Consider the following 144179-nt stretch of genomic DNA (forward strand, 5'->3'; position numbering starts at 1 on the left):
CATGGTTAAAGAAATGTAATGGTTATAGTTCAAAAGTATAAGTATGGAAACAGATAAGCTTAAAAATAAGGAAAATAAGCTTAAAATATTCCTTATCCTGTGGCTCCCTCTATTGGACAACATTTTCAGGCGAACCTCTTTCAGATGAAATGCTGATCGTTAAGAAATTGCTGTTAGCTTCCCGAGCATCAATAACTGTATTTGGCTTCGATGAGTCTGCGACTCCCGGCCTGAGATTGTGTCCCAGACGGCAATAAATAGTTCGTGAATTTGTAAATATTCATGGCTTAAACAGCTGGAAAATTGACTGTACTGCAGTTGTGGATGTTTTTCCCAGGCAGGGTTATAAACTAACAAAAACTAAAACTATTAAAACATTTATGCTAATCGAAATAAACCTGAATATAAGAAAAAAAAAATATATATATATATTAGTAAAACAAACTTAAACTAAACGAAAACTAGAAATGTTGCCTTGTGGATGTCATTTCGTTTTTCCCCTCTGACTTTCAACCGACGAGATCATTATCTTTTCATTAACCGACAAAGTAAAATAAAATTAGAATTCAACGAAATTACAATGGATACGTGTCTGTGACCTATTAATAAAATCCCAGGGGTTTAATTCGTTTTAGCCTACATGAAGGAATAGCAGAATAAACAACAGAATGTGAGGATTCATCATCATCATCATCATCATCATCTTCAGGCACCTGCAGCGCTTCTGAATGGAGAAAAACAGGATTAAATCCTAAAGGAATAAATAACCTATGCGCAAATTTATTTTACCTAATAAACATATTAACAAAATAAAGGAACAAACTGCGAAAGTAAGTATTTGAGTTTCGGTTCATTTTTGAGAAGTCCACAGAAAGGAAATCTTTTTGTTTTATTTTACAGGCAATTTTTTATTTTTATTGTGAGTGTACAAAAATAATAGGCCTATTTAACCCTTCACAGATTCGAAATGTGTTACATAAAGGTGACCATAAATGTCTGAGTATTTTATTTTTTTCCCGCTTTTATAAGAAAATATAAGTGATCGCGCCGGCGCCTCACACGCACACACATTATTTTTTTTTTATGACTGAGCACTGTTCTTAATTCACTTGCCCAGCAACATCACCTAAAATATAACTAAAGCTTAAATAGGCTATAGTAATTCAATTTATTAGACAAATCGAATACAAGCACATGAGAACAAATAAATAAGTCTTCTAATAATAATTAATGCAACACATCTCAAACGAGCGTATATAACCATGCAATATATTTGTTTATTTCGTTGTTCTAACCTTAAGGTTGTTTATGCCATTGCAGCACTTTTCCATTATTTTCTAAGTAAACATGCGCTTAAAAAAAATAAAAAAATAAACACGTTTGACCGTCGAGCTCGACTCTGTTGTGTTTTATTTGTTTAGCTGCTTCAAGCCAAGCGCGCACTTGCAGTGTTACCATGGCCACTTATATGCATTTTTGGGCTTGTTATTATTATTTTATTATTAGCCATATTAAGAGGTGAAGGCCTTAGTTCAGCTGGAATGGCCGGTGTGTCCTTTGAACGGAGAAAAGTCAGCTGTTAATTCGGTGCTTGCTCAACAGAGGTGGCCGGAGGAATGGCCAAGCTTCAATCAGGGAGACAGATTTGTAATGCTTCCTCCAACTTATGAACATTTACACCTTAAAGCTTCCTTTGGGCAAAATAGGAATAAAGCTAAAATATCATTAGTGTTATCCACACATACAAATCCAGACGTTAGTCCACACGTACGTTATCCAGACGTTTATCCACACGTACGTTATCCAGGCGTTTATCCACACGTACTGTATACACGTTAGTTCTCCTCTCAGTTTGCTTAGCAATCATCAAATTTTGTTGAATTCACCCCTCATAATAGACACACGCTATATTTTTTTACTTTGCGTCTGGATAACGTACGTGTGGATAAACGTCTGGATAACGTACGTGTGGATAAACGCCTGGATAACGTACGTGTGGATAAAAGACTTATTTATTTGTTCTCATGTGCTTGCATTCGATTTTTCTAATAAATTGAATTATTATATTTAAGCTTTAGTTATATTTTAGGTGATGTTGCTGGGCAAGTGAATTAAGATCAGTGCTCAGTCATAAAAAAAAAAAATGTGTGTGAGTGTGAGGCGCCGGCGCGATCACTTATATTTTCTTATAAAAGCGGGGAAAAAATTAAAATACTCAGACATTTATGGTCACATTTATGTAACACATTTCGAATCTGTGAAGGGTTAAATAGGCCTATTATTTTTGTACACTCACAATAAAAAGAAAAATTTGCCTGTAAAATAAAGAAAACAAAAAGAATTTCCATTCTCTGGACTTCTCAAAAATGAACCGAAACTCAGCATATAGCTTAGTCTATTACTTGTCGCATTTTGTTCATTTCATTTTGTTAATATGTTTATTAGGTCAAATAAATTTGCGCATAGGTTATTTATTCCTTTAGGATTTAATCCTGTTTTTCTCCATTCAGAAGCGCTGCTGCCCGATGATGATGGTGATGATGATGAATCCTCATGTTCTGTTGTTTATTCTGCTATTTCTTCATGTAGGCTAAAACGAATTAAACCCCTGGGATTTTATTAATGGGTCACAGACAGGTATCCATTGTAATTTCGTTGAATTCTAATTTTATTTTACTTTGTCGGTTAATGAAAAGATAATGATCTCGTCGGTTGAAAGTCAGGGGGGGGGGGACGAAATGACATCGACAAGGCGACATTTCTAGTTTTCGTTTAGTTTAAGTTTTTTAACAATTTTTTTTTTCTTCTTATATTCAGGTTTATTTCGATTAGCATAAATGTTTTAATAGTTTTAGTTTTTGTTAGTTAAGTAGGCTATAATAACCCTGCCTGGGAAAAACATCCACAGAACTGCAGTCAATTTTCCAGCTGTTTAAGCCATGAATATTTACAAATATTCACGAACTATTTATTGCCGTCTGGGACACAATCTCAGGCCGGGAGTCGCAGACTCATCGAAGCCAAATACAGTTATTGATGCTCGGGAAGCTAACAGCAATTTCTTAACGATCAGCATTTTATCTGAAAGAGGTTCGCCTGAAAATGTTGTCCAATAGAGGGAGCCACAGGATAAGGAATATTTTAAGCTTATATTCCTTATTTTTAAGCTTATTTGTTTCCATACTTTTGAATGTAACCATTAAATTTCTTTAACCATGTTCTGACAATATAGTTTTACTGTACATTGACATATGTGAAATGCTTATCCCATGAATAATTATTTTAATTTATTCTAATATGCTGCCTTAACTAATAGGCTATGAAAGTTTGTTCTGCATGTATATTTATTTTTCCAGTATTATAGGCTATAGCTTAAATTAAAATTTCTATTAAAATATTACAGATTAAAGTGTTTGATAATAGGCCATAGCTTGCTCTCTGGATTAATCTTTTAATTTCGAATTTGGTCTTTTAATTTAACTGTCTTTAATGCATCATGCATTTTTTTATATATATATAGGCTAAAGGATTTCTATGGGGGACAAAACTCTGAAACAACATGTTTTACTTGGATAATGCAGTAATATCATTGTAGTGTTTATGACAGGAGAAATGTGTTGATTAGTTGTCTATGGTTGTCATTGTAGGACATTAAACCCAAGCATTTTCAAGTTAAGCAATAGCACATCTTTTGAATGTCAGTTGATTGGCTAATAGGCCATGTTTTCGTCAACATATTTAAACAAAATTAGGAATGGAGAAATATTCAGCGATTTTGAGGTGCTAAAATGTTAAATGTGTTTTTTTCTTTTTGCTCAAAACAAAGCAAAAACACTAATTTACAGAACTTCAGACAATATACAAAATAACAACTGGCAAAAGTTACTTTAGACGTCACGGCGCAGACGTCACGTAGCTTCTCACACGGCTTCTCAGGCGAGTAGGGGGGCGACGAAAGTGTCACGCTTCTTATCACGCATCATTGGTCACGGCTTCTGCTCACGGAAGGTACGCGACGATCGACACGACTGATTGCTTAGTTATCAAGGTAAATAGCAAAACGACACCTTATATACTTTAAGCGAAGAGGAGAGATTCGCGATTGCACTGGACACGTTTTAAGTGCAGGCATATTTTCTGAGCGAGCCCAGAGAAAATTCTTACAAGAGCAGCGTCTATCTGAGAGCGCGCGCCAGTTCCCGCGCGCGAGCAGAGAGATTCGCGCTCGGCACATTATATTCCGCGCGCGAGCAGAGAGATTCGCGCTCGCGCATTATATTAATGTACTTTCGCGCTACAATAATGCGCTCTCGACATTTGATAGGAAAATAACGCCCTACCCCTGGACTAAATCAAATATACTGTAAAGCAGTTCTGAACAATGACCATACCAAATGAGAAAAAACTTTGGTCTGAACATTAATAAACACAAACTAAATAATGTCAGTTTTTACTAAATGCCCATTGACGGGTCTTTGCATGCGCAAATTTGCTGATCAGGTCTTTAAAGTCCAGTTTTTTGGCCAACTGACTTTCTACAGAGAGTATGGCAAGGCTGTTCAGTCTATCCTGGGACATTGTTGATCTTAAATAGTTCTTTACAAGTTTAAGTTTACTGAAAGCATGTTCCCCTCCAGCAACAGTCACTGGGAGTGTAAAGATCCTCAAGCCAATGCAAACTTCTCCAAAAATGCTTTCTAGCTGCATTTTGTATATGGCATTCAGCAGCTCCAGTGGTAACCAAACGACTGATGGACCCCATTGACTTCCATTGTAGGAAAAAAAAATACTATGGAAGTCAATGGGGACCAGCAACTGTTTAATTACCAACCTTCTTTACAATATCTTCTTTTGCGTTTAGCAGAAGAAAGGAAATCATACAGGTTTGGAACAACTTGAGGGAGAGTAAATGATGACAGAATTTTCATTTTTGGGTGAACTATCCCTTTAAAGTTTAAATGTGTACAATAACAATGTACCCATTTTGCCCATTTCCTCTTAACACTTAATTACTAATTACTAAGTGTTAAAACAGGCAATTCCACTAAAAGCTCACCTTGTCTCACGGTCACATCCACCTCACTGTCACTGCTTTCACCTGGTCATGATGAGGGGCCTGCTGCTGCAGGGTCTGAAACTGAAATATATGGCTTCAAATGGTTGCTAAAATATCCTTTATTGTCACAATACCTTTTTAAAGTATAGGCTAAGTACAAGTTAATTGCTGATTATTTGTTTAAAATAAATGCAGACTATAGAATCACAGGGTACACTAACCGCCAAACTAGACATTCAGTCTTTGAATTACGTTTTAAAATAAGTCATTTTCAATCATTAAGATGTGCATTAAACTGAGAACAATTCTGTACTTAATGTAAGAGCGTGCGCGAGCTAATTTGCATAACGATGCGGTAAAATAGGCGCTAACAATCTGTGTTTTCGCGGGTGTTAGATTTTGACAATGGAGGGAAATATACAGTGTTTTCATGTTAACTTCTGACTCTGGGGAGAACTGCAGCAGAAGAGGAGACAAGCTGCGCAGCTGCCTGGAGTGGCAGTGTGTTGAGCTCCCAGCTCCGCCTGCGTCTGCTTCTCACTCCCTGTTACCCAGAAATATTGTTTGCTCGCTATGTAGGGTGTGATACTATAAAGTATTGGTATATTATTCAAATAGAGTACGAACATAAATGTATGCTATTCTACCTGGAGTAGATATTTATGTTAAAACAATGTCAATGCTCGATGATGCATTTGGAGCTCACATTTCTTTTCAAAAAACTGAGTGAGAAACTGCTTGCCCTCATTTGCCTTTCTCTCTTTAATCTTCTTTTCTTTTCGTTTTTGAGCCCCTGATTTTCCTTTCTTAAGGAAAAACATGACTCTTCCCCTGTCTTCCTAGTTCATATCACGGCTAACTCCAGGGCTGCGTTCCACTCCAGTTTTAGACACGCACTCGCGAACTTCCCTACACACTTCCCCTCGGTGGAATCCCTGCCGCCATTTTGAAGTGCGTTCCACTTCGTGAAGTGGACGAGGGAAGTTTACATGGACAGACCCTCGCTCCCTCGATTTTAACCGAGGGAGCGAGTCTACTTCACATGTACACTTCAGGCAGCTCTATAACCCACAATGCAACACAATTATGACGTCACCGCATATCGCGTTTAATTCACCCTACCACAAACAATTCTATGATATATTAATTATTTTTTTTAAACATTTAAAACACACATATATGCATATAGAATGCTGAATTAAACAAATTTGTAAGGGGAAAAAATAAATAATAAATCAGCTCCATTGCAGATTCCAAGTGATCAAGGGCTTAGGACGTTCCAGTTCAGCCCATTGCAAAGGTTCCGCAAGAAGTGGGCACCCGTGCAACGTAAGCAATGACGTACATCCGAGTCAACGAGACCGAGGGAAGTTAGCGAGGGAAGGGCATTTAAAAACCGAACTGGAACGCAGCCCAGCTCCTGTCTCATTAACTGATTCACCGCAGGTCAGCAGCAGAAGCACCTGACCTGCGGGTCGTACCATTTACATTGATTCGAGAGGGGTGGTGGGGCCCTGCACAGCATGAAAATGACTTTTTTATACCAAACCAGTGCCTAACTACAAGTTTAGTTTTTCACAGGAACTTTTTTTATTTGTACATAAATGCTATACAAATGTTAGTGCATGTATATGTAGGCTATGTATAGAAAACTGACTTCTAATATAATTTTTTAAAATTATATTAGATAGGCTAATATTTTAAGCTGTCATATAGGTTATGCTACAAAGTACACCTCATGTTGTGTGAAATTAATGTGGAAAAAGTAATTACTACTTAGGTTATGTTTACGGTTGTGCTACGCCCCTACTTTTTGGGCACGGTAAGCGAATTGGTACGCAGCGAATTGCGGACATCTCAGTTATTTATTATCATTATTATTATTATTATTATTATTATTATTATTATTATTAATTGTATTAATTTTTCATGTTTTGTCTTCATTCATTTACATTTATGGAGAATTTACCCATAACATCTATTTTCGATAGTTCATTTTTTCTCAGCCATTTGACTATCAACTAGGCTATTCAATGTTTTATGAGTAGTTCTCTCATAATAGGCTATAGTGCACACGCTTCTGGTTGAAAGGTGAAATCCTGCCTAGTTTATGCGTTGGATTTCAGATCATCCCGTTGTTCCAACTTGGATGGCCAGACTTTTCGCTCCGCAATATTTGCATAAAGAGAATGTAGACTTCCCCTAATTTGCATAGAAGTGAACATTTCCTGAATGAACCGAAAGCAGGTGTGACGCTGTTCAGGAAGAGACGCGTACAGGCTCTAAACAGGTAAGAAACCGACGAACCTGTAATCATTAAACGAGTCAATTGATGCATAATGTTTGAACATAAAACTTTTGATCTATTTTAAAATAAAATGTTGCCTTGAACTTTAGAGTAGGCTACTACTGTATGTGCTTTGATGATTGGGATTGTTTCATAAAGAGAGGTCAGTTTTCAACTCTGGCCTCACACGAGGCTTCATGAATAGGCTAATTTATATTTTTTATTTATAGCACCATGTTTTGATTCATCTAATTATCTGAACGGTGTTGTGTGATTTTGTGTTATTTACCCAATAGATATCACAGTCTGAATTCAAGAATACGGGAGAAAAGCAATGGAATCTTCTCAAGGTAAATCTGTTTTGGAAAGCTTTATTTTCTAGTATTCATTCCAGCAGCATATTGTATCACATTACAAAGTATGAATATCACCAAGCCTTCCAGAATATTTCACCCCAAAATAACAATAAAATATTTTACATAAAGAAATCCTATTTTACAGGAATATGTGAATTAAATTCTATGAATCAAAAATATTGAGAATTACAAACAAATGTTAAACTTTCAAAATAAAACATTAAAACACATTATGTTTTTAATTGTTATTAATTTTCTTTATGAAAAACATTCATTTCAGTTAATCAGACCTGTATACATACATGTATACATGTTTCTCAGCTGATTTTGGTTATATTTAGTTGGCTATATTTTACAGTGGAATTTATGCCGACCCATAACAGTACCAAATAGGAGTGTCACTAATCTTATGTAACATTTAGTAACTTTAGAACCATGAGTCCATACTAAGATTCCTTCATTCAGTGATTGAAAAAATGACCACTCTGCCTGCCAAATAACAATTACCGCAACACTAAAACCAGCTGAGAAGTGTACAAGCAAAGGTCAGGATCAAACACATAAAAAAAATCAATAAAAAATAAACAAATCAAACACATTTGATCAAAGCTTATTCACTTATTCATAATCACTTATTGTTCATAGTGCAAGAAATTAACTCTAACAACAAAATCAAAGTCATTTATTAATACACTGTAAATCATGCTTATCAGGTATGGGCAGTATTTATGATACATGTATTTCAAATACAAAATAGTATTTTGTAATTTGTATTTGATAGGGTTGATTAAAATGGCTTTGTATTTTGTATCAAAATACTTTAGTGTTTTGTATTTTTGTAGTTTTAAAATACTGTAAAATACTTTGTAAGAAGTCTACATGATGACATCATAAAAATGCGGCCTCTGATTGGTGCTTACTCAATAGTTTGCCCAGACTTGTTGAGTTCAGAACAGATGTTAAGTTTTGGTGTGCGTTTTAATAGCCTAGGCTAAATAGTTTACCAATTTACATAATGTTCTTGAAAATTATTATACTGAGCAGCAGCCCCCTATGATTAACAATCAAATGATTAATTAGTAGGGCTGTGTATTGCCAAGAATTTGGCGATACGATACGTATCACGATACAGGGGTTACGATATGATATATTGTGATATATTGCAATACTGTAAGAAAGGCAATATATTGCGATATTTCTTGTTTTTTTAGAAAAAGGATGTCATTTTAGAAAAAACAGTCATAAAGAACACACCACTATATGCATAAAACCTTACAAACAACTTTATTCGTATTAATCAATACAGTATCATTTGCATTGATATCACTAATCACTATTAGTGATATATTGTGCAATCTAAGGGAAAATAGTAAAGTGACTGCAGGATTCTTTAAGTGTATATGTTTTAAAGGTTCACAGTATAGCAGTTTTTAATTTCTAAACTATTTAACAACTAGTGCATAGTCCATTTCATGACTGAATGTCTGTTTGTTTTATATTTAATACTGTAAAGCAGTCTAATGTATAGTGCTATTTAAATAAACGTGCCTTCACTGAAGTGCTGAACAGAGCAAACATATCCACATCACTATGTTCAGATTTCTTTATGTTGTCATCGCTGTCATTTTTGTTGTGTTTTTATTTTGTTACTGAGAGGAAAACGCGCAGTACATAACATTACTACATATTCTATCTAAATGCCTCTCAGCAGCGTGGATCGCGTTGGGATGTTAAGTGAGCTCTCAGATTCAATGCGTTTCCCGAGTTTTGGATTTTAACATGGCCTATTTTGCAAACAACTGACTCTTGTCGATCTCCTTAGTGGGTTCTTTATAGTTGAAGCCAAAATCAGTCCACACTTCAGCTCTGTATACCGCTGGAGCGCAATAATTCTATCGTCTTGTGAGCTGGGTTTGCAAATGCTAACGCTAGTGATGCACCTCACGCTTCTCCGGCTACGCGTCAGTTTACGTTCTGAGATAACACTGCCATCTAGCGGTTGGGTTTTATACAGTCTGTGGTTTAAACCAAACACAAAGCCACGAACCTTGAATGTAAATAAATAAATAAATATTGATACAGTGTTTTTGAGAATCGATACAGTATCGCCAAACATAATACCGCGATATTCACGTGTATCGATATTTTCTTACACCCCTATTAATTAGTGCTATGAATAGAGGTGCCATCAGTTGTCTTCTTATCAATGACTTGTTTGTCATTGAGTCAGTGTTGCTGATGCAAAGTAGGCCCTTTGTTACCAAACACCAAATAACTAAATTAGGATACAATTATGAGTCATTTGCAAACAGTTAAACATTAAACTGTGGGTTACTATAAAACTAACCTTCATCTGGGAGATCACAGGGATATGTGAATATTTGATCTGTTAAAGCCACAATATGTACATTTTCGCCGCTAGAGGTCACTTATTCGGTGGCTTATCCTTGTTTTTGTGGAATCATGGGATGTGTTGTCTTTACGTCTACAGACAGTGGAAAAGAATCGGGATGGGACTCAGAAATCATGTTTATGGATGAGAGTATTAACGTTACTGTAGTACGAAGCAGAGCAGGGCCGAGTGATGTTGGAGCTGAACGAGACCGCTGGAGCAATTGCTAAAGAGAGACGAACGCGACAAGAGAGACAAACGCGTCTCGAGAGCAGTGGAACTTTTATTATGCCACAGTCGCCGGTCTAGCGTATATGGGGTAACGCAGCGCTGTTTATCATATTAGATACATTTGTGTTGAAAGTTGTTAAAATGCTACTCTGCGTTTGCTCAGTGGCTGCTATGAGACACTTGTTGCACACTGCAGTAAGCTAGATCGATATTAGTCATGGTAAAACATGGTACTCGCGGGAAATCAAGAAAACGAGATTTAAACAAGAAGCTGTATAACATGATTAGTTTTCTGTCGATTAATGAATCCAAACAGTTCCTCATCTGTCTAATAAAACATATAATATATTACATATAATATGTTTTATTAGGCAGATGAGGAATATAAAGCGTCTTTGGTGTTTCCATGGTTTCTAAAAAAAAAAAAAAAAAAAACGGAAATCGAGGGTAACACTGGTATGATGTCATTGATAGGTGACGCACGGACACAGCCCGTGTCCTGGTTAAAATTGCGTATTTCTCTGGATTTAAACATTCTTGGAAACATTTGGGATAATGTAAGTACACAAGTCCATAAAATATATAGCATTGTTCTAGTGGTTTTTTGATATTTTAATCCAAAAATCCTACTGTACATATTGTGCTTTTAACTGGTGGCATATGTCAGATTTATTGCATGAGAAAAGCTGTCAAACATTGTTTATTTAATCAACTGAGTCAGTGTAATGGTGAAGGGATAGATCAAATAGGCTAATTGAATTTCATGCTCCCTTGTAAAAGTATTTTTTAGTATTTTTAAAATACAAAAATACAGTAGTTTATTTTGATACATGGTGTGGTGGCTGTGTTTTGTAGTTTATTTTGATACTCTTAAAATGAAGGTATTTGGTATTTTATTTTAAAATACATTTTGATGTATTTTTGCCCAATCCTGATGCTTATAGGCAGTAAGCCTTATGTAGGTCATACAGTACACAACATAAATGAATACACCCCATCTAAACAAAGAAGCACTGTTAAAAAAAATGCTGCTTGTTAAATTTACTTAATTACAATAAGTTGAAGTAACACTATTTGCTAAACATTTTGTTCCTACTTAATTGTCCAATCTACTTAAATAAGTAGAACTGAAGTTTACTTTTTTTTTTTTGTACCTAAATCATTTTTGTAATATTAAAGGCACAATATGGAATTTTTCGCCGCTAGAGTTCACCTATTCAAAACAAAGGCGTAGCTTGATGACGCTGAGATTGAGCGCAGAATCATGGTAGATGCCGTCTTCAACTCACAGCCGGGGGAAAAGAATCCGATTTGACTCAGGCAGAAATCATGTTCATGGATGAAATTATTAACGTTACTGTACTATAAAACAGAGCAGGGCCGAGTGCTGTGGGAGCTGAATGAGTCGCCGCTTCCGTATGTGGGGTAACTCAGTGCTCTTTATCATATTAGATACATTTGAGTGTGTTGAAAATGATGTTATAACGTTACTCTGCATTTGCTCGGCTGCTATGAGACACTTGTTGCACACTGCAGTAAGTTAGATCGATATAAGAATATCATATTAATATAATAAAAAAAAAGAGATTCAAATAGTAAGACTAAACGTGTTGAGCTATATAACATTGATTAGTTTTCTATCTATAAATGTATCCAAACAGTTGTTCCCTTGTTTAATAAAACATAATATATTAAAGGGTCTTTTGTGTTTCCATGGTTTCTACAAAATAAAACCAGAAATCGAGGGTAACGCAGGTATGATGTCATTGATATGCGACGCACAGACACAGTCCGTGTCCTGGTTAAAATTGCTTATTCCTCTGGATTTAAACATTCTTGGAAACATCTGGGATAATGTAAGTACACAAGTCAACAAAATATATAACACTGTTCTAGTGTTTTTTGGATATTTTAATCCCAAAATTTACATATTGTGCCTTTAACTGAAACTAGCAGTGTTCTCTTAGTATGCTTTGCATAGGGCCGGATCAGGAGAGTACATGTTGTAATTAAGTATTATTGAGTAAAGACTTGGAATAGGCTACACAAAAAAACTTTTTGTGGTTGTTTAACGGGGGCAATGTTTTTTTTCCTTCAATTTTTTTCAAATAAAAAATCAGTCACTATGCAGACTGCACACTGATATGCAGTGTGATTTGAACACATTTACAGTGCAGAACAAACAGTGCAGTTGCACACTTGTAGAATATTTTGTTATAAATACATTGTTTTTCTTGGATATTTTTCTAGCACAATCACAAGTCCGTAACTACAGTACAACTGCTTTAATCTGCTACTACGAGTCTCAAATGCTGTTTTTCGCGAACAAATGACAAGTTCCACCAAAGAATGTTTCAAGCGCTCTTATTTTTACAACCCATATTTATAGCTGCGTCTCAATTCAAAGACCGATTGCATCACCCTGCTGCAATAAAGGCTGTCCCAATTCGAAGGCTCCTTCAAATGCTTCCTTTGTTTGAAGGATACAACAGATGATGGATCCTTCGTGGCCTTGCCTACCCCAGAATTCTTTGCGCACCGGTGACGTCAGGATTTTTTTGAGAGAAATTGAGAGAAAAACTATTAAACGTAAGTACTGGGTTTCAGTTTACTCAAATATCTAATGATACAAATGTAAAAAACAAAACAAAAAAACTTTAAATCAGTTCAAATGTTGACATATCTTACTAAGATGTGATTATATATAGTTTATACACTTTATTATATGCAGCTTTTTTTAATTCACAAAATTAACGGAATGCGTAGCTGATATAAAAAATTGGACGAATTTCGTACTACTTAATTCTGAAAAAACATTGATTCTAATTATTGGTCCAAAAACCTCTGCACGTAATAACGTAGAATACGTCTCAGGTTACGTATGTAACCATAGTTCCCTGAGAAAGGGAATAAGACGCTGCGTCCGATAGGGCGTGATATTGTCTGATGCACGACTGTCAACTAGTCCAATGGCGAGAGCGAACGTCACAGGCGGATGACGTCACGACCAGGAAAGGATAAATACACATCTGGCGAGACCGGCTTCAGCTCAAACTGCAGAAGCAAATCGATCACAGGGATGCAGGAAGTATGGCAATGCGACGCAGTGTCTCGTTCTCTTTCTCAGGGAACTATGGTTACATACGTAACCTGAGACGTTCCCTTTTGAGGAAACTTGCGCTGCGTCCGATAGGATCACTTTGGGAACGATATACCAAAACGCCATAATCACAAATACCTGTGTGAAACTCTGGCACACTTAAGACAGCAGAACCGATGATCCTGGAGCTGCGTCCAGGTCAAGGTCATAATACCTCACAAAAGTGAGTGGCGAGGACCAACCAGCCGCATCGCAGATCTCTTTGAGGGAAACCCCCGAAATTAAGGCCTTGGAGGCCGCCATACTCCTAGTCGAATGTGCTCTGACAGCTAATGGGCACTGCTGGCCAGAGACCTCGTAGGCGAGTGAAATACCCTCGACTATCCACTTGCTTACAGTGTGTTTAGATGCTGGACGACCTCTGTTATGTGGTCCAAAGCACACAAATAACTGGTCTGCTTTCCTCCACAGGGCAGCTCTGTGGACATATGTGTCCAGTGCTCACACTGGACACAGCAGATTCAGTTTCTCCTGGTCTGGGGTAACAAATAGAGGAGGACAAAAGGCTTGCAACACAATAGGCCTTGGAACATTAGTCAAAACCTTCGGAATATACCCAGGTTTGGGGTAAAGGAAGGCTTTGACCATCTCCGGAGCAAACTCAAGACAGGTCGGGGACACTGAAAGAGCCTGAAGGTCTCCTACTCTCTTCAGGGATGATATGGCGAGAAGGAAGACAGTCTTAAGTGTCAGGAACTTATCTGAGCCTGACTCAAGAGGCTCAAAAGGAGCTGTAGATAGGCCTTCTAACACAATAGCCAAATCCCAAGCAGGGACCCTCGTGCGCATCGCAGGCCTCAGCCTCTGGGTGCCACGGAGGAAACGAATAACTAATGGGTTCTTCCTAACAGTAGTACCATCCACATGGGCATGGTAAGCAGATATAGTCGACACATACTTTTAGTGTAGATGGGGTTAACCCAGAAGAGAAGTGGCACTGTAGGAACTCTCGGGCGGTAGACTGGATCCAGCTGTCGTTCTTGACACCAGGAAGTGAACAGTTTCCACTTCAAGGCATATAGTTTCCTTGTGGAAGGAGCTCTGGATTGAAGAATGGTCTCTACAACCTCAGTTGAGAGACCAGCTTCTATGAGTTTGGCCCCCTCAGAGGCCAAACCCACAGATTCCACATTTCTGGACGGGGATGCAGAATCGTGCCCCCCGCCTGAGACAGGAGGTCCCTCCTGATCGGAATCCAAGGTGAGCCATCGAGAAGAGCTATCAGGTCCGAAAACCATATGCAACTCGGCCAGTGAGGTGCTACTAGCAGTAGACTTACCCCTTCCTGGCGAATTTTCTCCAGAACTCCCGGGAGCAGAACAACTGGGGGAAATGCATACAGATGCAGCCTTGGCCACGTCTGTATCATGGCATCCAGTCCCAGAGGAGCTGGATGTGTGAGGGACAACCAAAGTGGACAGTGCGTCGTATCCTGAGACGCGAACAGATCCACTTCCGCTTGGCCATAAATCTCCCATCTGAGCTTCACCACCTCTGGGTGAAGTCTCCATTCCCCTGGCCTCAGCCCCTGCCTCGACAGAATGTCTGCTCTAATATTCTGAGTCCCTGGAATATAGATAGCTCTCAAGGAGAGCATCTTCCCCAGAGACCACAGGAGGATCTGTTGCACAAGTTTGTTTAATGTGCGCGACCGCAGACCCCCCCTGCTGATTTATATACGAGACCACCGATGTATTGTCTGTTCTGACTAGCACATGATGGCCCCTCAGGTCTGGAAGGAAGAACTTCAACGCATTGAAGACTGCCATCATCTCCAGGCAGTTTATGTGCCATGAGAGCTGATGACTCTTCATCGATATAATTCAGGATGCGTATGCCCTGCAGCCTGAGCAGGGCCAGCGCTGCATCTACGCATTTCGTGAATGTGCGGGTTGAGAGAGCTAGGCCGAACGGAAGAACCCGAAATTGGTATGCTTCGCCCCCGAAAGCGAACCTCAGGAACTTCCTGTGCTGTGGAAGGATGGAGATATGGAAGTTGCGTCCTTGAGATCTATTGTGACAAACCAATCCTCGAATTTGATTTGAGTCGCGATTTGACTTATCGTCAGCATCTTGAATTTTAGCTTTTGTACGCTCGATTCAGATGATGTAGATCTAAAATAGGGCGCAACCCCACATCCTTTTTTGGAACCAAGAAATACCGGCTGTAAAACCCCGACTCCCTGTCGGCAACTGGAACCCTCTCTATAGCCTTCTTTTGCTAATAAGGTTTTTATTTCATGTTCCAACACCAAAGCCTGCTGTGGAAGCACTGACGTTTGCAGCACTCCTTTGAATAGAGGAGGACAGCACCAAAACTGGATTTTGTAACCTTTCTCTATAATTTGCAGGACCCAACGTGAGATTTTTTGAAGAGATTTCCACTCTACCAGAAAATCTACTAAGGGAACCAGCCTCTCGAGGCTGGCCTCTGGTGTTTTCTTCACAGCACATTTTTGATGTAAATTTATCCTCCTCAGAGGATGTGGCGCAGTATCGTGTTGATGTGACGCAGTGCCGTGTTGTTCTGAACACTGTGTCACTAATTCGGTGGGAACCGCTGCGCCCTGAAGCACCAGAGGTGGCAGGTGTAGGGTCTGCACAGTATCAAAGATGAGCAGGTCCCGCCATAAACCATGTTTAAGTCTCAATTCACGAAACTTTGGTTTGTAAATCGTACATTGATTCCGGCTTGGCAGACACTAATGGATCATGAGACTCTTTTTATGACTGGTTCGATAAACCCCTGAACATCTCCTTCGCGATTTCAAAGGGGATGCGGACACCACGGATCAGGTTGCCCGCATTCCAAACAGCCATAAAAGGGAAAATACACGCACGCACCCCCAGACACACACACAAAGACCTACATAAAGACTATATGCACACATATGATTGTACCTGCAAATATGAATGTATCTGCCATTGTAGTGCTTGTTGCATGTATGTGTTACTAGTGTAGAAGCGTAGAATTGACTGTAGTAGGTTAGTTTTCATGTTAAACGATAATAGTAGAGTATAAAAATGTATCTTCTTTAGATGATGGGCGACACCTGTCGAGTTTGAACTCTCCGTAAAGCTGTGAGTCCGAGCTATTCACTCATGTATGTTGCATTTCTGTCAAACGCATCGTTCAATTTTTAATAGTACTATGAAGAAAATACACCCAAATATGACATACTATAAATTATGCAAATTAATCCGTGAGACTGGACAAAGGAAGGTGGAAAACTGAAAAAATTGCAACGCTATCATTGGCGGACGTTATCAAGAAGGCGTTCTGGTCTGTTGTCTTTAAAACACCATGACACGCGTCTCTTGGTTGCACAAGTTTTCCTCTCGTCAAGTTTCCTGCCGTCGAGACGGACTCTCTTCTTTATTTTCCGGTCATATTACTTTCCAGTTAAACCTTCGTTTGAAAAACCCGCCGGAGAAACAATCTCCTGAAGAAGGACCATCACCAAACTGAGTGCTCTGAAACTCTAAACCACAACACCAAACCAAATGCAAGTATTAACTTCTTTAAGATCTAATAGATACTGAGTTTCCTTGTTGGCTCTCAAAAAGGTTTACTGCTGGTTGTAATTTGCCATTCTTTGATCATCTCTCTCTTTCCTGCCTTTTTACTTTCACTTTGTATATATTTGTGTCTACTTGTGTACATTTAGCCGTATAACCTCTGTATTACCCGTTTCGTATATTGAACACATTGTATCCATGCTTGTTTGTTCTTTACTCATTCAACAAAATCAGGTCACTTTAACGTTTTTCGATCGCTTTATGCTTTGATGCTATAATAGGAAGTTATTCTTGTGGCCAAAGAATAACTCCGTTATAATATTCTATGAGAAGTTAACTGTTTGCTGGACAAACATAGTTAATAATTATCTCTAGATAATTATTAAACTAGAACTAATCGTATATGTAATTGATTATAATTCGTTGTAATTAATTCACAATATATGTTTAATTCCCCCTTGGGTCGGTATATGCATCATCATAAATCATAAAGCTTTATGATTTATCATATTCATATATCTAACCCATAAATTGATTAATAACTGTACAACCGCTACACGGGGTTGGCAGAACGGCCCCCTGAGGGCCACGAGGTGGATGCTGCTCACGCCCAGCAGCCCCAGAAGGTGGATGGTGGCCTGGTAAATACTTTTTGAACGCCTCCGCCTGCTTTTTAGCTTCCTGGAACCTGACGACGACAGATGTGACTGCGTCGCCGAACAGGCCAGATGGTGCAAGCAGGGCGTCTAGGAGAAAGGCCCTGTCTTTCTCCTTTAAATCAGACAGATTAAGCCACAGCTGCCTCTCTGTCGCCACCAAGGCCGCCATAGACCACCCAACAGCTCTGGCTGCCTCCTTGGTGGCTCTTAGAGACAGATCTGTGGCTCTACACAGTTCTCGAACTGCGTCTGGGCCAATTCCCTCCCCGCCATCCAAATCATTTCAACAGGTCTACTTGGTATGCTTGCAAAACATCCATAGTATGCAAGCACGCACCAGCCTGAACTGCTGCCGTGTACGCTTTAGTGGTTTTGTGGGAAGCGTGGGGGCCTTCAGGGACGATGCTGAACCCGGGGACAGATAACTCGCAAGCGTCTGTTCAACCCAGGGCATCGCCCCATAACCATGCTCTTTCAGCCCTCTTATATTGGAGTAATGTTTCACATGAGGGCTGAAAAGACGTGATGAATATGGCTTTTTCCATGTTCTAGATAACTCATCATGCAAGTCAGGGAAAAAGGGAAGGCCCCGTGGTGGAGGTGCTTTATTTGATGACAAAAAGCGCCCGTCCAGTTTGGGGGGGGGCCTTCCGACACCAGAGAGGGGGCGCGGGATCTGCCAGGTGAAGGCTGAGAAAGAGCCAGGTGAAGGCTGAGAAAGAGCACTCGTGCCCGTCTCAAACCCTGCTGACAGATCCATCTGTGAGCCCCACGACATCTTTCATGGTCCAGAGCATTGGGGAACGCTTGCCTGCGCACTTTCCTCGAAAAGTGCAAGGCGGGAGCGGAGCGTCTTCAGGGGAAGTTTTTCACAATGCTCGCATTCAGCCCCCTCAAAGGCTGAAAGAGCATGCTCCGCTCCCAAACACATCATGCACAAATCGTGTGTATCCCCACTCGAGGGCAGGGAGGAACACACGGTTTAAATGCTTGAGTGTTCGCCATTATAACTGTGATATTGAGCTGTATGATAACGTGACAGACAACAATAAATAGACAAAGACAGTTTCACATAGAGCGCTTTTGCTGAGGCAGAAAAGCTGAAGCCGGTCTCGCCGGATGTGTATTTATCCTTTCCTGGTCATGACGTCACCCGCCTGTGACGTTCACTCTCGCCATTGGACTAGTTGACAGTCGTGCATCAGACGCTATCACGCTGGGGGCATTCCCAAAGCGATCCTATCAGACGCAGCGCAAGTTCCCTCGAAAGGGAACTACTAACACTTGATGGATGTTCTGTCAAGTCTTCGTCGTCAGTTAGGAACCTGGGCAGGGCCGCATTAAGACTACAAGGGGGCCCCAGGGCTTTAACTCTTGAGGGGGCCCTTCATCCACCAGAACTATTACCTACATTCACTCAATCTTCTTAATCACAAAGTGCAAGTTATCAGCCTTTTATTTTGCATGAATAAATGCCATTACCAAAACATCTGAACCTATAGGTCTGTTATAAAATATAAATATCACTGCATGAACTACATATTGGCACATAGACTACTTACAGTAGCCTACTTAGAACTACTGCCTATATCAACTCAATCTTCCTATCAAATAAATGAAAATGTAATCAGATCATGGGGGCTAACTTACAAAGGTTTGCTTAAGCTTTTTTAGGACACAAAATCCCTTATGATGTAGGAAAAGTTCTATTCCCTCACTACGACACTTTCGATTGACATGCGTGTCAGAATAATTCTTTCTTCTGCCATTGCTGTTTTTTTGTTGTTGTTTTTTTTTTCAGCTTTGAAAAAGAACGTTCTACATATGTATTTTTGACTGGTAAAGTTTAAAAAGCTCATATATTTCATATTCTCGAGATGTTATTATGACATATGATGGTCTACCGCTTACAGCGCATGTAGGAAACCAAACAAATTACCATATCTGAATATCCTGAGGCTTCCTTAGCACTTGATACATGATAGTGATTAGAACAGTAACAATGGCATCAGTTTTACCGTATCAATAGAGTACCTCAGGGATGACGTCTTTTTGTAGGCAAAACCCAGAAACAAGTTAGCATTTTAGGACTTCCGATTCCATCGCCCTAAAGTCTTTGGGTTTTTTTAATGGGTTTTTGCTAAATCACCTGAAATAAGGTCTGTGGTTAACAAAGCCTCTAAATATTTTCACGTTTTGATCTATGACATAAAACAAACCAGTTATAACCCGCTTGTGATTTTTTTTTTAAAACCTTTATTGTGTCTTAAAAACAGCAGTTGCTAACAAATTGCTAAAAGGGACTACTTCCTTTGATGGAGACTTTAGACGTCATCATGAAAAACAGGACATTTGGACAGCATTTCTCATGAAAAAGTGGATAAGTATTCATACACAGCGCAGATCATAATCAGCGAGCATGTTTTTAAATAAAGCTGTTTTTTAAATAAAGTTTGAGGAAGCTTGGTGGTGGTGACGTTGATCTGCGACCATGGTGTGCTGTAGTCCATTTATAGCCTACTGTTAGCTTTTTATATACGACTTTTTTTAACCTTCAAAATTTAGAAATGTTGTGTTAACTTGTAAAGATTATCTTGATAGACAAAACGTGTGTCATAACCCTTTGTTAAACACAGATCTTATTTTTTGCGATTTTTCCAAAAGTCTATGGGAAAAATCTTTCGATCAAGGGAACCTGTGCGCCGCTAAATTCCGGGTTGGCCTACAAAAACACGTCATCCCTGAGGTACTCTATTCCAGCATGAGTCCTCGTCTTTTGGAAGTGCATGCAAAGTGGATTTGCTTTCACACTGTAAAGATGTCATGTCAACATGTCAACAACACAAACCAAACTCTTCCAGTCTCAGCTACAACAGTGTTTGAAGGTGGGTCAAAATAGATGTTGTTCGTAAGCAACTGGCTGCCATTATGCAAATTTTTACATTGTTATGTAGGTTTGTAACAGGAAATGAGACTGGAATTGCTGACGACTCATTTCGGCAGTTCAGAATTAATTCATTCTTTAAGGAGAAAATTACTTTTTTTATCCTGCACTTTGATCTTTAAAACAATGTGACAAAAACACACACAAATTTGACCCAAATGTTTAATGTCATGATTGTTACCATCTATTTACATTAGTTTATATCCAGCTGGTCGCTTTTATCGATTCTTTATGCAGCAAAGTTACATATTTAAATCTAGTGCCATGAGAAAGTATATAAACAAATCAGAAATGCATTCGATTTCAGTTCTCTTTTTTATCATCACTGTAATACAATACAAATCTTATTTAAATAATAATCAGTGTTCTAAAATGGAAGCAAATAAAGTATCCATACATATAATATGTGTCTAATGTCAATGCTATGGCCTTTGTGTAAATATTCAAAGATGGTCATCTTTAAGCATGACTGTTTGAATTTATATGAAATGGTAACACTGTACAATAAGAGTCCATCTGTAACATCTGGTAAGGTTTATAAAAGTATTGTTCATTGTTAATTTCAACATTTCAACATTTTAAGTACAGTACCTCATTGACCATTTTCAGAAATGCAAACTGTATGCAAAACAATGATTTGTATTTTTGTACTTGAGACAGAACATTACTGATGACTGCAGGGTTCAGTGAGTGAAGGTTCGCACATCGGTCGAGAAGCGCAGTACCACGTTCTTTAAAATTCAAACACATTGTTTTCTTTGGGGCTGTTCACACAGAACGCGTTTTTCCATTCCAATGCACTACTTTTTCATTGTTTTTCTATGTAAACATGCACTAGAAGGACGTACAGAACTGTCTTTTCCAGCATCACCGGGCCCTCCCTCGGCCCTCATCTTAAAAATATATGCAAATTACAATGTATGCTCTCAATGACAAATGCAGAACAGTTAGTTCATATGTTCATGACCTCAAGGCTAGATTATTGTAATGCTCGTCTTGGTGGTTGCCCTGCACACTTAATAAACAAACTCCAGCTGGTCCAAAATGCAGCAGCTAGAGTTCTTACTAGAACCAGGAAGTATGACCATATTAGTATGACCAGAAAGTATATCTGTCAACACTGCATTGGCTCCCGATTAAACATCGTATAAATTTTAAAATCTTGCTAATTACTTACAAAGCACTAAATGGTTTAGCTCCCCCGCACTTGAGCGAGCTCTTAACACATTATATAGTCCTTCACGTCTGTTGTGATCTCAAAATTCTGGCCAGTTGATAATATCTAAAATATCAAAATTGACTGCTGGTGGTAGATCCTTTTCCTTTTTAGCACCTAAACTTTGGAACAGTCTTCCTAGCATTATTCGGGAAGCAGACACACTCTGTCGGTTTAAATCTAGACTAAAAACACATCTCTTTAACTTGGCATACACACAACATTATCTACTTCTATAATTCAAATCATGTAAATTGTTAGGCTGCATAAATTAGGAACACTTCCCATAACATCTAATGTACTCGCTAGGCATGTAACAGTATAAAATTTTCATGTTGCGATAATTGCTGAAGCTTTTATCACGGTATACGGTATTATCACGATAAGCTGCAATAATCCTGGTCCTGATCTGTTCTGGATCTGCTCCAGAACCATGCTGGATCTGGGCCTGCTCATTTTGTACACACACACACAAAGTAGTATACATATCTAAAATTTAAAGTATCTGCTCATACATATTAAATATATTGTTGTCTTTATGCCATTATTTTTTCTGTTAAGTTTTAACATGGAGTGATTAGAAAACAAAAAGGTGAAAATACTGATTTAGGTGTATATACACTTACTTTACCGAACATTTTTTTCACTAAAATACCACCCGATAATCTAGTGTTTGCGCTAACTCAGCAGCCACTCCTTCACTGTCTGTAAACATACATTCAAAATAAAATTGGACACAAGAGTACATTTGACATATTCAAGGGCTTTATCTGTTAATCCATCTTCCATTTTTAGCATATTAAAACAAATGAATACATAAAACAATGCAAAAACAGTGCCACTGTGGATTTTCTTTCATTTTGATAATTTTTGCACAAGAATTCAAATCATAATTTATATACAACACATAACTCTACTTGCAATGCTTACATAATATTCACTTAAAACAGTGCTACACAAATAGTTAAACAATCTCATAATGTTTCTCATTGTATATTTGAAAGAACATACTTGAATTGGTATCTATATACTGTGTAGTGACAGAAGTCTCATGAATTGATTCATTCTAAAAATGTGGTCTTGAGCAGAAAAGAGGCAGTGGAAAGCTGCAAAGAAATGCAAACAAAAATATAAAAAATGAAAAAAATAAATAATTTCAGCTGTAGACACATCAAGTACCATGCAGGACGGGTAGGAAATCCAAACCACTTTACATGTTCTGTGCTGTTTAATTTCCAAGAGGGATCTTTTCATTTCGTCATTTAGCAGATGCTTTTCTGCAAAGCGACTTACAAATGAGAATAGTAGAAGCAATCCAATCAGCATGAGTACAACAGTATGTAAGTGCCGTGTCAACTCAGTTTCATCAGTAAAGTGCAATTTTTTTTTTAATTATATATATATATATATATATATATATATATATATATAGATGGAGAAAGAGTATAGAAATCAAAAAAAGTAAAAATATAAATAAAAAGTTCTAATATTACTGCACTGTAAGACCTTGCCGGGCTTTTTTACAGTATAATACTGGCAACACTGTTGCCAGTGATTTACTATTGATTGTACAGTTATTTACTGTAATCTACAGTATGTTACTGTAAAGATACCATGCACTATATTAAACTCGTGTTATCTCATTTCATTTGCAGTAACCAAATGCCTCAAATTGTCAGACTGCCATTTAAATTTACAAGATAATTTTTATTACATGCTAATAACATGAGCATATTATTACTATGAACTTATTTCTTTAGAGTTCACGTAAACCATTTTAAATAAAAAGATTTTTTTTCACTGCATCAGCAACCATCTGTTAAACAAAACAACATACAGCATATCACCAACGCCTCTTGATCTTCTCCTAAACTTAAGTGCAGGCTCTACTCTTCAGCACAATGGTGACCCACAAAACTCAATTTTACAGTAAACTACTGGCAACAGTGTTGCCAGTATAAAACTGGCAATAGTGTTGCCAGTATATAACTGTTTTTTAACTTACAGTTAAAATACTGTAAGTATGTAACTGTTAAAATACATTTTGTGGGTGTGTCTTTTTATCTTAGACCTTTAACCCTTTCAACCCCACAGGAACATCCTCTAGTGTCCACACTACAGAGTAACACCGAGTTCAGACTGCACGATTTTCAAAGTAGTCAGGTCACTGTTCTTTTCACACTGCATGACTATATTGGCCAGCATTCAGTCGCTGCTGTGTTCAAACTGCACGATGGATCAGCGACAGAAGGTTTCACACTGCATGACTTTACAATAGAAAAATCGCCGACAACTCTGTCTGGCACGCAAACTACGTTTCACAACCAAACACACGCGAGACATGACAAGGAAACAAAGCGATATCACGCAAGCAAGACCAGAGTTCTCACGTGAGACTGGCCCTGCGTCTCAATCTCAATCAGCTCCCTAGCTCCCTAGGTCGTGAATCAGTATATAATGAAAGTGAATGTGGCTGATACCCTAATCAGTGCCCTGACTACAGAACTAGGGAGCTGATTGAGAAACACAGTGGGATTATTTTTAAAAATAGTAGCCCGCAAGAAGCTTGAAATACGAATTGCCTGTGTGCTGATTTGCAGCGAAAACAACATAAGGAAAAGAAGAATATGGAGGAGGAAATGTTTGGGGAGACGCGAGGAACAAGGATTGTGTGTTCTGCAACGAAAGTTGGAGCTAAATACATAACTTTTCAATGTCCTGCTGTTGCGGATGGTCAAGCAAATGTTTGTGCTTTGGTTCTGTTTGATAGAATTGTAATGTTTATGTGTACGAAGCCATGTTTGCTGATATTGTGGTCTATAACTCCTCCCCAACCTCCCCGCTGCTCTGTATCTTGCTCTCTCATTGGCTGTCGGTCATCGCCGATGTAGTTTTCAATCAGAACACTTTTCACACAGCAGGATTTTGAATCGCTGACAGGTCCAGATATTTAGCATGCCAAATATCTCACAGGTGTCGGCGACTCGTCGGCGATTCTCTCAGATCGCGTCTTTGCTCATTCACACTGCGTGATTGTCACTCGCGTGAACGAGCACCGATTTGCCTGTGATTTCGGGCATTTGTCGTCGATTTCTCAAAACCTGTCGGCGAGCCAAAATCGGGGCTAAAATCGTGCAGTCTGAACTCGGCTTAAAAGTAACATTGACGCTGTGTTGCAGTGAGATAATTAAGTTAATATTTAAGTGATGATTGAGCATTAAAGATGAACACCTGCTGTTAACAAGCAGAACCACTGAAAAGAGGAACAAGAATGGAAAAAAAAAAGAATATTGAAGATATTATAATAATAATAATAATAATAATAAATAATAATAATAAATGGAGAAAATAGAAGAAACTACAACTACGAGCAGAACTACAACTATCTTCCAGCCATTACACATTATTACAGTTATTACTGATCAGATTAACTTTATTTTTACAAAAGAGATCTTATTGAGAATTAACAGAAGTTTGGATGTTTGGTTTGATGCCACCATTGAGGAGATCAGCGTTTGCTTTAGTTGAGCTCTTGACCCATGACCATTTTAACACATCAGTTTTTTCTCTGGCTGCTTAAACTACTTTTGCAAGTCACATTTGTTATGGTGGAAACAAATGTGGGGGAAAAAATAAATAAATAATAATATCATTGAGTGCCGATAACTGTGTATTGTTGAAGACATAACCATCACAAAGTCTCTTGATTCACAGAATACATACTGTGTTTTATCCATTGTTAAATTATTAACAGACTAATATTTTACATTATCACCACTGTGAAACTAAAGCAAGAGTTCCAACAGCAATCAACTAAAAAGAGTTTATTTTTAAACACCATGAACAAAAAACAGCTGCAACATTTTTTACACACACACAGATATCAAAAATCAGTACATCAATCTCAACAATGGTGGCAATAAAAAAAGGACCATTCAGCTGCATAATTTATTCATGCTGCAGTGCATGCTGGGAGTTTTGTACTATGCTGGCATCCAGCATGCATTGCAACATTAAACTTTTGGATGTCACCATTGTTGAGATTCATATTCTGATTGTTGATGTCTCTGCTGTGCAAGTTATGCAGGAACTCAAAATATGTTATGCATTATGAGACTTATATATTCTCCTAAATAACTGATTACTGAAATGTTGCTGGTTCTTACACTGTTGAATCACAGATATAGTTTATCTGTAGTATATAAAATACCCATTAAATCAAAAACTAAACACAGAAGTCCAAGATGATTACAGAATCATCACAACAGCCAACAAACCTGATCAACTTCATGTTGGCTTTTCCTACTAGATCAAATGTTGTTTTATAAACACTCAGTTACAGCAGCCAGAGAAAGCTAATGTAAAAGCGTCAAGAGCCCAACTAAAGCAGACACTTGTCACCACGATTATGACTGCAAACTTCAATAATTTTTTGTTTTCAATAAAACATCAACATCCATATCTGTTAATTCTCAACAAGAACTTCTGTACATGTATGAAAGAAATAATGTCAAACTGAAGTCAGTTTGTAGTTCTTGTGTTTCTGCTCGTGTCATTTTTCTGGTCTTGTTTCTCTGTCCTTCAGTGATTCTGCTTATCAGGTGTTCATAAAGTTTCTGAATTCACTTCTTTTAATTAACTCTGTCAAGTGGACTATATTAGTGAACTAATGTAGGGAATAGTGAATGAGACTATAGGGTGTGATTTAGAACACATCCTCTGAGTGTCGACTTTGAGTGATGTTAACTCACAGTATATTCCTGTAGGCTATTTTCTCAAAGATGACAGAATATTACCCAGAATGCATTGTTTTCTACAGTATATTACTGTTTTAATGGAAAATGGTTTGTTATTGTCAGAATTTGGCTGTTTTTCTACAGCAAGGTCTAACAGTGTAGCATGTTGCTAATGTACTGTTAAATGTGGTTAAAGTTACCATCGTTTCTTACTGTATTCACAGAGACAAGAGAGCCGTCGCTATTTTCATTTTTAAACACTTGCAGTCTGTATAATGCATAAACACATCTTCATTCTTTATAAATCTCTCCAACAGTGTGTAATGTTAGCTTTAGCCACGGAGCACTATCAAACTTGTTCAGAATCAAATGTAAACATCCAAATAAATACTATACTCACATGATCCGACGCATACATGCAATATGCATGACAAACATCTTGTAAAGATCCATTTGAGGGTTATATTAGCTGTGTGAACTTTGTAAATGCACTGTATTATATAGTCGCGAAGCTTGGGGCAGGGAGCGCGTGATTTAAAGGGGCTGCAGCCTGAATTGGTGCATAGTTAATGATGCCCAAAAATAGACAGTTAAAAAAATTAATTTAAAAAAGTCTTTGGGGTATTTTGAGCTGAAACTTTACAGACACATTCAGGGGACACATTAGACTTATATTACATCTTGTAAAAACTGGTTCTAGGGCACCTTTAAGCAGCACAACTGTTTTCATCATTGATAATAACTATCAAATATCAGCAGTATCAAATCAGCATATTAGAATGATTTCTGAAGGATCATGTGACACTGAAGACTGGAGTAATGATACTGAAAATTCAGGTTTGATCACAGGAAAAACATATATTTTAAAGTATATTAAAATAGAAAAACATAATTTTAAAATTTAAAATTTCACAATATTCTATTTTTTTCTGTATTTATTATGAAATAAATGCAGCCTTAATGAGCATAACAGACTTTGTTCAAAAACAGTAAAAAATAGTAATGTTTTCAAACTTTTGACCGATAGATAGATAGATAGATAGATAGATAGATAGATAGATAGATAGATAGATAGATAGATAGATAGATAGATAGATGCCTTAGAACTGTAGATTTCTGCAATATGGACATTACTTTGTTACAGTCTCCTGAAAATATATTACTCTTTCTTGTAATGTAGAAACATGCATTTTTTTGTCAAGCTTCTTTGAAGCTATATTTATTGAGAAAAATGCTATACACAAATAAAAGTTAAATTAAATTAAATAAAAACAATACTTCAGATGTCATTTTCAGTCATTTTTCATTACTCAGTAATGTTTGACAATGACATACACATTCATACATACATATATGTGTTTTGTAATTTTTTTTATGTACAGATGTTCAACCACTTGTTTTGGTAGGTTTCTATATCAAATAAAATAGAAATGTTCAGGTTAGAAGCCTGGGCGAATATATGTCAAATATGTTATGTAATTTGTAGACGGTCCCTTAAAGATAGTTGATATCACCACCATCCATAGAAATCAATGCTTTTTTACGCTTTTATAAAACAACGATTACAAGAGAAAACAGATTTGTAGCTGATACTCATGCTTCGCAATAATAATAATTTACTCATACGAACCTCTTTGCATACACCGTTTAAACATTTTTGAAAGCAGAACTCTGAATATGTTCCAATAAAACCAAATTTAGCAGTACTTCTTACTTAAAATAATTAAATAAGGCAGTGCCTTTAAAAGTTGTCTGAATCAATTAAAATGTATAGTCAAGATTATTGCTTACGTCTATCATGCACCAAACACAAACCTCTCTCTTTGTCCAATTGTTTTGTTTTCTCAGACCCCTGTCCACATCTTAGTATGCCTGTAGAGACTGATGAGTCTATGACTTTGTCTTCTCTCAACCTGGTCTGGCCTGCATGCCAGCAGTGCCAGTCACACAACACTAAAGAGGCAGGCACAAGTGCTAGATTCAGCCCTGAGATGTGTGTCCATGATGTAAGCAGGCTGGATTATCTAGATGGTTGCTGTGGGCTTACTCCTAAAGTTTTAAGGGTTAGTCCCTTCAACAAACTCTCCATAAGTGATTCACAACACACAGCGAGTCCTGCGGGCCTGCCCAGTCTCTACTTGCCTCAAAGTTCAGGAAGACACATTCAGAGAGACTGTAGAGCCCACATAGAAGATCTGAGTGAGGACTTCTCAGGCATCAACATTCAGAACCGCTGCAATTCCGCTGTCCTATATTCAAGCGCCCGAAACCCTGTGAGTGAGGATGAGGAGAGTCTAGAAGAGCCTAGTCCTCTTCGTTCTGACCTGGGTGAGAATTTCTGCAGGTATTCTCCACCAAAACATCCAGGATTTTATGGTATGTCTGTTACTGGTATGATTTAAAGGGTTATGATATGAGGAATTTTCTTTAATCTGGTTTTGACATACAAGATTTTTTTTACAGAAATTCTGTGTTGTAAAAACATAAAACTTTATCAATTATGTTAAAATCTTTTAATCTTTAAAAATGTAATAAAATGACATTTGAACAATTCCTTTTATGGCATAATAAAGTGCTGGATAACAGGTTTACTGTTAAAATTAAAACATGGAAGAAAAAATGTCATCATTATTATTATTATCTCTTTGAGAAGTACATTCTACTATGCAACAGTAATATATTTCTCACAAATTATTCAAGTTAAACTGAAATTTTACTTTGAAGACTTTTATGTTATTACCCCAGAGGTTTTATATTAGAAATAAGGTCAAATAAATCTTTTAAACTTTTAAAATCATTATTTACAGAATTATGCATTATAATTTGCATTATTATTTACTTTGTTTATATTAATGTTACAGCTGGTTGCAGGAAGGTAACACAGACGAGGAGAATATATCTAAATATCAGTTTAATACAATAATCCACAGGAGAACAGGCAGAGAAGTGCAACGCAACATAGTCAAATGGTGAACAGACAAAGACTGAATGAACAGGAGGAACTAAATAGCAAACATAACAGGGTTAATTAATGGGACACAGGTGATGCAAATGAACTAATGATGATGGCAGGAAACAGAACATGTGATCAATGAAAACAAACTGAGAGTCCATAAACTGAAACAGAAACTAGACAGACTGTAACAATTAATACAGTCACTGTGATTTTGCCAAGCAAGTCTGTTCCTGAATCAACATCCTTACCATATCTCTACCCCTAAACCTAACTCTACCCATAAGTTATACCTAAAATCAGAGGGAAAATAATAAAACTGATATGGAAGCACATAGATGTTGATCCAGGAACATGATGCACTTGGTGAAATCACCTTCACTGTATTGACAGATTGTGGTAAGAGAAAATTATCAATGAAAATATTCAGTGCTAAAGATCTCTCACTTTTATGGGATTTTTTATTTTTTATTTATTTATTTATTTTTTTTGAATGAAAAGTGCTTTTATTTAATTAATTTACTTATATTTTTGACCAAATTTCACATTCATAATGGCAAGTTTACTGATAAAAAACTAAACTTTATTTCACATGTTTATTACCCTTATTCTGATTTTTATATTTTAGATTTAGCTTGGCTGACAACAAACACTGAAAAAAATAACTTAAAAGATTCAATTAATAAAATCCTTGTAACAATTTGCACTATCACGTTTTAAGTAAATTTTACTGCTACTGCTCTGTACAACTTATCTGTTATTATCAAGTAAAATCGACTTACTATTGAACTTAACATTCATAAGGAAATTAGGTAAATAAAACTTAATTATATTTATTTTTCACATATATAATTAAGTAAAATCTACTTAACTAAGTTAAATAAATTTAACAAAATTAACTTTTTACTCAAATAATATAACATTGAATTAAACCATGCTTTTAAAGTGTATGCTTTACTTAGAAACATTTAAGTAAATGATACAATAGATATCATGCAGACACCATATCCGTGTATACATATGGTAACATTCGATATATCGTTTTTGAGTATAAATATTTCATTTTGAGTAGAAAATGAACTGTCAGATGTAACAAAAGCAATGATAAAACAATGTAAATACAACTCGAAAACAGCAAAAAAATCAACCTCATTAATTATTCATGCCCCAGTGCATGATGGGAACACCAGTATCAGAAAAGTTGAGTAGGTTGTACTTAATTTTATATCATTGATATGAGTACAAATATAGAATGTACTTTGTTTTTTCATTCTTGCCTGAACTATTTCATGTAGAAATTACATGTTTTTTTCTGTAGTATTTACTTCACCACAGAACAATTTTTATCAGTGTATGCGGATTCAAACGCGCTACACTTTTAGATTAAAATGTACTTAATATTTCTAGGTGTAATGAATCGTCACAGAGGCTTGGGTCCATTTGCATGCTTTATTAAACACTCTTGTGGTCGTACAGGCAGGGTAGTTCAGGAGCAAACAGGAATAGCAAGGGACAGGCAGAATCGTAATCAAAGGACAGGCAAAGGTCAGGGCTGGCAGATAACACTCACAGATCAGTATACAAAGCACAGGTCAGGGGTAAGCAGAAGAGGTTCGTAAACGATGATCAGCGGGTTCAGCAACAGGTAAGCAGTCAGACAATAGAAGAACGCTCAGAAATGTACACCTAGGCAATACAAGACTTTGTGTTTAACTGATGTGCACGAGAGTCTTTTATAGTCCAGTAAATGAGCTTCAGCTGGCAGGTGATTAGTCCAAGGTGGTGGTTTATGGGAAATGTAGTGTGTGTGTGTTAGTACTCGGGTGAGGGCTCCCTCCGATGGCCAGAGGAGGGAATCACGGAGTTCGTCTCTGTGACAGAGCCCCCCCGTGAGCACCTACTGGCGCGAGGAGGCAAGCAACGCCGAAGTCTACCGCGCGGTCGCGGAGCTAGTCTCTCAGGGTGGTCCCGGTGGAATTCTTCCACTAGGTTTGGGTCGAGGATATCATCCGTGCTGACCCATGAACGTTCCTCGGGACCATAGCCTTTCCAGTTGACTAAGTATTGAAGGATCCTCCCTCAGCGTCTTGAGTCCAACAGTTCTCGGACTCCGATTTGGAATGGACCAACGTACCTTGGGCTAAGTTTTTTACAAGGTGTCTGGAGGTGTAGATCCCAGGTAGATAGCCATACCCACTGGCCTGGACGGTATGTGGGACCTGGACGGCGGTGGCGATCAGCTTGTTCTCTTATTCGTCGTACAGCATGTTGCAGGTGAGTGTGTGCTCTGTTCCAGGTAGCCTCGCTACGGTTCATCCAGTCATTCACGGCTGGCACGTTGGTAGGTTCCCCGGACCAAGGAAACAACAGCGGTTGAAACCCCAGGATACACTGATATGGCGTTAAGCCAGTAGCGGGTTTACGGATCGAGTTTTGGGTGTATTCTGCCCACAGGAGGTACCGGGACCAGTCGTTCTGATGGAGGTTGCAGTAAGAGTGAAGGAAGCGGGTGAGTTCTTGGTTAAGGCGTTCGATTTGTCCGTTGGATTGTGGGTGGTAACCGGAAGTAAGGCTAACGTTGATGTTGAGAGCTTGGCAGAATGCAGACCAGAGACGGGACGTGAATTGGAGACCGCGGTCGGAGACAATGGCCGCATTTACACTGCAAGTCGTAATGCTCAGATCCGATCTTTTGACCATATCCGATTTTTTTTGGACGATGTGCTTACATTTCTTTTAAAAGTGACCTATATCGGATGTCTCCTTTTTACACTGCACTTGGCGAAACGTACCAAAAATAGCCTATATGACGTCACAGATCAATTTCAATGGTACATTGAGCTTAATTTATTGACATGAATTCATATAGAAACCCTTTTAATGCAATAGTTACATCCCTACATAAAAATAATACAAATTCTTCACGACAGTATACATACGCAGCTCCGCTGGAAGCGTGTGAGTTGAATAATACTCAGGTACGGGTAGATATTCACAGCTTCATGGGCTCGAATCCGCCATCCTATACAATTGTTTTTTGTTTTGTTTTTTGTCATTAAAACAAATGCATTCATCAGTGATTGTATATCAAGGGCAGTTGCAAGTTTGTGTGCTTTTTATTTTGTGGTTTCAATGGAACGAATAGGGACTGAAGCGCTCGTCTGTGCACGAGCCGTCGTCACTGACAACAGCGGCAACGAGCACTCAGTGTGATTTCAAGAGCAACACATTTCAACGTCGGATCGCCTTTTATTTAACACAAACAAATTAAATTAATAATCTGCCAGTCAACTAGAGATGTTCCGTTTGTTATAGCTATGTCTGTACCGCAAAATGTTAAAAAAACCCTCACTTTTCAATGACGCAGGAGTCGCATTTACAGGGGAACATCCGATCTGTCCGCTTACACTGCAGGCGCAAACTCACGTATCCGATCTGATTTATAACCACATATGAATGAGGCCTGAAACCGATCTGTGAAAATCGGAATCCATGCGCTTTTTTCCTGCTTACACGGTCGTGACTCATATCCGATCTGTGCCACATGGGAGGAAAAAATCGGAATTGGGTCACTTAAACCGTGCAGTGTAAATGGGGCCAATGTCTTCAGGTAAACCATAGATTCAGAACACCCAATTGCAAAGGTGTTCCACAGTCTGCATAGCAGTGGGGAGTTTGGGCAGAGGAATGAGACGACAAGCTTTGGAGAATCGATCAATTACTGTGAGTATTGTGGTATAGTTGTCAGATAGTGGGAGGTCAGTGATAAAGTCAATGGCAATGTGGGACCATGGGCGTTGAGGCAGTGGCAGTGGTTGAAGCAGGCCGGCAGGTAACTGGTGTGATGGCTTGTTGATGTTACAGGTTGTACAGCGGTGAACGAACTGGGCAGTATCCTTGGTTAGTGTTGGCCACCAGAAGCGGTTTCATAGAGAAGGTGAGCTGTCGCCGTTATTCCGGGATTACCAGAAGCAGGTAGGCTGTGGACCATTTCAAGCACACGAGTTCTGTAGTTCTCTGGAACGAAGACTTTATTAGGTGGGCAGTCCGGTGGGATCTCAGTTTGGGTGTTGGCCTCCTCTAGCTCGGTCATGATATCCCACTGGATGGGAGCAACGACAAGAGATTTGGGTATCACAGTCTCTGGACTTTGATGCAAAAGCTCACCTTCGTGTTGCCGTGAGAGGGCATCGGCCTTGACATTTTCGACCCCGGTCGGTATGTGACCATGAAGTGGAAGCGTGAGAAGAAGAGGGACCAGCGGGTTTGTCGAGGGTTCAGTCTTTTTGCAGTTCTGAGGTACTCGAGGTTCTTATGGTCAGTCAGCACTGTGAACGGATGAGTCGCTCCCTCCAACCAGTGCTGCCATTCCTCAAACGCGGCTTTCATGGCAAGTAACTCTCTGTCCCCAACGTCATAATTTCGTTCAGCAGCATTGAGTTTTCTGGAAAAGAAAGCACATGGATACTGTTTAGGCGGATTACCTTGCCTTTGAGAGAGTACGGCCCCAAGACCAGTGCTGGATGCGTCGACCTCCACAGTGAAGGGTCTGGATGGGTCTGGATGATGCAGAATGGGTGCTGTGGTGAAGCATTTCTTGAGCTTCCTGAAAGGCCTGTGTAGCATCGAGAGACCACTTGAGGTGAGTGTTACCTTTCGTTACCATGCTTGTGAGTGGGCAGGTGATGGTACTGAAGTTGCGTATGAACTGGCGACAGAAGTTTGAGAACCCCAGAAAACGTTGCATCTCCTTGAGCATCTTGGGTTGCAGCCAGTTCAAGATTGTTGACACTTTTTTATCATCCATGGCTACCCCGTCGGGACTGATTATGTAACCCAGGAAGGAAACTGAAGTCTGGTGGAATTCACACTTTTCTGCCTTTGCATAAAGTTAATATTGAATCAGACGTTTTAGTACCTCTCTGACCTGTTGAACATGTTCCTCCATGGAATCGGAATAGATCAAGATGTCGTCTATATAAACTATCACAAACCTGTTGAGCATGTCCCGGAAAACATCGTTGATGAAGGCTTGAAAGACGGACGGACTATTGACCAGGCCGAAGGGCATAACAAGGTATTCATAGTGGCCGTTTGCTGTGGAGAATGCTGTCTTCCATTCGTCTCCTTCCTGGATTCGGATTAAGTTATAAGCACTGCGAAGGTCCAACTTGGTGAAATACTTGGCGGAACATAGCTGTTCCAAAGCAGCAGGGACCAATGGAAGAGGGTAACGGAATTTGACTGTAATCTTGTTCAGACCTCTATCATCAATGCAGGGTCTTAAGCCACCATCCTTTTTTCCAACGAAGCTGAAGCAGGTGAGGTAGACAGGCGTATGAAACCCTTTGCGAGTTCCTCCTCAATGTACTTTTTCATTGATTCGGATTCTGGCTGAGATAGGGGAAAGATTCGACCCTTAGGCGGAGTGGTTCCTGGAAGGAGATCAATCGCACAGTCATATGAGCGGTGAGGAGGTAATTGTAATGCACGCACCTTACTGAAGGCCACAGTCAGATCCTGATATTCTTTGGGGATGTCGATGAATAGAGCGGTTTCAGTTTTCAGTGTTTTGGGAGCATTGGTTTGGATGGTTCTGACAAGTAGAATGGGAGTATGAGACAAACAGTTAGACTGGCATTGTTCGTTCCAATGAGTTATCTGACCTTCTTTCCGGCAGATCTGAGGGTTGTGAATGTGTAGCCAAGGAAGCCCCAAAATCACGGTTGACGTAGATGTGGGTAAGATGTGGAATTGTATGGTCTCAGTATGAAACAGACCAATCTGCATAGTGAGTGGTTTCGTGATGGTCTTCACATTTCCAGTTCCAAGTGGTCGGCCGTCTATCGCTTCCACTGTGAGAGAAGAAGAGCATTTAATTACTGGAATGTGGTTCTGTTGGACGAAACTCTGTGACATAAAGTTCCCCGCGGCTCCAGAATCCAGCAATGCGTGAGTGTTGAACAGTTGATGATTGGTTTGCAGAGAAATGGGAACAGAAACACACATGTCAGACTGGTAAAATGGATCATCATCACTCACTGACCGAGGATCTTTCAGGATGGGACCGGACTGGGAAATTGTTCTTTACATGTCCTGGATTTCTGCAGTACAGACACAGACAGTGGGTCAGCCTGTGACTTCTCTCCATTTCAGATGGTACGTATTTATCTGCATAGCTTCTGGACATTCAGACTCTGTGGAAGTGACTGAGCGCAACCCTTTGTTGAGTGTTAGATTTGCGGGATCGGATGAGGTTGTCAATCAGGATGGTGAGTTCAATAAACTGATCCAAACTCTTGCCCTCATCTCGGCATGCGAGTTCAGTTTGCAATTCATGTGTTAATCCTCTCCGAAAACATGTCTTTAATGTGTCACTCACCCAGTTCGTCTGTGCTGCCAGAGTGCAAAATGCCAAGGCGTATTCAGCGGCAGTCATTCGTCCCTGTCTCAGCTCCATCAACCGATCTCCAGCCCCCTTGCCATCGCTGGGGTGATCTAAAACCTCCTTGAACCTCTGCATAAAATACTCATAGGAGGGAAATGCGGTGCCATCATCTCGCCAAACAGCAGTAATCCATTCAAGCGCTTTGCCAGTAAATAGTGAACAAACGAAAGCGATCTTACCAGCTTCATTGGCATACAAGGCGGGTTGTTGATTGATGTACAAAGAGCATTGTAACATGAAGCCCTTGCATTTCGAGGGATCGCCGTCAAACTTCTCTGGCAGGAATAAGCGCGGATGGCTCACGGGTAATGGCGGCAGCGCCTAGTGGTGGTGGATTCGGAGGCACAGGTGTTTGCAGCCCTTGTAGTGCCTTCACCAGTTCCTCAGTGAGCGAGGTGAGACGATTGAATTGTTCCTGATGGGCGGTGAGCTTGCTGGCTTGAGCTGACGTGGTCGCACACAGGTGAGAGAAAGCAGCTGGATCTTGTGTTGGCGAAGTCTTCTGTAATGAATCGTCACAGAGGCTGGGATCCATTTTAAACACTCTCGTGGTCGTACAGGCAGGGTAGTTCAGGAGGAAACAGGAATAGCAAGGGACAGGCAGAATCGTAATCAAAGGACAGGCAAAGGTCAGGGCTGGCAGATAACACTCACAGATCAGTATACAAAGCACAGGTCAGGGGTAGGCAGAAGAGGTTCGTAAACAATGATCAGCAGGTTCAGCAACAGGTAAGCAGTAAGACAATAGAAGAACGCTCAGAAATGTACACCTAGGCCATACAAGACTTCGCGTTTAACTGATGTGCATGAGAGTCTTTTATAGTCCAGTAAATGAGCTTCAGCTGGCAGGTGATTAGTCCAAGGTGGTGGTTTATGGGAAATGTAGTGTGTGTGTGTTAGTACTCAGGTGAGGGCTCCCTCCGATGGCCAGAGGAGAGAATCACGGAGTTCGTCTCTGTGACACTAGGTTTGTGCAATGACTATAAAACGTAAATATTACAAGCAAGTACATAATAAGAGTTACTTTTTCCACCTAGTTAATTTATTACTTGAATTAAATGTGTATATATTTCAGATTTTACTTGGGAAATTCTAGTTCCTATTCAGTCAGTCACGTTCGACATTACGTCGATACTGACGTAATGGAGTCTCGCTTGGGGGCCCCAATCACCTCCAAATGGTACAAAACCAGCCAATGGAGATTGACCAGAGAGATTTACATGCCACTCCACACCCACCCGGCTCACCCGGGTATAAATAGGACTGGCATACTCACTTCCATTCATACTTTTGCTTCAGAGCTGAACTGTTGATTCATCGCTCTCCAGTCACCTGCAAAGAGTGCAAATTTCTGAATTATCAGACCAAACAGCAATTTTAATTGCTAGGAAGGTTATCTCCTTCAACAGCAATTTTCATTGCTCGTCTGCAGCAGCTCGAGGATTTCTCGGCTGGTGGGAAGGCGCATTCAGCGGTGTGTGTGTGTGACAGCGTGCTGACACAGGCAGTGCAGCACTTATCCCTGAGAGCTTCAGCTAAAAGAGCAGTCCCTAAAAGAGCAAGCACAGGTGTTCAGCATCTTTTTCAAGATGTCTTTTCGCCTGTGTGTTTCTGGATGCAGTCGTTTCCTGACCTTATCTGACGGCCACCATCGCTGTCTCACATGCCTGGGCAAACAGCATGCTGAGGCTGCGATCGTGGATGATGCATGCCCTCACTGCGAGGGCATGTCCATGTTGGCGTTGCGATCGAGACTCTCCTTCTTTAACATGGAGGGACGAGTCTGTCTGCTGCTACCCAGCCATTCTGATTAGCACTTTGGGAAATCTGACGGTTATAGTGGGAGCTTCTTTGTCGGGTCCGCCCCCACGAACCTCCCACTCCTCCAGCACGCTATGTGCCGTTGAGTTGCCGGATGCTCATGCGGCTGCCTCAACTGAGGTACCCCATTGTCACATTTGGCGCTCCAGATGAGGATCTGATGTCAATCGCTGCATCAGAGAGCAGGCTTTTGTCCTCTGGACAGGATTAGGATGCCGAACTTAGCACCCTCCAGGATGGTCGTTCAGGCTGAATTGGATTCAGAGTTGATGGCCATGCTTGCCCGGGCCGCTGCGGGCATTGGGCTCGAGTGGAACCCTCCTCTGTGTCCAGAGAGCTCGCGGCTGGATGATTGGTTCCTGGGTGCGGGGCGTGGTTCTCAGCCACATGCCGCCCCAGTGCCATTCTTCCCGGAGGTGCATGAGGAAGTTCAGAAGACATGGAAGGCACCTTTTACTGCCAGGAACCGTTCTTCTGCCTCCACTCTCACTACCCTCGATGTTGGGGCCGCCAAGGGACATTACGTAGACATTCCACAAGTGGAGCGTGCAATTGCGGTGCACTCCTGCCCACAATCTGCTGCCACCTGCCGGAATCATCCGCGTCTCCCGTCCAAGGCGAATAAGACGACGACAGCTCTGGCATGGCCATCATTCATCCTCAGGGATGCACTGCCTCCTCACGTCTCCTTGCCCCATCCCTCAGGGCACCCTCGGAGCCACGTGAGTCCACCACACTCACTGCCTCTACCTCGGGACGCTCTGTTTCCCGGGTTTGGACACAGTTCTCCACACTGCCCCCCGCGAGTACGTCTGTTGCCTGGATGAAAAGCATGACCTGATCATCAGGTTCCTGAGAGGCACTAAGAGGTTAAATCCTCCTAGACCTTGCCGTGTTCCCCCTTGGGACCTCTCTGTCGTCCTTGCGGGCCTACAGAGTGCTCTCTTCGAGCCCCTTGAGTCAGTCAAGCTTAAAGATCTGTCTCTGAATACAGTGCTCCTGACCGCACTTGCTTCCTTCAAGAGGGTCGGGGACCAGCATGCATTTTCGGTCAGTGAATCATGCCTGGAATTTGGGCTGGCCTTGTCTCACGTCATCCTGAGACCCAGGCTTGGATACCGGAGACCCAGGCACCAATTCCCTCCACGGAGGGGATGCGAGCGCTTTTTCTGCTCCTCAGTTCAGTTCCCCAGATGGTGAACCCTGTGGAGTTCCTCCAGCATTTTGCAACAGCAGCAGCATCTAGGTTACGTCATTTGTGAGCAGCACTTGCACTAGGTGCACCATGGCCTGCCAGCATCTGCATCTCCAACACTCGTAACACGATTCAATGATATGGCGTTTTCCATTGGGACCCTATTACGTTACTATCGACATAACGTCAAATGTGACTGACTGAATGGGAATGCCTAGGTTACTATTGTAACCCGCGTTCCCTGAAGGAGGGAACATAGATGTTACATCCCCCTGCCATGGCCCTGATCCACCGCTGAATGGCCGGGATACCTATCTCGGCTCCTCTGTCCTATTTATACCTGGATGTGCCTGGTGGATGTGGCACGGCATGTAAATCTCACCTGCCAATTCCCATTGGCTCTTTTTGTACCATTTGGAGGTGATTGGGGCTCCCAAGCAAGGCATAATGTCTCAGTTCCCTCCTTCAGGGAACGGGGGATACAAAAGTAACCTAGACCTTCTCATTGAATTTTAATTTTACTAAGTAAAAACTATGATGGTTCATTTAATATAAATTACTATACCAAAAAGTTTGTTTTTTTTCAGTGAATGCTAAAACCATAATAAGCTAAAAAAAAAAAAAAAAAAAAAAAACTGAGGGAAATAAAGATAATTGTCCAAGTGTTTGTTTGTTTTGTGTGATTCATCAAGAATTTTCATTTTGGTGGATTACCACAGAGACTATTTTGAAAGCCTGTATTCTTCTTTTCAGTTAGCCAAAATATTTAATAAAGACTAAAGGGTAAGAGGAGATGTAGAACTTTTAGAATGATGGGTGTTTCAATTCTGTGAAAAACTGCAAAGCTTTGTGCATTCAGATGGGCCTGAATGAGTAGTCTCTGCAGATAATGCAACCATAACTGAACTGTGTAGAAATTTAATTCTGTGTTTACCATTACTCTTATATATACCATATATGTTCATATGTATCATTTTTATAGATGAGTACCCACCAGAGGTTTTATATCACTGGCGCAAACAGCCTGCAAATTATCCACAGCCCAACTATCCGCTGTATCAGCCCGTACCTGAGCATGCAAGGCATTATGTTCAGAACAGGTAACTTCATAAACATTTTTTACAATACATAATGTGCCATCTACCTAACTTAAATTCCAGTTTTAAACCACAAAAATTAAAGTAGTTAGTTGACAAAAGTAATTTCTCCTGGTTTTTAACATACTGTAAAAGAGCTTGATATACTATGAACAAACTAAGCTGCAACAACTGTTTGTGAAATTGTGATGTCAGATGTCGGACAGATGGATACATCAATGACTTCTTTGCAACATTGACAGTTATTGAACTGAATTGAATCAACATTGAACAAAATTGAGCTGAATAATGAGTCTTCTTTACAGCAGAAAGTGAAGCTGTTTCATAATTGATGCATTTTGCAACATTAAAAAAACTGTTATTTTCCTGTTTATACTATGAAGCTGCTTTAAAACAATCTGTATCATTTAAAATGCAATATGTGACTTGACTGTTGAGGATATACTCTGTTAACACTAGTGCCTGTTTTACACTGAATGAGCAAGCAGAGCGGAGCACGCACCCATTGTCTCCTTTCACACTTGTTCTGTTTTGATACTTTTCCAATAACACAAATGAGAGTCATGACGACGGTGGGCAGTCCTTTTGGTTTAATGCGCAATATGAATTAACAAACTCTGTGAACACAGGCTTTTGGACAATGAACTGGCCAACCAAATACTAACCCAGCATTAATCTCTAGAGTGGCCAAACAGTGCTCATTCCTGAATTTACATACAACTTACAGTTGTTTTTTTTTCAACTGCTTATACACAAAATCTTTACTTGTCACACAATTTCTGAAACCTGACACTCAAACACCAGAACCACACATTAAATCTGCAAAAACATACACTAATTCTCAGCCTTCGACTCAGTTTTCAATTTCATAAACCTAAACAGGCCCAGTGCGGGCTTGCCCAGGTGAGGCCCACAGCTTTGGGCTCACTCCGGGCTCTCTGTGAGCAGTCCACACTAGCGAACTGCCCACATTAAGCCCATGATGGCCCAGTGTGGGCCAGCCCGTTCGGGCCCAAAGAAACTTTTGTACCTTTGGGCCCAGGCAGGTTTTGTGTAGGCAGCCCACTTTCGTTTCCCATGCTCTGTTTGGCTGTATTTTTACACAGTATTTTCTGTTTTCTAAAATTACATACAAATGTATGTAAAATTACAAAAATAATCTGTAATTACAGTTTTTCTCGATTGCTTAAACCCATTTCTTGAAACTATGCCTCGTATTCTCAAAACAGTAAACACGAATCCATAACATCTCACCCAATTCCCCAAACATCCTATTTTCAGGTCAAAATGAATCTCTAAACTGAAAACCATTCACTCTTGCTGAAAAATCAAATTTTGCCCTCAAAAACACACACACTACAACATAGTCTTACACACTGGTGCAATAAATTCAAAACAACATTTCCAAAACTGGTAAACCTCTTCACATAATGAACACAAAAGAGACAACCAATATATACATTGCACATTTTTATTCATTCATAACACAGTAAAAAAAAAAAATTATAATAAAAATAAAAATTATTCTGCCTCACACCTACCTGTTTTCCTCCCTGAAAGTTCTGATGATGGAGGTGACGGTGAAGCGACTCAAATTTGGCTGTACTCGTTGCCCAGCCTCCCTCATAGTCATACCATGGACAAGGACAAGGTCAACTAAAGTGGCTCGAATTTCATCCGAGACTGCTTGTCTCCTTGCCCTTGCCCTTGCCCTTCCCCTTCCCCGTCCCCTTCCTTGTTCTTCGTCCTCCTTCTCCACCTCCTCCTCCTCCTCCTCCTCCTCCACCACCTCCTCCTCCTCCACCACCTCCTCCTCCTCCACCTCCTCCTCCTCCTCCACCTCCTCCTCCTCCTCCTCCTCCTCCTCCTCCTCCACCTCCTCCTCCTCCTCCTCCTCCTCCTCAACCTATTCCTTCATTTCTCTGTGGATCCAATGTTCCAAAACTCAATGATTGGGGCCCTTTTATCTATCTATTGAAGGATCTGATTGATGTGTGTGCAATTTTGACTCTTATGCCGAGTTCAAACTGCACGATTTTAGCCCCCATTTTGGCTCGCCAACAGGTTTTGAGAAATCGCTGACAAATGCCCGAAATCACAGGCAAATCGGTGCTCGTTCACGCGAGTGACAATCACGCAGTGTGAATGAGCAAAGATGCGATCTGAGAGAATCGCCGACGAGTCGCCGACGCCTGTAAGATATTTGGCATGCTAAATATCTGGACCTGTCGGCGATTCAAAATCCTGCTGTGTGAAAAGTGTTCTGACTGAAAACTACATCGGCGATGACTGACAGCCAATGAGAGAGCAAGATACAGAGCAGCGGGGAGTTCGGGGAGGAGTTATAGACCACAACATCAGCAAGCATGGCTTCATTCACATAAACAATGATATTGCGTTGTTTCCTTGTCACATTTCGTGTATGTTTGGTTGTGAAACGTAGTTTGCGTGCCAGACAGAGTTGTCGGCGATTCTTCCTATTGTAAAGTCATGCAGTGTGAAACCTTCTGTTGCCGATCCATCATGCAGTTTTAACACAGCAGCGACTGAATGCTGGCCAAGATAGTCATGCAGTGTGAAAAGAACAGTGACCCGACTGCTTTGAAAATCGTGCAGTCTGAACTCGGCATTAGTGTTTTCATCTGGGGAATTGAGTGCTAATTGAGCTCAAGCTGTGCTGACTTGAGTGAACAGTATTGAATGCTAGTACTTTCAAAATGACCATATGGTGTGCGCAATAAGAAATTAAGGGAATTGTGTATAGAGTTCTGTAACGACAGCTCAACAAATCTGACTCATGTCAAAACAGGGGAGTAGTGTTTAGAGTTTAGGGAATTGGGTGTGCTTTGTGATAAATGGTGTTACGGTTTTGAAATTTTAGTTCAAAAGCCTGGTTATAGTGTTTTAGCAATTGAGAAAAACTGTAATACAATAACAAAACAGTTAGATGATAAAACGGTCAAATGACTGGCAGTAAAGTAAAATAATTTAAATAAGCTGAACACACTGACCAGCACACAGGACCAGCAGCAACAGAACATTAAACGTTAACAGATCTGTCTAGATCTCAGCATCTTTACTTATTACAATCCAGTTTGACTGTTTCTTTCATACAAAACTTTTAGATATTGATATTTTATTGAAAATAGTACATTTTGAAGTCACTGTTATGGAGGTGAGCGTTTGCTTTAGTTGGACTCTTGACCCTTGACTTTTCAGCATCAGTTGTTCTCTGGCTGCTATAACTGTGTGTTTCTGAAGCACATTTGTTTTAGCAAAAATTGCAAGAGAAATTCTGGTATGATGAAGTTGATTACTTATTGATGATTCAATCATCATGTAGGGCTTGTTTGCTGGGAATGTAACACACAAAAATCTAACAGGAAATATCTTGATTTCCTTTTTCAAACACAGCCATTGTTTCTTTCCAACTACACGTGGTTGATGTATTTCTTTTCTTTCATACTGTGTAATACTGTATTCACAACCACAAATGCTTACAGTAAAAAAAATTGTTTGGTTTCAATCTTGCTTTCATGTTTACCATGAATTTTTCAACATCTCTCTGCCAATTACTGTACAATCTTGTACAGAAATGTATATAGGAGCTCATGAAAGAAGAGCTTAATGTTTTGAATAACTGTGTGTATATGATATATCCAAAAATAGACTATTATGGCAAAGGTGTTTGCAACGTAAGACAAATGTTTGCCTTTGAGATGTGTTTGTGATGTTTTGAATGCAGTGCTTCAATTTTCCAAGGCATTTTGCATTTTGTGTGTGCAATTCTTGGATTTGTGTGTGAAGAAAAAAGAGGCAAAGTTTCGAAAATGTGTGTAAGCAGTTGAAAAAAACCAATACACACTGGCAGAATTTGTCACACGCAGCTGAACCCGTGACTTGGTATTGCAAATACAGATGAGTATTGTTCATTTTGTCACATTTTTCTGGTGTTCTCTCTCCTCCTTTGATCTGTCACATGCTTTGATTTATGATGGGCAGCATACTCTGCTGCAATGCGACTGTGTTCCCTTCCTACTGTCCCACACATATGCAACATGCTGTATGTGGCTGTGATATATATATATATATATATATATATATTAGGGCTGTGAAACAATTAATCGCATACAAAATAAAGGTTTGAGTTTGCATAATATATGTGTGAGTACAATACTGTATAAGTGTGAGTACTGTGTAATTACAGTTTTTCTCAATTGCTAAAACACAATTTCTAAAACCTTGCTCCATTTTCTGAAATCATTAAACACAAAACCTCATCTTCAAGCACTATTTACAAAACCTCTGACTCCTCTTGCAAAATGAAACTTTCGCCTCAACAGTTTTACCTGTGTTCAAAATCAAGCACTGCTCTCAAATAATAAACAAAGTGATCAAAATGAAATACACTATAAAGCAGTCAGTAAACAATACACCAAAAAACCCCCCACATTGTTCAAAACATATAGTTCGTAGGGAGAAGTAAATTTTTAATCTCAAAACAAATGTAATATTTCTCCATCACTTGTCTTTTGATGAACGAAAACATGTTCATAGTAGCTCAAAATTGATCAGAAATTACTACTCTGCTTTGCTCTTTGCAACTTTTTGTTTTGCTTCTTCCTCTTCCTCTTTCTTTCCCTCCTCCTCCACTTTCTTGCCCTCCTCCTCCTCTTTCTTTCCCCCCTCCTCCTCATTGCCCACCTCACATATGCACTCATCCTCGTCCTCTCACATTGTTTCTTCTATCCATTCTCAGACTTTCTCCTTCCCACCTTCAACAACCTGTTTGCTCTCTGAACTGGGATATATTGGTTGTGTCACATCATTTGAAAAAGGTTACATAAGTTTTGAGTGGTTGTGTTCAATCAATGACATGTATTCTCTATTCATATTTGATTGTTGCCACTTGTGTTTACCAGTATGGATGACATGTGCGTTAGAGTGCAGAATGTGTTTTGAGAATGAGAATGCATTTTAGAGTTTTGCTGAAAAGTCTAAGTGAGATCTGCAAATTGTGTTTTACCATGTGAAATGGTTTAAGGTATTGACAACAGACTGCACAATTAGCTAAATGAGGTCAGGCAACTGAGAACTTTGTTCAGCCAATGGGTTTTAGTGTTTTAGCAATTGAGAAAAACTGTATTGTTGCCTTTTGCCCCAACAGCAGGGGCCTTTTTACCCCAAATACCATACTTTTACATATTCTTCTGTTATTGAAAACCTGTTGCTTGAATTACCTTGAACAAAACTGAAAATCATTAAGAAGACCTTTGTCTGAAAATACGAACATTAATTTAATCAATTCTCATTTGCTACTTAAATCAACAACATTTTAAAAAACATCAAATATTAGGTCAAACTCAGAATCAACTTTGCACTGCTGCCCGCGATCACGTCAAGGATCAGACAAATTACACATGCATCTTGAAAATATTTATGGATATTTAGGAAAGTGCTGCAGGCAAGTTTTTGTGCCATCTAGTGGTTTAGAGGAAAATAAAATCAAAGGCGCCTTTTGCCCCGTTCTACCCTACTATCGATACTTAGCAAAAACTAATACTAATTAATGTAAAGTCAGCAATACAATAAGAACAAAGAAAGTAATTACAAACAAATCTGACAAAAAAAAAAAAACACAACAGAACAAAAATACAAATTAGAGTTATTGAAACTATGGCTCCATTTCTCAAAGCTCTACACACAAAACCACACAACGTGCAACACATATCTTTCAAAAGCAAAAAGTTCATTCAAAACTATATTTAAAACAGTCAATCAAATGCAAAAATAACCGGCAGATGAGTGAAGACACAAGCGGGAATCCAATATCAGGTGAGAAGAACACACACACAGTCAGTCACTGATGATGATGAATAACTTTCCTTTGTTGTAGATAGACGAGGGGATCCAGAGAAGGAGACTGGAGATGAGGATCACACAGGTAGATAACAGGTAGGTATCCGGATGAGGAACACAGAGGAAGTCCAAGATAAGACTAGATGACTATGTTTGGTGAGTACTTAAATACTGTGCAGGTGAGATCAGTGACAGTCCATACATCCACTCACGAACAGATAGCCGATTAGTAGGTCTCTCGATGGAGGAACACACTGCAACCTTTATTGGTTCTTTCTGTAGATGAAGAGGAAGTGAAGGAAAACAGGAAGAATGACATTATCACTCCATTTCTTAATCTCACCAGTTTCTCAAGAGAGCTCTGGATGATGTTGAATTAACCACGGTCGCCCTAGGACAATATCCACAGTAGAATTCTCCAGAACCAGTAAAGAATTTTTTTTTGGTGTGGTACACCCATGCCCAGAAGGAGAGGTCAAGCCCTGAACCAGATCTTGGAACGATTAAGGGGCTTTCTGGTTATTGTTTGGGCTTTGAAGTGTCTGTCATTGGGTGTCTGTGAGTTCGAGTTGGCAGCAGAGGGCGGTAGAGATGAAGTTCCCGGCTGACCCAGAATCGATGAGTGCGGTAACTGTATGAGATACACCAGACACAGTAATAAATACTTTGGTGGTTAGAGGTGATTAGCAAACATTACTGGCATGAACAAAACTCACCAAAGGGCACGGAGGTCTGATGGGGCACTCGGGAAGAACATGCCTAGAAATCCTGCAGTATAAACAATTCCTGGGTCAGCCATCTTCTGCGCTCAGCCTGGAATAAATGGGTGGATTCGATCTGCATGAGTTCTGGTTCTGGAGAATATTGTGAGTCTGGTTGGCGGGAGTAGGCAGAGCATCACTGATCCTGGTTGGGAATTTCGCATTCTTGCATACGATTGGCTGTAAGTATGGAAAGCTGGATGAATTTCTCAAGACCCATGGTGTCGTCATGAGCAGCGAGCTGCAACCGGAATGAAGGAATGAGCCATTGACAATAAGTGGTGTGCAGCGATCTTTCATTCCATCCAGAACTTGGGAGCATATTCAGAAATAGACAATTTTCTTTGTTGCAAATGATATAACCAAATGGAGTTATCACCAGCGGGCTTACCAAACACTTCCCGGAAGTAATTCAAAAATTCCTCCACAGTTTGTGTAGTGGGGCCAGATTGTTGCCAGTCTCAGCCCATTTCAGCACTTTTCCTGTTAACAAGGAGATAATAAATGCTATCTTCACTCTCTCCATAGGAAATCATTGTGGCTGCATCTCAAGGACTAGCGATCATTGTAGTAGAAATCCATTGCACTCCTCTGCCGAACCAGATTAGGGCGCCGGGTTGGCCATGGGACTAGTGACTACAGTAAGCGGCGAAGAAGTGACCGATGCAGTGACTGTTGTGGTGGTGACAGGATGGTTGAGTGTGTGATGAAGATGATCCACATGAGCTTGAGACGGGTCCGGTGGTAGTACTCATTCTGCTATTCTGTCTAGGTCTAGTCTTCTGTCAGGAAACACAGATTAGATGATGGCAAGTAAGACAGTAAGTTTATTTATTTAAAATAGTCAATGGATTGCAGAAACAAACGGCAGATAACACAAGCGGGGATCCAATATCAGGTGAGAAGAACAACACACACACAAACAGTCACTGATAATGATGATGAATAACTTTTCTTTTCATTGTTGTAGATAGATGAGGGGATCCAGAGAAGGAGATTGGAGATGGAGATGGAGAACTGGAGACAAGATCACACAGGTAGGTAACCACAGGTAGGTATCAGGATGAGGAACACAGAGGAAGTCCAAGACGAGACTAGACAATGACTGTGTTTGGTGAGTGCTTAAATACGTTACAGGTGAGATGAGTGACAGGTGGACAGTGATTAGTAATCGGGTGATTGGGAACATTGATGCTGGGTGAGGGTGGAGCCTGGTGATTCTGACACACACACACACACATATATATATATATATATTCCCCATTGAGATCTAATGAGTTTCTGATAAGTGTTGCTTTATTTTTTTTGAGCAGTATATATTATATATACTGTGGGTACGGAAAGTATTCAGACCCCCTTACATTTTTCACTCTTTGTTATATTGCAGCCATTTGCTAAAAACATTTAAGTTCATTTTTTTTCCTCATTAATGTACACACAGCACCCCATATTGACAGAAAAACACAGAATTGTTGACATTTTTGCAGATTTATTAAAAAAGAAAACCTGAAATATCACATGGTCCTAAGTAAGACCCTTTGCTCAGTATTTAGTAGAAGCGCCCTTTTGATCTAATACAGCCATGATTCTTTTTGGGAAAGATACAACAAGTTTTTCACACCTGGATTTGGGGATCCTCTGCCATTCCTCCTTGCAGATCCTCTCCAGTTCTGTCAGGTTGGATGGTAAATGTTGGTGGACAGCCATTTTTAGGTCTCTCCAGAGATGCTCAATTGGGTTTAAGTCAGGGCTCTGGCTGGGCCATTCAAGAACAGTCACGGAGTTGTTGTGAAGCGTTATTTTAGCTGTGTGCTTAGGGTCATTGTCTTGTTGGAAGGTAAACCTTCGGCCCAGTCTGAGTTCCTGAGCACTCTGGAGAAGGTTTTCGTTCAGGATATCCCTGTACTTGGCCACATTCATCTTTCCCTCGATTACAACCAGTCGTCCTGTCCCTGCAGCTGAAAAACACCCCCACAGCATGATGCTGCCACCACCATGCTTCACTGTTGGGACTGTATTGGACAGGTGATGAGCAGTGCCTGGTTTTCTCCACACATACCGCTTAGAATTAAGGCCAAACATTTCTATCTTGGTGTCATCAGACCAGAGAATCTTATTTCTCACCATCTTGGAGTCCTCCATGCGGGCTTTCATGTGTCTTGCACTGAGGAGAGGCTTCCGTTGGGCCACTCTACCATAAAGCCCCGACTGGTGGAGGGCTGCAGTGATGGTTGACTTTCTACAACTTTCTCGCATCTCCCGACTGCATCTCTGGAGCTCAGCCACAGTGATCTTTGGGTTCTTCTTTACCTCTCTCACCAAGGCTCTTCTCCCCCCATAGCTCAGTTTGGCCGGACGGCCAGCTCTAGGAAGGGTTCTGGTCGTCCCAAACATCTTCCATTTAAGGATTATGGAGGCCACTGTGCTCGTAGGAACCTTAAGTGCAGCAGAAATTTTTTTGGAACCTTGGCCAGATCTGTGCCTTGCCACAATTCTGTCTCTGAGCTCTTCAGGCAGTTCCTTTGACCTCATGATTCTCATTTGCTCTGACATGCACTGTGAGCTGTAAGGTCTTATATAGACAGGTGTGTGGCTTTCGTAATCAAGTCCAATCAGTATAATCAAACACAGCTGGACTCAAATGAAGGTGTAGAACCATCTCAAGGATGATCAGAAGAAATGGACAGCACCTGAGTTAAATATATAAGTGTCACAGCAAAGGGTCTGAATACTTAGGACCATGTGATATTTCAGTTTTTCTTTTTTTAATAAATCTGCAAAAATGTCAACAATTGTGTGTTTTTCTGTCAATATGGGGTGCTGTGTGTACATTAATGAGGAAAAAAATGATTTTAGCAAATGGCTGCAATATAACAAAGAGTGAAAAATTTAAGAGGGTCTGAATACTTTCCGTACCCACTGTATATATAATATATACTGCTCAAAAAATAAAATAAAAGAACACTTATCAGAAACTCATTAGATCTCAATGGGGGAAAAATATCATGCTGGATATCTACTGATATGGACTGGGTAATGTGTTAGGAACAAAGGATGCCACATCATTTGATGGAAATGAAAATTATCAACCTACAGAGGACTGAATTCAAAGACACTCCAAAAATCAAAGTGACAAAATTATGCAGCAGGCTAGTCCATTTTGCTGAAATTTCATTGCAGCAACTCAAAATGGTACTCAGTAGTTTGTATGGCCCCCATGTGCTAATGAGACAATGGATGGTGTCCTGGGTATTTCCTCCCAGATCTGGACCAGGGCATCACTGAGCTCCTGGACAGTCTGAAGTGCAACCTGGTGGTGTCGGATGGACCGAAACATAATGTCCCAGAGGTGTTCTATTGGATTTAGATCAGGCGAGCATGGGGGCCATTCAATGGTATCGATTCCTCCATCCTCCAGAAACTGCCTGCATACTCTCACCACATGAGGCCGAGCATTGTCGTGCACCAGGAGGAACCCAGGACACACTGCACCAGCGTAGGGTTTGACAATGGGTCCAAGGATTTCATCTCGATAGCTAATGGCAGTCAGGGTGCCATTGTCATTTTGTAGGGCTCTGGCAGTGCTCATCCTGTTCCTCCTTGCACAAAGGAGCAGTTACTAGTCCTGCTGATGGGTTAAGGACCTTCTACGGCCCTGTCCAGCTCCCCTAGAGTAACTGCCTGTCTCCTGGAATCTCTTCCATGCTCTTGAGACTGTGCTGGGAGACACAGCAAGCCTTCTGGCAATGGCACATATTGATGTACCATCCTGGAGGAGTTGGACTGCCTATGCAACCTCTGTAGGGTCCAGGTATCGCCTCATGCTACCAATAGTGACACTGACCCTAGCCAAATGCAAAACTAGTGAAAAACAGTCAGAAAAGATGAGTAGGAAAAAAACCGTCAGTGGCCTCCACCTGTAAAACCATTCCTGTTTTGGGGGTCGTCTCATTGTTGCTCATCTAGTGCACCTGTTGTTAATTTCATTAACACCAGCTGAAACTGATTACAGAGTGTGTATGTGAAGTTTTAGCTCAAAATACCCCACAGATAATTTTTATAGCATGTTAAAATTGCCACTTTTTGGGGTTGACCAAAAACTCGCTGTTTCAGGGTGTACCCTTTAAATGCAAATGAGCTGCTGTGCTTGGCCTAAGAGGGCGGAGCTTCAAGAGCTCATTCTCCAGTGTCAGGATTTAGTCAGGATGCACTATAATGTCAGAAACTGCAAATATATGTGCGTGGAGATAGAACAGGTATAGTTTAGTTCAATTACAGTTATAACTTATATTGTCTTCTTGTTTTTATCCACTATATCAGTACAAGTCAGTTTACCGATGAGATTTATAGCGTTTATTGTACTTCACAATATGAAGCGTCTGTCTTCACTCTAGAAAATCACTGTAAGAGCTTAATAAAACACAGTGCAAGTGTGCATTAAAATATTATCCATAAACTCTCTCTCTCTTCCTTGCATTATCATCAAGATACACAGCGAAGTACACAGAAACACTCGTTACAACTAACAGTTCACGAGTTTGTTTCCTTATAAAATCTTTAAGCTAATAAGGTTAAGCGTATTTGGCTTGCTGTCCGCTGTGGAGGGGCTCGAGAAAGCAGCTTCAACTCGAGCTTGGATATACCCCCCAGGAACTACTAGTGCCTGGAAGAGGAGTATGATAGATGAGATGCCTAATTTATGTGGTGGAGTTGGGAAGGTGGAGGGATATCGAAACAATTGATGCCAGAGCAGGGTGAGTAGCTACTTATATGCTCTGGATGTAATTGAAAGATTAAGGTTCCCTCCTCTTGAGATTATGTTTGAGTTTCACTAATTGAAAGATTAGATGGGTTCACTCCTCCCGAAATTATGTTGTGAACTTCACTAAACAAATATATAAAGACATTATGCCGTTTTGGGTGGTGCTTAATAAACTGGTAAACTGGTAAACTAAAATCAACTCAGATGAACTGTAATAAAGTGCCCTCACCGTTATTACTGCCATATCCACACTGTAAGAAATTGTCCTGTGAATTTACAGGTAATTACTGGCAAAAAAGTTGCCAATACTTTACTGTTAATTTTACAGTCCTTTACCGTAATCTACATTGCAGTATGTTTCTGTAAAAATACCATGCACTCAATTAAAACACGAGTTAACTAATTTCATTTGCAAAAATCAACTGCCTTAAATTGTCTGACTGCCAAGTAAATTCATAAACTAATATTTATAACTAATATTTATATTTATATGAGTGTTATTCACTTGAACTTGTTTCATTTGAGTCCACTAAAAAAATAAATAACTAAATTAAACAAAATCATTAAAACTAGAAACATCAAGTCATCTTAAATCTCTTGCCGATAACTGCTAGCTAATAACAGCACATGTATTGCACATTAGAATTTACAATTAGCTAAGAGATTGTCATTGCATCAGCAACTACACAGTTACTGCCTTTAAATAAAGCAACATGCAGCATAACATCAGTGCCTCTGAATCATCAGTGAAGCACAGGCACTACTCTTCTGCACAATGGTGACACACAAGACAACAGAAACCCTTTAAATCCCAACAAAACATTAAACACCAACATCTAGTGCAAAAACACATAAAAAAAAAACAATTCAACACTTACTCTGATCAATTATTGAGTTGTATTAACTTTCACTAATAGGCTACTTTAGTGAAATTAACTTTTCATTTAATAAATTTGACTGTTACGTTTTACAGTACATTGCTGTTTTTTCATGATTTTACAGAAAACTACTGGCAACAGAGTTGCCAGTAAATTACTTTTTTCTACAGTTTGTTGCTGTAAAATTAATTTACAGTTTATTATTGTAGAAAAGTGTTTCACTATGCATGCTTATTCATCTTACACCTTTAACCCTTTAAACCCCACAACAAAATCCCCAGTGTTTAATGAACACGTATGTGTCCACACTACAGAATAGGCTTGTTTGAGATGAGCAAATTCTGCGCAGAACCGATCACCGGTGATCACCGCGAGATGCATGCCGGTTAGAAATGTGTCCGAGAGTGGGCCGCCTTGCTCTGATGTCATGCCGACGTGTGTCAAAAACCTCTCGCGAGTGCGAGGCGGACGTGTCGGATTCTAAAGTCGAGCGCAGTTGCTCTCCACCGACTGCGCTGACCAAAAGCACGATGGGAAACGACTTGCTGACGACACAGCTTAAAGCTTATTGGTTTAAACAACCGTGATGTATTGATCTGATTTAAAATGTTTGATTTTAAAACTCTAATATCATGTTTTTATGTGTAAAAATAATGTGTGGATATTCCCAAACTCTCTGACACAGTGATCTCTCTATGGGTTATGCGAACGTTGTCATTTATAAAAAATATATATAAAAACATGTCTATAATTAAAGTAAAAATGATTGATACACACATCTTTCGAATGGAAATAAATAACAAGTACTTTGGGTGTATTGTTCATTATGTTTATTTTCATATAAAAGCAACAGAACTTAAATTACATCCAGTTTATCAGCAACACAGCGCACGAGTGTGAATCCCGCGATATCCGCCTTTGATCTCGTAGGTTCTGATCCACTACGAGAACAGAGAACTGTTCGTCTTGCCTGCACTTTTTTCACTCCTCCCCTAACTGCAGCCGCCTACTCTCGGCTGAACTTCAGGCGAGGCTAGGCGCATCTCAAACAAGCCTAATGTTAGAGTAACACTAAAGCGCTGTTGAAGTTAATGAGATAATTAAATGATTAATTAAGTGATGATTGAGAATAGTGACAAACATCTGCTGTTAAAAAGCAGAATCACTGAAGGCACGGAGGTCAGTGCTCGCTTTAGTTGTGCTCTTGACACTTGACTTGTAGCGTTAGTTTCTCTTTGGCTACTGTAAATGTGTTTTTTTAAGACACAATTGTTATAGCATGAAGAAGCTAAGAGAAAATATAATAGTATGTTATGTTATGTTTTGATTATGACATGATCATTATGTAACACTTAATTCACTGAATTTATCCAGTGTCTAATCCGTTATCAGAAATGTTGTTGTTTTTTTTGTAGTAAATTTGCTTTTATATTACTCTGTGATACTACAGCAATGGATGTCTCTTCCACTTAGACTACTGCAGTCACACCTTTTCCATTAAGGGACAATATTTTCCCCTTTAAACTGATTGTGCATTAAAGTGTTTTTTTTTTTACCTCTATAAATACCTTTATAAAATAAATAAATGTTTTAAATTAAAAATGTCCAAAAGAGAAATAAGCAATGATGTTAAAACGTGTGCTACTTTTAAATATTGAACTAAAACCGCCAGTAGGTGCCGGTAAGTCCCTGTCTTAATGAGTGAGTCATCGAGTCATTCATTCATTCATTCAGTAGCGAAGCAAGTGGATGTATTTTTGAAAGGGTAATTGAATCATTGACTCTCATGGTTTTACACAGCAATGGATTCGTTCACAAAACATCGAATATGAGTCTCAGTACTGCTGTGGCTTTCGTTTGAACTAGAAAAAAAGTAAAACTCAGTAATAAAATAAGAAAAAATTCCAAACAGCAAATAAATGCAATAGAATAGAGAGCTATGAAACTAAGTTTTTCAGGTTAAGTAGGTTTTTATTTAGATAAGAAATACTACAGAAATTAAAGTAATCAAATGTAAAATAACACATCCACGTTGGTTACCTTAATTTCTGTATTTTTTATTATAAATATTAAATACAGATTTATTCTTACCATTAAAGTTAAAAATGTATTCAGTCAAGAGCAGAAAGTGATTTTCTTTGTCTTTTGTTCTTTAAATAACATGACAGACAGCAGCAGGAATATTGGACTGCTGTCCCTTTAAAGGGTCATGAAACCCCCCTGTTTTACCCTGGTCGTTCACAACTCTGAGTTTCAAAAAGTCTGTGAAAATGGGCGTGTAAAGCTCTGGAAAAGTGGGAGTGTAGAGGGGGGGAAGAGGGGAGAGAACAACCAATGAAGCACAGACATAGAACACACTCATTATACAGAATAATGAATATTAATATATGAGCATGGAGAGAATGACAACAAACTCCCAAGCACAAGGGAGAAATGTGAAAGAATATTTAATAGGGCTAATAATAGGCTACTTTGATTACATTTACGAGCACTGCAGCCTCAAAATCAGTCTTTTAGAAAAATCGTGTCGTCACGTTCAGATAGGGTACACCACTGTATCAGTGTCCAGTTTGCACATATAATTCATTTGAAGAAGACTTGATGAAATATATGTGCATAACTACACCGTGCTGGTTAATTTTTGGTGCAGGAGAATGTGTGTAAATAAAACCTTGAAACACGGATACTTTATTCTGTATGAGTTATGTGCCACGTGGCTAGTGTTATTAAACTCATCGCGGAGCTCCGCGCTGAAACCGAGCATATGCGCGCTCCGCCTGTATATCATAAAAACAATCGTATTTTTCATGTGTTCGTATTCAAACTCCAGTTCTGACCGCATCGCGAGCAAAATACAAACAACACACGTGCTGTGCTGAGGGAAACAGCCTACGGCTTGCGTATTTGAATGCAGCTAGAGCAGGCAGAGGAGAATGAGCCGCACTTTTGGGACATTTGAATTCTCCGCTGTAATGCGATCTCACGCGAACATATTTTCCATTTGTGCTGGAAGATTACAGCAAAACAATCCACATGCACACAAACCTCTGCTCTGGTCGCATCACAGGAAAACACATTGTGTTGTAGCACTGAGGAAACGAACACCAACGATATGTCTCTGAATGACAACAGACCGAGGCAAGAGAAGTGATACTTCCTCATGCATAATACTGCAATTATAATCATATGCATACTACAGTGCAGTGACTGGATTGAATGAGCTTTATGTCATGAATATATATGTCGAAAATCTACGTCAGCATGTTCGAAAGTACACGATGACGTCAGATTTTGTGACGTTGCTCCGACTCAGCTTTTCAAACAGGAAGACAGAAATCGCTCTGAAAAATGCAAAAATAACTATTTTTCACTTATGAATAACATTAATGAGTACCTTTAGTGTTTTCAATGATGTGCAGCCTATACATATCTGTTTACATCTCAAAAAAAGTTGCGTTCTCTTTCTTAGCTAATTAACGATCCAAAACTGACTGTGTTTATCTGAATAATTGCCAAGACGAGCATTTTGACATAATTTTGTATGTATTTGATCTTTTAAGCACAGTAAGCCACTCATTTTGGTAATTGTGACTCTGTTTGACTTCTGTCTCTGTTTGAAACTGAGCGTGTCTTATTCGCTCCAGAGCCATATCGATGATGAAAACTGCACAAAATATAACAATTTAGCCATTAAAAACATGAAAAATCAACGAAAATAAACGTCAGACAGGCAAATTTAGTGGTCTCGCGAATCCAGCCGCATCGCTTCTAAAATGCTTCTGGTGTGAGTTGACAGCACTCAGAGGATGGAACAGAACCTTGCCGGAGCCATAACGCACCGCAGACGTGTGCAGTGTAAACAAGGCTTGAGACGAGAGAGAGAGAGGAGGCGCCGGCGCAAGTGTGTGTCACTTCACCGTGAGAGAAGAGAGCAAGAACGCGCAGCTGACATTATTGCCTGTGCCGCTGGTAATAAAAAAAGATTGGCTCGGAATCGGTAAGAAGTGAGACTGACCTGCTGGACTCGGTCGAGACCAACTAGAACTTTTGGCGAGACCAATGACCAAGTCCGAGTGCAAATACCAACGAGTCCGAGACGAGTCCGAGACAACAGAAAAACATGTCAAGTCCGGACTCGAGTACTACAGCACTAGCTGGTACCCAGCATGCATTGCAGCATGAAGCTTTTCATTGTCGGTTTCACAGACAAGGCTTAAGCTAGACCCAGACAAAAAATGTTTGAGCTTTTTTAAATGAAAGCAATTTGCACTGATCTTAAAATATGTCAGTACCATTGTTTTGTCTAAAGATGCACACCAGTAGTGTTTCTTCTAGTGTACATTTATTAAAGCTACTTAAATATCCTAATTGAACTAAGGCCTAATCCTGGTTTAGGCTAAGCCCTGTCTGTGAAACCGTGCCTTAGTGTGTAAGCAATTTGAAAAAACTGTAAATAAATAGTGCTTTAGGTATTTCAGGAAGATGTACTAACAGTGGTATTCAGGTAAATAATAGCCTACAAAAGAAAGTGAATAAATTAATCAAATGTAAAATAACACTGCTGTATACATTAAATATAGACTAATCCTTATTAAAACTACAAAAGTTATTCATTCAAGAGCAGTGTGTGATTTTTATCTTGTAACTTTTATCATGTAAACTACATATATACAGCATGTTATTCATACGTGTGGGACAGTAGGAGAGGAACACGGTTGCGTTGCAGCAGAGTATGATGTCCATCGTAAATCAAAGCATGTGACAGACAGTGATCAGGGGAGAACACCTGAAAAAGGTGGCACAATGGACAATACTCATCTGTATTTGCAGTACACAAGCCGTGGTTCAGCTGCATATGCACAGCTTCTGTGCTGCCTCCGCTCTGCTTATAGCCTATGTGTAGTGTGAAACAGGCATAATAAGTTAGAAAAAAGGAGGTAATCAGTTACATCTTTTTTAAAATAAACTCTTAAGATCATATTTTGATTTTGTACTACACAAGCATGTTAATTGCGCAACTTTGTGAACAACTATCATGTCGTGGTTTGAAGTGCAATTAAGTCTGCTACAAAGTTAGTTCCCTTTCAAAAGAGAACTCGCACTGCATCAAAACGTTGTTGGGGTACACCTCTGTGTGAACCGGTGTCTGAAACGCTTATCAAATCACGGCAATCGTATTGACCGGCGACAGCCCATGACATCATAATGGTGCAAAGCAGAAGAATATAAGGGGCACCTAGAGAACATGTCATCATCCTCTTTTTGTCTTCAGGGACTGTTTGTGTGAAGCGCAATCGCTGGCATTAGTGTGTTTCACATCTGATGACACACACGAACTGTGTGTCCACTGTCTGGGTGAAGAGCATGCACAGGCAATTCTCGAGGGAGCTGCCTGTGCCAATTGTGAGCGTTTTCCTCTGAGAATGCTCCGCTCTCATCTGGCTCTCTTCTCGAGGGAAGAGAGACCAGCATCTGGGCCTGGTGATTCGGGTCCCGGTCATGCTGAGGCAGAGCGGAGGCTCAGATCATAGGGCTCCCAGATGGAGCTTGCTGAAGAGTTTGAGAAGGGTGTAATCCTCACGTTATTCGGCAGCTGATGAGAGTAAGCTGCTGGGAAAGGATGTGTTGTCTTCTTCATTCTAGGGTCCAGCAGTGAGTGCTCTTCCAGCAGAGCAGGAGATGGCTAATGAAGATAGAGAGGATGAGTTTCCTGAATCCTTTCAGCCACCCTGCCACACATAAGCAGAGCTGTTGGAGGTTATGGAACACGCTGCTGGCAGGTTGCAGTTGCCATGGGAGAGCGTTAAGAGAGAAGGCTGCATGCGGTCGGCTCGATGATTGGTTTCTCTCAGGCCATAATCCTCCAGCTCCTGTGAGCCTTCCATTCCTTCCTGATCTTCACACTGAGATCGAGAAGGCATGGAAGAACCCATATTCAGCACGCATTCATGGACATCAGCGGGCTAATTTAGCTGATGTCAAGGGATTGGGTGAATATGGGTATGTGTTGATGCCACCGATTGACCAAATGTTCACAAACGTGTCGGGTCGGGGCAGGCATCAACACTGAAAGCTCAGACCCTGCCATCTAAGCCCCTTAAAGTGCGCCCCACCACAGATCTCACTCTCCAGGCCACCAAACAGACTGCTGCCGCGATCGGTCGATCAATGGCAGTGATGGTGGCCATGGAGAGGCATCTGTGGCTTAATCTGGCTGACATCGGGGAGAAAGAGAAGGGCTTTTTATAACTAGTAAAAATTAAAACGTTCCCATTGTAGGTTGGCTAGAACTATATTTGTAAGTACCGTTTCAGTCTTCTTAAGTGAGTGTGTTGGCTTTGCTTATTGTGAATTCTCTGGTGAGGCCACCACTCATTTCAGCTGCCCATCAGAGAATTTAGCTACTGTGTTGAGTGAAATGGCTTCCTCCCAGAACGGGAGTGTTTTTGAGGCCACTGCTCTGTCTACGTGTTAAGGGCTGGCCCCCGTCAGGCTGCCTTGATAGCCACCTCATGGTAGAGTAGCTTGTCTCCTCTCATATAAGGCTTGAAGATTAGATGTGCAAGAGACTAGTGCTTGCACTTCAGATGGATCAAACGTCTATCGTCGGCTAACGGGGCCTCCTGCCATTGTTTACCTGGGTAAGCATCCTCTGAGCTCTGTATGTAGTTAGCAGCAGTGCATTCCCAGCCAACATGTCCATGTGGGCCCCATGTGGGATTTTGATGGGGCCCATAGAATTTTGTCCATCGGCTCCACAAAGGCCCCATGTGTGTTAGCCCATAAGGCACATAATGGGTCCATAGTGGGCTCTAAGTGGGGCTCATTTGTGTTCATTATAGGTGCCCACATGGGTCACACATGGGTTCTAATAAATGGGGCCAATGTGGGCCACATACAGAACCCTTATGGGTCCCAGAAGCGTGATAACACTGGACCCACAAATGGCCCCTCTGTGGGGTTTATGTGGGACCACAGTGGGTGAGAACTGGGCCCCATTTATATTTCTTTTTTATTCCTGTAGGTGAAATTAATGTGCTTTAATGTGCTCATTTGCAAAAGAAACGTATGTTTTAGTAAACCTGTACCTGACTTAATATAATTTAATTTACATGAGAAAATATTTGTACTGTTAAGAAAAAGACTTAACTCAGAATTTGTAAACCACCTTTTAATTGATCTTAAGAAGAAAAATAAAAGTACAGTAAAACAGGATAAGAGCATTGAAAATTCAGTCCATCACTCCTGGGTTGGGGCAGACCCATCAGCTTCATATCTAAATAACAATAATGAGAGAAAAAAAACAAAAAACAAAAAACAGAAAAGGCAATTATTTTAAAATACTATCAAATCATTAACAGGAACATTCTCTTAAAAAGCATGCATAATTATGATCTAGCCATGCCAGTACTTTATATTTGTCCATATGATTAAAGTAACACTTAAAGGGAGATTTCTACTACTAAAAGGAATATGAACAAGTTAAAGTTCAAAGCGATGTGCCTGATATAACAGAAGTATGACTTTACAAAAGCACATTACATTACAGAAATAACAACATAAATATAAGATGATAAATAAAGTGGCATTTAACAACTTTTTAACATTAGTGAATTTAATTTAACTTTCAAAAGCTGTTTTTATTATACATTACAACTGTTAACTTTTAACTATTTTTGAATACAAAGTAATGTGCACGTGTATTATTATAATATTTTTATGTATTCATATCTTGTACCACGTGTGTGGGGAAATTGCTGCGTTATGACTGTGGAACTTTTGTGGACGTTTAAAATTGTGCAAAACCATCTCGCACCCTGCTGAGGCCCTGTTATAAAACATACAAACAGTATTACTTTAATTTAACATGAATAGTTAGCATGTTACTACCTTGAAACCGATAACAATGTTTATTTTGATATGTGATGATGGCGCTCTGATCTGGTCCAGATCCAGGTGTTCTTCATGAACTAGCGGCGCTCGCGCGCAACCAAGTGTAGCTGCACATCCCCCTCTCTTGGTGAACATGATCACTACACAATTGCTCCGATAAACCAGCAGTCTGCTGTATGCTGGTCGGGCTTTTTTGCAATGCGGGTTGTTTTGAACGAGCTATAAAACAGGGACATTTTCGGGGGCAGCTCCAGTCGGGGACAGAACGCCAAAAACCGGGTCTGGTCACCCTATTATTTTTTTTATCCATATTGAACAGCCCTAGCATGTAACTTGGTGCTTTTATGCTACAAAAAAGAGACAGAAAAATCCATTTCTGTTCCAAGAAATAAAGTTGTGTGAATTTGACATCTAAGCACGACGACAAAATAGATAGTTATTCGCTGTCTCTGAACTAATTTAACATGGCGCTCTCCCACCATCACTCCCTTGGCTGTTTTGAGGGAGTAATAACGTAGAAAATTACGATGAGACAGTTAACATAGTGACAAGTCATATAATTAATTGCAGTCTATGCCAAAATGAACACATTTTACTTTTTATACTTGAGCTGTAGTTATTTGCGGCTGGCTTCGCTAAGTTTGTAAAAATTCGACTCTTACGTTACTAAATTTATAAAAAAAATTATATAATTTTACTATAAAAAATTATACAATTATATAAAAACAACATTACTGGATAATATGAAATGAAATATGCATATCTTACCTTGAGATTTTCGAGAGAGTTGGACGTTTTGAAGTGGATGCTGGCTTGCTAGTGGCGTTTGTTTTTTGTTTTTTTTAAATGAGAAGGCGGGAAGGCACGACGTCAATCATCGCTTGACGCAATGACGCATGACTGCAAGTGCTTCAGAGCGCCATTATCATCACATATCAAAATAAACATCGTTATCAGTTTCAAAGTAGTAACATGCTAATTATTCATGTTAAATTAAAGTAATACTGTTTGTATGTTTTATAACAGGGCATCAGCAGGGTGCGAGTGTCACGGATCCCTTGTCCCCGGAACTCCATTTCCCATGATCCTCGTGTTTCTTCACCTGCACTCACTTCCCTCGTCAGCTCCTCATTATCACTCATCACCTGCACCTGGACTCTATCTTCATCACTCCCTATATATTGGACTCACTCCCTTCACTCCTTGTCCGTTCTAAATGTTATATCGTATGTGTTGGTTGTGTTATGCTCCTTCTATCATTAAATGCCTGTTGATTGTGGATGTCCGTATCCGTCTCGTCTCTACAACCCAGCACTTGTAACAGAAGAACAGACCAAAACCGTTGGACCTCCACATCACAAAATGGGTATCTTCCTGGTCCCTGTACCCACAACGGCTCATATCGGGGCTACCACTCCTTCACCACCTCTCTCTGCGGCGGAACGGCTCATTGGACTTTTCCAGGTTGGTCGTTCACTGGAGAGGTATGTGGAGGAGTTCGTAGAGCTCGCTTATTTGACAGATTGGTCAGATGCTCATTTGATCGCCCTGTTTTTGGATGGACTGGACGAGGACACCATCCGCTTTTATGAACCTGACGATTATGTTTCCTTAGCTGATGCTATAAATTTAGTTTTGTATTTAAATTGCTCCAAATTCTTTGTCCAAGAGGTTCAGGATGTTAAGTGTTCCTCTCGTCCAGTCCTTCCAAAAACACGGGCAGCCTGGTCAGTCTGCCAAGCTCTGTCTTCCTCCTCATACCCCTCCAGTGAACTTCCTTCCTGTGTCACACTGGACCCTCACTCCTCCACTGAGTCCAGAAAGCGGAGGAAGAGGAAGAAACCTGCTCCAGCCGACCGCCGCCGAGCCCTCAGCTCCAGCCGCCGCCGCCGAGCAATCCGCTCCAGCCGCCGCCGAGCAATCCGCTCCAGCCTTTCACGGGCCGCCAGAGGATGCTGGCTGGTTAATAGACTTTGTCACAGAGCCCATCGCTCCAGCCCTCAGCGAGCCCTCAGCTCCAATAGCGGCCAACGAGCCCGCATCTCCGGTCTCCGCCGCCGAGCCCGCATCTCCGGTCTCCGCCGCCGAGCCGCATCTCCGGTCTCTGCCGCCGAGCCCGCATCTCCGGTCTCCGCCGCCGAGCCAGCCGCTTCAGCCTCAGCCGCCGAGCCAGCCGCTTCAGCCTCAGCCGCCGAGCCAGCCTCTTCAGCCTCAGCCGCCGAGCCAGCCGCTCCAGCCTCTCACGAGCCAGCTCCTATTACAAACTTTGTTATGGAATTCTCCAGCCCAAAGACTGTTTTCCCTCCCTGCCTCCCTCTCCCACCTCCTCCCATTTGTGTCTGCACTGCACCTCCGCCTCAAGCCTCCTCACCCAGATCTCCACCTCGGCCCTCTGGTCGATTACCGTCACCCTGGCTCCTACCTCCCTCATCTCCACCATGGCCCATCAGTCCACCAGTCTCCACCCTGCCTCCGGTCACACATTGGTCCCTCGTCAGCCTGCCCTCACCTCGGGACTGCACTCCTCCGTCTTCGCTCCGTCCCTCCGTCCCTCAGTCTCTGTTGGCCTCCTCACTCCCTCTTGTGTTCCCTTTGTTGTGTGTCGTCTGGTGTCTACTGCGGCCTTCTGGAGCCCTGCCTTCGCTTCGGTCGGCGGAGCCGCTGGTTCCGCTGGTTCCGCCATCTCCCGCCGGTCCTTCAGCGCCGCCTGGGCTCGACGGCTTTAGGGCTTCGCTAAAGGCACCTGACCCTCCATGGCAGCCCACTGCACCTGACCCGCCATGGCTGCCCGCTACACCTGCACCTGACCCGCCATGGCAGCCCGCTGCACCTGACCCGCCATGGCAGCCCACTGCACCTGACCCGCCATGGCTGCCCGCTGTACCTGACCCGCCATGGCTCATGGACCCGCCCTGGAGACCTCCACTCCTACCCATGCCTCTCCCTGCACCGGCATGAGGTCTCCAGGGCGCCCCCCCCCTCCCCGGTGTTCCATCTACGGCACGAGGTCACGCCTACCGGGAGGGGGAGGTACTGTCACGGATCCCTTGTCCCCGGAACTCCATTTCCCATGATCCTCGTGTTTCTTCACCTGCACTCACTTCTCTCGTCAGCTCCTCATCATCACTCATCACCTGCACCTGGACTCTATCTTCATCACTCCCTATATATTGGACTCACTCCCTTCACTCCTTGTCCGTTCTAAATGTTATATCGTATGTGTTGGTTGTGTTATGCTCCTTCTATCATTAAATGCCTGTTGATTGTGGATGTCCGTATCCGTCTCGTCTCTACAACCCAGCACTTGTAACAGAGAGATGGTTTTGCACAATTTTAAACGTCCACAAAAGTTCCAGTCATAACGCAGCAATTTCCACACACACGTGGTACATGATATGAATACATAAATAATAATAATAATACAAGTGCACATTACTTTCTATTCAAAAATAGTTAAAATTTAACAGTTGTAATGTATAATAAAAACAGCTTTTGAAAGTTCAATTAAATTCACTAATGTTAAAAATGTTTAAAAGTTGTTAAATGCCACTTTATTTATCATCTTATATTTATGTTGTTATTTTTGTAATGTACTTTTGTAAAGTCATACTTCTGTTATATCAGGCACATCGTTTTGAACTTTAACTTGTTCATATTCCTTTTAGTAGTAGAAATCTCCCTTTAAGTGTTACTTTAACCATTTGGACAGAAATATACTGGCAGTACTGGCATGGCTAGATCATAATCATGCATGCTTTTTAAGAGAGTGCTCCTGTTAATGATTTGATAGTATTTTAAAATAATTGCCTTTTCTGTTTTTTCTCTCATTATTGTTCTTTAGATATGAAGCTGATGGGTCTGCCCCAACCCAGGAGTAATGGACTGAAGAATTTTCAATGCTCTTATCCTGTTTTACTGTACTTTTATTTTTCTTCTTAAGATCAATTAAAAGGTGGTTTACAAATTCTGAGTTGAAAGTCTTTTTCTTCACAGTACAAATATTTTCTCATGTAATTTAAATTATATTAAATCAGGCACTGGTTTACTAAAACATAAGTTTCTTTTGCAAATGAGCACATTAAAGCACATTAATTTCACCTACAGGAATAAAAAAGAAATATAAATGGGGCCCAGTTCTCACCCACTGTGGTCCCACAAAAACCCCATAGAGGGGTCATTTGTGGGTCCAGTGTTATCACCCTTCTGGGACCCATAAGGGTTCTGTATGTGGCCCACATTGGCCCCATTTATTAGAACCCATATGTGACCCATGTGGGCCCCTATAATGAGCCCCACAAATGAGCCCCACTTAGAGCCCACTATGGACCCATCATGCGCCCCTATGGGCTAACACACATGGGGCCTGTGTGGAGCTGATGGACAAAATTCTATGGGCCCCACTTGGGTTGCCCATGCAGGGCCCAAGTGACAGCCCATCAAAAACCCACATGGGGCCCACATGCATGTTGGCTGGGTAGGTTTAAATTGAATAAATGTAACCAGATGTTAGGGTTATGTTACCCATAATTGTACAAAAACAACTGTAAAAAACAAAATTTTACAATTCTAAATAAAGCCCAAATGTGGCCCATATGGAACCCTCAAATTAACAATGTGGGCAACCTAACTGGGCCCCAAAATGTATTCAAAATGAATCCTCTTGGTAGCAAGGGTTGAAAAGTGCTACGCTGAGTCCTGCTCTCCAGGATCTCTACAATCTGGTCTGAGTTGGTTTACTGCCATTTTGCAGTCCCTCTTTCTGGATGACTCTTCTGGAGGCAAGTGTTTCAGAGACTCTGTTCAGAAAACAGACAGGTTGTTGGCCAGACTAGGTTTCTAGAAAAGTAAGACCAGGTCGGCCTCCCTGGTGACACTCAGGGTCGACTATGTTCCCCTGAGAAGTGACTGGCTGGAATTCCCTCTTGCTCCCTAACCACATTCCCTTAAAGGGATCTCTTCTATATGAAGTTGTTGGTTCCAAGTCTTTGAGTGGCCTTGGCAGGCCTTCATGCTTTGGATGCCTTCTTTGAGGCTATAGCTTGGGCTATGAATGTAGGGAGTGCTGTCACTCACAGCCCAGTTGTGACCCGTAGGGAGAGTGGTTCTGGCATTTCAGTTGAAACAGCTTGTTCTGACAGTTGTCACTGACATCCTTGGCATGCACTCCCCTCAGCATGGCGGTGACGGTATATCGTTCCCCAATTGTGTTTCGACTCAGTGTGAGTTCCCTTTCGAAAGGGAGCGTCTCAGGTTACGCATGTAACCAAGGTTCCCTGAGAATAGGAAACGAGACACTGCGTCTCCCTGCCATGCCTCGGGCCGCCTGCTGAACAGTCCCTTCAGACAATAAGTGTGACGTTCTCTAGGTGCCCCTTATTAACGGGTCACACCATTATGATGTCATGGGCTGTCGCCAGTCAATATGGTTGCAGTGATTTGATTAAGCATTTCAGACACGCGGGATGGTTCACGTGGAGGTGTTCCCCAATAGCATTTCGACACAGTGTCTCGTTCCCTGTTCTCAGGGAATCATGGTTCCCATTCAGTCAGTCACGTTCGACGTTACGTCGATACTGATGTAATGGGGTCTCGCCTGGGAGCCCAATCACCTCCAAGGATACAAAACAAGCCATGGGATTTGGCCAGTGAGATTTACATGCGGGACCACACCCCCAGCATCCGGGTATAAATAGGGCCGGCATACTCACCTTCATTCATACTTTTGCTTCGGAGCCGATCGGCTGATCTTTTATTTCACCTCTAATAGAGTGAATTTCTGATACAAGAGAGCAAACAGCAATTTTAATTGCTAAAGGACTGGGTCCTGAAAACAGCAATTTTAATTGCTCTACGGCTGTTCTCTGGTGGCTGCTCGAGTTTCTCCAGCTGGTTGGGAAGGCATGCTCAGCGGTGAGTGTGACGGCACGCTGTGCACAGGACGCAGTCATCCCTGTGTGCTTTGGCTGGTGAGGTATACTGAAAGAGAAAGCATGGGCGATCAGCGTCTTTTTCAAGATGTCTTTTCGTCCATGTGTTTCTGGATGCGGTCGTTTCCTGACCTCCTCTGATGGCCATGACCACTGTCTCACGTGTATGGGTAGACCGCACGCTGAGTCAGCGCTTGTGGATGGTACATGCCCTTACTGCGAGGGCATGTCTATGTTGGTGTTGAGATCGCGACTCTCCTTCTTTAACACAGAAGTGAGGGTCCCCTCTGTCACTACCCCAGTGCCGGCGGCTGTAGCGGTCGCCGGTCCGGTTAGTGCTCTGGGAGATCTGAGGATCACAGTGGGAGCCACTTCGTCGGGTCCGCCCCAACGAACCTCCCACTCCTCCACAACACCATGTGCCGTCGAGCTGCCGCCTGCTGTCACTTTCGGCGCTCCAGAGGAGGATCAGATGTCAATCGCTGCATCGGGGAGTGGGCTGAATGGTTCAGAGAGTGACAACGACTCCGAGCTTCCGCCCTCTGGGATGGTTGCTCAGTCGGAGGCGGACTCTGAGCTGACGGCCATGCTTGCCTGGGCCGCCGCGGGCATCAGCCTCGTGTGGAACCCTCCACCGTGTCCCGAGTGCTCGCAGTTGGATGACTGGTTTCTGGGTTCGGGGCGTGGCTCCCAGCCACGGTTTTCTTTCTGTTCCACCGCTGGCCGTGGTACCCACATTATCAATAAAAGAGCAATTTCCGAAACCTCTGGGTCATATAAGAAGGTCTGTGTTGAGGGTGAGCTCCGCTCCGCTCCCTCACTCTCAGCCACTCCTTCCTTTGCACTGCCTCCCCAAGCCACCCTGCCCACTTGGAGCCACGTGAGTGGACCCCACTCACGGCCTCGACTTCGGGACGCACTGCCTCCCGAGTTGGGCCACAGTGCTCCATGCTGCCCCCCGTGGGTACTTCTGCTGCCCGGATGGTTCCACTCATACGGTGCTTGGGGGCGTGGCTACGCCTTCCCAACCCGTCCCGTTGGCTCATTCGGACAGTCAGACTCGGCTACGCGATTCAGTTCGCCAGGCGTCCCACCAGGTTCAGCGGTGTTCTGTTCACTTCGGTGACAGGTCCCAACGCCCCTGCCCTGCGGGCGGAGATTGCGGTTCTTTTGGCGATGGACGCAATAGAGCCTGTCCCTCCAGCCGAGATGAAATCTGGGTTTTACAGCCCGTACTTCATAGTACCCAAGAAAGGCGGGGGGTTACGGCCAATCTTGGATTTGCGCATCTTGAATCGGGCCCTTCACAAGCTCCCGTTCAAGATGCTCATGCTGAAACGCATCCTCACGTGCGTTTGCGCCCAGGATTGGTTTACAGCAATCGACCTGAAGGACGTGTACTTTCATGTCTCAATCTTTCCTCGACACAGACCGTTCCTACGATTTGCATTCGAGGGGCGGGCATATCAGTACAAGGTCCTACCCTTCGGGCTGTCCCTGTCTCCTCGCGTCTTTACCAAAGTCGCAGAGTGGGCCCTTGCCCCGCTCAGGGAAGTGGGCATTCGCATCCTCAACTACCTCGACGACTGGCTCTTTCTGGCCCAGTCCCGAGAGCAGTTGTGCGAACACAGGGACCTGGTGCTCAGTCACCTCAGCCAGTTGGGGCTTCGGGTCAACTGGGAAAAGAGCAAGCTCTGCCCCATGCAGAGCATCTCTTTTCTTGGTGTGGAGCTGGACTCAAGTCAAGTCAAGTCAAATTTATTTATATAGCGCTTTTTACAATTGGTAATTGTTTCAAAGCAGCTTTACATATTAGAAGCACAGAAAAAAGAGAAGTGGTTAAAAATAAGCTGTACAAGCAAGCGTGGTAATATGTAACATATACAAGATGGTGCTACATTAAGCCAATGTCGGCAGACTCCCAGGGGTGGAAAAAACCCCCTAGGAGAAAAACCCAGCGTGCTAACACTGGGAAAAAAGTCCTAGGAGGGAAAAAACCCCTTGGAAGATATATATAATATATGTAAATGGATATGGAGATCAAAATCTGAATTATACATTTTATTATAGAGATTAAAAATAGATTATATATAAATATATGTAAGCGGATACGGAGATTTAAAAATCTGAATTATAGATGCAGCCAGAACTGGATCTGTAGGCCCATTGTCTCCTGGGCTACGTTGTAGTCAGGTCCAGACACAGGTTCTCCATCTGATCTGGATACGGCCTGGATCCAGCACCCGGCAAACCTCAGGATAAGCAGAGAGACTGATATTAGCGTAGATGCCATTCTTATTCTGATGTACAGGTATATCTAGTGTTATAGGAAATGTTCTCGGTTCCGGCTGACCTAATTATTGCAGCGTAACAATCCTTTAACGGATTTGAAAAAAATGTTAATGTATTGATAATGTGTTATGTGTATGCAAGAGCAAAGAGATGTGTTTTTAGTCTAGATTTAAACTGACAGAGTGTGTCTGCTTCCCGAACAATGCTAGGAAGATTGTTCCAGAGTTTAGGTGCTAAATAGGAAAAGGATCTGCCGCCTTCAGTTGATTTTGATATTCTGGGTATTATCAACTGGCCTGAATTCTGAGATCGCAATAGACGTGAAGGACTATAATGCACCAAGAGCTCGCTTAGATATTGGGGAGCTAAACCATTTAGAGCTTTATAAGTAAGTAACAAGATTTTAAAATCTATACGATGTTTAATAGGGAGCCAATGTAATGTTGACAGAACTGGGCTAATATGGTCATACTTTCTGGTTCTAGTAAGAACTCTAGCTGCCGCATTTTGGACCAACTGTAGTCTGTTTAAAAGCCGAGCAGAACAACCACCCAGTAGAGCGTTACAGTAATCTAGTCTTGAGGTCATGAATGCATGAACCAACTGTTCCGCATTTGTCATTGAGAGCATATGTCGTAATTTAGATATATTTTTTAGATGGAAGAAGGCAGTTTTACAGATACTAGAAACATGACTTTCAAATGAAAGATTGGTATCAAAGAGCACACCCAGGTTCCTAACTGAGGACGAAGATTTAATGGAGCACCCGTCAAGTGTTAGAGAGTATTCAAGGTTTTTTTCGTGAGGAAGTTTTTGGTCCAAAGATTAGGATATCAGTTTTTTCTGAATTTAATAATAAGAAATTTCTTGTCATCCAGTTTTTAATGTCAGCTATGCATTCTGTTAGTTTTGTGAATTTGTAGGTTTCGTCAGGGCGCGAGGAAATATAGAGCTGAGTATCGTCAGCGTAGCAGTGAAAACTAACACCATGCTTCCTAATTATCTCTCCTAAGGGCAGCATGTACAGAGTGAAAAGCAACGGTCCTAGTACTGAGCCTTGTGGTACTCCATATTGAACTTGTGATCGATACGACATCTCTTCATTAACTACTACAGACTGATAACGGTCAGATAAGTATGATTTGAACCATGCCAAAGCAATTCCACTAATGCCAATATAGTTTTCAAGTCTTTTTAAAAGAATGTTGTGATCGATAGTGTCAAAAGCAGCACTGAGATCTGATAACACTAATAGAGAAATACAGCCACGATCGGATGATAAGAGTAGATCGTTTGTAACTCTAACGAGAGCAGTCTCAGTACTATGGTATGGTCTAAATCCTGACTGGAAATCCTCACAGATTCCATTTCTTTCTAAAAAGGAGCACAGTTGTGTTGAAACTGCCTTTTCTAGTATCTTTGACAGAAAAGGTAGATTCGAGATTGGCCTGTAATTTACTAAATCTCTCGGATCTAGTTCAGGTTTTTTAATAAGAAGTTTAATAATAGCCTGCTTAAAAGTTTTTGGCACGTATCCTAGTGTTAAAGATGAATTAATTATATCAAGAAGTGGACCTACGACCTCTGGAAGCATTTCTTTCAGTAGTTTAGTCGGCATTGGGTCTAACATACATGTTGTTGATTTTGATGATTTGATAAGTTTAGATAATTCTTCCTCTCCTATAGCGGCGAATGATTCTAGTTTTACCTCAGGGACACTACAGTGCACTGTTTGAAGCGAAACTGTAGACGGTTGCATGTTTATAATTTTCTCTCTAATATTGTCAATCTTGCAAGTAAAGAAGTTCATAAAGTCATTACTGCTGTGCTCTTTGGAAACGTCAGCAGTTGAATCTCTGTTTCTAGTTAATTTAGCCACTGTGTCAAATAAATACCTAGGATTATGTTTGTTTTCTATTAAGAGATTTGAAAAATAAGTAGATCTAGCATTTCTTATAGCCGTTCTGTACTCAATCATTTTTTCTTTCCACGAAAGGCGAAAAACTTCTAGTTTTGTTTTCTTCCAACTACGTTCAGCTTTTCTCACAGCTCGTTTTAGAGCCCGAGTGTGCTCATCATACCACGGCGTTGGATTAGTTTCCTTAATCTTCTTTAGACGTAAAGGAGCGACTGCATCTAATGTGCTGGAAAAGAGAGAGGCAATAGTTTCTGTTGCAGCATCGAGTTCTTCTAAGTTGTCAGGTATACTAAGGTGATGAAACTGCTCGGGGAGATTATTTATAAAGCAATCTTTAGTGGTAGAAGTGATGGTTCTACCATATTTATGGCTGGGTGGTGGTTTTGTAGCCTTGGCTAACTGTATTATACACAAGACTAAATAATGATCTGATATATCATCGCTCTGCTGTAGAATTTCAACAGCATCAATATCAATTCCATGCGACAGTATTAGATCTAAGGTATGATTACGACAATGAGTGGGTCCTGACACGTGTTGTCTAACTCCAATAGAGTTTAAAATGTCTGCAAATGCCAATCCAAATGCGTCTTTATTATTATCTACATGGATATTAAAATCACCAACAACAAGGACTTTATCCGCAGCCAGTACTAACTCTGATAGAAAATCAGCAAATTCTTTGATAAAGTCAGTATGGTGCCCTGGTGGCCTGTATACAGTAGCCAGCACAAATGTCAACTTACATAATGTTACATAAAGCACCATCACTTCAAAGGAATTATATTTGAAATTCTTTTGAATGATTCTGAATATATTACTATAAATTACAGCAACACCTCCCCCTTTGCCTTTCTGTCGAGGATTGTGTCGATAGTCATAACCTTGAGGACTAGACTCATTTAAAATAATGTAATCGTCTGGTTTTAGCAAGGTTTCTGTCAAACACAGCAAGTCTAGTTTATTGTCTGTGATAATTTCAATGGACTCGGTCAACATTGACAGCTCAGTCAACATGACAGCATGTCTCACCAACGAGCGTGCAGTCGGTGCTGTACTGCCTGAATTTTTTCTTGCGGAAAACAGCGGTCCCACTGAAACTATTTCAGAGGCTCCTGGAGCATATGGCATCCGCAGCCGCGGTCACGCTGTCCCCCTGAGGAAGGACCTCCTTTCTCAGGGGCAGGGCACCATATGGCACCCACATCCCGATCTGTGGAACCTCCACGTGTGGTTCCTGGACAGGACGCGGCAGACTTAAGTGGCCTACCGTCCGCGGTAGTTGACACCATCACTTTGGCCAGAGCCCCCTCTACGAGGCACGCTTATGCCATGAAGTGGAGTCTGTTCATTGGGTGGTGTTCTTCCCACCGGGAAGACCCCCGGAAATGCCCAGTCAGTGCTGTGCTTTCCTTCCTTCAAGAGGGTTTGGAACAGAGGCTGTCCCCTTCCACCCTGAAGGTCTATGTGGCCGCCATCGCAGCGCATCATGATGTGCTCGATGGCAAGTCACTAGGAAAGCACGACCCGATCATCAGGTTCCTCAGAGGCGCCAGGAGGTTAAATCCTCCTAGGCCTCGCCTCATTCCCTCCTGGGACCTCTCTGTCATCCTCTCGGGCCTACGGAGAGCTCCCTTCGAGCCCCTTGAGTCAGCTGAGCTGAAACATCTGTCTCTCAAGACAGTGCTCCTGACTGCGCTCGCCTCCTTCAAGAGGGTTGGGGACCTGCAAGCATTTTCATTCAGCGATTCGTGCCTGGAATTCGGGCCGGACTACTCTCACGTTATCCTGAGTCCCCGGCCTGGATATGTGCCCAAAGTTCCCACAACATTCCCTTCCAGGACCAGGTGGTGAACTTGCAAGCACTGCCCCCGGAGGGGGCAGACCCAGCCCTCGCGTTGCTGTGTCCTGTTCGTGCCCTGCGCGTTTACATGGACCGCACGCAGAGCTTCAGAAGCTCTGAGCAGCTCTTTGTCTGTTTTGGAGGTCAGCAGAAGGGAAAGGCTGTCTCCAAACAGAGGTTGGCCCACTGGATGCCATCGCCTTGACGTACCAGTCGCAAGGCGAGCCGTGCCCCCTCTGGTTGCGAGCTCACTCCACTCGGGGTGTTGCTTCTTCCTGGGCGTTGGCGCATGCCGCCTCTGTTGCAAACATTACAATCTCCGAGTGGAATCGGTGTCCACCCGTGTGCTGTCTACTCGTAGATAGCCATGGGTGTTCACTTGCTGTGCCATTTCCCTCAGGGGAGGGAATGCGAGCACTTTTCCCGCTCCTCAGTTCAGTTCCCCGTAACGGTGAACCCTGTGGAGTTCCTCCTGCATCCTGTGGCGGCCAGACGTGGCGGAGGCGTCCGGCGCTAGGTCCAGTACTCGTGTGTATGCCCTATTGGTCTGCCCTTGTACTGGGCTAGATGCCCATATGCTGTGATTCCCCGCGGGTAATCCCATATGTGTTTGTCCACGGTACGGTTTCCCTGATGGTAAACCCGTGTCTTTCCCTGGGCAACTTCGTCTCTGATTGCTAGTGCGCTCCTCCCGGAAGGTAGGACCTACATCAGAGATCTTCCATATGCGTTACTGTCCTCAGGCCAGTCCATATGTGTTTTCCACACATTACCTCCCCTCGGGCAGGGTGTGGTCTCCGTAGCTTTCCCCTCCTCGGGGAACGCTTTCCTGGCGTTTTGGTCATGGCTGAAAAACATGGGAATTGAGTTCCAAAGCACTCTTCCCCGTGGGTAAGGAACAGCAGCTTCGACCTCTCCATTGTAACGCCCTGTCCTCTCCATCCCACTGGTATGGAAGACATTCCTGGGCTTACTCTGGGCGCTGGAGGGTTGTGAGTATGGGCCGCACTTGCATTGGGCACGCTACGGCCTGCCAGCATCTGCCTCCCTAACACTCGTAACGTGGTTCAGTTGCTATGGCGCTTTTCACGGGACCCCATTACGTCAGTATTGACGTAACGTCAAACGTGACTGAATGGGAATGTCTAGGTTACTGTTGTAACCCCCGTTCCCAGAAGGAGGGAACGGAAACGTTACGTTCCCCTGCCATAGCTCTGAGTCATTGGCTTGTTTTGTATCCTTGGAGGTGATTGGGCTCCCAGGCAAGACCCCATTACATCAGTATCGACGTAACGTCTCCGTTCCATCCTTCTGGGAATGGGGGTTACAACAGTAACCTAGACGTTACATGCGTAACCTGAGACGTTTTCACAGTTACAAACACTCTCTAAATTTACATGCTATAACTCACATAGACAACTAGCATTGCAGTAACATAAACAATAATGCAGTAAATAAAAAATCATCGTCCACTTAATTGAGCCGTGGAGGAAGCTGAAGCCCTGCCCCAACACCATTTTCGCCGACACCCGTGAGATATTTGGCATGCTAAATATCTGGACCTGTCGGCGATTCAAAATCCTGCAGTGTGAAAAGTGTTCTGACTGAAAACTACATCGGCGATGACCGACAGCCAATGAGAGAGCAAGATACAGAGCAGCGGAGAGTTCGGGGAGGAGTTATAGACCAAAATATCAGCAAGCATGGCTTCGTTTCAGATAAACATTACAATTTTATCATACAGAAGCAAAGCACAAACATTTGCTTGACCATCAACAGCAGCACATTGAAAAGTTATGTATTTTGCTCCAACTGTCGTTGCAGAACACACAATCCTTGTTCTTCGCGTCTCCCCAAACATTTCCTTCTCCATATTCTTCTTTTCTTTATGTTGTTTTCGCTGCAAATCAGCGCACAGGCAATTCGTTTTTCAAGCTTCTTGCGGGCTACTATTTTTAATAATAATCCCACCCTGTGTCTCAATCAGCTCCCTAGTTCAGTAGTCAGGGCACTGATCAGGGTATCAGCCACATTCACTTTCATTATATACTGATTCACGACCTAGGAAGCTAGGGAGCTGATTGAGACACAGGGCCAGTCTCACATGAGAACTCTGGTCTTGCACGCGTTATTTCCTTGTCATGTCTCGCGTGTGTTTGGTTGTGAAACGTAGTTTGCGTGCCAGACAGAGGCTGTCGGCGATTCTTCCTATTGTAAAGTCATGCAGTGTGAAACCTTCTGTCGCCGATCCATCGTGCAGTATGAACATAGCAGCGACTGAATGCTGGCCAAGATAGTCATGCAGTGTGAAAAGAACAGTGACCCGACTACTTTGAAAATCGTGCAGTCTGAACTCGGCATTAGCCTACTTCAATATTTTAAGTTTGACTTACCCTGTGAATATCTAAATGTTTTTGCTTTCTTTTGGAGGCCCATCTCTAGACAAGTGGCTGCTGTGAGGCCCCCTCAAGTCACATCCCATCAGAGCACAGCCCCTGTAAGAGGAGCTCATGTCAGAAGTGTGTGTCCAGCCGTCCCAACCAGCTGCCGTCGGCCACCTTCAAACAATGAAGCGCAACATCAGTCTTCCTGATGACTGCAGTGAGTGATGTTTCAAAGACAGATTTTCAGATCACCTTGAACTCTGACAACCTATATAACTTTTATGATTTTCAGGAGATGTTTTCATAACATACTCTGTGGACACTGCAGCAGAGTTGATGCCCTTTGTGAGTTTTTTGAATAATCAAGGATTCAGACCAGCTGTAAGATTGATTGCCTCTTTTTTTCTTATTTACAGTGTCATTTCATCAAACCTTTATTGTTTGTCACATGTGTATACTAGATATATAAAACAAAGAATTTTATTTTATTTTTTTTAGATAGATATATTTGAAGACAGAGTTAGAGAAATGGACATCAACAAATGGATGGACAGTTTTATTAAAAAATGTAAGAATTTATTATTATTATTGCAACAGAAAAAGAGCTGTGTTTTAAAGTGTTTTAAAATTGAAGTGTGTAATATAAAAAGAAAAACAGCTTAATATGTAAATACATGTAAATACTGTAAGCATTCATAGATTGTTTCTTTCAAAAAGTGTAAATACTGTGACTTTTGATACTATCAAAACATTGCTTTTTTTGTTTAAACATCAGTCATAACTCTACCACTGGTACTTCACCTTTAATTGACTTTTTGTTTCATAGTTGAGTTCTTACCTCTGGGTGCTTTTGTTAGACTTTAAAACAAAAAAACAAAAAACAAAAATTAAGGTGAATCAGGGTATCTTCCGTTTATTCATTTTTTGATTTAATATTGAAATCAGAAAAACGAGAAAACGTCCCAGGGTTACTGGTGTAACCCTTGTTCCCTGAGTAAGGGAACGAGATGCTACATCGAAAGACGTGATGGGAACCCTCTGTATGATTGCGTCGTGAAGCACCTCTGTATCCAACCAATGATGAGACGAGACGTCAGAGGCGGGTGATGTCACGGACCAGGAAACTACAAAGCATACCCAGAACAAAGAACGCTAGGTTCTGGATTATGGCTGATGCAAGACACTCACAGGTATGCTGGGGGTATGGCAATGTGACGTAGCGTCTCGTTCCCTTACTCAGGGAACAAGGGTTACATCAGTAACCCGAGACGTTCCCTTTCGTGGGAACTATCGATGCTACGTCGAATGACGTGATGGAAACGCTGTCCCAACTACGCCGTATCACCAAGTACCTGTCTGTGATCTTGTGGACAGGACTGAGGAACCCGGAGTAGAACTTACGTCTAGGTTGTACCTGAAGAATGTGTGCTGGGATGACCATCCAGCTGCATCACATATATCATTCAATGATACTCCTGACATTGATGCCTTAGAAGCCGCCATACCCCTAGTGGAATGAGCACGGACAGCTAGAGGACATGGCTGTCCAGATGCTTCATAGGCAAGTGAGATGGCCTCGACCACCCACTTGCTCATTCTCTGCTTAGATGCTGGGCCCCCCTTCTTAGGGGACCCATAACATACAAACAACTGGTCTGTTTTCCACCACAGGGCAGCTCTGTGGACGTATGTATCTAAAGCCCTAATGGGGCAAAGCAGATTGCGTTTCTCCTGATCCGGATCTACAAAAGGAGGAGGACAGAAAGCCTGGAGTACAATAGGACCCGGGATGTTGGTGGGGACCTTTGGCACGTAGCCAGGTCTAGTGTGCAGGAAAGCCTTAACCATACCAGGCGCAAATTCCAGACACGAAGGAGCAACCGAGAGTGCTTGTAAATCTCCTATTTTTTTAAGAGACGAGATTGCCAGAAGAAATATCCTTTTTAGAGTGAGGAATTTTTCTGATACCTCTTCTAGTTGTTCGAAGGGAGCCTCAGCTAGCCCCTCTAACACTATAGCCAAGTCCCAGGCTGGAGTTCTTGTATGCACTGCAGGCCTCAGCCTCAGTGTGCCATGAAGGAAGCATATGACAAGGGGGTCTCGACCCACCGAGGAACCCCCTACAGGAACATAAGCCGAAATGGCTGCTATATAAACCTTCAATGTTGAAGGAGATAACCCTTCCGAGAACTTCTCTTGGAGGAACTGAAGCACAAAGCTGATAGATGACTGGACAGGGTCCACATTCCGTTGACTACACCATGTAGAAAACAACTTCCATTTATATGAATATAGCTTCCTTGTGGAGGGAGCTCTGGACTGAAGGATGGTCTCCACAACCTCGGTTGGGAGACCGGAGTCTATGAGCCTTGCCCCCTCAGAGGCCAGGCCCACAGTTTCCATAGCTCTGGGCGGGGAGTATCGTGCCGCCCGCTTGAGATAGGAGATCCTACCTGAGAGGAAGCTCCATTAGGGAGCCGTCTATTAGAGACACTAAGTCCGCAAACCATATCCTGGTCGGCCAGTACGGGGCCACCAGTATCAGGCTGACCCCTTCCTGGCGTACCTTGTCCAGGGAAATGCATACAGACGTAGCCTCGGCCACGTCTGCAGCATAGCATCCAGACCCAGAGGTGCTGGGTACGTTAGGGAGTACCACAGTGGACACTGGGTTGACTCTCCCGAAGCAAATAGGTCGACTTCCGCTTGACTAAAGATTTTTCCAGATGAGCTTCACCACCTCGGTGTGGAGTCTCCACTCCCCGGGCCTTGGCCCCTGCCTCGACAGGGCGTCTGCTCCCACATTTAGATGCCCCTGAATATAAGCTGCTTTCAATGAGAGGAGCTTTCCCTGGGCCCACAGGAGGATCCGACGGGCCAAGTTGCAAAGTCGGCAAGACCGCAGACCCCCCTGGTGGTTGATATATGAGACCACCATCGTGTTGTCCGTACGGACCAACACGTGATGATCCCTCAGGTCCGTGAGGGAGTGTTTCAATGCAAGAAATACCGCCATCATCTCCAGCCGATTTATGTGCCAGGAGAGCTGATGGTCCTCCCATAGACCCTGAGCCGAGCGACCACTCATGATCGCCCCCCAGCCCGTGAGGGAAGCATCTGTAGTAAGCATTACGCGATGACGAGAAGTCCCCAACACAGGTCCCTGGGACAGGAACCAAGGCTTTTTCCACATGACCAGAGCACAAAGGCATCGCCGCGTGACTTTGATCATGCAAAAAGGATTTCCCCTCTGAGAAAACCCCTTGGTCCTGAGCCACCACTGTAAGGGTCTCATGTGCAGAAGGCCAAAAGTTATCACGTTGGACTCAGCTGCCAAAAGACCCGTCAGTCTCTGAAACTGTTTTACAGTGAGTGACTGGTCTAACTTCACCGCATTCACGGCTCCGAGAATGGAACTCACATGAGCAGGGGATAAATATGCCTGCATCGTGGTGGAGTCCCACACTACCCCTAAGTAGTTGGTAATTTGACTTAGGAACCAGCACACTTTTCTTTGCATTGAGCCTCAGCCCAAGCTTCTTCATGTGCGACAGAACAACATCTCTATGTTGAGCTGCCAACTGTTCTGTTTGAGCTAGTATCAAACAGTCGTTGATATAGTTCAGTACGCGGATGCCCTGGAGTCTCAACGGAGCCAGAGCTGCATCCACGCACTTCGTGAACGTGCAGGGTGATAGAGATAGGCCAAAGGGAAGAACCTTGTATTGATAAGCTTCGCCCCAGAAAGCAAACCTGAGGAACTTCCTGTGATGAGGATGGATGGATACATGAAAGTATGCGTCTTTCAGGTCTATCGCCACAAACCAGTCTTCGGACCTGATCTGTGGGATAATCTGTTTGAGTGTAAGCATTTTGAACTTTAACTTTCGTACAGATCGATTTAGCACACGTAAATCTATGATCGGAACGTAACCCTCCATCCTTCTTTGGAACAATGAAGTAGCGGCTGTAAAAGCCTGACAGCTTGCTGGGAGGAGGAACCCTTTCTATAGCTCCTTTTTGCAAAAGTGTCATAACTTCTTGTTCCATAACCAGAGACTGCTCTGGGGTTACCACTGTGGGAAGAACCCCATTGAACCTGGGTGGCCGAGAGCCGAACTGTATTCTTGTAACCCTGTTCTATTGTGAGCAGCACCCATTTCGAAATGTTCGGGAGAAGTTTCCATTCTTCCATAAATTCTACTAAGGGAACCAGTCTCTCGAGACTGGTCTCTGGTGTTTTTTGAGCACTTCCCACTGAGCAAATTACGTCCAGAAGACGTCTTTTTGAGGTCTTGTCTCAGGTTGAAAAGACGTCCACTGAGGGGCCAGAATGAAAGTTTTTATGACGTCTTGTTTTGACGTCTTCTGGACATCCGATATAGACGAACACGCAGAATCACCAAAGGAGAAAAATCACAATTTTTAAGCCACCATCGTGGAGATGAGTGTTTGCTTTAGTTGGGCTCTTGACCCTTGCCTTATTAATATTAGAGTTTATTTGGGCTGTTAACTGAGTCATAACAGCCAAACAAGTAAAGAGAAATGATCAGGTGTTGGTTATGTTTTCACATAATCATTATTTGACCTGAATCACTGAACTCATGAAGAGCCCAATCTGTGAGTTAGATTTACAATATTGATTACAGCAGCACTGTGATTCTACAGCAGAAGATCAGCTTTATCAATATGATTCAAATGATTCCAGAAAAGGTGTGTTGAACAAAAAAAAATTATTCATTTTAGGCACACACAGACATCAAGAATCAGCCTGTGAATCTCAACAGTGGTGACCATCAAAAAGCATGTTGCAGTGCATTCTGGGAGCCACCAATCAAAATTCATCCATGGCTCCCATCATGCATTGCTGCATGAATAAATTATGAGCTTAATTGTCTTAGTAATTTCCTTTATTCTCATATTTTATTTTGTTCTGTTTTTATGTGACTTTTTAGTAGCTTGTTTTCTAATGTTCAGAGTTGATCTGTTGATCAGAATATGTTGCTTGTCACCGTCGTTGAGATTCACAGGCTGATTCTTGATGTCTGTGTGTGCCTAAGAGAAAGATTTTTTTGCATGTGAAATCCTTCAGATTATATTGATAAAGCTGATTTTGTGCTGTAGAATCACAGTGCTGCTGTAATCAATAATGTGAATCTAACTCAGAGATTGGGCTCTAAATGAGTTCAGTGATTCAGGTCAAATAATGATTATGTGAAAACATAACCAACACCTGATCATTTCTCTTTGCTTGTCTGGCTGTCATAACTCAGTTAAAACTGCCCAAACAAACTCTAATATTAATAAGGCAAGGGTCAAGAGCCCAACTAAAGCAAACACTCATCTCCACGATGGTGGCTTAAGCGAATCAAGTGACAACCGACCCTCCTCGGAGGATCGGTGGAGACCCTGACGCACACTGGGTGGCAGGACGGATACCAGATTTTTTAATATACGAACCCCTCCGGGGGGAGCTGCCCTCATAAGTCCTAGACGGCTGGCGTCAGGACTTTTTCTTTGAAACTGCCTTACCCCCGGAAGGCTTCGCCTGTGCTGACCGTCCTGGTCCTCAAGCTCTCTGCGGGGGAGCACAGGTGGCCACACTGGCTTTTTGTTGCGCTCTGTGCGCTGAGGAGCTTGCATTCGGCCGAGGCTGCTCCCGCCCAGCAGCCTCGGGGGGATGGACGCGGTGGGGAAGGAACCTCTGGAAGGCCGCTGATTGTTTGCGTGTCTCCTGGAACCTATCAATGACAGTAGATACTGCGTCGCCGAATAGGCCCACAGGAGACAGCAGCGCATCCATAAGGATATTTTTGTCCTTGTCTTGACTTGGCCGTCTCCTTGATGGCCCAGAGAGCTAGATCTGTCGCTTTACGCAGCTCTTGAATGCACTCAAATGTCGCTTCCCCACTCTCGTCAATTTCCCCCAGCAGATCAGCCTGATATGCTTGTAAAATTGACATGGTATGTAGACAGGCTGCAGCCTGATCCGCTGCCGAATAAGCTTTGCCCACTAGCCCTGATGTAGTTTTTAAAGGCTTGGTGGGCAATGTCGGGGTCTTAAGGGACGATGCAGACTCGGGCGAGAGATAGCTCGCAAGCATCTCCTCAACCCGAGGCATCGCCCCATAGCCGTTGTGTTTCAGCCCCATAATATTGTTGTAAAGAGATGTTTGGGGGCAGACCCCGACGCTGGGGTAGTGACTGTGCGGGGAGGAAGCGCTCATCGAGTTTGCTTTTTGGTTTATACTCTATCCTCTCCGCGGGCCAGTCTATTTTCAGCTTATCGACTGCCCTAGTCACTACCTCCAGCAGCTCCTCATAAGCTGGAGATGAGGATGGCGGTTCCTCATCACCAGCCTCGACGTTCTCCACATCAACCTCCTCGGCGGAAGATACGTTGAGTGTCTGTGTCTCTCTCTGGGGGGAAGAAACCGCAACGCGTGCTCCCACCACCAGAGGAGAGACACTGGGTCTGGCAGGTAAGGGAAGAGATAAGGCAGAGCCCGTCTCAACCCCCTGTACCAGATCCATTTGTGATCCCCACGAATGCAGCCTTCACTGTGCCTCGGCAGCAGCGGGACCAGATCCGCGGGGAACACCGGCCGCAGCACTCTCCTCGAAGAGTGCCCGCCGCGATCTCAGGACTCTGAGAGTGAGCCGCTCGTAGTGAACACAGACAGCTCCCTCAAGAGCTGCCTGTGCGTGCTCAACTCCCAGGCAGATTACACACATCTCGTGTGTGTCCCCACCCGAGATGAATCGAGTGCAGGGAGGCACATACTTTGTAAACTGCTGTTTGTCCTTCTTAGTGTCTTTTTCCGCCATTATAATAGTCTATCTGAATTATATATATATATATATATATATATATATATACAAACCCTATTCCAAAAACGTTGGGACACTGTACAAATTGTGAATAAAAACAGAATGCAATGATGTGGAAGTTTGAAATTTCAATATTTTATTCAGAATACAACATAGATGACATATCAAATGTATAAACTGAGAAAATGTATCATTTTAAGGAAAAATTTGTTGATTTTAAATTTTATGGCATCAACACATCTCAAAAAAGTTGGGACAAGGCCATGTTTACCACTGTGTGGCATCCCCTCTTCTTTTTATAACAGTCTGCAAACATCTGGGGACTGAGGAGACAAGTTTCTCAGGTTTAGGAATAGGAATGTTGTCCCATTCTTGTCTAATACAGGCTTCTAGTTGCTCAGCTGTCTTAGGTGGTCTTTGTCGCATCTTCCTCTTTATGATGCGCCAAATATTTTCTATGGGTGAAAGATCTGGACTGCAGGCTGGCCATTTCACTACCCGGATCCTCCTTCTACGCAGCCATGATGTTGTAATTGATGCAGTATGTGGTCTGGCTTTGTCATGTTGGAAAATGCAAGGTCTTTCCTGAAAGAGACGACGTCTGGATGGGAGCATATGTTGTTCTAGAACTTAGATATACCTTTCAGCATTGATGGTGCCTTTCCAGATGTGTAAGCTGCCCATGCCACACGCACTCATGCAACCTCATACCATCAGAGATGCAGGCTTCTGAACTGAGCGCTGATAACAACTTGAGTTGTCCTTGTCCTCTTTAGTCCAGATGACATGGCGTCCCAGTTTTCCAAAAAGAACTTCAAATTTTGATTCGTCTGACCACAGAACAGTTTTCCACTTTGCCACAGTCCATTTTAAATGAGCCTTGGCCCAGAGAAAACGCCTGCGCTTCTGGATCATGTTTAGATATGGATTCTTTTTTGACCTATAGAGTTTTAGCCAGCAACGGCGAATGGCACAGTGGATTGTGTTCACTGACAATGTTTTCTGGAAGTATTCCTGAGCCCATATTGTGATTTCCATTACAGTAGCATTCCTGTATGTGATGCAGTGCCGTCTAAGGGCCCGAAGATCATGGGCATCCAGTGTGGTTTTCCGGCCTTGACCCTTACGCACAGAGATTGTTCCAGATTCTCTGAATCTTTGGATGATATTATGCACTGTAGATGATGATAACTTCAAACTCTTTGCAATTTTTCTCTGAGAAACTCCTTTCTGATATTGCTCCACTATTTTTCGCCGCAACATTGGGGGAATTGGTGATCCTCTGCCCATCTTGACACTGCCACTCTGAGAGGCTCTTTTTATACCCATTTTATATCATGTTGCCAATTGACCTAATAAGTTGCAAATTTGTCCTCCAGCTGTTCCTTATATGTATATTTAACTTTTCTGGCCTCTTATTGCTACCTGTCCCAACTTTTTTGGAATGTGTAGCTCTCATGACCAAGGCATGACCTTTCAAAATGTCTCACTTTCAACATTTGATATGTTATCTATATTCTATTGTGAATAAAATATAAGTTTATGAGATTTGTAAATTATTGCATTCCTTTTTTATTCACAATTTGTACAGTGTCCCAACTTTTTTGGAATCGGGTTTGCATATATATATATATATATATATATATATATATATATATATATATATATATATATATATATATATATTTATACAACAGTTCTGTCTGGTTCTCGAATCTGATTGGCTGATAGCCATGCGATATTTCAGTGATAACAGCACTCCTACTGCCTTTTCACCGTTTGTATCACTCCGCTTGAAGTGACCGTCATGGCGGCCGATCAAATCAACCATAATTTTTACAAATACTACTTCTTGTACCACGAACTGTAGTTTTAATAGTTTTTTAGGCGAGAATGTAGTTGTTTAGACCTGAAATATGTGACTCATGTTTAATAACAGCGCCTATTTTACAATTTGTTTTGACGTTTTCGGAGATGCGAGCTCGAGTGCGTCAGCGGCCGTTCAGTGTTTCTGTAACCGCCGAGAACAGCTTCATCTCGGCCAGTGCCTCGGGGATTTGCCGCTGGCTCTTATAGTGGTTAAACATGAGACATAATTCAATTTGAGTACATAGAACGGGCAATCTTTGGTCTTATTAATCTATTATTTGTTCCAGAGCAAGTCGAATTGTGCTATATTAAATTTGATAATAATAAACGTTATGTTACATCCTTATATAGCACATTGGCTACAACTAGACGGGACATATCAGACTCTTCTCCGCTCTTCAAATACGTAAAACATTAAACTTTATAAACATATGGTTTTTTGAGTAAAGAAAACGCTTTACAATTTTTTCAAACATCAGATCTTTATTTACCTTTGCATTGCACAGAGGAGATGTCCAAACTGCGTGCGCACTTCATTCACGAGGTGAGGCAGATTAATGAGGCTTGATTGACAGTTTGAGGATCCAATGGAGTTAGGAGGTTTTGTCACAAGCTCTTTAAAATCCTTTTCATTCGTTAAATATTTGTAAAAACCCACATACAAGCGTAAATGGTGACCTATTTTTATTTTATTTTTTTAATAACTAGTGCTTTATGTTTGACTGAACTGTACAATTGTGCTTATTTGTTGTTCTAAATATTATTGTTAATAAATATGATTTTATATAAATATGTCCATTAAGTAATATGGATTGAGTGAACATTACATTAATACGCCATTAGATGGCGGCAACACTTTACAGGAGAATGAGTCAGTGAAGCACAAGAGACTTTTAAATTGAAAGGAACTTTTGCAAAAGGAAGTTTTAGCGCTGTGGTGTAATCATGGGTGTAATGGATGTAAAAAAGGACAAATACAAAGATCGCTTTCCTCAGCGGACATTCAAACGGACTTGTATAAAGGATATAATATTATGGACATCGACTTGAAGAATGAATGTAATGCAATATACCAGACACAGGTAATAGCCTACTCTCTCTCTCTCTCTCTCTCTCTCTCTCTCTCTCTCGCTAATACTGTACAAAATTCAATGTGTTTCAATGAAGCGACTCAACGTTCCTTCGTTACTAGTTCTAAAGTGACGTTTTAGAGTTAGTAACGGAGGCTTGGTTCAACTGACAACTTGAGTTTTGAAACGTTCCTTCGTTACTAGTTCTGAAGTGACGTTTTAGAATTAGTAACGGAGACTTGGTCCAACTGTCAAATTGAGATTTGAATCCGTGGCGGAAGGAAGTAGTGCTGCACAAAAGACGGTTTTAAAGACACTCCGTTGTTGTTCTTATTTATTTACACACTCGTGCCGTCGAACTGTTGTATAAACGCAATATCACACTCGTAGCCGTGCGATATGGCTGTATATCAGCACGCTGTGATTACCTACGGCACTCGGCCTGCGGCCTTGTGCCTACGGACGAATCACAGCGTGCTGATATACAGCCATATCGCACGGCTACGAGTGTGATATTGCTCATATATTTATAGAGGTACTTCACGTCGCAATCATACAGAGGTTTCCCATCACGTCATTCGACGTAGCATCGATAGTTCCCACGAAAGGGAACCACACTTTTTTTCGTTTTTCATTTTTAAAAAGAAAACGAAAAAAAACTCCTCTTTCTGGGGTTGAAAACGAATAATCAGCCTGAATATTGATTGGTCAACCAGAAATCAAACCATGTCGTCATCAGTTGTTCATCGGTTCCGCTCAACAGAATAATAGTCCCTCGCTCTACAGCTGTACAGATTCTTAACATGTTTATTCTACATTTCATCTCTTTCTCATCAAATAACCAGACTAGTGAATGGCTTGACACAAATCATACTGGTGCAGAGTCAGGGCTTAATTCTGTGTAGACATAAATTCATCTACACGTGAAATATTAGTTTATCTCATAAATATTAATTTACTTTGCAGCTGCACACAACTACCCCCAGCCTACAACTTTGGCACAATGCCTGTTTTATTTAACTGACCAACTATAAAAATCTAGGAAAGCTGCTCGACGCACTGGGCAGCGTGGAGCGAATGTACAATACATTGAAGTAAAAGTACCAGCATCGTACCAGCAGTCTTTTGTTTTAGACAACATGGGATGAATATGAAATGTTATGACAGATAGGCTATGAAAATATATTTATTTCAGTGTATATTACAGTCACAGCATATCTATTAGGCCTATTCTATTTTGAGTTTTTTATATATATATATATAGAGAGAGAGAGAGAAGTGTAGGAAATGGGAATTAATATTGAGTATTAATGAATGTCACACAAAACGGTGTTTTATTTTCTCTGCCAACTAAACTTCCAATGCAAATCAGAACCGTTGTACAACTGACTCCTAGTGCACAGAGCAGTGTTTCATTCCTGAATGAATCGGAGTCTTTGAACAAATCTGTTGACCGAGTGATTCAATGGCCTAATAGATTATAGAGATCCACTTGATATTTATTTCTGAACGAATCAGTGTTTTGAACGAATCGGTTGAATAAATGACTCATTCATTAACACAATGACTTGCCGGCACCTACTGGCAACATTAATTTCATAATCCAAATATCGTTTAATTTTATCATTCATTTAATATTTCGGTCCCACTTTATATTAAGTGGCCTTAACTACTATGTACTTACATTTAAATTAATCATTTTATACAATGCACTTATTATGTACATGCATGTTTTTACATTGTACTTATATTTTAAAAACACCTGCATGTAATTACATCTGTAATTAATTTCTGTAATTACATTTATAATTACACTGTTGAACCATCCCTTACACCTTACCCCTACCCTTAAACCTACCCATACCACCAGCGCTTCCCCTAACCTTACCTGTATCACACCTCAATAGCAACAAAAGTGTTTTGCAATTCAATCTGAACCCAATAAGTACACTGTACTTATTTTTTGATGTAAGTACATAGTAGTTAAGGCCACTTAATATAAAGTGGGACCAATATTTCTGTATTCAAAATGTTTTTTATTTTTTTTATTTATTTTTTTTATTTGGTTTTCCAATAGACGAAAGTGGATAATTGAAACATTAACAGTATACCATGTAAAAAAAAAAAAAAAAAAAAAAAAAAAAAATATATATATATATATATATATATATATATATATATATATATATATATAACAAATAAATAAATAAAAATCAATAAACTAAAATAAAATTAAATAATAATAATTATAAAAATAAATAAATTTATAACAAATAAATAAATAAATACATAAAAATCAATAAACTAAAATAAAATTAAATAATAATAATTATAAAAATAAATAAATAAATTAACAGAAATTACAGCAATGTGGTCAAGTTCAGAATTACAGTATCAACATGTGAGCATTTAAGGATACATATCAGTCTTATAGTCAATGCCAAGACAGTTCATGGGGATTGTCCACAGCTTCTGGAATGATTTAGATTTACCTTTTAACATATGTCCAATCTTTTCCAGAAGTTTAGTTTCTTTGATCAGGATTATCCAGTATTTATCAGTATTTATTTTGCTATATTTATTTGGAGACATATAGGCTCTATGTACAATATTAAATTGCATTTCTTTAAATCTATTGCAGACTGAGATATTTAATGGTAATCTAATAATATCTTCCCAGACATTTTCGTCAATGTCACATTTTAAATTCTTACTCCATGTCTTCTGCAATAAAACCAAATTGTCTGCTTTGTGATGGCTTACCATAGAGTAAAATTTGGATATGAAGTGTTTAACTTGGGTATCCTTAAGAAAAAAATCGATCCAAAAAGAAATCAGAGCTATTCAGTGTAAGACTAGCATGTCTAGTCTGGACGAAATGTCTTATCTGCAAATATTTAAAAAAGTCCTTTTGGGGGATATTATACTTTAAGCATAGCTCATTAAATGACATAAAAACACCCTTGTGGAATAGGTTGTGTATCCTGTATATTCCCACATGAATCCAGTTACTAAACTGAGAGCCCATGTTAGTATGGTGAAAATCTGTGTTACCTGTCAGTATGGATAGTATGGGCAAGCTCTGATTATACTTGAGAGACCTTCTAACCTGTGACCATGTTTTGACAACTCTGATAATGAGTGGGTTTCCTTTTACCTAGTCAGGGATTTGGGTTTTCTGGTCTAATAAGTTAACCAAAGAGATTGGGTTACAGAATTGTTGTTCTACATCTACCCACAGAGCATCTTCAGGTTTATTTATCCAATCTAGCAGAATCCTAGCCTGTATTGCCCATACATAAAATTTAAAGTTTGGAGGTGACCATCCATCTGTATCAGTGGGCAATTGTAAAGTTTGTAGTTTAACTTTAGGTCGTTTACTGGCCCAAATAAATTTAGACATAGCTTTATTAAGATCTTTTATATCCGCATTTGTCAAATTTAAAAAAGTCATGGATAACGGGTATAACATTTTGGAGAAGATTTTTATAAGGTTTATTCTTCCTGAAAAAAGAAACTGGGAGTTTTGACCATCTTGTGAAGTCTTCCTTGACATGGGATATAGATGTTTTAATATTGTGAGAGTTTAGATGTAATACGATACCTAAATATTTTATACCTTTAGGAGACCATTTGAATGGTTTAACAAAATTAGGTTCAGATGTGTTTAGTGATCCTAACGGCATTATCTCTGATTTGTGAAAATTAACTTTATACCCAGAAATGACTCCAAATTGCTTAATACAATCCATTAGTTGCGGCAATGACATTTGTGGGTTAGTTATAGTTAGCAAAATGTTATCAGCATAAAGTAATATCTTTTGTTGTCTATTACCGATATTAACACTGTGAATATTTAGATTATTTCGAATGTAAACTGCCAGGGGTTCTATCGCTATGGCAAATAATAAAGGGGACAAGGGACAGCCCTGACGAGTTCCCCTCTGAAGCGCAAATGAGTCAGAGAGAATGCCGTTAGTTAATACAGCAGCCGTAGGTGATGTATAGAGCAATTTAACCCATTTTATAAAGTTTTCACCAATCCCAAATCTGGTCATGACATCAAACATATAACTCCACTCCACCCTGTCAAATGCCTTTTCGGCATCCATTGCTAGTAAAATTCCAGGTATGGAGTTTTGATCAAGATGGCATATTATATTAAATAATCTTCTAGTATTACAATAGGAGTGGTGGCATTTTATAAATCCTGTCTGGTCTGGGTCTATAATGTTGGGAATTACATGCTCAAGACGCTTAGCCAGGATTTTAGCCAAAACCTTTAAATCTACATTTAACAAACTGATTGGTCTGTGAGAGCTGCATTCCTCTGGATCCTTTTCTTTTTTATGTATTATAGTGATATTAGCTACATTCATATAATTAGGCAGTTTAGATACATGAAACGAGGTATGGATAGCTTTCAAGAGGTATGGACATATTTTATCATTCATAATCTTGAAAAATTCCACCGGGTAGCCGTCTGGCCCTGAAGATGTTCCTGATTGTAAAGAATTAATTGCACTTTTAATTTCCAATAGGGAAATGGGGGCTTCTAAGGGTTCTTGTTGTTTATTGTTTATTTTAGGGATATGAAGATCTTTAAAAAAAGTGTTTTCCAATGTACTTTGTTATCTGAGCTATATAATTTTTCATAATATTGTCTAAACATCTCATTTATTTTTTTGTTTTCTGTTATTCTGCATCCAGAGGGATCTTTAATTGCTGGGATATATCCTTTTGTGGACATCTTTTTAACTAATCTAGCAAGGAGACGATTGGGTTTATTACCCATTTCAAAAAATCCTTGCGAATAATATGTCCCTATCTGCCTTACTAGTGAGTAATTGGTATAATTGAGCTCTCAAAGATTTAAGTTCAGCAAGAAGTTGGGCTGATTTTGAGGAGTAAAACTGTTTTTATATTGTGAGAATTCTCTTTTTTAGTTTCACTTGCTCAAATAATAAGTCCTTTTTTTTTTTGTACTAGTGTAGGCAATTATCATTCCTCTTAGAAAGGCCTTAAGCTTCCCAAACTGTTCTTGTTTCATCTGTCTGTTCTTTTAAGTAATCAACAAATTTCTCATCTAGGAGATGGAAAGGATTACGTTTCCATATCCTTGACTGGTAATTAGGGCGAGGTGGTAGCATTGTAACAGTTACAGGTGCATGGTCTGATAAAGTTATGGGGCCTATATCAGATTTCTCAGCTAATCTTATCATCTGATTTGAAAAGAATATATAATCAATACGTGAAGCAGTTTGATGTGGGTAGGAATAAAATATATAAGCCTTAACAGTAGGATTTAAAAATCTCCATATATCATTCAGACCAAGCTCTTGACATGAGGTTTTAATAATACTAGCAGTTTTAGGGGCTGTGTTAGCTGCAGGTGATTTATCCATACCTGGGTTAAGGTAACAGTTAAAGTCCCCTCCGAGGATTACATTGTTACTGTTATGATACAGAGGGGTCGGACACAGATGTAAACAGGTAAGCAGTCTTTATTATAAAACCAGTGAGCAGATATGGCAAGCAGGAATGAACAGATGAGCAATGGTAATGACTGGTGGTAGTTACGGTTATAGTTGCGGTCCTTTTGTGATTGCAGATGGTAGAGTCCTTTAACTGGATGGAGCTGGAGAACGTAGGAGACGTAGGAGCACTCACACACAGATGAGGAACACACTGGGAGATCAGGTTACACAGTAGACAGGTAAGTAGCAACTCCTTGAGGTAAGCATACAGGTAAGTATACAGGTAAGCTCAACGAGACCGGACAGTGAGTGCAGGGTGTGAGTGCTCTTTATACTGGTGGTGATGAAGGGGATAATGATGTGCAGGTGACGGTGATTAGTATGCCGGTGATTGGGAGCGTTGGGATTGGTGCATGGTGGAGCCTGACGTGTCTGTGACAGTACCTTCCCCTCCACGGCCCGCTCCTGAGGGCCGAGGACCCCGGCGTCATGGTGGTCATCCTCTTCCACGCGGGGCAAGTCTGTCAGGGTGGTTACTGTGGAAGTCTTGAAGCAGGTTGGGGTTGAGGATGTCGTTTCTTGGGACCCAGGAGTGCTCTTTAGGGCCATAGCCTTCCCAGTCTATGAGGTACTCCAATTGACCACCACGGCGTCGGGAGTCCAAGATCTCGTGTACCTCGTATGCTGCGCCGTCCTCCAGGATGAGTGGAAGGGGGGGTTCGGCGGCTGCCACATCAGGCCCTGTGGGAGTGGAGACAGAAGGGTGGTGAGGTTTGAGTAAGGAAACATGGAATGTGAGGTGAATGCGGTAACCTGGTGGGAGTTGGAGCTGATAGGTGACCGAGTTGATCTGCTTGACGATGGTGAACGGGCCAATGAACCTGGGACTCAGCTTCCTGCAGGGCAGATGCAGTCTGATGTCCCTCGTTGACAGCCAAACCTTCTGTCCGGGCTGGTAGACTGGGGTGTCGGAACGGCGAAGGTCGGCTGTCAGTCTGCGTCTGCACAGGGCTCGTTGCAGCTGATGGTGTACTGAGTCCCAGACCCTCTCGCTCTCTCGGAACCAGTAATCCACAGCTGGTACGTTGGAGGGTTCCCCATCCCAGGGGAACAGTGGGGGTTGGTATCCGAGTACGCACTGGAATGGAGTGAGTCCAGTAGTTGGTTGACGTAGGGAGTTCTGTGCCTACTCGACCCAACCCAAGTACTGGTTCCAAGAGTTCTGGTGGTCATGACAGAAGGTATGGAGGAAGCGATTTTCCTTTCCGTCTGCCCGTTCGACTGTGGGTGGTATCCAGATGTTAAACTGACGGCCACACCTAGGAGTGAGTGAAAGGCCTTCCAGACATGGGAAATTAACTGTGATCCTCTATCGGAAACAATATCTTCAGGAATTCCGAAGTACCGGAACACATGGGTTGAATAACAGTTCAGCCGTTTCCATGGCAGTGGTTAGTCCTTTCAGAGGGATTAGTCGACATGACTTGGAGAAGTGGTCGATGATAACCAGAATGCAGGTGAATCCATCAGATGCTGGGAGGTCGGTAATGAAATCTACTCCTAGGTGTGACCAGGGTCGATTTGGAACGGGCAGCAGAAGGAGCTTGCCGGCTGGTAGATGACGTGAGCTCTTGGAGATGGCGCACTCCCTGCAGCCCTGCACGTACCTTCTGACGTCTGCTGCCATGTTTGGCCACCAGAAGCGTTGTTTTAGCAATGAGAGGGTTCCATTGACCCCCGGGTGACCAGTGCCAAGTGACGTGTGGGCTGAGTGGATGGTTGGAGTGCGTCGTGACCGGGTGATGAAAAGCAAGCCTGGTGGACACCCCGGCGGAGGATTCGTGGAGGCGAGGGTCTCTTCCGACCACGTGATGGGACTTACGATGAGGGAACTTGGAATGATCGGTTCTTCAGATCTTTCTTCAGGAGCATGGAGACGGGAGAAAGCGTTAGCTTTCACATTTTTTGACCCAGGGTGGTAGGAGATGGTAAAGTGAAAGCGGGAGAAAAACATGGCCCAGCGGGCTTGTCTTGGGTTAAGTCTCTTGGCAGCACGGAGATATTCTAGGTTCTTATGATCAGTTAGTACCAGGAAAGGGTGTTTAGCTCCCTCCAACCAATGCCTCCACTCTTCCAGGGCTAGCTTCACAGCGAGAAGTTCTCTGTCACTGATGTCGTCGTTGACTTCCGCCGGGTTGAGCTTGCGGGAGAAGAAGGCACATGGATGGAGTTTGCTTGGGGTCCCCTGCTGCTGGGACAGCACCACTCCCACTCCGGTGGTGGAGGCGTCCACCTCCACGATGAAGGGCAGCTCTGGATCGGGGTGGACGAGGAGGGGAGCGGTGGTGAAGGCTTCCTTTAGGAGATTGAAAGCATTGGTGGCAGCTGGTGACCAGGACAGAGACTTGGGCTGGTGGCATAGGAGGCTTGTGAGAGGATGAGTGATGGAGCTGTAATTCTTGATGAAACGGCGGTAAAAGTTAGCAAATCCCAGGAATCTTTGAAGTTCTTTGATGGTGGTAGGTTCTGGCCAGTTGGTGATGGATTCCACCTTCCTCTCGTCCATCCGGATGCCACTCTGGTTTCAGGAAGAGATGGAACTGTCGAAGACGGGTGAGGACCTCCGCAACGTGTTGGCGATGTTCGGCCAGGCTCCGGGAGTATATGAGGATGTCATCGATGTACACCAGTACGAATCGGTTGAGGAACTCCCGGAGCACCTCATGGATGAAATCCTGGAATACGGAGGGGGCGTTGACCAGACCATACGGCATGACGAGGTACTTGTAGTGGCCGGTGGGCGTGATGAAGGCGGTCTTCCACTCGTCCCCCTCGCGTATCCGGATGAGGTTATACGCACTGCGGAGGTCCAGCTTCGTGAACACAGTGGCACCACGGAGATGTTCCAGGGCCGCCGGGACGAGAGGATGGGGATAACGGAACTTCACTGTGATTTTGTTGAGAGAGCGGTAATCTATACAGGGCCTCAAGCCTCCGTCCTTCTTAGCCATGAAGAAAAAGCTGGATGCAGCAGGGGACGTTGATGGATGAATATATCCTTGATCGAGGGCCTCCTTGATGTACTGCTCCATGGCCTTCTCCTCCGGGATGGACAGAGGGTAGATCTTACCCTTAGGCACTGGTTCACCCGGAAGCATGGCCGGTGTGGAGGCAACTTAGAGGCTCTCTGGGGGCAGAAGACATCACTGAAGGGGGCGTAGCACTCGGGGATGTCGATGGAGCATTTCTCAACTGGACTCTCGATGGAGGTTGCACAGACTGGAAGTTCTTTGGAAGGAGCTTGTGGAATGGGAAGTTCAGAGATGCAGTGTGAGAAACAGGCCTCGCCCCACTTCAGGATTTCGCCGGTCTTCCAAGAGATGGTAGGGTTATGCTGCTCCAACCTGGGCCGCCCTAGAACCACGTCAGCGGTGGAATCCTCCAGAACCAGCAGATGAATACTTTCGATGTGAAGAAGTCCGACTTGCAGTTGAATGGGTCCTACCACACGGCGGACATGCTTATGGCTGAGAGGTTTTCCAGTTATGGAGCTGATCTGGTAGATAGTCGGAGACGGAGAGGTCTTGAGGCTGAGTTGCTGGCAGAGGGCGCCGGAGATGTCGGCTGACCCTGAGTCGAGGAGCGCCACCACTGTAAGTGAAGTATCAGCAGCAGTAAGACTGACAACAGTGGTGAGTCGTTTCATTTTCTGAGTTGAAGGAAGAATGGCACTCACCATGGGACGAGGTGGTCGCGTGGGGCATGCGGAGATGACATGTACCGCAGTACAGACAGAGATTCAGGGTCAGCTGACGTTGTCACTCAGTGGGGGTGAGACGAGAGTTTTCAACCTCCATAGGTTCGTTGGCTGGTTCTGGGGAGCTGACGGGTTCGGACCGGCAGAGGAGTGAGGTGGAGAATGACTGGCCCTGGTGCATATGAGTGGCGCAGCAGATGGAGAGCTGGATGAATTTTTCTAGGCCGATGGAATCCTTGTATGCAGCGAGATGCAGCCGCACCCGAGGCTCCAATCCTTGGCGGTAGGTAGTGATCAAAGCTTGTTCATTCCATCCACTTACGGCAGCCAGCGTTCTGAATTGCAAAGCATAATCATAAATAGACATGGAACCTTGTTTTAAATTGTAAAGTTTCTCACCAGCAGATGAGTCAGTGATGGGTTTCCCGAAAACCTCCCGGAAGTGGGAAATAAAGGCTGAGTATGACTGAGTTATAGCGCCATGTTGTGACCAGATGGAATCAGCCCGTTTCAATGCTTTGCCGCTGAGTTGGAAGATGAGGAACGCTATTTTGGCTGTGTCGTTCGGGTACAGGTGCGGCTGCATCTCCAGGACCAGTTCACATTGCAGCAGGAACCCGCTGCAGTCCTCCGCCGATCGTGCGTAGGGCGCTGGTTTGGCCATGGGACTGGCGTAAACAGGTGGATAAGGAGATGGGGCTGTGTTGACGGTGGTGACTGCAGGTGCCGGTGAAGGAAAGGTGGTTGTGGATGGCATTGGTGGATTGATGGTGAGAGTGTGGCGTAGTGCATCCACAAGTGCTTGGAAGGGATCCTGTTGGCTCATACTGGTTTAGCGGTCTAGGTCCGGTCTTCTGTTATGATACAGAGGGGTCAGACACAGATGTAAACAGGTAAGCAGTCTTTATTATAAAACCAGTGAGCAGATATGGTAAGCAGGAATGAACAGATGAGCAATGGTAATGACTGGTGATAGTTACGGTCCTTTTGTGATTGCAGATGGTAGAGTCCTTTAACTGGATGGAGCTGGAGAACGTAGGAGACGTAGGAGCACTCACACACAGACGAGAAACACACTGGGAGATCAGGTTACACAGGAGACAGGTAAGTAGCAAGCGGGGAGTCCTTGAGGTAAGCATACAGGTAAGTATAGCTCAACAAGACCGGACAGTGAGTGCAGGGTGTGAGTGCTCTTTATACTGGTGGTGATGAAGGGGATAATGATGTGCAGGTGACGGTGATTAGTATTCCGGTGATTGGGAGCGTTGGGATTGGTGCATGGTGGAGCCTGACGTGTCTGTGACAGTTACAGTCTAGGCACGCTATTTTATTATAAACCTGGGAAAAGTAATCATCATCGTATGTATTTGGAGCGTATATGTTTGCTATCACAACCTCCTCTCCATGCAACAATCCCTTTATAATAACCATTTGACCTTCTTTATCAGAATAGCTCGTTTGTAGTTGAAATGGTACATTTTTATGGATCAGTATTATTACGCCACGCTTTTTGGTGGAGAAAGATGAATAATAAAGTTGGCCAACCAAGTCTCTGCCAAATGTTTGGTGCTCAAGACCATTCAAGTGGGTTTCTTGTAAAAGAGCAATATGAATTTTGTCTCTTTTCAAAATATTTAGGATCTTCTTTCATTTAACAACATTGTTGTTGTTAAACGCCCTTTACGTTCCAAGTACGTAACCTTATGTTCGAGCTATTTGTGTTACTCATTGATAGTATACCAATTAGATGTGTAGGTATTAACTGCTTTAAAATGCACACACTGTAAGAGAAAATAAAAAACATAACAATAAATGGGTAAAAAAAACACAAACCACAACAGCTTGAATCACAGAAAACAAAAAACCACCTGGATGAAAACAGAACTGTGCAGGTGGACAAAAAGATTTTAGCCCCAAACGTGAACGTGGGATGTAACATTGTGAAAACACAAAAAAATACTAAATTTGTGAAACTCTCACATTCATTGGCTGGTCCTGTTAAGGGTAGCCAGAAAAACAGCAGGCAGAGAGGTAACAGCATGGGAGTCTTATGTTCATAATTTCGTGGCACGAAGATGTTTCCTCTGAGTGTCATAAGTGTATTGTTCATGTCAACGTTGCTCCAAGCCAAACAGGCTAACGTATACCACAGTCGTCCGCATTAATTGCAGAATATAGCAAACAGCACTTTACACATTTCGTACGACATAAGTACCTGTGAGGGGATATTACATTTCCAATTTCCAATTTTATCCGTCCGTCCTTTGCATTCATATTTAGAGTGGCCGGGATCCAAGTCTCAAAAAAAGCTGTCGGGTCGCTCCCCTCTATGCCCTCTTTGAGACCAACGATTCTGATATTCTGACGTCGGCTTCGTTTTTCAAGGTCTTCTACACGTTTGAGTGTTTTTTGCAAGGACGACTCAATAGATGCCAGGCGTGTTGAGCTGATAGCTTGGTTATCTTTGTGGTCAGAGATTCTCTGTTCGGCCTCTATAACTCTTAATCATGCTATCCAATTTGCCTGATATTTCAGAGATTGGATCGCGTATCGCCTGCAACTTCTTTTCAAGAACAATCGATACTTTTTCAATGATACAATTTACTGCATCTCCCGATAACGTAGTCTCATTAGAGGCAGCTGGATCTGGGTTGTCGCCATCTTGCTCAGCGGCTGCGCTCTTGTTCTGGCGTGTATTTCTTCTTGCTTGTTTGCTTGTCGGATCCGATTGTGACCAAAAAGCATCAAGGGACATCCTGACCACTTAATCGTGAATTCTATGTACGTTTGAAACGAGTAGGATGAATTTTTTATAAGAAATTTCAGATATACGGCAAGGAGCTAGGTCAGACACATCTTGCAACTCTTAGAGCATTACGTGACTAGGGCTGTCACGATTATGAAATTTGGCTGACGGTTAATTGTCTAATAAATCATGGCGATTATGACGATTAATTGGCTGTTTTAGGGCTTTGGCGATTATGACGATTAATTGCCTGTTTTAGGGCTATGACGATTAATTGTCTGTTTTATTGCTTTGACATTTAATTCTCATACATTTTTTGTTTGTTCATGAAATCATTTTCACACATTGTTGTGATTATTTAAATTAAATTTGATTAAATTTTAAAGTTTTTCCTAGCAGTAAATATTAATACACAATACACAACACATATTTAAAATTATTTTTAATGAATATATGTTTCAAAAACTGAAAATTCTTTATCAAAAATAAACACAATAAAGTATCTGAAAAACAACTGAAATAAGATGCAATCAAAAATAAACTGCCTATAACAGAACAGGCCTTAGTAGTCAATTCTACTATGCAAACTGCATAATATCTCTTTTGCAATTATTGATTGAACTACAGATTACGAAAAAGAAAAACAAGCATGTTTACTTTTTCTGGCTTAAGGCAACATCTAACAGGGCTCACAATATTGCCAGCTGTACTGAACATTCTTTCAGAAGCAGTACTTGTTGCACAAATGCACATGTACTTTCTTGCCAACTTGGAGATCAAAGGAAACCTGGTTTCATTGTCTCGCCACCACATAAGAGGATCTGCAGAGGTATCTAGTGCCTCTTCCTGTAGGTACCGTGTTAATTCAGTATCTGCCTGGACTCTTTTGGGTACCCCATGGATAGATGCTTGACCTCTTCTGCTCTGCAGCAGATCACACAGCCTCTTCTTTTTTGGTGCAGGTGGTGTTGTAGACTCCTCCTCACCTTCTGACACAGCTCTGCTGGTGGATGCTTTGAAGTCAAAGGAAGCTATTAATAATAGTATTTGTATATTATTTATTAACATTTTATATTAGATTTTTTCAATTAACTTAATTGAACTAGATAAATATGATCTCTTTTAGGTTATTTGGTCAAATATTTTTGTGTATTTCTCACCTTCTTCAACTGTATGTTCTTCCTCTGTCATTTCCATCAACTCTTTTAAAAGCTGGTCTTTGGTTTCATCTTTATCTGTATCTCCTCCAAAGCGGTCCCTATATCTTGGGTCAAGAAGAGTGGCCTTTCTCAGGAGCTCTTGAAGTGAAGCAGACTTATACTTTCCATCAAGGACGTCGCACATTTTTTTCTTAATGTTTGCTGTCAGAATTGTGTCCTTGGGGTCAGGGGATAAAACGTCTTCCTTTAAAAGGTCCAGTACAGGTTTCACTGAAGACACAGTCACATAATTTTCCCCGGACAGAACATCTGTAAAGTCAGCCACAGGTTTTAGTGCTGCATTAATGGACTCAAGAACTGACACATCCTGCCATGTTGGGTTTAGGTGGCCATGTTTCCTGTCATCAATCAGGACACGTCTGATTGCAGGAAGTTGCTCAAGAACTCTGTCAATCATTTTTTGTTTTGTACCCCATCGTGTTGAGACATCATGAAAAAATATGAATACACAAATGTTTGATATCTTCTTAATTATACAGCCTATAAAACTAACAAAACATAATTAACAAAATTATCTGACATAACAGTTTTGGATACAAATATTACATTGTAAAATAATTTTAAGCATAATGGTTAAAATAATTTTAAATAAAATACATTAGTGAAATAATTCACTCACCAGAACTAAACTATGCTGGGGAATGTTGGTTTCCATCTGTGCCTTTTTCAGGTCCCTTTTTTTTTTAACCAGCTCATGCTGAAAGTGTTTACCAGACTTCTACACAGTCCTAGGGCACGGGCTGTGCGTTCCTTTTCACTTGCTATGGCATTTGTTACAGCTAAATGGAGATTATGGCCAAAACAGTTAAGCCATGGCCAGCCCAGTTTGGCCACTGCAGCCACAATATTGGCACCATTATCTGTTGTTATGCAGGACATTTTTTTTTCATCTAATGCCCAATCTGTTAATATGCAACTAAGACATTCTGCAATTGTCTCGGCTGTATGGTTTTCTGGAACGTGTCTTGTTTCCAGACACTTTGATTGTAGGGTCCAGTCAGTTGCAAGGTAATGAACGGTCAAGCTCATGTAAGGGGTCATATTAGAACTTGACCACATGTCTGTAGTGGCAGCAAAAAATCTATGCCTTTCAGATCCTTGATAATAGCATCCTTTACTTCCCTGTATAAATTTGGAATTGCTGTTTTTGACATGTAAGTTTTACCTGGAAGGTCATATTGCTTGTCGAAGTTTTGCAGCATTTCTTTAAATGCTGATTTTTCGACTGTATTGAATGGCTGCATTTCCTTTGCTATGTATCGCGTTACACTCTCAGTCAAAGAGCGCCATCTGAAACTGTCTCGTTTATACTTAGTTGATCGCTCAAAAGCCTGCGTTATAGGCAATTGACGAGACTGATGCGCGGTTGCGGATGTCTTCGTGATTTCGGCAAATTCTGTGGGGTGATGTGTGTTCAGGTGAGTCTGTAAGTTTGTGGTGTTAGCGCTTTTCACGGATATTTCTCTTTTACACATACGACATATTGCCTTCTCAATGTCCTTTGGTTGCCCTTTGTCATCTGGTTTGAAACCAAAATACTTCCAGATCGGTGCCGTCGTATTCGGCTTTAAAACTAAATCCATTTTACCCGTGGATGTACAACTCTGATGATACTGACGTCAGAGCACTGTATTGCATGCAGCCAGAGTGGTGGATGATGTAGGGATGCTGCAGGTGCTGCAGCGCCCTCTTGTGTTTTTTTAGAGAGAGATGTTCTTGTGTTTTTAGAGAGAGATGTGTGCATCATCGCAGACTTTTAGATCACCGCGATGAGGTCAAACAATCGCGGTGAGACGATTATTTAATTATTGTGACAGCCCTACACGTGACCCCCCCAAAATGTTGTTGAAAACATTAATCTCATTACATTATGCAATTGTAATTGCTACACATTTACTGCCCTCTCTGAGCAACACTATCTCATTAAATAGATCTAAAAGCAACTTTAGATGCTGCTTCTTTGCCACCTCTGCAAGCCTTTGGCTGATTTAATTGGTAACAACCTATAGCGTCATTCTATTATATCTTTTTTTTAACTAAGAGAACAATATAATGGCTATATTTAACACTATATTTATTTAACATTATCCCTTTATTTATTTATTTCATTTATTTATTTATTTATTTATTTTTTTTTTTACTTTTTTTAAATGTGTGATAGCCTATTTCAAATTGGCATCTCAAACGAGTTCACCTCTGTCATCAAATCATGACATCTAATTCCCATTTCAGTAAAGTCCACCTCTGAACTAACAGCACCGCTTTGAGAAACTAATAACATGTAATATCTTTTCATATCTGTCATATTTCAAATTCATGCCATGTCCAAAACTCAGGGTGTTGTCTAAAACAAAAGTTATGACTGCTGCATATTTACACTCAAATCGATAGGCTACTGATTTGCACTTTACTTCAATGTATTGTACATTTGCTCCACGCTGCCCAGTGCGTCAAGCAGCTTCGCTAGATTTTTATAGTTGGTCAGTTAAATAAAACAGGCATTGTGCCAAAGTTGTAGGCGGGGCTAGTTGTGTGCAGCTGCAAAGTAAATTAATATTTATGAGAAACAGATGAAATGTAGTTGTAAGAAACGTGTTAAGAATCCATACAGCTGTAGAGCGAGGGACTATTATTCTGTTGAGCACAACCGATGAACAACTGATGGCGACATGGTTTGATTTCTGGTTGACCAATCAGCAGAAAGAGGCATTTCATTTCCACCCACATGTAGAGATCAAATATTTAAACTGATTATTCGTTTCCAACCCCAGAATGAAAAAATGAAAAATCAAGCCAATTTTTTGTTGTTTCGTTTTCTTTTTAAAAATGAAAAACGAAAAAAAGTGTGGTTTTCAGGGCAGAGCACTTAAAAGGGCTTGCGCAGGATACCTATAGGACAGGATGGCCCAGACAACGGGGACTGAAATACTGTAGTCATCCTCCCAATCCCAAATAGCTAAGGTGCCAGCGGGGCCTAGGATGCATATAGTGGGCATAAAATGTAGTTATACCCGGACATGGTCGGGGACATAACAGAAAAAACATAAGCTAGTCACAGCGGTGAGGCTAACGCAGAAAGGACCTGTGTCTGAAGCACAGGAATGTCCAGGTTATAAACCCTGACAAATGTGCTAAGAATAACCAACTGCGCCTTCAGGGGGGTGGATACTACCTTCGGGACGTATCCATGTCTTGGTTTCAGGATGACCTTGGAGTCGCAAGTTTTCAGCAACAGGGGACGTAAGTCGGCAGTCTGGACTGGCTCAAAAGGAGGGTCTTTAAGACCTCTAAGAACCATGGATAGGTCCTAGGTAGGAACCGTGAGGGGACGGGGAGGGTTCAACCTCCCCGATCCCTTATGGAAGCGAACAACCAAGTTGTTTCTCCCTATCGACTGCCCTGCTATAGGAGTATGAGAGGCTGCTATAGCTGCGACATAGACCTTAAGGGTAGAGGGAATACGGCCTCTATCCATTAAGTCTTGAAGGAAGGACAATATCTGTGATATGTCACAAGTCAGTGGATCCATGCCGCTGGCCATGCACCAGGCGGGGACGCTGGACCATTTCAGGGAGTAGAGACATCTTGTTGATGGAGCTCTAGCTTGTGAGATGGCTTTCAGGCTCCCATTGAGAAACCACACGTGAAGATCCCACAGCTCGCGCCTGGGGTGCCATATCATTCCTCTCGCTTGAGAGAGGAGGTCTTGCCTCAAAGGAATCGGCCATGGTTTCTTGGACATTAACTTGGACATTAACTGTCCTCCACAGAGGAGCCACCAGGAGGACCTTATGAGCACCTCTCTCATTTGTTTGATAACCAGGGGAATCAGAGCGATCGAGGGAAAGGCATACAGGAGGAGGCTGGGCCAGTTGTGGGTCAGCGCATTCCCTGGTTTTTGAGAAACATATTGGGCAATGATAATTGTCTTCTGAGGCGAAGAGGTCGACCTCTGCCATCCCATTTTCTGAACAGTGTGGGGGTGGAGCGACCATTCCTCTGAGGGAAGGTTGTTCCGGGTCAACATGTCCGCCCCTGTGTTCAGTTCTGTACATGTGCTGCTCTCAGTGAGAGCAGGTTGCGTTGGGCCCACTCTAGGATTGTTTTTGCTAGAGTGAAGAGGGTCTTTGAAGAGAGACCGCCCTGGTTATTTATGAAGGACACCACTGTCATGTTGTCTGATCTGACCAAGACGTGGTGTCCCACCAGGAGAGGAAGGAAGGCTTGGAGAGCTTGATATATCATCATCATTAACAGACGGTTGATATGAAGCTCGCTTTCCGGGCCGTTCCAAGTGCCAAAGGCCGGACGGTTGTCGCACAGAGCTCCCCAACCCATCTTTGAGGCATCTGTGAAGACGACCTTCCTCCTGTTTATCGTCCCGATTGCCACGCCCTGCTTGAACCAGCAGGGTGTCTTCCAAGGGGCCAGGGTTGCGACGCACGCCTGGTTCACCTTGAGCAAGCAGTGACCATGTCGCCAGGCTTGGGACGGGACTCGTGGCTTCAGCCAGAACTGCAGCGAGCGCATGTGTAGCAGGTCCAGCTGTAGAGCTGGGGATGCTGAGCTCATTAGGATGTGAAAACGGGTTTTCCCCATATGCGTCTCGTCTTATGTATAAGACATTCGATGCAGTACAAGTGTAGTATTGAAAGGGAATGGAAGATACCCTGATTAAGGTGTTTATTTACTTTGAAATTGATTTCTTGAACGACACTGAATGTAGTATTGTAGTCACAGTCTTGGGCTGTAGTTACATTGAGCAATATAACCTGTGCATGAGTGCTGTTATGAAAATTATCATGGTACACATTCTATAAACAAGTAATTATTATTAAGCAATGTCAGGCAAAATTGACCAGTATGTTTGTGTGTTTATATTCTCTGCTTTCTGCTGGAATAATTTGTTTTTTTGCAGAAGTCAGTGCTAATCATTGTAGTGATCAGTCCAAAGTATAAGATAGATGTTGAAGGAGACGGATCTGATCAACATGGACTACACACCAAATACATACACACTCAGGTGAGAGCTGGTTGACAGCTTTCTTTTCTGATCCTTATATATAGATCTGTGTGAAAGTTTCTTAAATGAATTTAATTGATAAGGTTGTTCTTGTAGTTATAACTAACACACATTGTTTAAAATATTTTAAGATATCTCTAGTACACTTGAAAGATGTAATATTACGTCTGAAACTGACAATTTCTTCCTGTGACGTTCTCCTGTCATGACTCTTTAAGAGGTTGTGGACACTATTTGTCTTAGTAACTTATCTATTACAAATAGTAGTTTATCACATGGCATTTTTTCCAATGGGGTTTAATCACACCTGTTTAAACATATCTTAACTCTCTGAGGTCTGAAAACGCGCCGGCGCGTTTCGCAGATTTTTTAAAAATACTCCGTCATTTTTTGTCATAGAGACATAAGTAATATATCAATTGAAACTATAGAATATCTTCTTTTATTTGTATACACTCAGAGTAAAAACAAAATGTTGTGCTTTTTGTAAAATAAAGAAAACTAACATGATGCGTGATTTCTCCTCTCCCTCTGAACGAAGTCCAATCTGATAGTTCTCAGAAAATGAACTGTAACTTAGTGAATACTAATCACAGAAAAATTACACTTATGTCTAAAAAAACGTTAAGATGTCAGATTTTAAATCATGTAAGTCAAATCGAAAACAAACCTTCTGTGTTTATGTAATCTGTATGAAAAGAGAGCCATGTCAGAAGTCCGTGATTCAGCTCAATATCCGCTAATGCGGCCACGCCCACGGAGCCAGCGCTATTCAGACGCAAATTCAGAGGCAATACATGCATTCATCGTCTCAATCGTGTATTTATTGTCTTGAAAAGTGTTTATCTGGATGTAAAAGTCATGGTTAGCGAGCTCTAGAAGACATGCAGTTAGTTCCTGTTTTCTTTTCTTCTATAGATGAATTTTAGATGAGTTTTTGTTTCTTTAGCGCCCTCCGGCTGCAGTATGAATTGGAAACTCCATTCATGGAATAGCCTCTTTTTTTTTTGCATCACAGAAATACATTATATTTTAAAGTATAATATAAAACCATTACTTTATATTGTAATAATATTTTTCTGTATGTTTCATATATCATGATGAGCTTGAGACATCACAGAAGGTTTTTTTCACAGCCTACCTGACTGAAATGCCTCATTAATATGCAAGTCATTTCAGCTCATTACAGACCTGCCAACATGTACGCATTTTGACCTAACATGTACGCATTTTGACCTCAAAGTACGCTGGTACGATTTGTCACTCTATACTACGCAAAAACCGGGTGACTCCTCTGTGCACGCCTAGTACTCAAATCCAGCAAAAGAGTTCGACCAATCAGCGCTGGGTTCATTTCCCCAAATAGCAAGCGGGGATGATTGACAAATGCGTACGGCCTATCAATAAAAAGAGACTGCAAATCGACAGCAACACAAAATCCCGCTCAGTCCCTCCTTCCACTCCCGCCGTCTCAGTGACTGAATTCTCAAGCGAGGACTGTACAGTAGTCACGGCTGACTCCTTAAGGTAAACGGATATAAAATGCTCAAGTAATGTTGAATAACAAATCTAAATAAAATTGAAATCGCTGATTATGAAAATGTTGTGATGTGTGACTGACTGACAAGCGCGAGTCTGGAGAAACAGGCCTTTATTTATTTATTCTCAGTGTTGAGAAACGTATAGCCTACATGTGTTGCATTATTGTGTTAATACTAACTAAAGTACCTTTATGTTACATAGCCTACTTATTTTGTATGAAATCTAGCACATTAGTTACTTATGCATTTAAAATAACCATTGTCTCAGTGCTGCGCGAGCTCTCGTAAACACAAACGCGCGCGCGCACACAGAGAGGTAAAATGAAAGTTGCCGTGTTTGGTTTAAAATTTGTTCTTGCTTGTGTTGTTTTTTTGTCAGAAAAGATTTTTAATTATCCACCCGTGTTTTTAAGATTCGGTAAATGACGGTTAGTTAACACAACCCCTCGTTATATGACTAACTTCTTGATATTCTTGAATACTCGATTTGTTTGCTCTTATTGGTCCTTTCTATTCATTGTCAACTGTTTCTATAAATATGTTTGTATTGGCTAACCTTTATTCAGCGAATGTTGGTCTTGTTTATAATTCAAAGACAGCACGAAACACAAACCCTTTTTTCCTGTGGGATTTAGTATCATATTTGGATATTGGAATAATAAATTAAGTATTTTAAATGAATCACATGTAAATTCAATGTTTACTATTTTCTAAGGGTTTCTTAATTGTAGACTAGTTTTCCTTACAAAACCTGTATAAACGACTTAACTGTCAGGTTAGTTGTATGTAAATATAGCCTTCTTGAAATTGCAAACAAAAAATTTTAGTCCATATTAAATATATGAATGCGATTCACTTGTGGTTGTCAGTTTGTATAAGAACACATTATGCAATGCAAGATTAATCATGAATTAAAAAAATGCTTTTGAGCAGGTGTAGTAAAATTTTTAATTGTGTCAAATTAAAAATTAAATTTTAATTTAATTAAATTTTAATTTAATTTTAATTACATTTTAATTTGAATTAAATTTTAATTTGACACCCGTGCCCCGTCTCGTCACACTGGTACTCGAAAAATTTTTCCAAGGTTGGCAGGTCTGTCATTACTATGCAATTCTTTTGTCTTCTCAGGTGAGAATGGCCCATTATTCAGTGATGATTCACGCCTCCACTCATACTGTGTTTCTTAGCAAAAAGTGTCTTACAAAAACTAAATCAATATATTGTTTTATATGAAGGAGTAGGCAGCATCATTTTTACATAATTTTGAAGCAAAAACTCTAGTCTACAACCTCCAATACCCTAAAGTATTGTAAACACAGATTTACTATACTTTTTTTTGGCCTTATTTCAGTGACTTAAGTTTTTTGTTTTTTCAATAACCACGCATAAATGTTATTCCTTCAAAAACACAAACATGTACATACATGTTCCTCACATATTATTGTAGCCTAGTTTGTGCTGAATACAGTGTAATGACACTTTTTCCATTAATATGTTTATGAACAACTGAAAAAAGCACAAATGTCAGGGCATGTCAAAACTTCTCCAGGCCCCAAATCAGCCTCAGACTCCAGAGGGTTAAAGAAAACAAACTTGGATTGAAGTATGCTATTTCAGATGCAGCCCAGAACTTCTGATGTCAGTCTGATGGTCTGGCTACGTGAGACTACTAAGGGCCAAACCCATGCTACCTTCATAATCCCTGAGATGTTCTATTAAAATATCATGTTCTTTGGTATCAAAAGCTGTGCACAAATATAATTACATTAGAGCAACACTTTATTTTAATTGGACAGCAATACATCCAGTCATGTTTGGCAACTTTTTTAATATGTATTTTTTGCCTTTTTTGCCTCTATTCAGATATGATAGTACAGAGAACTAACAGGAAGTAAAGTGGTAGGGTGGAGCAAAGGGTGGAGACAGGATCAGGAAAGGTACAAGCCTGGACACAAACTTGGGTCACCTGAAGTGTAACTGCAATACAGTGTGCTGCCCACAAAGCTATCGGCTCCAACAGTTATGCCTAGCTACCTGACAAATATGTTTTCAGTATCATTAGGATGTGTAAAAATAAAGGTAAATTGGAGATCACAGTTTTTTTTTGCATCCTAGGTGTATATGACTTTTTTGTTTCTGACGAAGACAGTCGAAGAAATATTAATAAATATCCTGATCCATCTGAGCTTTATAATGGCAGTGATAGGGATCAATGAGTATGAGCTGAAGTGAGTGCTTCCATCCACATCCATACATCATAAATAGGTGCTCCGCACGGCTCCGGCATGTTAATAAAGGCCTTCCGAAGCGAAGCGATGCGTTTGTGTAAAAAAATATCCATATTTAAACAAGTTATGAAGTCGAATATCGAGCTTCAGACCAGACCGCCTTCCGTATTCAACGTACGCAGAAAGTGTAAACCTCTTGCAGTTCACAAAGCTTACACTACATCATGCTCCTTCCCTATTAAACTTACGGAAAAAGTGTAATTGATGCAACGCCAGTTTACACTTTCTTTGTAACTTGTATACGAAAGGTGGTCTGGCAGAAGCTCGATATTTGACTTCATAACTTGTTAAATATGGATATTTATTTTACACAAACACATCGTTTTGCTTCAGAAGGCCTTTATTAACACTCCGGTGCCATGTGGAGCACATATTTATGATGGATGGATGTGGATGGAAGTATTTTGATCAGCTCATACTCATTGAACTGCCATTATAAAGCTCGGCTGCGTCAGGATATTTATTAATATTTCTGCAATTATGTTCATCAGAAAGAAGAAAGTCATATACACCAAGGATGGCTTGAGGGTGAGTAAAGTTTGGGCTAATTTTCATTTCAAAATGAACTAATCCTTTAAAGCAAGGATTCGTATGAAATAATTTTGATTATCACACACATTTGCTGAGTTATTAGCTAAAATGTAAAGCAGCTTATTATAGCACCACCTTGTGGCTGATTTTCACAAAATTTGGCACACATATTCATTTTCAAACAATGTTTGAATATGCACATTTTTGTAATGGTAGGCCAGATCAGATTTTATGATTTTAAGATTTTATGATGTTGCCAAATAAGGTATCGGTCAAATAGGACAGATCTGATTGCCTGTGTCAGTCAAGTCAAGTCACCTTTATTTATATAGCACATTATACAATTGTCATTGGTCATGGTTGTAGACAAGCGCACGACGAAGGAGAATCCAATAAACAGACTTTAATGAAGATATTCAGGGGAATGAGAAGCAATACAACACCATAAACACAAATGCAAACGCGAACCAACCAAGACTAAGGGAAAACACAGGGTATATATACAAGGCAAACAAAGGGAACTTAAGATAATTAACAAGACACACCTGAAACGAGGACACTAATCAAATTAGAAACCATGACAACTAAATAATAGTGGGAAAACTAAACAAAGGAGGACATGTGACTAACAGAACAGTGCAAAACAGACAGACATGTGACAACAATACAGATTGTCAACATTCTTTTTATAATATTTAGTTGGAAATCCATCAGACCCTGGCGACTTCATAGAGGTTATTGCAACTTTGACCTTCTCTTGTGTAATGGGAAGGTCTTGAGACTCTTCCCACTCTATAGATCGAGTCAACTAGATCATCCATTGTGAAGACATCATCAACACGACAGCCAGTGCCACAGTTCCTCAACAGACCGTCCATACCGGCGTGATGAATACGATCCTCAACTGGACACGACCACAACGCAGCCCTGAAGTATCAGCAGAGATCGAGTCAAGAATCCAGTGAAGGCCTCACGACACGACAGCCAGTGCACAGTTCCTCAACAGCCGTCCATACCGGCGTGATGAATACGATCCTCAACTGGATGGAACTGAAATAAATACTTTGATTGTTGCGATCCTATCAGACTTATGATAGCAACCTGATTGTAAGAAAGCACTGTTCGCCAGAGGAGAACTGGCCCCCCGACTAAGCCTGGTTTCTCCCAAGGTTTTTTTTTTTCCTCCATTTTAACACCTATTTGCCACTTGTTTGCCACCTGATGTCACCTGATGGAGTTTGGGTTCCTTGCCACTGTCGCCTTTGGCTTGCTTAGTTGGGGACACTTGACATTTGATATTCAATAGTATTCTTGACATTTATTCAACAGTGCTTCTGATCTGCCTGCATTGACACTATTATTTAAGAGCTGCTGTGCAACCAAATTATGTACCAGTTATCAATGTAAAGCTGCTTTGACACAATCTGCATTGTAAAAAGCGCTATATAAATAAAGGTGACTTGACTTGACTCTGATTGCAGTACATCTAATTTAGGTACCTCTGTATTAGAAAAAAAATGTTTCAGTTTTTCTCCATCCAGGCTACCTGAAGATGTATATAAATGTTTATACAACTTCTGAAAAACATTGTTTAGTTCCTTTGTCAAATACCATATGATGCCATAGTATCTCTTAATGGCCTGAATAATATTAGCTGCATTTTGTTGTTTTAATTGTCTGGACAGGAGCTTGCCCACTTTTTCACATCCTACATAAAACCTTGTCTGTAGTCTAAATATTCAGCATTTTTATAATATTATATGTCATATAACTGAAATTACAAATATCCTGATATAAATCATTAGAGTAATGTCAAGTCAAGTCAAATCACCTGTATTTATATAGCGCTTTTTTCAATGCAGAGTGTTTCAAAGCAGCTTTACAGTGATAGCAGGAAAATAATGTAACAAACTTTGTTTTGGCTGTACAGCAGCTTTAGAAGAAAATAGTGTCATTGTCCAGCTTAATTAAGTTCATTGTTGATTTATTTCCATTGTAAAAGTAATAAGTTATTAATTTAGTTAATTTATCTATACAGCAGCTCTGGAGAAAACTGTGATGTCATCATCTAGACTTAAACTTAAACTTACAATGGTGTCAATGCAGGCAGATCAATAATACTGTTGAATGTTAAGTATTCCCAACTAAGCAAGCCAGAGGTGACAGTGGCAAGGAACCCAAACTCCAACAGGTGACAAAATGGAGAAAAAAACCTTGGGAAAAACCAGGCTCAGTCAGGGGTTCTGTTCTCTAGCCAACAGTGCATAATTTATGATTCAGGCAGCATTTCAGGTCAGAAGTCAGATTGGGATCGGAACATTCAAAATATGTAATCCAGTTCCATCTGGCTGAAGGTTGTATTAATCATGTTGGTATGGAGACCGGTTTGTTGAGGATCTGTGCCATTGGCTGTCGTTTTGATGAGGCCTTCACAGGGGATAGTCTAGTTGACAAAATCTTACAATACTGACACTATGTATGTGTTGTGCTCGTGTTTAGGGGCAGGTCCTCCATCTGATCTGGATACTGCCCAGATCCGACTGACTACAGTCAACCTTGGACTAAACAGAGAGACTAAAATTAGCGTAGATGCCATTCATATAATGTAACAAGTACATGGGTTCCCGGTTCCAGGTGACCTAATTTATGCAGCCTAACAATCATTTAACTGATTTGAAATTAGAAATTGATAATGCGCATGCCAGGTTGAAGAGATGTGTTTTTAGTCTAGATTTAAACTGAGAGAGTGTGTCTCCTTCCCGAACAATGCTAGGAAGACTGTTCCAGAGATTAGGTGCTAAATAGAAAAAGGATCTACCGCCTGCAGTTGATTTTGATATTCTAGGTATTGTCAACTGGCTAGAATTAGAGATCGCAATAGATGTGAAGGACTATAATGCATTAAGAGCTTGCTCAAGTGCTGGGGAGCTAAACCATTTTGTGCTTTGTAAGTAATTAGCAAGAATTTAAAACGTATACAGTGTCTCATAGGCAGCCAATGCAGTGCTGACAGAACCGGGCTAATATGGTCATACTTCCTGGTTCTAGTAAGAACTCTAGCTACTGTGTATTGGACCAACTGGAGTTTGTTAATTAAGCATGCAGGGCAACTACCCATTAGAGCATTACTCTAGCCTTGAGGTCATGAACTGACCTCAACTTGAACTAACTGTTCCTAACAGCACTAAGATTCATTAACACTAATAAAGAGATACAACCACGATCTGATGATAAGAGCAAATCATTTGTTACTCTAATGGGAGCAGTCTTAGTACTATGGTATGGTCTAAATCCTGAGTGGAAATTTTGGAGATACAATTTCTTTCTAAAAAGGAACATAGTTGTGAGGATACTGCCTTTTCTAGTATTTTTGACAGAAAAGGTAGATTCGAGATCAGCCTGTAATTGACTAATTCTCTAGGATCAAGTTGTGTTTTTTTAATAAGAGGTTTACATATAGCCAGCTTAAAAGTTTTTGGTATGTATTCCAGTGACAAAGATGAATTAACCCTTTACTAATAATAGTAAAGGGTTAGTTCACCCAAAAATGAAATTTCTGTCGTTAAGTACTCACCCTCATGTCCTCCGAAACCCGTAAGACCTTCGTTAATTTTCAAAACACAAATTAAGATATTTTTGATGAAATTTGAGGGTTTCTGAACCATACATAGGCAGCAACGTCATTGCACCTTTTGAGATCCAGAAAGGTAGTAAAGATATCCTTAAAATAGTCAACGTGACTTCAGTGGTTCAACCTTAATTTTATGAAGTGACGAGAATACTTTTTGTGCGCAAAAACAAAACAAAAATAACAACTTTATTTAACAATTTGAACTGTTGTTATACTTAGTTGATGTAGTGAACGCTGTGCAGCACTTCTGTGTTCTACGCCAGAACTCATTATTGGCCGTCTCCTGATTTAAAGGAATAATTAATGTTTTCATGCACACACATGATAAGCCACGCAATATCGCGTTCATTATCGAAGGCGATTCATCTGCGATATGAACGCGATATTGCGTGGCTTTTCAGTGATCTATGGCTCTGTCTATTAAATGCCGCTCCATTTGAAAGCAGATGATGGTGATTTAGCGGTAATCAGGGAACCGGCTTTACTGACGAAATGCATGTGACAATCGCATGCAATATATTGCCCAGCCCTAGTAACTTCCCAACACTGCCCAAAACAATTTTAATTCCTGTCATTTAACCTCTATGACTATCTTTTTCTTCTGTGGGACACAAAAGAAGATATTTTGAATGTCAGTAAGGTCCAAACAAAATTAGACCCCACACACATTTTTCAAATGTTTTATTTTGTGTTACACAAGAAGAATAACATCATACAGGCTTGGAAGGTGAGTAAATGAGGAGAGAATTTTTGTTTTTGGCTGAACTATTCTTTAAAGCCAAGATAAGTTTGCATCTGTGTAAAGTAATATTTTATATTCAAATTTATATCCTTACAGTATATGTAAGAAAATGTATAATCATACAGTTTTGGTATGTAATAAATTCACTTCTCCTCTGGGTTAGCTGTGCATGTTTTTATTGTTTTTTTCAGATCCAAAATGAATTCATCCTGCAGAGATGTCTGAACTTCAGATTGGTACCAGTGTTGTTTCCCAATGCCAACCAAGTAAGCCTCCAAAAACAAAACTTTTGTTCTAAGGGCATGAGACGAAATATGTATAGAAAGAAAATATAGAAATAAATATGAAGATGACCATAAGTTTAAAATCTGTTGCTTTCTCTGTAGAGTCATGTTCCACTGTGGCTGCAGAGTACTCGTCTGTACCGGTGGCCTGAGGATGCTAAGGACCTGTTACTGCGTTTACTCAGAGAAGAGAAATACATTGTCCCTCCGTTGGGCAAAGAGCTGACACTCACTATCAAACCCCTATAAGCATTGATTAAATGTGAACATGCATTTAGACATCTCACTTGCATGAAAACATTCATTATTCTTCAAAATAAGTAAAAACAGTGAAATACAATCTCAGAATTTTATGCAAACCTTTAATAATTAAATATATTAAATTACAAAAATATATTTTATGTATTTAATCTCAATTTATTAACCAATGGCTTTGCTGACCTTCAATGATCCAATTCAACCATACTAATAAGCAAACATTGCTTTAGATTAGATTTAGAAATAAGAGTGTTAATCTTCCTTCTCCTTTATCATATTGCTCTTTAATCCAGAATGCCAGCACAGCTGAAAGGTTTGATTGAGCTTTGCCTCTACTGTACAGGTGTAAATATGCATTTCCTTCAGCCTGAGGCTTATTCGTTTCACTTTTGGTGTGAAAGGGCCTTAACATTTGCCAAAAATATATTTTAAAAATTATTTTGATTTGGAGGTGAAATATAGTCTGGACATTACAGCATATATGATAACTCAATAACTCAAAATTGTTCACACTTATTCCAGTAACACTTTACAATAAGGTTCATTAGTTAAACATTAGTTAATGTATTAACTAACATGTTTGTTCATGTTAGTTCACAGTGTATTAACTAATGTTAACAAGATTTTAATAATGTATTAATAAATTCTGAAATTAACATTAACAAAGATTAACAAATGTATGTGAAGTGCAGTTCATTATTAGTTCATGTTAACTAATGTAGTTAACTAATAAACCTTATTGTATGTGATCATGTGTTCAAACCAACTGTACAAAAAAACCCAGCACAGAGTGTACTGGTGGCACAGAAGCACTAAATGTTGATACGGACAATACCTTGAAAAAATCTGAGAGGTGAGGAGGAAGAGAATGTGTAAGAGGTGGTGGACGAGGAGGAAGAGGATGAGGACGAGAAAGAGCAAGGTGTGGACACTGTTGTGTTGTCAAGGCTGGATCCAGCACACTAGAGATGGCCTGGCAAGAGATGACATTGCCTGTGATGTGGACAAAGTCCTCAGGCTGGACCCACCATGAAGACGTGATGCTGAGGCAGAATGAATCTCTCACTGACTTTGATTTTGCAGTTGCACTACTCTTTTGAGTGTACTGTAACATGGTTTTCATTTAGAATTTTCTTTGAACTTTTGGGCTTTTGCATTTGGATTACTGTATTTTGTACAGTATGCAAGTGCTGAATATATAGATATTCAATACTATACAATATTCAGTACAATACTATACTTTCAGTGCATACAGTATCAATTTATTCACCTTACTACTGTAATATTACAATACTTTTTTTTTTTTACATAATTGCAAAATTAATTTACTGCATTACAATATACTTTTTTATATAACTGCATGCTTTGGATGTTGTGATCTCCATTTTTTGATGTAGTGTCTTGTGAATGATCTGTAGTGTTTGTATTTTGACTGGCTGTGTGTATAATCTGAAAGCATTATTTGATTTTGAGCACACTGTTAAAATTTTAGTGTGAAATTACAGTATATTCCAGGTTAATAATTGCATGACTTTCACAGTAATTCCACAGTAGGACTTCTCTTGTATCTAACTGCACTCTTGGAATATCGTACTGTATTTCTACAGTGCATATGTACTACGAAAGCATAAAGTGCGGCATGAATAGATTTTGCTGTGGAGTTTCTTGATTTTTGTTGGTTTTATCTGTGCTGCTAAATTACTTTTGGTTCACTTATAGCAGTTTGTGTTTGTTTATTTTGTAATGTTCAGAATTTATCTTTTTTGTTATTACAGTTTTTCTTGATTGCTAACATACTATAACTGGTTCAGTTGGCCTAATTTCCCAAACCATTTGTTCAACAATGATTTTTTATTTAATGCATTATTGTTTATGTTATTGCAATGTTGTGGTTGTCTCTGTGAGTTATAGCATGTAAATTTAGAGAACATTTTTAACTGTGAAAACTAACTTTGTAGCAGACTTAACTGCACCTCAAACCACAATGACATGACAGTCGTTCACAAGGTCCACACTAACTACATTTTCGTTTGAAAAGGCATCTTTTTCTCTACGTTTTGGCCTTCCACACTGAGACGCCATATTTATTAACAAAAAAAGCTTTTTTAAAACTCTCTCCAGGTGGCAAAATTTGAAAACGTCATTTTCACTTTGTAGTGTGGACTGTGAAAACATAAGTATTTGAAAACGATGATGTATGTTTAGTCATGTAACGCCAGATATTCATGTTTATACCGGTATTATGCCTGTTATGTGCCATTCACTTTCACACAGTTGCTAAAATATGTTAATTTGCACACTCTTCATAGCGTGAGATCTTTATTATTGTTCTGTCTGTCTCTCAATGAGCTTTTATGAAGGTTTATACATGCACAGTGTTACGAGCCCCTTTAAAATCTAGGGGTAAGAAGAGGCGTGTAACAAAAAAAAAAAAAAACGTGGAGAGAATGAGAGAACTGCCGTCTCCAGGTCCCAGGGCAGACACAATAATGCTCAATAACAATAACACAGATTCAAAAAGAACAAGATTTAAAATATGGATAAGAAAAGATAAGAAAATATGGTTCTTAAATAAAACAAAGGCATCCACCTCCCTACAGAACTAAAAAGAAAAGACTTAGAGTAACAAGAAAATTAAGGCAACAGAATAGAATTACTGATGTTCACAAATAACTCTTAAATTAACTGAAAAACTCAGTACCGCTCAGATTACACTCAAATCTCAGGATTGCAAGAATTAGCTGAAACACTAGACAGCTCAGGTAAACCAGTCAACTGAAGCCCACTTGTTGTAAAATTTTAAATATACACCCGTTAGCTGAAACACTTCACAGTTCTTTACCTGAACACTACAGGCAAAACAATATACACTAAAAAAATAAACAAACAACAGCACTGGGACCAGAAGATGGTAGTATCTCTCAGAGGAAAGCCACTGGCCTTGTCCCAAATGGCACACTCCGGACTTGTGGACTTCCCCAGAGTCCACACTTTGGTGACGTCATGTAGTGCAGACCTATAGGGCCCTTGGCGCGAGTCCACGAGGGCGCATTGAGAGGTATTTTTGGGACAGACTCGATCGTCATGCCGGAAATAACGGTCTGGTTGTTTTTTGACAGGAGCTGCAGGTTTGGGGAATATGCTGCCTATTGTTGTTGTTGTTTTTACCATTGTGTTTGCGAGATGGAGCCGAATAAACTGAAAGGTCATCTCATCAGTCCCTTTATTAGATAAATATCACAAATATCTTATACAAATATTATAATATTTAGCATCCAAAACAGGTTTCTTTTCTTTTGCAAAATATTATCTCCATGTCAACTACACAGCCTGCTTTTGCTTATGCCACCTGGGCATTAGACAATATATACATGCTTATTTAAATAATGTATACAGTTGTAATAATACATAATGTTCCATTTGAACTAAGATTACAATTTTAACACATAATAAACATGTGCGTGAGTTTCAGATGAATTTACAGGTTTAAATATAAATACTACATTTACATATGAATCAGTAAAGTCCTGACATTCGTTTCTATTTATTTAATGAATTATAATGCGATCATATTATTCAACGCGCTATTATTATGTTTGAGATATCAACCACTGGTCGATGACCATAATGTTTGTATAAACTGTAGGTAACAACTGGTAAAATGTACACCTAGGTCATAAAAAACGTAATGATACCTACACTTAAATATTTTCTTCTCAGCCATGTCATCAATTGCTCTTGAGCGAAATCTCCTCCCATCCGTTGTCTGATTGGCATTTCGCAAGGATTCCTGGGTAGTTAAAGTGTGCGGAGCCTGCATCTATGCTGGCTTCGCGGAAGACCGCTTCAAGGGTACAAAGGGGGCGCTGCTGAGCACACTTCAGAGCATTAAAATGCTGAATGGGATGGCCTACGAACTCGTAGACTCGGCGAGTATGCGCAATTTAAGTCCACAAGACCGAAAGTCCACGTGAAGTGCGCCATTTGGGACAGGGCCTCAGTCTCTCTCTTGGACTGGAAGTCTTCAGATTCATTTATACTCCACCTAACGAGCTGCAACAGGGTTCAGGTGGCACTCATGAGCCTGTCAAGCAAACAGTAGGAGGAGCAAGAGTAGCATAGAAAAAAAAAACAGAGCACACTGGGAGAAACAAACAAAAAAAAAGATACACAATTCATAAGATAAATTCTTACGTCCCTATGGACGTAACAGCAGTAAGGTGAATTTTAGCGTTTTCCAATGTTTGTTTTGGGAAAATGCTTGAAAACCCTAGTGTGGACGGAGACAGTTTTAAAATGAGAAAACCATTTTCAAATCTATCTGGATTAATGTAGACTCAGCCAGTGAACAAGCACTAAACTTGTGAATGTATTCTGCACTAATGTAAAACGCCTCCAATTGGCCATTGCATTCATGCTCTAAACAGCCATGTCCACAATCGGCTATGCTCATCACTGCAAAAAGCATTTTATTTTTTTCCCCAGGTTTTTTTATTAATTATAAACACAAATAAGAGTGTGAACAGTGACAAGCATAGAAAAATACAGTGTGTTCCAATATTAATAAAACAAAATAAAAAAACACACAAAAAAAAGACAAACAAAAGAAAACACAAACATCTTAACCCACTGGAGTCTGAGGCTGATTTGGGGCTTGGAGAAGTTTTGACATGCCCTGACATTTGTGCTTTTTTCAGTTGTTCATAAACATATAAATGACAAAAGTGTCATTACACTGTATTCAGCACAAACTAGGCTACAATAATATGTGAGGAACATGTATGTACATGTTTGTATTTTTGAAGGAATAATGTTTATGCGTGGTTATTGAAAAAACAAAAAACTTAAGTCACTGAAATAAGGCCAAAAAAAGTATATTAAGTCTGTGTTCACAAGACTTCTGGGTATTGGAGGTTGTAGGCTAGAGTTTTTGCTTCAGAATTATGTAAAAATTATGCTGCTTACTCCTTCATATAAAACAATAGAGAGATTTAAATTTTGTAGCACACTTTTCAAGAAACACAGTATGCGTGGAGGCGTGAATCACCACTGAATAATGGGTGATTCTCACCTGAAAAGACAAAAGAATCACATAATAATGACCTGAAATGACTTGCATATTAATGAGGCCTTTCAGTCAGGTAGGCTGTGAAAAAACTTACTCGGTTACTAACGTAACCTCGGTTCCCTGAGATACGGAACGAGTACTGCGTATGGGGAAAGGTCTCCTTTTCCCCGTTACTGAAGCCTTTTTCAATAATGCAGTGTAACTGCATCGTCATTGGTTCACTCATAGACAAGTTGTTGAACCAATGACGGCGCGGCATAGCTGCGCGGCCTATGGCGACAAAGCCCGCGAATATTCCCATATCTTTCGCCATAAGATTTCAGGTCATTCGACTGAAGCGACGACACTGAAGCCGCAGCCTCGTGGCACGGCATGTAACGCAGTACTCGTTCCATATCTCAGGGAACCGAGGTTACGTTAGTAACCGAGTACGTTCCCTTTCGATACTTCACTCGTACTGCGTATGGGGAACAAATTCAACTGCGCTGTGCCACGGCAGGGAATGACTGGTCTTGTCTTGGACACCGCGAGGGAACCAGAGGACAAGTGAGAAGGCTGGAGCCGTCAAACCCTTGTTACACTACCAAAAGGGGAGTTAAGCGGAGCTCGATAGAGGCCGCTGGATCATACTGAGATGACCCGAGCTTGTAAGGTCGGGACGTCCAAATGATAAAATCTGACAAAAGTGGACGGCGAGGACCAGCCGGCCGCCTCACAGATGTCTTTATTCGAAACTCCACTAGACCAGGCCCAAGAGGAAGCCATTCCTCTAGTGGAGTGGGCTCTAACTCCTATGGTGCAGTTGAGGCCCATAGAGGAGTAACAAAGAGTAATAGCGTTGACTATCCGACACGCAAGACGTTGCTTTGAGACTGAAGACCCTTTGGTGCGGCCACCAAAGCAGATAAAGAGCTGATCGGATTGCCGGAAAGGCTGTGATCGCTCAACATAGATCCTTAATGCCCTGACGGGGCAGAGCAATTCCGGCCCGTTGGGCCCGAACTCAAGGCATGCAGGGCTCACGGAGAGGGCCTGCAAGTCGCCAACATGCTTAACCGATGCTAGTGCAAGTAGCAGAGCGGTTTTGAGCATCAGGGGCCTGAGGTCAGCTGAACACAGTGGCTCAAAGGGAGGCCCTTTGAGAGCTCTGAGGACCAAAGAGAGGTCCCAGGTGGGAACGGTGAGAGGATGAGGTGGATTCAATCGCCTAGAACCTCTCAAGAAGCGCACCACAAGGTTGTTTCGTCCCACTGACTGGCCAGCGATAGGAGCGTGAAACGCTGCGATGGCTGCTACGTAAACTTTGAGCGTTGAAGGGGTGCGACCCAGTTCTAAACGCTCCTGGAGAAAAGACAGTATCGGAGATACATCACACTCCACTGGGTTTATGTTGTGTACAGAACACCAGCAATTTCTGGGCGTAGAGGTGTCTCGTGGACGGAGCTCTCGCCTGAGAGGTGGTATTCAGCACGTCCCCGGGGAGGTTAGCAGGCTCCCATCGAGGGACCAGAGGTGCAGAGCCCAGAGTTCTGGCTGGGGATGCCAAATCATCCTGTTCGCCTGAGAGAGGAGGTCCCGTCTCAGGGGGATCGGCCACGGAGCTTTCGTGGAAAGCCTGAACAGCTCTGAGGACCAAACTTGGCTCCTCTAGAGCAGGGCCACCAGGAGGACTCTGTGCTTGTCTTCCCCGATTCATCTGATGATCTGCTAGATCAGAGCAATCGGGGGAAAAGGGTGGGTCGAGGGTGCTGGGCCAGACGTGAGCCAGCGCATCGTCCTCCTTCGAGAAATAAATTGGGCAGTGAGAGTTGTCTTCAGAGGCGAAGAGGTCTACCTCTGCCTTCCTGAAGAACTCCAAGATCGTGAGAACCGTCTGGGGGTGGAGCATCCACTCGTCTGAGGGGACATTGCTCCGGGATAGCATATCTGCTCCCAAGTTTGTTCTCCCGGTTATGTGAGTCACTCTGAGCGACTGAAACCTCGGTAATGCCCATTCCAGAAGACGCTTCGCCAGAGCGCATAAGCGGCTGGACGAAAGACCGCCCTGGTGATTTATGTATGACACCACTGTCATGCTGTCCGACTGGACTTAAGACGTGGCGTGGCGTCCCGTCCCGTCAGGTGTGCCTAAAACGCGTGAAGGGCTCGAATCACTGCCAACATCTCGAGGCAGTTGATGTGCAGATGGCTTTCTTTGTGAGACCACGAGCTGAAGGCCGGTCTGCCCTTGCAAAGAGCACCCCAACCTGTGTTGGATGCATCTGTTGAGAGCACTGTCCTTCTGAACACCACCTGTAGGGGTACACCTTGACTGAACCATACAGGGTTCATCCAGGGTTTCAGAGCTGTCAAACAGGCCTGATTGATCCCGAGACGCAGGCGTGAGGAGGGACCCGGAACTTCAACCAGTATTGCAGAGGCCGCATCCGAAGAAGGCCGAGCTGCAGAACCGGGAAGGCGGAAGCCATCAGACCTAGCATCCTCTGGAAGTAAGCCGTGTTCATGCACTTGGTAAAAGTGCGAGGAGCTAGGGACAGCCCGAATGGAAGGACCGTATATTGGTAAGCCACACCTTCGAATGCGAATCTCAAGAATCGCCTGTGATGGGGGGCTATCTGGATGTGAAAGTATGCATCTTTCAGGTCCAGCAAGCAGAACCAGTCCTCGGGGCAAACCGGCGTGAGGATCTGCTTCAGCGTTAACATCTTGAACTTCCATCTCATGAGGGAAAGGTTCAGGAGTCTGAGGTCTAAGATGGGTCTGAGACCGCCATCACTCTAGGGAATGAAGTAATGGCTTTAAATTGCTCTCTGAGGGGGAGACTATTTCTATAGGCCCCTTCTCTAACAGAGACATCACTTCGGCTTGGAGGACGTGAGCGTCGTCCGTGTTTACTGAAGTGGGAAGCACCCCGCCAAAACGCGGGGGTCTGCGAGCAAACTGGAGCGAGTAGCCTTGAGATATTATCCCCAGAACCCACTTGATACTCCGGGGATGGCCTGCCAGGCCCGCGTGACAAGGGGTTGAATGGCGCCGGGTGGCGGGCCGCTGGGAGGGGGCCTGCACACCGGCTAGTTTTTAGAAATGCTCACGCATCCTCATGAACGTGGCTTGCGGGGTGAAACCGGCAAACGACACGCTGAGAAACTCAGCAAATAGATATATGCTTCTTGGAAAAAATATACATGTGTCCCACCTGAGTCAGGGGATAGCATCAAGATATATTCCACCGAGCGGTGTCGGAAGTGAGACCGCTCTTCCTCAATGAACATGGCTTGCAGGGCAGAGCCAACAAGTCACATGAACAGAGGTCCAGCATAATGAGCATGTTAGTTCCACCAAGCACAAGTGAGCATTGAGCTTGCTTTCAGTGAGCGCATACATCCTCATGAACGTGGCTTGCAGGGGCAGGGCCGGCAAACGACACGCAGAGAGACTGGAATAAATATGCTACATCAACTGATATACTGAATATATAAATAACATAGGTCTCACCTGAGATGGGTGAGAGTGTCGTTATATTTCTCAAAGAACGCGGTTTGCAGGGCAGAACCGGCAAGCAACGCGCTGAGAAATTCAGCAAACTCTGCAGAAATACACTATCAACTGAAATATATATATAACATATGTCTCACCCCTCATCAGGGGGAGAGCAAAATGTTATATTTCTCAATGAATGCGGCTTGCGGGGCGGAACCAGCAAGCAACGCATAGAGAAACTCAGCGCAAACAGCAGAATCAGCTCCATTAGAGTATAAAAACATGTTTCTCGCCTGAGTCGGGGGAGAACGTCACGTCATATTTCTCAATCGACGCGGCTTGCGGGGAGGAACCGGTGAGCGATGCGCATTGAGATAAGGAAAAATACATTCACACAAATAGAAAATGTATCATGAGTCTCGCCTAAGTCAGGGGAGACCATCATGTCAAATTCAGCTGAGAGATTCAGATAACTTCTGCAAAAATCTGCTATATTAACTGAATGTATATAACATGGGTGTCACCCAAGAAGGGGGAGAGCGACATGTTATATTTCTCAATAAACGCGGCTCGCGGGCAGAACCGGCGAACAACGCATAGAGAAGACTCAGTGCAAACAGCAGAAATATGCTCCATTAAATTAAGCATATAACATGTTTCTCACCCAAGCTAGGGAAGAAAGACATGTCATATTTCTGAACTAACGCAGGGGGGAGGGACTGGCGAGCGACGCGCATTGAGATAAGGAGAAATACACTCACTCAGATAGAAAATGTATCATGAGTCTCGCCTAAGTCAGGGGAGAGCATCATGTCAAATTCAGCTAAGAGTGAGAGCTCGCTCTCGTGCTCCCGAGTGAGAGCACGCATCCTCAACAAACGCGGTTTGCGGGGGAGGACCCGGCAAATGACGCGTTCGGAGAGACAGCGTTTGAAGCAAACGCCAGCGAGAAAGTAGAAAAATAAGCTCTGTACTCACCTGATGGAAGACGGCAGGGGATGAGCTGAATGCTCTCAGATGCTGAAGGCGGCACGAGGGCGGTGCGGTGAACAGCTGTTAGAGAGCGAAGATCCGCGGAGCGAGGCTCTGCATGTGCCACAGCTGTGGCGCGGCATTGAGGCAACGCCGCCGCCGTGAAAACGGCGATTGTAGCTCTTTTAGAGCGGCGAGAGCCGCTGGGAAAGCTCTTTAGAAAGCGGCGTTAAGCCGCGGGAAGTGCTCTTTAAACGGCGCCTGATGGCGGCAGGAGACGCGCTGAGAGGTAGCCGGAAGCAGGCGGCTCAAGAGTGGTGCTCGAGGCGGCAGTGTGCGAGGGCGCCGGCGCTGTCTTCGTTCGGCGGTCTCAGCTCAGTCCGCTGCGGGAGCCTCTTCGACGGCGGCGAGAACTTCTCCCAAGTGAGCTTCTTTCCAGGCGGCGAAGGCTTCAGCCGGAGATCAGCGAAGAGCGATATGAAGTCGTCGCTGAAGGAGAGAGAACTGAAATCCTATGGCGAAGCGCCTGCTTATATAGCTACCCCGCCCATTTCGGCGGGAATATTCGCGGGCTTTGTCGCCATAGGCCGCGCAGCTATGCCGCGCCGTCATTGGTTCAACAACTTGTCTATGAGTGAACCAATAACGATGCAGTTACACTGCGTTATTGAAAAAGGCTTCAGTAACGGGGGAAAGGAGACCTTTCCCCATACGCAGTACGAGTGAAGTATCGAAAGGGAACCCTCTGTAATCATGTCTCAGCTCATCATAAACAGCAATATTGTGAAATATTATTACAATTTAAAATAATGGTATTCTATTATATTCTTTAAAATATAATGTATTTTCTGTGATGCAAAGTGTCTGAACAATTATGTTACCTCTGTGGCGTTTCATATAGGCTTTTAGCTTAAAAGCATGCACATTTGGAGAAATATTGATGGATTCTTATATATTTATGTCAATTTTCTATACTGAGAAGTAATATTTATTGTTATCACTATGAGTGCTGGATACTGTTTTCAATTCATACTTGCAGCCGGAGGGCGCTCTGTACACCTTTAGTCCACAAATTCTTTAAAGAAGAAGAGGACATTTCAGGAATGGTGTTTTCCATTCATACTTGCAGCCGGAGGGCGCTCTCTGTACACCTTCAGGCCACAAATTCATATAAAGAAGAAAAGGAACTAGGAACTAACGGCATGTCTTCTACAGATAGCTAACCATGGCTTTAACATCCAAATAAACACTTTTCAAGACAATAAATACACGATTGAGATGATGTATGCATGTATTGCCTCTGAATTTGCGTCTGAATAGCGCTGGCTCCGTGGGCGTGGCCGCATTAGCGGGTAATGAGCTGAATCACAGACTTCTGACATGGCTCTCTTTTCATACAGATTACATAAACACAGAATGTTTGTTTTCGATTTGACTTACACGATTTAAAACCTGACATTTCAACGTTTCTTTAGACATAAGTGTCATTTTTTTTGTCATTAGTATTCATAAGTTACAGTTCATTTTCTGAGAACTATCAGATTGGAGTTTGTTCAGAGGGAGACGAGAGATCACGCATCATGATAGTTTTCTTTATTTTACAAAAAGCACAACATTGTGTTTTTACTCTGAGTGTGCACAAATAAAAGAAGACATTCTATAGTTTCAACTGATATATTACTAATGTCTCTATGACAAGAAATGACGGAGTATTTTAAGTCTGTTTTGCTGCAATGTGAAAAAAATCCTGCAAAACGCGCCGGCTTGTTTTCAGACCTCAGGGAGTTAAACAAACAAACTACAGTCAGAATATAATGTCAGTTATTCAAGCTGTTGACATTTGTAATACAGCCATCATAAACCATCTCAGGTTATGTATATAGCCATGGTTCCCTGAGAACAGGGAACGAGAAGCTGCGTCAAAGCGCTAGGGGAACCGCCTCCATGGGAACCGGTGTCTGAAACACAAATCCAATCTCGGCAATATCATATTGATCGGCGACAGCCCACAACATCATAATAATGCGACCCGCATGTATAAAAGGGGCATCCAAATAACATGTCATCCACTTACCATCTTGAAGGGACTGTAAGCAGGCGGACCCCGAGGCATGGCTAAGAGACACAGTGTCTCGTTCCCTTTTCTCAGGGAACCATGGTTACATACGTAACCTGAGACATTCCCTTTTGAAAGGGAACTCGCGCTGGGGGGTCAAAGCGCTAGGGGAACAAAATACCAACGCCGCCATGCTGAGGGGAGTGCATGCCACGCATGGCAGTGAAAACTATCAGAATCTGGCAAATTCAAATGATATGCCAGACCCACTCATCCTACGGGTCACAAATGAGCTGTCAGTGACAGCGCTCCCAGCGGTCAAAGCCTCAGCTACAAGCCTCAAAGCGGCCTCCATATCTTACACATGAAGGCCTGCCAAGGCCGCACAAAGGCCTGGAACCAACCACTTCAAAGGAAAGGGGTCCCTTTAAGGGAGCGTGGCTAGGGGGCCAGAAGGAACCCCAGCCAGTCACTTCTCAGAGGAACACAATCAACCCTGAATGCCACCAGGGAGGCTGACCTGGCTTCTAGCTAACTAGTAACCAAGTCTGCCAACAACCTGTCTGTTTCCTCAGAAACAGAGTCTCTAGACACAGAAGTCTCACGAAGAGACATCCAGAAAGATGGACTGCAGAAAGGGCAGTAGACCAACAGACCAGATCTTAGAGACAGGCATCCTGGAGAGCAGGACTCAGCGAAGTGCTATCGACCCTTGCAAGCGAGGGGAGTTACTCTGCTCGATCCTAGGATCTACAAAGCACCTATGTTTTAAGGCGCTAAGGAGGCCGTGTACTCTAAAGGAACCCTCGCGAGGGGAATGCTCACAGCCTAAAAGCTGATCTAAATGGGAGGCTTCAAGGGGAGCCTTCAACCAATGACCAGACTTAGGAAGCTAAGTACTCAAGCCCACTCTCAGAGTGAAGAGAGTACCAGCTCGACCTATCAGGTCAACAAGGCTAAAAACTAAAAACGAATGAGAACGGTTAGCCAAGCCAGCAACACGCAGAACCGTGTGGTCTCAGGGAGGCTGGAAGGCCAACCACCTGATAACAAGACCCTGCTGACCGATACCCAGCTGCTGGGGACTTGCATCAGGGAGGCCTACTGTGGCCAACCACCTGGTATCAAGTCTAGACTGGCAGAGAAGTAACTATACTGTGGGAAATTCGCCTCAAAAAGGGGCCACTATGGCCACGCATCTCAAATGCGAATGTTCACTGGCTGACAGTGGCCATCGCAAGCTGCCAAACACCTACTCATTAATGGCTGGCTCTCAGAGCGGCCTGTCAAGGCCTGCTGTTCGAAAACTAGCTGCTGAAGGCCAGCTGTCTGATAGAAAATAAGCTAGCTAGCTGTCCAAAGCCTACCACCTTGGGTTCACCCACAGGGAGGCCTGCTGTCTTCCAGAGCGGAAAACAAGCAACAGCCGAATGTTTTCCAGAAACCCACACTGCTGGGGACTCAACCTCAGAGAGGCCTGGTAAGGCCTACAATCTGAAGCAAGTCCACTACTGCCAGGGACTAGCTTCCAGGGCGGCCATTAAGGCTGACTGCCTGGTAGCCAGTTTTAAGTGGCTAAAACATTCTAAGAATACCCGCACAAAGGGAGCTCACTCACAGAGAGGCCTCTTAAGGCCTACTCAGTCAAAAGCAAAGCATTGCTAGCCAAGCTTTCACATGGCAAGTGCTGGGGACTCGCTCACAGGGAGGCCTATTAAGGCCAGCTACCTGGAGCGTGCCTTGTTGCTACAACATCCACACAAATGGGGCTGACCACAGAGAAGCCTGCTAAAGCTTACTATCTGACAGCATAAGAAATAGCTACCAGAAAACACATTTACTGGGGCTGCTAACTGGGAGGCCTGTTAAGGCCAGCTACCTGACAGTGCAAGTGCTGGCTGCTAGGGGCCCAACATGGTGGGAACTCACTATGAGAGGAGGCCTGTTAGGGCCTACTACTCTAGAGCGAGTCTAGTAGCAGAGATAATTTACTATTCAACAACGCCTGGGACCTACCACATCGCCAGCGAGCGGTGTACTCAGTCAAAGCACTTTTTACCCTTTAAGTAAGGGGAGTACAAACATACGCCAACATGCCCTGGAGGAGGCCCACCTGGGCCTACTACTCCAGATGAACACAGGCATCAGCTCGTGGCAATGCTGAGCTACAAGGGAGCGTACTAAATGACTAGCCTGCAGTGAAGGTCAAATACCGCTCGACCTGAGCCACAATGGTGCAGGGCAGATAACAGAGCTATAAGCGAAGCACTCAGAAAATACTTTGTTTACAAGGGAGTATTATCCACCTAACCCTGAGAAACTACAGGGTGGAAGCCAACCACAAAGACTCCATCATGACAGAAATAATATCTGTACTCAACAGGCGCTTTTCATAGAAAAACCACCCCGACTCAACCCAACGCTTGAATGGTAGTTCAGCGGGCTTAAGAGGAGCCTAGCAAGGGCCTACCTGAGCTCAACTTCCAAAATGCAGGCCGCAGCAAGCATTACTATTTCAAATAGAAAAGGGAACCGTCTATTCTGCCTCTACATCAATCTGCACCATGCATAAAGGGGGTGGGCCTTTACCAAACGACTCTCCAATGAGAGGAGGCCAGCACTAGGGATACAAAGGGAACCTACACTCACTAATGAGGGGTCAGAGGCGGAAATGTAAAACAGACCGCCTTCACTATTCCTAGTACTAGCCTAGGCCAGCTACATAGATATACTGTACTGTTGTGGCCAGTCTGCAGTGTCCTAAGATGATTCTGTTTCCTTCTCAAAAAAGCTCTCAGAGTCAGAAGTTCCAGGTCTTCAAAAGATATTCTTTATTGCCAGGCAACAAAGTGAGATGTCAGCTTCTCATCAGGCATCACATCTGATCTAAACAGCGTTGATCAGCTCGTTTTATATGTTTTTCTTATCGTTACAGATCCAATGAGGATTCCTCTAGCTATCTTTTTCTTTTAGCTCCACCCTGGCGTTTTGCCACTGTTATCTATGAATACCCCTCAGCTTTGGTTTTAATGGTGGCAGATCGCCAGCCGCTATATTTTTAAAAAACATGTTTTAATGGTTTCTTTGGTACTTTCCACAACTTGCTATTGTAATTTGCATTGAATACACTTAGTAATTTGCATTGAATACACTTATATTTCATTTACGCTTGATGCTCTCTGTGCAGAAAACCCGGTGCTTTCCAGTGCTTTTCATACAAGCTACTCTCTACTGGTAATACGTTAATAATCAATGAATTTTCCCAACACATCCCCCCTTTGGGGCTTTCTTTAGCCCCACCTCTATGCCCTTATCCCAGAGCATGTCCTCATAGGTCAGCCTGTTTCCTTCTTCTTGCTTAGTGACCAAAAATAGTCACCCATCTTTTTTCTACCAAGTGACCTTCCCATGGGGACACACTCCAGAGGAGAATGAGACCAAACATCTCCCCCCTTTGTTTGGCTAGAGAGGAGTAAAAGATCCCATCTCCCTACCTAAAACCTTCTTTTAGGGGGATACTTCTTCACATTTTAATTGATTCACAAGCTTTGGTTATATCAGTAGATCAATGCACTTCAGTGATTACATCATACAGTAAATAGAATAATGGCAGTAGTAGAATGCACATCTATATGTATATATATAGTCCCGCGATGCCAGGAACTCTCAGGCGCTTCCGGTGGCCTGGAGCGCTATCTGGGCTGCTCCACCGTTGCCAGAGGTACCTGGACTTGCCTAGGGTACTATCTGGAGTTGGGACTGACAGCGGGTTTTTAAACCACCAGTAGAGTCAGCCCTTGCTGCTAAGCACTGAGGTGCTCGTCGATCCTTCCTCCAGTCACCAATAGGATTCTCAAAGGATAAGTGAGTGCACATTACATTCAAAAGTGAGCTTTCATTGGTTAAATAAGAATAATAAAATAGTAAAAAGGCCTTCATATTCTTTTCCCTGTAATTGGGTTGCATCATCCCTCGGTCAACCAAGCGCCACTTTTTTTTTTTTTTCTACGCTTGGCTTTGTGCCGGATGATGGCCTGCTTCTGACCCTCATTCGTCCCCTCTCAGTGATTTTTAATAATATGCAGGTATTTTTATAATAATGGAAAAACAAAAATGAAAATAAAACTCGGAAGGGGGTTTATGCCAAAATAACAAACAAAACATCCACTTACTAACTGCCTACTCTACCCATTGTCTGAAATGCTTACTTGAGTTTTTGCCCCAAAAGGAAATACATGTTCTTGACTACCTCCCTCTCTATCAAAAACAGCATTAAATTCAGGGTCAAAAATAAAAAAGCGGCACCCCTTTCCATTTTTCCCAGTTAAGGGTTTCTTTACGGGAATTCGTCCAGCTCATCCAGACCTGGACCTATTGGATACACTCCAGTTGTCGTGGTGCATCCAATGTCAACCCCAGATTGTTTTACAGACACATTCACCATCTGCTTGGCTGCTGCACCTGCTATCATTGATCTGAGAAAAGGTAACACACAACAGAACAACAGCACACAAATTCCAAGAGCAACTGCTATTATTACTCCCACCTTTACCAGCCATTCTTTCCATGAGCCAAAAAGAGAGTCAAACCATTCTCCAATTTTTCTATCTCTTCCAGCATTTACAGTGACTTCTGTTCTCAGGCTTTTCAGCTTCTTCATGGCTTTGGTAAAGGATCCATCAGGTGCTGTATTATTTGGGATAAAGGTACAACAGTCAATTCCAAACATCACGCAAACCCCGCCTTTTTCTGCGAGCAACCAATTAAGTGCCTGTCTGTTCTGCCAGGTCATTTTACTGGTGTATTTCAATTGTTCTCCCAGAGCCATCAGAGCATCATCTGTGTAATTAATAAATCTTTGCTGATTATAGTAAATGTAGTTAATCCATTCAGCATTCTTATTTGGGGTTATCCAAACAAATATAGACTCAAATCCTGATTTCACTTCATCTCTTGCTTTAAATTCATGTGGTATGCCTCTAGGCTGGCCTATTGCGTCTATTACCACATTAGGATCTGGTTTGTATGCTCTTTTGGCTCTATGTCCGGGAGTTACATGCTGGCTTGGTGTTTCATCATCTGGGTCCCAATCAACCATTATTACTTCTTGAGCTAGTCTTACTCTAGCACATATTCCTTTCCACCCCTTTGGTAAGGTGGCTCTTAGTCGTTTGCCTCCACATATCCAAAAATGATCAGCAATTGCTTCATCTATTGCTTCAAATTGATCTATTATTGGGAAGGCTAGTGTGGCATTTTCACAGGCTTCTTTAATTGTAATAACTGTCATGTTAATATTTACAGTAGCTGTAGCATATATTCTACTAAATGCTTTATGTACATTTGGATTTTCATACATGTCCCTATCTAAGTGCCAAATTATTCCACACTGTCCTTGAAAGCTTCCATAATCTACATCCCCTTTTGACTTGTTGAAGCATTCATATATTAAGGTTCGATCAAAGACATAGTTACTGGGAGTTTCTCTTCGCCTTAGGTCAATTCTTACATCTAATTTTCTACATTCATCTCCCCAATATTCTTGCTCATAGTACCTGTGATAGTATTTGTTTCCCAGCAACGCCAGACACTCTGCAGGGCAATAAGGAGCAACTCGCCCTGATATATTTACACAGTGATTCGAGTAAAATCTGGCACAGTGTGCAAAGCTATATTCGTCAGGCACCACTGTTAACTTTTTCAAAGGAGATGGCGAGCACAACAGACAAGTCTTTCTCTTTGATTGTTTGGCAGTATATTCTGCCCACTTGTACCACTCATTATGATAAGCAATGTCCAACAATTTTTCTTTGTGCATTTCTAAAGCCATATCATACCCTAATCCTTCATAGTCAGTGTCATTCAGGTCTGCAGCTCGTTTCCTTATAGATCTATTTACAACAGTACCTTGAGTTGAATTAATCATTTTGAGTTGGATCACTTCCGATGATTTCCTCAAGGTCTTGAAGATTGAGGGTGGGAAAGTCTCCTGTGAGGTTGAGACCTGGGAGGTAACTGGCTGGGGATCCGCTGTCTGCAGTGGGTAGGTCAATACCTTGGAGTTCGGTGAGGAATCCATTTGGCTGAGGTTGTTCACTGGTGGAGGGTCCTGCCTCAGGAGATTGGTCACCTGACGGCTCTGGATCAGTGGCAGCTGATTCAGCAGGTACATCAGCAGCAGGGTCAATGTCAAGACCCCCCTCCCCAGTTTCACCTGCTTGTGGGGCGTCATCCTGTCCCCGCATCTCATCTCGTGTCTCAGGTTGCTCAGTTTCCCTAGAAGAAGGTTCAGCAACAACATTACTAGGTCCCTCACCTGGATCCCCTGGCCCCTCCCCTTCTTGGGCATCTTGGTCTGCATCTTCTTCTGCACTCTCTGCCTCTTCTTCTCTCCGTCTCAGCCTTGGCACCCTAGTACAATGATTCAAATGATACCAAGTCGTTTTTCCTTCTACTTGGATTGCAGTTGGGGTTGCTCTTACTACAGTATAAGGTCCTTCTCGCCTTGGCTCATTCCATCTTCTCCTAAAAACTCTCAAATAGACCTGATCTCCAGGAAGCACTGGACAGGGTGCCTCTTCCTCCTCTCTTGGCCCCCTGTTTTGCTCCTGAGTATGTATGGCTTCATGTATGGCAGTCAATTGTCTCATATAGGCCCTTATTTCAGTCTCAAGCTGTTCTAGGGGCGGTCCTTCATATGGGCCTCTCAAATGGGGGACAGGCATGAGTCTCCCTGTCAACATCTCATGGGGAGTCAGATTTGTCACTCTGTTAGTTTGCATGCGGTAACTCATAAGGGCAAGGGGTAACGCATCTACCCAGTTAAGTTTTGTATCTGCACAAATCTTGTTGAGTTTGGCCTTGAGGGTGCCATTGGCACGCTCAACAATACCCTGGGAGGAAGGATGGTATATGCAGCCTAATCTCTGCTTGATTCGTAGCTGTTGTATTACTGTCTTTACTGTTCTTTGAATGAAGGCTGAGCCATTGTCAGAACTAATCTGGGATGGTATGCCAAATCTTGGGATGACCTCTCTGGTCAAAAATCTGATTACTGTCTTAGCTCCTTGATCTGCCGAGGGTTCTGCTTCCACCCATCTACTAAATCGATCTATTATCACTAGCATGTATCTTTTCCCCCTTACAGATTTAATCATGTCCACATAATCTAGTACTAGGTGTTTGAAGGGCCCCTCTGGAACTGGTATTGAGCCTAGTGGTGTTGCCGTTCCTCTTCTAACATTGTTTTGTGCACAGACTTCACATTCACTTAAGTACTCGTCTACTCTTTGTTGCATATAGGGTAACCAGAATCCCTGTCTTTTTATTTTCTTTAGGATCTCCCCCCTTGCGCAATGGGCAAACCCATGCGCATCCGTGATTAAAATGTTCAACAGTGGGTTTGGAGCTATCATGAATCCTTCATGAGAGCGCCAAAGTCCATTAGCATCTCTTGTTGCTCCTCGTTGTTGCCATATTGCTACTTCATAAGGGGGTGCTCTGTTTTGCATTTCAGTTATGTGCTCAAGAGTTGGAACCGTTTGGATTAAAACCAATGGTGCCATCACAGCCAACTGACACCCTGAGGCCTGTTTTGCAAAAGAGTCCGCAGCATTATTACCTTTAATTACAAAATCATTGCCTTTCTTATGTGCTTGGCACTTAATAATAGCCAATCTAGTTGGATACATCATAGCTGAAATTAATTTAGTAATTTGGTCTCCATGTTGGATTGGTGTTCCATCACTCTTTTTGAACCCTCTTTGTTTCCATACTGCTCCAAATAAATGGCATACTCCATGTGCATATGCAGAGTCAGTATAGATGTTTGCTACTTGATCTTTTGCCAATAGACATGCCTCAGTAAGTGCCCGTAATTCTGCCAATTGTGCTGAGCATGGCTGTTCACAATGTTTGAGTAAGACCGGGATAAAGTCATCTCCTTCTCTTTTTACAACTGCAAATCCAGCATGGTTCCCCAAATGATCTCTAAAACATGATCCATCAACAAAATAGTCAACATTTGCATCAGAAATTGGAATTGATTCCAAATCTGGTCTCAATCGAGTGAATGCCAGAGATTCTGTCACACACTCATGTGGGGTTCCTTCTCCCTCCAAAGGGATGAAGTTTGCTGGATTTGTTGTTGTACATCGTTTGATAGTAATGTCAGGATATGTTAACAGGCTAGAATACATAAGGCATCTTGCCTGTGTCAAAACAAATCTTCCCTTTTCTAACAGTTCAGCCACCTTGTGGTGGGTATATATAATGACTGGGTAGCCCATTGTCACAGTGGATGCTTTGTCATAAGCAAAATATACAGCCGCTAAGCCTTGCTGATAGCATGGCGGGTAGCCTTGGGTTACACTATCCAATTTGGTGCTATAGTAAGCAAGTGGTTGTTTTTTCCTGCCACTACATGTCTCTTGCATTAGTACTGCTGAAGCATAGCCATCTTTTCTATCAGCAACATATAAATGAAATACCTTACCATAGTCTGGCGTAGCAAGTGCAGGAGCAGTTTGGAGCTCCTTTTTTAATGTTTCAAAGGCAATCAGTGCCTCAGTATCCCATACAAGTTTTGCTCTGAGATTTTGATGACCAGCTTGTTTCATCATTGCCCGTAATGGGGCTGTTTTTATTGCATATTCTTCAATCCAATCAGCACTAAACCCTGTCATACCTAAAAAGGTCATCATTTGTCCCACAGTTTGGGGCTGTGGCGCTTTGCTAATTCCTTCTAATTGGCTTGGAGAAATTGCTTTTGTCTGGTGAGCAATAATTCGGCCTAAATATTCTACTTGTGTCATACAATACTGTAACTTTTCTTTTGAGGCCTTGTGACCTCCTTCTGCCAATTTGGTGAGCACTTTGATGGAATCTTGATGGCACTGTTCCAATGTCGTTGAACAGATTAATAAATCATCCACATATTGTATCAGTGTGCTATCCAGTCTCAGATCTTCCAAATCAACCTTTAATACTTGGTTAAATACATGTGGTGAGTGTTTGAACCCCTGGGGCATCCTGGTGTATGTATATTGTTTACCTTGGTAAGTGAAGGAAAAAAGGTGTCTGCTCTCTTCCGCTAGAGGAACGCTGAAAAACGCAGAACAGAGATCAATGACTGTGAAATAATTAGCAGCAGGTGGAACATTCGTCAACAACGTGTGTGGGTTTGGGACCTCAGCAGGCCAATCTTCCACTACCTCATTCACTGCCCTTAGGTCATGGACTAACCTCCACTTTGACTTATTGGCTTTCTCAACAGCTAACTGTTTCAATTAACACCCCTGCTTTAATTAACCCTTCAATTGTTTTCCTAATCCCTTCTACTGCTTCAGGCTTGAGTGGGTATTGTTGTTTCCTGGGTAACTGAACACCTGGCTTTGTCTTAATTCTCACTGGATTGGCAGATTTTACTAAACCTACATCTGTATCATGTTTAGACCACAATTTTTGTGGTACTCTTTGTTCCATTTCCATCATCAATTCATCCAATTTGGAATTTAATTCTTTTTTCATTTCCCTAGTTTCCACTATCATTTTTGGTGTTCCTTTCATTTTAGTCTGACAGAGAATTTTAAGATACATCATATCTGTAGTCTGAAAGATAAATGGGTTTTCTGTGGCCTCCCATGCTTTCCCTTTTGCATGTAGCATCATTGGTCCTAAGTCCTCAGGTTGACATCCCTCACTTATGTATAAAGTAACATGTGGAGTTGAATTATCTACCTTAAACCATTTTTGGATAAACCTATTTTCTTCAATTTGTAAGGCTGCTCCTTTTGGTCCCACTACTAAATACTCAGAGTTTAAGGGTATTTCCAGTTCTTTGGTCTGTTCTAACCACTGTTTTTCTAGCTCAGGGTCTCTGGTAGGGTCATATCTCATTGTGCAATGAAATTCAGTTTCAGGCATGACTGGATTCTTAAGTTGTTCTTTTATATATTTTCCCCACTTGTTAAGAGTTTCCCCTACTTCTTTTTCCAGGTTTCCTAGCCAATATATATTTGCCTGTGGTTCTTGTGAGTTTTGTTCTTCTGTTACAACCATCTGTCTAATTCCCTTGTCATCTATGTATATTCCTTCTGGAGAGCACCATATTTGTAGTTTCAGTTTGCATATTGCATCTCTTCCTAACAGGTTAACTGGTGTCTGTTCTGATATTAGGACTGGAATCTTTATTTCAGAGTCTTTGACTTTTATGGTGACAGGGGCCGTCATTTGGATTAGCTGCGTTTGTCCCGAGAATCCTACTGTCTTGACATACTTGCCAGACTTGGGGAGATGAGAGGCATATTTTGGACTTAAACAAGAAAAAGTGGCCCCCGTATCAAGCATCATTGGCGTTATCTTGTCCTCTACTTTAACCTGCAGCATAGGTTCTTGATCAGCATCAGAAGATATCATTGGAAACTGACTTCTCCCCGTAGGATTCTCTGGGCATCCCTAATAACCTTGATTCGGGCCTCGCCATGGATTGACGGGGCCTGATATGGGGTTCTGAGGGTTGTGTTGCCATGGTTGCTGCATTTGCCCTGTAGGTGGCATGTTCAATGGCCATGGGTTGGTTGGACAATCCTTCTTGTTATGTCCGAATTGGTTGCATCCCCAACACATTCCTGGAGGACCATTCTTCTGTTGAGTGTTGAACTGTCTTCCTCTTCCTCTTCCTCTTTGCTGTTGTTCAGCTGGGTTCCTGTTGTTCTGCTGTTCAGGTAAGTAGATCACAATTGGTGCATTTGGTTGTTGCACACCTCCTGCAGGTGCAGGCGTGTTCTGAGGGACTGGTGTTGGCACTGATGCTGGTGCTGCTGCCATTACTGGAGCCTGTGCTGGTGTCACAACTGAAGCTTGCATAGGTGGGCTTGACATGTTCACTGTGGCCATCACTTCAGTTTGGTCTTCACCACTCTTCAGGGTAGCTTGAACTTTTTTCTTTTTGCTGGTCAGGTCTTCTAGTTGTAGTTGAGTCAATTTTCTTTGCAGTTCTCTTTCTTGGTTCTTCAGTTTTTGTTCATTCTTCCTATATTGTTCCACTGCATGGGCCACATGGTCACAGAACTCCTTTGTTGTCTTTGAGTTCAGGCCCACTACATCTTCCAATCTTGCTTTCACTGCTGAGGGCATGGCTTCCACTATGGCAGTTCTGAAAAGTGTTGTCATCACTATGTCTCCTTCTGGATCCTTTTCCAGTTCTTCTTTCCATCTTCTTAATTGTTTCTGGATATAGGAGGTAGGGTTCTCCATTTCTCCCAGCTGTTCTCCTTTCAATAGCTTGGGATCCATTTGTGTCGGGTAGTGTTTCCTCAGTACTCTCCATATCATGGATCGGTACTGATCAAAGGTGGTGGCATCCTTCCTTGTTCCTCCTACTGCAGACTTCAAACCTGCATCCTCAAGGATCTCATTGGTCTTGGCTCCTCCCACACTCTTTGCCAATAGGGCCTTGATGTCTCCAATGGCCAGTATCTTTCCCATTGTTTCTGCTTCCAATAGTCGAATCCATTTTCCAGCTCCTTCATGTATGTCTGGTAGGCGAGCTATAAGTCCTTCCAAGTCTTGTCCCGCCCAGGGCACATATTGCGCCTGTTCCCCCTTAATCAGAATGGGAAGTTGCTTTTTCTTCTTTTGTAGCATAGGTGCTTGGTGTACGGGGGTTATCAGGTCACCTGCGACTTCTGGGTCCAACATTGAGTTGTGTCCTCCTGGAGAGTATCTCCCTTGTGCTTGAAAGGGGTTTAGATCACCCCACTCTTCTGCCAAGTTTCCTATTGGGTGTGGTGTTAGGATTGGCATGGAATCTGCAGGGGATATGAATTGCCTCTCTCCCCTGTTTCTCCACATTGGATCTTCTGGAGGTATTTTCTCAAGTCGAAGAGTTCCTGAGACCCTTCTATATTCCTCCTGTGAGCTATTTCTTCTGTGTCTTCCTAAAGGGCTGGCTGAGCGTGCTCTTCTTCTTTGCCAATGTTCATCCTCATCTTCCTCAAGGTTCCTTCTCAGGTATCGAGCCCTTCTAGTCAGGCGTCTTTGTTGTTTTTCCAGACTTAGCTTTTCTGCAGCTTCCTGAAGCTTGTTTAACTCATGATCCAATGAATCCACACTGCCACTTTCTTCCTGTTCTCTTGTCATGGGTTCATTGTTAACATCTCTTCCAGTTCTGTTTAGCTCCTGTATGGCTTCTCCCATATAGAAATAGGGGTTGTCCAATAATGGATTTCTTTTTCCTCTTCCTTTTCGTTCTTCTTCTTGTCTTTTTTGTTTCACATAGGAGCAGTCCATCAGTGGGTTCCTTTGTTCTTCTTCCCTTTGTTCTTGTTGCTGTTGTTGTTGTGTCTTTGTACTCGCTGTTAGCCTCCTCTTCATTGGTACAGGCTTATTAGTTTTTTTCTGTCCATTTTTCTCTTGATAGCTTCCTTGCCCATCATCTTCTCGGTGGGCGTACTCCTCTTCTCTTTCTCTTATTTGTTGTTGTTCTTAATCATCCTCTTCATCAGTTTCATCAACACTTAAATGTCCATCCACCTCTAATGTACCTCTTACCATAGGCATTTGCTTTTTTATTTCCTGGTAGGGAGGTGCATAGGGAGGTGGGCGCTCCAACTTTTCTTCCATTTTCTTTTTCTGTTCTTCCATTTGTTTCTTCTTGTGATCTTTTATTGCTTGCTGTATGAAGAGATCTAAAACCTCCTGCTCTTTTTGTCTCTTTTGTTCTCTTTTCTTAGTTTTGTCATGTGGTTTATGGTTCTTTATTAATGCTTTCATTTCTCTACACATTGCTACATCAAATGTTCCCTCTGCTGGCCATTTTGTTTTTAACTTTTTAGTCCTTTTTTCCCACTTTTTTGATAATTTCTTAATAATATCTCTACATATGGGATATTGTGTTATTATTCGTTCTACTGGTATGTCTGTTTCCGGTGACTTCGAAGCCATTGTGTCTTGTGACCAATCTTTTACCTCTTTAACCCCAGTTAAATCATTTTCCAATTTTATTTTAATTCTTCACCGGATTAGTCAGACGAGGACCACTAAAAGTATCCGACCCCTGACCTTCACCGGACTTGCACTGGGTTGAGGACTTTAAAACAATAGTTTGATGGTCTTTCTTTTTCTCATGTATTTTAAAATTGCTCTTATTTGTACCTCAGTCAATGGCTTCGGAGTCACGTCTTCCAGATCCAGCCAACTGTAATTGTTGCGTTTCCAAATAATGTCTTCCCCCAAGCAGATCAATTCAAAACTCCAGAGCTCGTTCTCCTCAACTCTCTGCCCAATTGCTGTTATTCCTCCTGCCCAATATGAATAAGTGAGACATGAGGTTAAATTTGCATTAAATCCTCCTACTACTGTTATTGAAATTTGTAATTGTGCTTTGGGAAAGGTAATAAAATCCAATGGCTCAAACACTTCAATCAAACTTTCTCTCTCTCTAGTATTCAAAATCCTCCTCCCCTTCCTCCCCCTCTTTCGCTTCTGCTTCTCTGCTTGAGGGTCTGTCATCTTCCACAGTCACTGGCTGCTCCTCCACTTCCCTTTTGCCCCTCCTTATCTCCACCCACAAGTGATGTATGTGTTCTGGGTTGTTCCTCAGCACCACTGACACTGCCAGTTTTCCCAGCGTCCAATTAGTGGTTGTGACACTTTTAACTCCTTTTTTTCCTAATTTAAAAATCTTGTCACTTTCCCACTGTACTGGTCTTGTGCATGAATTTACAATGATGTAAATATTTTGCAATATAGTTGCTCCTCCTAAATCCTGAGGCCAACGATACCCAACATTTCTTTTCAGGTAGGGAATGAGAATTGGGTCTAATTCTATTTCTGCTGTTGTAAGCAATGCTTCTAGAAGTGTTGTTCTAGGATGGCAAAATTTAGCTAAATATGGCCTTAGCTTTTCAAGTGTTATTTGTTTTTTAATTTCTCCACTCCAATCCACTAAAGGCCATTCTTTTTCAATCAATTTTGCATTGGTGACTTTTACTAAATCTCTCAGCAACTGTTCTTTTTTCTGTTCGGTAAATTCCCTTCTCTGCCCATTAATGTCTATATATTCAGTTTCGAGCCAAAAATGATTCCGTATCCCTTGGGACTCTTTTAATGCTTGCCTAAATCTGGTTTCTTCTCTATGTAGCCTCATACACTCCCTCATTCTATCTTTCTCATATTCTGAGACAAATAATTCAAACATGGATCCTGGCCAACTGTTGCTTCTTAGAAAGGAATCTCTCTGTTTCTGCTCCACTACACACTCTCACACACACACACACACCTCTCTCCCCTCCTCAAGCTCACGGACACTTCAATGCGCACTCACACACCCGGGATTTCACTCACACTTCATATACAATATATTTACAATACATTAACTTTTTTCTGATTTTTGTGACAGTGGGAAAACAATTCAGTCTTATTTATTTATTTTATTTATCAATGGCTGTGTTTCTTTATTTGGATCACAGCGTCTGCAGTCTGGAAAATGTCCAAATAATCTGCAACACAAAGTCTTTGGAGTATTTTTTGTTCTCACATAAATTTTCTCACATTTTACATTTCCATTTTTATTTTGGTTCTCATTATCCATTAATAAGCTTGTTCTCCCAATTCACAAAAACACCTTTAAATGCTTTCATCAATCCTAAGCATACTGTTTTCCTCAATGCAAATTATACAAAGCCAAAGAATTCTTCTATCCACCTTATTTCACTTTTTTCCTTACTTTACACTTTATACACTATTATACAACACAATTACAGGGCTGCCCACTCTTCACAAGGCTTTCCCTGACACACATCAAACAACAAGCGCACTTCTGCGCACACACATTCCTCTGTGCCTCCTTCAGGCAGACAGAGGTGCACTTCTGCATAAAACACTTCTCATGTAGCCAACTTCTGGCAAAACGCACTTCTGCGTGTAAAATACTACTTCTACAGCCAACTTCTGGCCAAACGCACTTCTGCGTGTTAAATACTTCTAAAGCCAACTTCTGGCACAACACACTTCTGTGTGTTAAATACTACTAATCTACGCATGCGCTATCTTCAAAGGCCTGGAAATTGTTACTCATTTTAATATTCACAATAAATCATTTTAATCTTGATTATTTTAATTTTCTTAATTCTTTCATTTATTATTTCAATTTAAATTTAGGTTCGTTTGGCTGAGGTCTTATAGTTACCACCCAGGCACCAGCTCACAAGGGGCCATACAAAACAAATATAAGCAAAAGTGCTTACCTCTTTGTTTGGCACCTTTTTTGTTTTGTAGGGCCTCCTGCAGCAGTCCCGCCGTGGGGGCCACCTCTGACCTCTCGCTGCTCCTGGCTGGGGCTCGCCAATTATGTTGTGGCCAGTCTGCAGTGTCCTAAGATGATTCTGTTTCCTTCTCAAAAAAGCTCTCAGAGTCAGAAGTTCCAGGTCTTCAAAAGATATTCTTTATTGCCAGGCAACAAAGTGAGATGTCAGCTTCTCATCAGGCATCACATCTGATCTAAACAGCGTTGATCAGCTCGTTTTATATGTTTTTCTTATCGTTACAGATCCAATGAGGATTCCTCTAGCTATCTTTTTCTTTTAGCTCCACCCTGGCGTTTTGCCACTATTATCTATGAATACCCCTCAGCTTTGGTTTTAATGGTGGCAGATCGCCAGCCGCTATATTTTTTAAAAAACATGTTTTAATGGTTTCTTTGGTACTTTCCACAACTTGCTATTGTAATTTGCATTGAATACACTTAGTAATTTGCATTGAATACACTTATACTTCATTTACGCTTGATGCTCTCTGTGCAGAAAACCCGGTGCTTTCCAGTGCTTTTCATACAAGCTACTCTCTACTGGTAATACGTTAATAATCAATGAATTTTCCCAACACATCTGGTGCTCCTCAGAGCAGCAGCCTCCAAGCAAAACTCTCAGCTGAGAGGAGGCAGAAACACACTCAAAAGCACCGCTAAATGTGGCTTGGAAATATATTAAAAAGTTCTTAGCTGTCCTAAACTTGTGAACAATGAGTGACATAGACCAGGTAAGCCTGTCAGGTGTCCCAGAGGGCCAACGCTGGACATAAATCTAACTGAAGCAAAAAAGGGCTAGTCTCTTTGGTACATAAAATTCTCCAAACATAAGTGGAGGAGACAACTACCCTAACCTGAGGTGGCTATCAAGGCTGTCTCAATTAAAAGAAGCCAGGTTGCATTAAATAGCAGACTCAAAACCACTCTCGAATGGGAAGAGGCCAACTTGTGCAGAGAAAAGAAAAAGAAGAGCATTGGTCTCACTAGAGAGCATCCAATAAGTAAAACCAACACACTCATCCAGGAAAACCAAATTAATGGAATTCCTCTACTAAATCTGTACTAGCCAACCAACAGGAAAATTCAGGGCCCTACAACTTCCCTTAACCCTCTGGAGTCTGAGGCTGATTTGGGGCCTGGAGAAGTTTTGACATGCTCTGACATTTGTGCTTTTTTCAGTTGTTCATAAACATATAAATTACAAAAGTGTCATTACACTGTATTCAGCACAAACTAGGCTACAATAATATGTGAGGAACATGTATGTACATGTTTGTGTTTTTGAAGGAATAATGTTTATGCGTGGTTACTGAAAAAACAAAAAACTTAAGTCACTGAAATAAGGCCAAAATAAGTATATTAAATCTGTGTTCACAAGACTTTTGGGTATTGGAGGTTGTAGACTAGAGTTTTTGCTTCAAAATTATGTAAAAATTATGCTGCCTACTCCTTCATATAAAACAATATATTGATTTAGTTTTTGTAAGACACTTTTTGCCAAGAAACACAGTATGCATGGAGGCGTGAATCACCACTGAAAAATGGGCCATTCTCACCTGAGAAGACAAAAGAATTGCATAGTAATGAGCTGAAATGACTTGCATATTAATGAGGCATTTCAGTCAGGTAGGCTGTGAAAAAAACCTTCTGTGATGTCTCAAGCTCATCATGATATATGAAACATACAGAAAAATATTATTACAATATAAAGTAATGGTTTTATATTATACTTTAAAATATAATGTATTTCTGTGATGCAAAGAGTCTGAATATAGGCTTTTAGTTTAAAAGCATGCACATTTGGAGAAATATTGGATTCTCATATGCTTATGTCAATTTTCTATACAGAGAAGTTATATTTATTTAATATTCATTGTCATTACTATGAGCGCTGGTGTTTTCAATTCATACTTGAAGTCGGAGGGCGCTCTGTGCATTTTTAGTCCACAAATCTAAAAGAAGAAGAGGCTATTCCATGAATGGAGTTTCCAATTCATACTGCAGCCGGAGGGCGCTAAAGAAACAAAAACTCATCTAAAATTCATCTATAGAAGAAAAGAAAACAGGAACTAACTGCATGTCTTCTAGAGCTCGCTAACCATGACTTTTACATCCAGATAAACACTTTTCAAGACAATAAATACACGATTGAGACGATGAATGCATGTATTGCCTCTGAATTTGCGTCTGAATAGCACTGGCTCCGTGGGCGTGGCCGCATTAGCGGATAATGAGCTGAATCACGGACTTCTGACATGGCTCTCTTTTCATACAGATTACATAAACACAGAAGGTTTGTTTTCGATTTGACTTAAATGATTTAAAACCTGACATCTTAACGTTTTTTTAGACATAAGTTTAACTTTTCTGTGATTAGTATTCACTAAGTTACAGTTCATTTTCTGAGAACTATCAGATTGGACTTCGTTGAGAGGGAGAGGAGAAATCACGCATCATGTTAGTTTTCTTTATTTTACAAAAAGCACAACATTGTGTTTTTACTCTGAGTGTATACAAATAAAAGACGATATTCTATAGTTTCAATTGATATATTACTTATGTCTCTATGACAAAAAATGACGGAGTATTTTAAGTCTGTTTTGCTGCAATGTGAAAAAAAACCTGCAAAACGCGCCGGCGCGTTTTCAGACCTCAGAGTGTTAAATATATATACATATATATCAAAATAAAAAATACAAATTTTGAATGCCCAAAAAGATCTCCTACACAGGGACCCAAGGTCTAAAGAAATACAACAGTATTATAATGCTTTAGAAAGACCTGAGCGCAGTTCCGCCTGCGGCCACAGGGAAGCAACCTACCACCATGGAAAACTGTGGAGTCTGCCACCCTTAAGCCTGAAAGGGTTCTCATTGTCAAGCCAACGGCAGACTGTCAGAGAATAGTTCATCATCGGCCAGCCACAGGCATGATGTAAGAGAAGCTTCCTGGGCCGAATAAAAATGGAAAGGGTTAGATGTTTAAACCCTCAGAGAGGGAGATCCCTCAGTGACATTTACCATGTTTCTGCTGGATCAACTCCCTCAAATCCTTCTTATTGATTGAGTCTCGCCTCTTCTGCAACTTACTCCGCCATGGAGGGGGCGCACGAGAGGCAACACTCTGCTTCTGGCCCTGTCTGCGACCCTCGGGTCGGGACGGGCCAGCAGCCTGTCTGGGTGCGGACTCAGACCTCAGCAGTATGCATGTTCTAAATGCTGCAGAGCGTGCCTTCGCCTCTCTGAACTTCCCAAACACCGCCTCAACGGAGGTCCCAAAAAGCTCCGTGGCCACCATTGTTGCCATCGATCAACCGACCGAGGCAGCAGTCTGCTTAGTGGCCCGGAGCACCAAATCTGTAGTGCGGCGAAGCTCTACGACTGCTTCAGGGGACAGCCCCGCCCCCTGGTCTAAGTCCCTCAGCAAGTCAGCCTGATACGTTTGCAACACAGCCATTGTGTGCAAGGCAGCACCAACCTGACCCGCTGAAATTCGTTCGCTGACTTCGATGGATTCGCGCTGAATACAGGCTTGTCCATGCCTTCTCGACCTCAGAATGAAGGTCGGGAAGGAATGGAAGACTCACTAGAAATAGAGGGCTGTGGCCGGAGAGAAACCGATCGTCGAGCAGATCGTCGAGCCGACCACGCGCGGTCTCTCTCCTAACGTGCTGCCATGGCAACTATAACCTGCCAGCAGCGCATTCCACTACCTCTAACAACTCAGCATATGCGGGGCAGGGTGGCTGAATGGATTCAGTAACATCCTCTCTATCCTCATCAACCATCTCCTTCTCGGCTAGAAGAGCACTTGGCGTTGGAACTGAGGATACAGCTTGAATCCTCTCCCATCAGTGCTGTCCCGTCAGCTGCCGAGCCGCTCGAGAGGTCAAAGCCCCTCTCAAACTGCTCGGCGAGCTCCATCTGGGAACCCCACGACCTCCGCTCTGTCTCAGCATGAGCGGGACCAGAACCACGAGGACCAGATGCCGAACTCTCTCCCCTTGAGAAGAGAGCCAGACGAGACCGGAGTGTTTTCAAGGAAAAGCGCTCGCAATTAACACAGGAAGCTCCCTCAAGAACCTCCCGTGCGTGCTCTTCCCCCAGACAGCGAACGCACACAACGTGTGTCATCTGGTGTCAGATAACGTGGACATAGATCAACACACTTGACAAACCTTCTGGTAAGTCTGGTTTTCTCTGTGCATTTCATGTTTTCTTGCCACTATAAGTGCTTCAAACAAACAGTCCCTGAAAGACGAAAGAGGATGACATGTTATTTGGGTGCCCCTTTTATACATGCGGGTTGCATTATTATGATGTCGTGTCGCTGGTCAATATGATATTGCCGAGATTGGATTTGTGTTTCAGACACCGGTTCCCACCAAGGCGGTTCCCCTAGCGCTTTGATGCAGCGCGAGTTCCCTTTCGAAAGGGAACAAGCCTTACTCCAAACCCATTTTTATTTGTTATTTTCTTGGATCTGTAGTTGATCAATTTGGCCCTAATTTGGCCCTGGGCTACACCCTCCCCCTTTAAACATGTGCAAGTCCCTTTGCACACTATCACTGATTCTGAAATTGAGGGCTCTCAGATCTTCCACTTGAGTGACATCTTGAAATGACTCTACCAGTGCCATATTAAGACCTTGGAGAAGGGACTGAACGATTGTTACAAGAGGATTTCCCAATTCAGGGTAAGTCAGTATCTTAGGTTTTTCTCTTTGCCTTGAAGATCTCCTCATTTCAGGCTCATGTTGTTCTGTTGCAGGGTCAACTACAACTCCCTTATCCATCTCTTGGCCACTTGAACTCGCCTCCTGCGAAGGTCCTCCTCCTTCCTGAATTGACGGATTTCCTGATTCTTCTTGCATATTCGAGGTAGGTGAACTACTTGACTCATCAACTTTTCCCTCCACAGGTTGGACTTCGAGACTCACAGGTAAGTTGCTTCCCGTAACAGGTTCATTCACAGGTAAGTCACTTGCAGCAATAGGATCATCCTTTGGCAGATCATTGACAGCTGTGGACTCCTCAGGTAAGTCATCCATAATCTCTTGATTTAACATCACACTGGTGTCAAATGTAGCTTTATTGGTGTTGTCAGACTGTTCCATACAAGGTTTGAAGGGTACAAAGGACTCGTCCACAATGTCAAACAAAGGTCGTAAACAATAGACCTCCTCCTCTTCCTCAGAATCAGGGAACTCTACTCCTCCTTCAGATGTCTTACGGTCTGTTCTCTTCCTTGTTTTATGCTTTGGAAGTGAAATTTGAGTTAAATGATCATCCACTTCGGAAGGAAGATTTCCACAAGGGAGTAATAGATCTCTATGTAATGTTCGAATAGGTCCATCTTGGTTCTCAGGACGCACCTTAAAGACGGGTAGGTCTCCACTTTGACTCACCACTACATAAACCACTCCCTCCCATTTGTCCG

The 144179-nt window shown here is 41.8% G+C and overlaps 2 protein-coding genes and 1 long non-coding RNA gene across 6 annotated transcripts; 2 read left to right on the forward strand and 1 right to left on the reverse strand.

Moving 5' to 3' along the window:
* Positions 1-7115: 7115 nt before the first annotated feature.
* On the forward strand, positions 7116-61950 carry LOC125261223. 4 transcript variants are annotated; one of them, XM_048179839.1, is made up of 5 exons: positions 7116-7346; positions 7640-7693; positions 28405-28932; positions 39956-40073; positions 61250-61950. In XM_048179839.1, exons 2-5 carry the CDS (start codon positions 7678-7680, stop codon positions 61437-61439), a joined length of 852 nt encoding a protein of 283 aa, XP_048035796.1. In that variant the 5' UTR covers positions 7116-7346; positions 7640-7677; the 3' UTR covers positions 61440-61950. The 4 variants fall into 4 exon arrangements, with proteins under 4 accessions (XP_048035796.1, XP_048035797.1, XP_048035795.1 ...); XM_048179840.1 differs by lacking the exon at positions 7116-7346 and adding an exon at positions 7357-7506; XM_048179838.1 differs by lacking the exons at positions 7116-7346; positions 7640-7693 and adding an exon at positions 20239-20545 and having other exon boundaries at positions 28405-28884.
* LOC125261224 lies at positions 45565-46781 on the reverse strand. Its single transcript, XR_007183251.1, has 2 exons — positions 46646-46781; positions 45565-46560 (listed from the first exon to the last, which is right to left on the reverse strand). It is a non-coding gene; the product is annotated as an uncharacterized LOC125261224 (long non-coding RNA).
* A 10820-nt stretch (positions 61951-72770) lies between the features above and the next one.
* LOC125261226 (E3 ubiquitin ligase TRAF3IP2-like) lies at positions 72771-111982 on the forward strand. Its single transcript, XM_048179842.1, has 7 exons — positions 72771-72822; positions 72947-73094; positions 74634-74700; positions 75090-75155; positions 102476-102580; positions 111508-111582; positions 111703-111982. The coding sequence occupies exons 1-7, from the start codon at positions 72771-72773 to the stop codon at positions 111847-111849; spliced, it is 660 nt and encodes a 219-aa protein (XP_048035799.1). The 3' UTR covers positions 111850-111982.
* The last annotated feature ends 32197 nt before the right edge of the window (positions 111983-144179 follow it).

The sequence above is a fragment of the Megalobrama amblycephala genome, unplaced genomic scaffold (genome assembly GCF_018812025.1).
Source record: "Megalobrama amblycephala isolate DHTTF-2021 unplaced genomic scaffold, ASM1881202v1 scaffold373, whole genome shotgun sequence".
Lineage (NCBI taxonomy): Eukaryota > Metazoa > Chordata > Actinopteri > Cypriniformes > Xenocyprididae > Megalobrama > Megalobrama amblycephala.

Excerpts from the sequence above, each read along its gene's own strand:
- LOC125261226 (XM_048179842.1), top strand. The coding sequence starts at position 72,771 with ATGCCCATATGCTGTGATTCCCCGCGGGTAATCCCATATGTGTTTGTC. Across the intron at positions 73,095-74,633 it reads CAAAGCACTCTTCCCCGTGG|GCCCATCTCTAGACAAGTGG; the intron begins GTAAGGAACAGC and ends TTTCTTTTGGAG. Across the intron at positions 102,581-111,507 it reads CCAAATACATACACACTCAG|ATCCAAAATGAATTCATCCT; the intron begins GTGAGAGCTGGT and ends TGTTTTTTTCAG.
- LOC125261223 (XM_048179837.1), top strand. The coding sequence starts at position 20,422 with ATGAGTCCTCGTCTTTTGGAAGTGCATGCAAAGTGGATTTGCTTTCAC. Across the intron at positions 28,933-39,955 it reads AAAACATCCAGGATTTTATG|ATGAGTACCCACCAGAGGTT; the intron begins GTATGTCTGTTA and ends TCATTTTTATAG. Across the intron at positions 40,074-61,249 it reads AGGCATTATGTTCAGAACAG|GGCATCAGCAGGGTGCGAGT; the intron begins GTAACTTCATAA and ends GTTTTATAACAG.